General features: G+C 38.4%; 2 protein-coding genes and 3 long non-coding RNA genes across 5 annotated transcripts; all 5 read left to right on the top strand.

Moving 5' to 3' along the window:
* The first annotated feature begins 9,976 nt into the window (after positions 1-9,976).
* Positions 9,977-31,449, top strand: LOC140244500 (kidney mitochondrial carrier protein 1-like). Its single transcript, XM_072324129.1, has 8 exons — positions 9,977-10,048; positions 13,008-13,155; positions 20,994-21,174; positions 24,222-24,323; positions 27,664-27,788; positions 27,996-28,149; positions 29,533-29,613; positions 30,692-31,449. Exons 1-8 carry the CDS (start codon positions 9,988-9,990, stop codon positions 30,731-30,733), a joined length of 894 nt encoding a protein of 297 aa, XP_072180230.1. The 5' UTR covers positions 9,977-9,987; the 3' UTR covers positions 30,734-31,449.
* A 13,187-nt stretch (positions 31,450-44,636) lies between these two features.
* LOC140244601 (glypican-5-like) lies at positions 44,637-109,471 on the top strand. The gene is made up of 7 exons (XM_072324223.1): positions 44,637-44,927; positions 68,718-68,876; positions 94,119-94,816; positions 95,486-95,739; positions 101,860-101,989; positions 106,860-107,028; positions 109,140-109,471. The coding sequence occupies exons 1-7, from the start codon at positions 44,765-44,767 to the stop codon at positions 109,373-109,375; spliced, it is 1,809 nt and encodes a 602-aa protein (XP_072180324.1). The 5' UTR covers positions 44,637-44,764; the 3' UTR covers positions 109,376-109,471.
* A 14,195-nt stretch (positions 109,472-123,666) lies between these two features.
* On the top strand, positions 123,667-126,757 carry LOC140244299 (uncharacterized). Its single transcript, XR_011902276.1, has 2 exons — positions 123,667-123,953; positions 124,684-126,757. It is a non-coding gene; the product is annotated as an uncharacterized lncRNA (long non-coding RNA).
* Positions 126,758-130,227: 3,470 nt separating this feature from the next.
* LOC140244622 (uncharacterized) lies at positions 130,228-133,151 on the top strand. Its single transcript, XR_011902294.1, has 3 exons — positions 130,228-130,526; positions 131,667-131,826; positions 132,631-133,151. It is a non-coding gene; the product is annotated as an uncharacterized lncRNA (long non-coding RNA).
* A 6,895-nt stretch (positions 133,152-140,046) lies between these two features.
* On the top strand, positions 140,047-143,635 carry LOC140244307 (uncharacterized). Its single transcript, XR_011902277.1, has 3 exons — positions 140,047-140,381; positions 141,532-141,691; positions 141,971-143,635. It is a non-coding gene; the product is annotated as an uncharacterized lncRNA (long non-coding RNA).
* The last annotated feature ends 544 nt before the right edge of the window (positions 143,636-144,179 follow it).

Below are 144,179 nucleotides of genomic sequence, written 5' to 3' on the forward strand. Positions count from 1 at the left end.
TCAGCTGTTGTAAAACAAAAACAAAAGAACAATCGTATGGATGTAATTTATACGGTTTTGTCAAAAAACATAGACTTACATTTTTGTACGTTCACACACGTATACACATATACACGCACGTAAATAGCCTTCGAGATTTTTATATATACAATCATAGACGTAAATATGTATTAATTTATATTGTTTAAAAGTTTTATATAGTTATTATAAATCTGATACATATTTACACACTTGTGTATGTTAATGCACACCACACCCAACACAACGTTGATTTATACAGATTAATATTTCTTTAATGTTATATATTTCTGACAATGACATTGACATTGTATTGCTGTATATCTCTTGTGTGTTTATCATGTCTATGTATCCATGTTAAACGTGTGCTCTGTATATTGTATGTATCGATGTAACTTGTATGCATGCTAACAAAACAAATTTCCAGAAACGGACAATAAAATCGAATTGAATTGAATTGAAATTAAATTTCTTTTACCTCACGGCCTATGTATACATCACTATATCAATCAGCACTATTATCCTACCCCCCCCCCACCCCCCCCCCCCCAAAAAAAAAAAAATCATTCGTGGCTTGTCAACGGACACCACCTGACGCTCACTCCACTTTTGAGGCTGCCGCGTAAGGCAGCCCATAAATAATCTGAACACAAGTGATCGCTGTCAGTGAAAGTGACCAGTGATTTTAGTATTGTAACTTAGCTTGAAAAAGGCACCCTCCCGCGTACCAGGGAGGTGAGAGAATTTTAGTCTCGCATCCCTGCTAATATACCAGCAAGGTGAGTCACCTCCCTGCTTATGTTGTACACGATATACCGAGTGCCGAGTTTTGTAAAATGATATACTGTACTTGCTAAATGGCTTGCTCATGTGAAACGTCTTCGAATAAAGCTCCAATTTAACATGTACGACTTGTGTCCTCACTTCTCATTTTCCTCTGGAACTTCGATTAATGGGAACGTGTTACTGTTGAGTGTGTACTTGCAGTGCGAACAGAATGATACACACACACAAAAAAAAAAAACTTTAAAAAATGATATTCTTCATTAGAATTTCATCGATATCAGGCCCATGTTTACAATGAAATTAATTTGAACTAAAATAGGCAGCTGAATTCTTATCTCTTGTGCTTCTAAATCGTATTTTTCTTACACACAGTACAATATAGGCCTACAGTGTATATAACCATGCGTAGCGTATTACTTGACATAGAATTCCGCATGAATATCTCAGAAAAGGCTTTCTGATTACTTAGTAACTTCAAGCCAATCCATATCTACCTTACGCACACACTTGTGCTGCTGAATCACCTTCTTTTTTAAACACACACACACACACACACACACACACACGCACACACACACACACACCTACACACAAACCCGTATATGTTAGAAGGGCGTGCCATTCACATTCGAATCTGATTCTGTGTTAGCAGACGACCATGCCGCTGGTTATGTGTACATACTGTACAGCAGTACAGTAAGAAGTCCAAGCGCATGCGTACAAAACCAGCCAAGTACAGTGATAGTCTTTGCTCAAGTGACACAATTGGCAATTTCGACGCGTTAGGGTTACGGAAAAAAAAATCGCGTACCGGACCATTTCACCGGCCGGTGCAGCGCGAGCGGTGCTGTGCTAGTATGTGTGGCGGATGCGGTAGGCTCTTTAGGGTACGGTACGTGCTCCTGACTCAACTGGCTGGCTGCCCGTTGCACTGTGGAAGTTTCTCCTTGTTGATTGATAATCGGTGAGTAGATAGAACCTCATATCTAGAAGTTCAGATCCTAGACTTCTATGCCATTAGATGCGCAGATCCGTAAAAACTAACATTTCTGTTGAAATGACGGCCCTTTCCACAATTTCCGGCAAGTGTGGTACTGTGGGATGGGAGTTCTCTACGCTTCAACATGGTCACTGCACTGTCCGTGCTGTGCAGTGCATGCAGCAGAAGCCTGTAACATTAGAGTGTCTAGTGTTGAATGCGGTGTGGTGTGTACATGTGTGACTGTGAGATCGGTTATCCTGCTCCCTTCTGGACGACCCTGGCCCTGCCTGACTTTGACCGACAAGTATGTCTAAGGCGAAAAACTTCTCATTTATAACAATGACATTTGCTCGGTCAGTTGTTCGCTAACTGACCCAGCAAATGTCATTATTAATATTATAAATGAGAAGTTTTTCGCCTTAGTTGGCTTAGACATACTTACTTGTCGGTCAATGCCTGACTGGCCTGGTTACTTTTAGTTTTGTTGCAGTACGTAGGCCCTAATCCCATTTGCAGCTCCTGGAAGCTATACCGGGATGAAGTGTGCAGTGTGCAGTCCAGCTTGGTACTTGGTAGTTTGTAAAATTCAAGCAGAGGTCTACAAATGAAGTTGTTACTTTAGAAACTCTAGCACTTTTATAATTGTAACTTGGTGATATAAACATTGACCCTGTTAAAGTGTCTGTTTGAACGGTTTTAGGGCCTACCGTAACTCATTCCTCTTGCAGCAGTTCTCTCTCTGTGAGAGCCTCCAACAATCCCCCCAAACAACCCAAACGAGATTCTTCTTGCAAGTCGACAGAGGACGGACAGGTTGGTAATCCACCTTCGAGCGGTGCATGTATTCCCTTTCCATGGTCAAAACACTTTAAGTATTTAAATTACTTGTGCCATTGTCAGGACAGGGGTTGGACAATGAAAATATCTAGCCATATCAGGCGCGAGGTATAACTTATGAGCCAATGATTACAATTAGTATAGGTGTGCTGATAGTCTCACAAACTCATTCGTTTTAATATAAGATACATACACAGAAGAGGCACCTGAACAGGGTCAGTGAAAGTCGTAATCTGCTGAGCTCAGCCTTGATCACTATGGTACGTCTTCATATGAGTTTTTAATATAGCGAAACAAGCGCACAATAGGAAAAAGAAGGCAAATACAATGTTCATGTATGCTGTATCTCTGTAGATCTTCTCTGTGATACACACAGTTTTTATACAGAGAAAAAACAGAAACTATGGTATTGATAAAAGAAACTCAAATCCTTCTACAACTGTATCATACTCTAACATAGCCATTTTTCTTGACAGCATGTAAAAATACAAAAAAAAAAAACCCACAACAACAACATGAATATTGACCACAAATGCAGGCACTCTTGTCTACATTTTTAGACCCTGGTCTATGTGTACCAGGTTCCTGTATTCTTGTATCAGTTTTTGTCATGGAACCTGGTATACCTGGTATCTTCTATTCCAGTTTGCAGTCATGGAACAGGTTAATGTCTACTCTTACTGTTAAAAGCAGTTGCTGGATGACATTCTATGTGCAAAACTTCCTACAGCTTTAGGTTGTAGATGACAGCATTGTCCATCACCATGTGTAGAATCCAAATATAGATTTTGATGTGACTTCAGTTTATAGGGGAGCTCCACCTTTAATAGAAAGACTTGCTTGCAATGTTCAACAGTGGACTCGCATCATAACATTTAATATAAAGAAGTCCTCGGGACCAGCAGTTTTCTTTCGTTATATTGAAATTTCATTATAACTGAACAGAAAAATAATACATAGAGCAGTCTATAATGTATTGGTCTGAATTGTTACTTTGTTGTAAACAGAATTTCATAATAACCGTGTTCGTTATAACGGGAGTGCACTGTGTAATACAGCATAGCTATGATTTCTGTGAACAAAAATAACTGAAGATGCAGTCAACGAAGTAATTCTGTGTGTGACTTTTGTTTGTTTTACATTCAGTGCTAAAATCAGGTCCATAGGATCAACCACTTTATACACATCAGGATGGAAGTGCTGCAGGATGGAATGTTTAAATCAGCCATGCTTGCACAACCTACCACATCAGTTCTTAGCCCCTTCACAGCAACAGAGGAAAAACACATTACAAAATTCATTTAATGTGCCTAAGACTGTCATCTCTGCATAATATGTATTTACGGCGTACCATTTTTGCAGACCATCAAATTATAGATTTTGTTAGTAATTGAGCAATTGCACACTCACAAAATACTATAAAAGTGGTGACCTGACATCTATTTCTGATTGCCCCAGGCCTCTGCTGGTATCAAGGCCTTGATACTGGTAACAATACAACGTAGTATGTTTATATGCTGATAGTTTGTCTGTCACATTGCAAACACAAAGTCCTAATCCAGCAGTGCCCTTTAACTCTTTATGTGCCATGGTGGAAACCCCAAGTGTGCCACATTATTCAAAGACACCAGCATAGTTATGCTTTGAGAAAACATTCTGTTTTTCAAATATATGTAACTTCTATAGATTTCTGTTAAGCTGGACATATAGTGAGCAAAGTTGTAAAGAAAATACCAACCTTTGCTTTGATGTAAATTGTACGACAAATCTATGATTGTTTTTCTGTCAAATGACCAGTAGCTACGTTACTGTAATGGCATGACATTTGCGTACAAAATAGTGACAAAAAACTGAGAATTCACACACAAATCCAGTAGGGAACCCATCACCACATATGAAAAGCAGGCTATGTATGAGAGAAACGAAAACATGAGAAACGCTTTCAGTGTACTGCTGCATTTGACGATTTATTGATCGGTTTGGACGGGTTTGTGCGTTTGAGCAGAATTTGTGAAGTTGGCACACCGTTGACCGAGTCGGGGATGTGTGAATGTGGCACATAAAGAGTTAAAAAGTACTGTACACACGATGCAATGATACAAGATTTTGCACGAGGTAAAAGATAGAGGCGCTCTATTCAACGAGGCGAAGCCAGGCGAAGCTGAGTTCAGTAGTGCACCTCATCTTTCACGTGGTGCAAAATCTTGTTCCATTGTACGAGTAAAGAGCATATCATATTTGTTCTATACAGCACCTCAGACTTCAAGGGATATGGTCCACCTATTCTTGAATACAGTGTACTGTAGTACAGAATTTCATGAAAGGGAATGGTTGTATTGTTTTGTAGCTCAGTACCGAGTCGTAGGCAAAAGCAAATGGTTGAAATTGTTGACAGTGTAAATATGAGTGACTAATTATGCACAAGTTGTGACTGATTGAGTGCATGTTGCAAAGGTGTACATTCTGACATCAGGGGTGTGCAATTGTGCAAAAATTTCATGAGTTATGATTATAATCCTCATACGGAAATGGGTGACAATAGCCATGCAATATCCAAATTCCTCGTGATATCAATTGCATGGCTCAACAGTGACAGCTTACTGTGGTACTTTTAACTGCATATTGCATGATAAGCTATTGAACAATTGGATAGCTAGAATCTTTTTAGGTGCTGTATAATACCAATCAGTAAGCATACACTGTTTATGTACCAAATTGCAGCAAAAGTACTGTTCAGGATCGGCCTACATGTACTTTTTCTTGGTACTTTACCCAGGGCTGCACACTAACCCATTTTTTCTGCCGGTCCGACATGTCTCTGTCGGACCGGTAGATGCCCCATTTTACCATTTTTTACCGGTCCGAACAGAAAACATACCGGTCAACAACGGCAACCTAAAAAAAAAAACATCAAATTACTTGCAAATTTATTTTCTTGTTTTTATGGACGTACCCCCCCCCCCCCATGTACATTTTTTTTTAAAACTTGAATTATTCATTGCACAAGAAATTACTAAAAAATGAGAAAAAAAAAATAGAATGTTTGTTCGTGAATTACAGTGTAAAATGATAATGAACAAAAATCAGATTGTATCATGCGTTTGTGACTTTTTCTAAACATCGCATCGGCGCACGAACTTGCTGCATATAACCTGCTCTTGGTGCTTAGCTGGATTGCGATGATTTAATGAATTATTTTAGCTGTGATATTTTCTGATGCACGCGATACAAGGGGTTCTTTATTTTTATCTCGACACTCTCTTCGCCTTTGTGCATGCGTTCTGAAAGGTACACGACATGCAGGGCCAAATTCCCAATCCTTTTTGCGCCCATTTCTACCTCAAATATCAGCGGGATTGTGACGATTTCATGAATTACTCCGGCTGTAACATTTTATGATGCACGCGCCAAAAGGGGTTGATAATGTGTCCTTTATTTTTTCCCTATAAACTCTTCGAATTTGGTAAGTGCGTTCTTAAAAGATGTACCACAAGGCCGAATTCATGATACTTTTTGCGCCTATTTCTACCCCAAATATGAGCGGGATTGTGACGATTTCATGAATTACTTCGGCTGTAATTTTTCATGATTCGCACGCCAAAAGGGGTTGAAAATGTGTCCTTTATTTTTTCCCCGATATAAACTCTTCGAATTTCTTAAGTGCGTTCTTAAACGATGTACCACACGGCCGAATTCATGATAATTTTTGCGCCTGTTTTTACCTCTAATATCAGCGGGATTGTGACGATTTCATGAATTACTTCGGCTGTAATCTTTTATGATTCATGCGCCAAAAGGGGTTGAAAATGTGTCCTTTATTTTTTCCCGATAAACTCTTCGAATTTCGTAAGTGCGTTCTTTAAAGATGTTCCACACCGCCGAATTCATGATACTTTCTGCGCCTATTTCTACCTCAAATATCAGCGGGATTGTGACGATTTCATGAATTACTTCGGCTGTAATCTTATATGATTCACGCGCCAAAAGGGGTTGAAATTGTGTCCTTTTATTTTTTCCCGATAAACTCTTCGAATTTTGTAAGTGCGTTCTTTAAAGATGTTCAACACCGCCGAATTCATGATACTTTTTGCGCCTATTTCTACCTCAAATATCAGCGGAATTGTGGCGATTTCATGAATTACTTCGGGTGTAATCTTTTGTGATGCACGCACCAGCAAAAATGGTTGAAAATGCGTTCTTTATTTTTCTCCCCATAATCTCTTCGCATTCCGTACATAAAGGGAAAACGACACGGCCGAATTCACGATCCTTTTTGCGCCTATTTCTACCTCAAATATCAGCGGGATTGCGATGATTTCATGAAGTACTTCGGCTGTATTCTTTCATGATGAACGCGCCAAAAGGGGTTGAAAATGTGTCCTTTGTTTTTTTCCCAATAAACTCTTCGAATTTCTTAAGTGCATTCTTAAAAGATGTACCACGGCCGAATTCATGATACTTTTTGCGCCTATTTCTACCTCAAATATCAGCGGGATTGTGACGATTTCATGAATTACTTCGGCTGTAATCTTTTATGATTCACGCGCCAAAAGGGGCTGAAAATGTGTCCTTTTATTTTTTTCCCGATAAACTCTTCGAATTTCGTAAGTGCGTTCTTAAAGGATGTTCCACACCGCCGAATTCATGATACTTTTTGCGCCTATTTCTACCTCAAATATCAGCGGAATTGTGGCGATTTCATGAATTACTTCGGCTGTAATCTTTTGTGATGCACGCACCAGCTAGAATGGTTGAAAATGCGTTCTTTATTTTTCTCCCCATAATCTCTTCGAATTCCGTACATAAAGGTATACGACACGGCCGAATTCATGATCCTTTTTGCGCCTATTTCTGCCTCAAATATCAGCGGGATTGCCATGATTTCATGAATTGCTTCGGTTGTAATCTTTTATGATGAAAGCGCCAAAATGGGTTGAAAATGTGTCCTTTATTTTTTTCTCTTCGCATTTCGTAAATGCGTTCTTAAAAGATATACGACACCACCAAAAATCATGATTCTTTTTGCGCCTATTGTTTCCTCAAACTTCAACGGGATTGCGATGATTTTATGAATTATTATTCGGCTGTAATCTTTATGATGCACTCGCCAAAACGAGTTGAAAATGTGTCCTGTATTTTTCTCCCAATAACCTCTTCGCATATCGTATACATGCGTTCTTAAAAGGTAGGCCTATACGACACGGCCGAATTCACGGTCCTTTTAGCGCCTATTTCTACATCAAGTATCAGCGGGATTGCGATATTTCATTAATTATTTCGGCTGTAATCTTTTGTGATACACCACCAGAAGGGTTGAAAATGCGTTCTCTATTTTTCTCCCGATAATCTCTTCGCATTTGTGCATGCGTTTTCAAAATTATACACTGCAAGCAGGGCCGAATTCGAGATTCTTTTGCGCCTATTATTGTTTACTCAAATTTCAACGGGATAGCGATAATATCATGAATTACTCTTCGGCTGTGATCTATATGATGCAAGCGCCAAAAGGGGTTGAAAATGTGTCCATTATTTTTCTCCCACTTATCTCCTCCCATTTCGTACATATGCATTCTTAAAAGGTATACGACACAGCCGAATTCACGATCCTTTTTGCGTCTATTTCTACCTCAAATATCAGCGGAATTGTGGCGATTTCATGAATTACTTCGGATGTAATCTTTTGTAATGCACGCACCAGAAGGGTAAAAATGTTTTTTATTTTTCTCCCGATAATCTCGTTGCATTTGTGCATGCGTTTTTGATAACCAACACGGCATGCAGGACTGAATTCAAGATCTTTTTTGCGCCTATTTATTTCCTCAAATTTCAACGGCATTGCGTTGATTTCATGAATTGTTATTCGGCTTTAATCTTTTATGATGCACGCACCAAATTAATGTGTCCTTATTTTTGTTTTCTCCTCTATAATCTCTTCGAATTTCGTACATGAACTTTTGAAAGGACGGGTGCACGACGCGGCCGAATTCATGATCCTTTTTGGGACGATTTCTTCCTCAAATATGAAAGCGGGACTGCGATGATTTCATGATTTCTTTTTTCTCCCTTGTATTTAATATCTCTTCACATTTTGTAAGGGCCGATTTCGTGATCCCTTTTGCGCCTGTCTTCATTATGAGACCATTCTGAACGAATGAAAATATTCATTTACTGTATCGCTGAATATAGAATATGTTTTTACTTTTTCTAAAAATCAGCACAGGTAAATTAGTTCTAACATGTCAACTGCCACGCAGCTGCGAAGCCGGGATCGGATGGATCTTGCGTTAAAAAAAAAAAATCATGAGTAAAATGACCCAGAAATGCGTGCGCTTCTATCAATGCTTCTTGTCTGGCATGACCGCCGATCGCAAGCAAACGAACAAACAAACGGGGATCGGGGAATTACAATCCATGCATTTCAACAGTTACATTGTACCGTACATCCTTTGCATGTATTGCATGGCATGGCAGTGCGTTTAGCAGCGCCAATGCGCAAGCGAGCGCGAATAAATGGTCGACCGCTAGTGCTCAAAACTAATATAGGTTTACTTTACAAATTGTAACGGTAGACATAAACGAAAACTTGCGTAAAACTTGTTGAACAGTGCAATATCTTGCATTCTGTTTCTCCCTGATCGGGGCTGATCTTTTTCTTTCTACTGACCCCGCCAATGCTTTTTTTTTTTTTTTTTTACTGGTCATGTCGGACCGGTAACTTGTGGATTTCCTGAAAAGTTACCGGTCCGACAGTGACTTTTGCCGGTCTTTGACCGTCGGACCGGCGCCAGTGTGCAGCCCTGCTTTACCAGTGTCTTGATTTGTTGTTCATAGTTTTTCTGTTTGAAGTATAACATAGAATAGCATATAGCATTTATTATCTTCTCTCTTTCTGATTTCCTGTTATCTAGGCTAAAATTCCTCAGTGGACGACACAAATCTCAGCTTGACAGAGAATGATATTTTGAAGCATTGACAATCTTCTTGACATGTTGTCACAGGGGTGTGGTGACTGATTTCAAGCACCCATGGATGCCATGCCTCTTCTATGATGGATGTCATCATTTCTCGACTCCACCTGACCAGATGCAATTATAATTGGCAGGTGATCCTTGGAAGTGAACGGAAAAAGCACAAGGAGATGAGACTTGGAGATATTTGAGGGAGAAAACAAGCCAATGGGTCTATGTTTCATGAGCAAACATGAGACACCCGTTCAGTATCATAACAAGCCAGAAATAACGTGACTTTACGCAAAAAAATTTTCTTATTAACCTGCCAGCAAACTGGTAGAATTGATTATTTGTGTTCACTGGCCTGAACAGTGAAGTATCCTAGGACTACTGATACATGTGTGTGACATAACCATGGCAACAAACTGGAAGCCATTTGTTTATGGCGGAACTGCTTCTGTTGTGGCAGAATGTGGTAAGTGAATGCAATGTATTGTATGGTGTAAAGTTAGGGTTGTCAAACAGAATACAGTGTTGCAAGAGATTGAAAGCGACACGCCCACTAGCTGTTTTATGATGCAATCAATTTTATGGCAGAAATTCTTAAACCATCATCACCTTAAAGTGTGGTGTGATAGCTTGAGAATGACAAGTTAAGTCAATAAAAGTTTTGGATACAATGTAGCATGTACGTAATTGGCGTTAAAGATGTATGGCACAACAGGCCAAACTTTACATTAGCAGATGAATTGGGAGATAGTGGACCGAATTCTGGAAAGCAAAGTGCAACATAAAGTTTATATGAGAGCACCTATAAACTCACCTATCAGACTAAAGACAAACACAAATGTTTTGTGGTTGTTATGCATGCAAAGTGCAATTTGATTTTACAGATTTCCTTTATATACAACGTTTGTAGCTACATGTATTAAAGGCAATACATTGATTGTAATAGGAGTTCATATCTTACAGTAAAAGTTCCATGTACATCTGTAGTTTCTATTGGAGCAGTCATGGAAGTCGAGGAAGTAGCAGTACCGGTATTCAAATATACTGTAAAAGCTGTATTTTTTTTTTTTGTTACAGATATTTTCACAAATAAGGAGGTCACAGACATATTTCCAAGAGTTTTTTTATGCCTCTGCCACGAAGTGGTGCCGGAGGCATTATGTTTTCGGGTTGTCCGTCCGTCCGTCCTTCCGTCCAACCGTCCGTCCGTCCGTCCGTCCTTCCGTCCGTCCGTAATGAATTTTGTGGACAAGGTAACTATCAAAACATGTTGAGGTATCCTAATGAAACTTGGCATGTATGTGTATTAGGGGGTGAAGTTGTGCCTATCAACTTTTGGGTGCACATGCTCAAGGTCAAAGGTCAAATACATAAAATTTCACTTTTTCCACCATATCTATTGAATGCCTGAAGATATTTTCTTGAAACTTAGTGTATACATGTATTACCCAATTAAGATTCTCTGGTGAAAGTTTGGGTCATGAGGTCAAAGGTCAATGGTCAAAAGGTCAGGGTCAAATACATAAAATTTCACTATTTCCACCATATCTATTGAATGCCTGAAGATATTTTCTTGAAACTTAGTGTAAACATGTATTACCCAATTAAGATTCTCTGGTGAAAGTTTGGGTCATGAGGTCAAAGGTCAAAGGTCAAAAGGTCAAGTAAAAATATCAAAACTTCTTTTTTTTTTTTCTCCATACCTTGGAAAATTGTTCAAGGTATCTTCATGGAACATAGTATATACATATACTGACTGGAAGTGATTATCTAGAGAAGGTAGGGTTCATGGGGTCAAAGGTCAGGGGTCAAAGGTCAAGTGCAACACTTCAAAATTTTACTATTTCCCTCCTATCATGCAATGCCAGCAGGGTTATTTTTTTTTTTACACTTAGTGTATGCATACAGCAACATGTGTAACGGTAACCTAATCAAAATTCTCTGGAAAGTTTTTCTTTTCTTCTTTGTTTGCCTCAAAGGCAAAAGGTCAAAGATCAAGTGAAAGTGCTGAACTAACTTTTTCCTCCATATCTCCGAAGTGGCTCAAGTTATCTTGAGTGCTGAACTAACTTTTTCCTCCATATCTCGGAAGTGGCTCAAGTTATCTTGAAACTTAGTACATATTATGCATGTTCTACCTGAAAGTGATTATCTTATGAATTTTAGGGTCAAGGGCCAGATGAAAATGGTAACAATTTACTATTCAATTCAGAAATTGCACTTTTTCTCCACACCTGTACCTTGAAAATTACTCAATGCCTAAATGTATGAATGGGTCAAAGTCGAGTTAAAGTCCTTAAATCCCTAGATACGTGCTCTCCTATTCATCCAATTAAACCTAGGTCAAGAAAGGTGAACATTCAACACATTTGTGACAAATTTGTCATTCCAATATTTTGCCAATTTTGTGAAAATGTAATCACACAGTGTCCACATGTACTATCTAGACCTATTGGGAAAATCATGCATTATGGCGGAGGCATACCAGTCGCCAAAGCGACATTTCTAGTTTTTTTTTTTTTTTTTGATTTGACACTGGGCTGTCGCATAAAGTGCAGTGATGCTAGACTGTTCACTCTGCCACTTAGTGCGATCTACAACTAGATCACATGCCAATAATTTTGCACACAATGTATTGTACATTTTTGACCCAATGGCAATTCATGAAGTTTGGTGCAATTATAATCTTTGCAAAAATATCAGCTTTTACAGAATTAGTAGCAGCACTCGTTGGCTACAATGTTATTTATGCTACCGGTAGTAGCCATGTGCTTAGAAAGGGATAAAGATAACTGAATTCAGGTACATCTATGTAGGTCAAACTGGAAAACAGAGAATGGCCAAGTGGACATTTTGATCAAGAGTACAGGCATGTTCATTTTTTATTTTTTATTTTTTTGATAGCAAGTCCTCTCATACTAACGCAGTATGCAATGAGCAAGAGATTATTAAGAAGAGGGGTAAAGGTTGAGGTATGAGTTTTCTTCAATTTGTAAGATCGCAACTGCTGATCTATAATTTAACAAACATGTCTGAAAAAAAGGAACCAGTCGGTATTTGCTCCAAGTTCATCGTGTCACTGCCAGCAATCAAGGACAGCCTGGTGGTATTGTCACTGCCCGGAAAGTAGTAGATGACAGGTTCGAATCCCATTAGTTCCTTTTTTCTGACATGTTTATTAAATTATAGATCAGCAGTTGCAATCTTACAAATTTTTGAAGAAGGAAATAAATTGAAGAAAGCTTACACCTCAATATGAAATCTTGTCTGTAAATTCTGTGTGAGTTGTATATACACAATTCTGTTGTAGATGCCATTGAAAACAAACTGTGTTTGGTGTATTGTGGTGTATATTACCATAATGGCCTGAGTTTGTTTGGAGAATTTTTTTTTTTTTTTGTGTCGTGAATCTTTCCTGCCTGTAGGCACCTTTCCTCTTGATCTGACTAAAACAAGACTTCAAGTGCAGGGACAGAGGCTGGAGGCAAACTTCCGAGATCTGAAGTACCGTGGCATGTTCCATGCTCTGAGAAGAATCGCCAAAGAAGAGGGGGTGCATGCTCTTTACTCAGGGTAAGTAATGTTTATTTTGTTTGACTTGTTTTTACCCAAATATGCCTGCGCTTTGAAATACGCTGTAAGTCTACGAGGCCACGGCAGTCTGATGCGTGATTAATTCTGTCATGCATGTCAGCAATATAAGATCTACAGTTTGGAAGAATTGTGATACTCTTGGACCTTCACTGGAAAATGACAGTCATTATCATGACCGAAGTTTCATTCTTTGTGATTTCAGATTTGGCAGTTACATTTCACAGTGGAAGGGGCTATTATTGACCAAATTTAACTTTGTCCACTTTCAGTGCAGTGTCAAGTCCTTTCATATCTTTCTTGAATGATTGTACTTAATATTTCTTTACATGAAATAACCGACCTCCACAACATACAAGATCTAAAAAAGCTTCATGATTGCTGTAACTTTTAGACATAAAATGGAGGGAGACGGAACCTTTTCAAATGAGGTGCTACATTACATTCAGTCCTGTCTACTCTCTGATGTGTATAAATATCAGAATTGAGCTAGAGTTAGTAACCAGTAAAATCATTAAACATTTACTTGACCTTGTCAAGCGGTTCTTTTGTGCAGCATTTTATATATATATATTTTTTTTTTCCAGAAATTTTCATGATTGAGAAACATTTATCTGTGTGCACAGTTAAGTTTAAACAGTGTGCATAATTCCAAGCTCAGAATACATGCTACACATCTATAAACTTGTGAAGATTTGGACATCATCCTTTTAGAGAGGATTGTATGCCCTTTAATGATGGAAAAGGGGGAGTAGAAAAGAACTTAACATGTACTGTATTTAACTGGGAATTATTCTACTATGAATTTGTCCTTGTCATCAAGCCTGTGTTGCAGTACACATGACCACCAACCTCCTCAGTTACCTGAATGCATGAATTGAAAGGATGCTGCTGGCTGCCAGATTGATTGTAGACATTATTATTATTATTTCGTCTTTCTTTTTTCTTTTCTTTTTTTGTATGAAAGCAATCTACTCATCCATTGTACAATGTAGTTCCATGTTGTGAATGAGCAGAAAAGAGGGTAATTTGTTATGATGTGTGCACACAAGCTAGTTACACACTGGCCTATAAAATTGAAATCAAAGGAGAGAATAAAAGCCGTCAGAAATAACTCTGTCAATAAGCCAGTTCGGAGTTCCACTTTGCGCATGAGCAGAAACAAGGTCATTCGGACCAACAGGCATGTTGGTTTTTAAATTTACTGGGATAAGCATCTGTCATGTAATGATTATTCATGTAATCCTTATAAATGCCGCTTGCCAGCACATCCACCTGACAGCAAAAGTGGTATTTGGCAATATCAATAGAAAGAGATTGTCAATACATCCAATGCAAAATAATGAAATGGATGCTTTCTCAAGTGTGAATTGACAGATCATTCTGCTCATCTGGTCTACGCAAGTTTATTCTTTGTTTGAACGGGATTGATGAATCCCATAAATTGTTACGTAAAGCTTATGCATTATGTCGCTCTGAAAACGAGTGAAGTGCCCCTAACCAACTGAGAAAAAAGAAAGGTCATTCGTACCAATGTGCCCATGAGCTAACTCCGAACTGGCTTATTACATTCATATCCTGAAGAACCAGAAGCAACGATAGTAGGCCTACAGCCAAGCCGTAGAGCTTGTATACTTCCAGAAGTAAAGAATTTCAGTGTTGATTGCACACTGCTATAGTAGTGTTAGCTTGATCCCCTTAGGCTCTTGCTCAACTGTTGGATCAGCTCTATTTCACTTGCTTAAACTCAAAGAACCAAGAGAAAATATTCTTCAGAGCTGGCCGTATCTTTTCGTGGCCTTCAAAGACATTCCTTAAATTCAATCTATGAATACAAAGTACACTGAATGCTTTCCAGGACCAGGGGATAAATTTAGAGTGTGTTGAGTGCTTTGACTCGTGTCACACAAATAAAGCAGTATTGTATGAACAGTTGCTGAAATCATCCTGTAGGCTTCACTTTAAAAGCTGATAGTCATCGGTGTTATGTAAGGCACACATTTGTTCACTTGTCCTCACTCTTAAAGGACAAGTTCACCTTCATAAACAGGATTGAGAGAATGTAGCAATATTAGTAGAACACATCATTGAAAGTTTAAGGAAAATCGGACAATCCGTCCAAAAGTTATGAATTCTTGAAGTTTTTGTGCAGTAACCACTGGATGAGAAGACTACTGCAATGTATGATGTCACATGCGTACAACAATATAAGGAAAACAAAGAGAATTTTACAAAATTTCATCTTTTGAAAGAAGTACACATTCCCTTGACTCGTTACCGACATATGCTATGGTTAATATTACAATTTGTATTCCCCCTGCCTTTAGAAAGAGGCAAGTCACATGCTCTTTTATAATGTGAAAGAAGTGAAAATATGTTGAATTTTCTTTCGATTGTCCAATTTTCCTCAAACTTTCACTGATGTGTACTACTAATATTGTTGCATTCTCTTTAAATAATCCTTATGTTTATGAAGGTGAACTTGTCCTTTAAAGGGATGGTATAGTAATGGTGAAGACAAGAATTGGGCTTTTAACTTTTTGTGAGATACCAAGAAACTGCTTTTGAAATAGTATAGAACATACCATTCGTAGAGGACTTCAAAATTTATTTGATGAAAATTGGTTTTGGAATGACTGAAACATCTTAGAACAAAGTAAAACAAAGTGATCGTAATAAAAGATGGGTCCTACCTTTTATTAGGATCGCTCTTTTTGGATATCTCAGCTATTTCAAAACTGATTCTCATCATAATAAATGTTGAATTCCTCTTGAGATTACATGCTCTTTCATATTTCATTAGAGGTTTCTCATCATCACACCAAAAATGACAGAAACCTGAAGTTAGGTCTCAGCAAAAACTATACAACCCCTTTAATAAGTATATTTGTATCTATTCAAAGATAGCGAGGAACAAGGAATAATTTACTGTCAGATTCCAATTGCCCAAATGTGATACAGAAATTGCCTGTCCGGATATCGAGTATTAGCAGTGTGTAGGAATATCTTGATCATGTACAGTGCATGTACTTACTACAGTTGTATGTTTGTGTAATATTCCACTTGGCTCATAGCCCCATAATGCAACACTATATGCAGCCAAAAAAAAATCATGCTTGACTGGATTTTACAGTTACTGATGAGTGTATGTGTAAGGGGGATGTTAGTGTATGTAGAATAAAGTCACTTGTCAGGATTGCTTATTCTCACCCCGAATACATAATTTCATCCAAATGGATATATCACACAGAAACATTAAACAAACTAAATATGTGGGCGTCAAAGCAGTGACAAAAACAATGTAGTACACATTGGATTACATTAATCACCTTGTTGGTGTTGAGATTTATTCAAAGTCACGCATCACAGCAACCAGTTTGTTCTCTTTTAACCATGAAAGATAAAAAGAGTTATTATACATATAATACGAATGACAGAGATAAGAATGTACTCACATATAAGTCCATTCTGATATTCAGTGAAGGGGATTGGGTCATGCACTACCAATACCATTCAATTTTCGCGCAAAATGCTCACAAATACAGTCCTCGTGGTCGAATTAACATGCTAACTGATGGCGAATCTTGTTGGAGCGCTCAGTCTATGAAGTGAAGAGGGGCCGCGAATGATGACTTGAAGACATCTCTGCGTTGAGTTGACTCACACATACAGTTGGGGGGGGGGGGGTCCTTGTCCAAATGAAAGTAACTTCGGGATTGCTGCACATTCTAAAAGCTGCATGTCTGGTCCTCAAAACACTAAGTAGTCATTTGACTCCTCCTTAGATCGACCAACATAATTATTACAGACCATTTTGAATGTACAGCAAAGCGTCCATAAAATATCATTCGAAACATCTATGCAGTTAGGGGGGGGGGGGTCCTTGTCCAAATGAAAGTTACTTTGGGATTGCTGCACATTCCAAAAGCTGCATGTCTGGTCCTCAAAACACTAAGTAGTCATTTGACTCCTCCTTAGATCGACCAACATAATTATTACGGACCGTTTCGAATGTACAGCAAAGCGTCCATAAAATATCATTCGATTAACAACTTTGAACTGATGTACAGTAGACATGACTTAGTTATATCAGGACGGAATTTGGTGCATAGATGCAAAAGGTTGAGTTTCTCTACTAAAGCATTTAAGTATAACAGCTCGGTCTCGGAGAAACTGGAACACGTCCTTCCACTTCACAGGGCTTGGGGAGGAGAGCAGGGAGGTGGGAATCCACCTCCCTGGGGAGAGAGACTGACCCAGTACCAACTCCAATATATACTATATATACTTTCCTGTTCCTACTATCCCATAATACTTATCTCTGGTATCGTACCCAAGCTTTCCTGACTAACCCTTCTCAAAGAACCTTTATACAAAAACTTTATACAAAAACTGACCATGAATGGTAAGGGAGAGAGAGAGAGAGACAAAGAGGTAGAGAGAGAGATAGGGGGAGAGAGGGGGAGATTGAGAAAGAGACTTAATACAAAGCATTTACATGTATGCTGTACTCTGGTTCTTTGTACGGCATCACAGGGTGGCAAACTTCAAAGTAACGTAGAACAATACCAGCCACTTTAAAGATAATAAAAAGTTTTGGTACCTCAAAAGTTTCCCTGAATTTCCGTGTTTCAGGTTAACCCTAATCAGGCTGGCGGGGGGGGGGGGGGGAGGGCGGAATCCGCGCCCCCCCCCTCTACGTTTCGCGCAATATCTTCGCAACGCGATACGCTCCTGCCGCGATGTTTCGTGACTTTTTTCTTTCAAGTATTGCGCAACTTTTGAGACCCGAATTGTTGCGCCCGCGCGTACCGTTTTGACGCGATGCCCGTTCTAAAAAAATTTGTCAACCCCAAAATTGCTCCAAAACGTGATTTTGTGTACAAATCCAATGCAAATTGTGTTTTTTCAATTAATTCACATAAAAATTTATATCTTCACTTAGAATGGCCGAAATTACTTTATTTTAGCATAATAATGCTTTGAAAAATGTCTGTGACAAATTTTGGCCAAAAAACAATCAAAAACAAAAGGTCAAAAAACAAGGAAATACATAAGAAATTCAAAAAACAATAAAATACATAAGAAATTAACTTCGATACAGATTTTTTTTATCCTATGTCTCAGAAGAATGATACAAGAAACATTTTTAAAAAGAAATTAGCTTAATTGGAGCATTAATAAGTGATTTAGAGCCCAAAACTGATTTTATGCCTAAATTACAATAATTAATTGATATAAAATATAAGAAAAATTTTTCGGAGAGAAGGCAACCATACATTATGATAGAATACGTCGCGGGCGTCGCGTGTGCCGATTTTCGGCGCAATTGCGCGTTCCATAGGCGAGATCTGAAGGGGGGGGGGGCGGAAACCGCCCCCCCCCCCGATATAGCATAGCCAAAAAAGCCCAGCCTGATTAGGGTTAAAGTACCTTTCATATAACTAACACTGTGAGACTTACTCACCCCAAAGTGCTCTCATTTCTTAGTAATCATGCAATTAACTGCGACCAGCAGCCCCATACGCATAGCGTAATGGGGCTTCACATTGTAGCATTCAGGATCATGACAGATTTAGTATGGCGGGTAAATATCAACTTAAAATCCAAAAAATTCTTCAATTTGAAGACTTACCAATTAAGTTGAAGTCTTGAAAACAGGCTTCGGGCAACGTTTGGTTCTGCCAATAGTCCCTTTCTTTTCGAATTGATGACTGAATGTGACTCTGTCGAGAGGACCTTGGGAGAGCTACATACACTGATTACTACGGCCAGCGCATACGCACACATCACATGCGAACAAATTTCAAATCCATGAATGGATAAGATGTTTGTGTGCGCATGCACTGGCCGTCAATTCAGTGTAGCTCTCCCAAGGTCCTCTCGACCGAGTCACATTCAGTCATCAATTCGAAGAGAAAGGGACTATTGGCAAAACCAAACATTGCCCGAAGCCTGTTTTCAATACTTCAACTTAAATAGTAAGTCTTCAAATTGAAGAAATTTTTGGATTTTAAGTTGATATTTACCCGCGATACTAAATCTGTCATGATCCTGTAAGCTACAATGCGAAGCCCCATTTAGCTATGCGTATGGGGCTGCTGGTCGCAGTTTATAGCTACTCAGTATGCGTATGGGGCTGCACGCTGCTGGTCGCAGTTATCATGCAATAATGGTTTCGTACAATATGTGTACTACCTCGCCGCCGTACGGCGGCGGCTCTGGTACGAAACCATTATTGCATGATTACTAAGACATGAGAGCACTTTGGGGCGAGTAAGTCTCACAGTGTTAGTTATATGAAAGGTACTTTAACCTGAAACACAAACTAAGACAAGGAAATTCAGGGAAACTTTTGAGGTACCAAAACTTTATAATTGTATTATCTTTAATGTGGTTTTCCATCTCTAAGTCACAGTCCAGTCATTGCCACTAAATCCACTATTCAAGTAGGGTGGCAGTACCTCTTTTGTTTCATAAACTCATTCACCCTCCAGGTTGCATGGTGGCACTATGTAATACACTGCGTACCAAGCACCTATTGTATCTTGGTAATGAATAGATTTCAGCTTTCTGGTTCTACAAACACTATGTACAGTAAAATGGGCAAGTTGCTCCATCACTTATATTACATGTCTTGGCATGAAAACTAATATATTCCAGCTTTCTGCCATTACAATCTCTACAGTAAAGTGGGCATATTGCTCCACCACTTTACATGTATGCTTTGGTGCACTGTATACAGAATTGTATTCAGTGATGGGCATTCTATTCTAGCAGGCCTGCGCTCATTAGTGGATATCTAGAATTTATTATTGTACCATCATGGACAGCAAATGATATCTATTCAATATGTACGTATGTATTGAAGAACCATATATCTAATGACCCAGTCCCTTTTGATAACGTTTAATCGTTACTGTCTAGCATGATGGTGGAGTTAACTGTTAAATGAGACTTATCTGGATGGTTTTCAGCACAAAATTAGGTTGGCATTTTTGCCACATACTCTGTAAATGTTACATATTTTATGTACATTTTGTGTCTTTATGCAAGTATGATATATTGAAAAGATGAGGCATGCGGGGGGGGGGGGGGGGGGGGGTAATGTGAAGGGGGCTTATAAAATGTGTAAACACCTGTGTGTTAAATAACCATATGTATGGGGCTGTCAGCCAGCCCTGTGTTAGATCTTATAGGACTGTAAGTCACTGCCATGATAACTAAATAGTTGTTTTGGTGAGTTTATCCTCCAGCTGGTCTTACTACACATGGCTGGAAAACAAAGGAACAAGAAAAAAGAAAAAAGAATTCTATTGTGTTATAGCAAAGCCTCATGCCATTTGAAATGTCCCTTGATCACTTGAAAAGTGTAAGGATAACTCCTGTAGTTTCTTGCCAAGTGTCAGTCTATTCACTGTATCCAGTACCTTGCAGTATGTTGTATGTAACATTGGTATTTTCAGTCCTTTTCAATGCTGTGTGTTAGTCTTTGATGTTGTTGTTATTAGTGACGTGTGGGATTGATGAAATTTGGATTTGCAGAATATATCCATACCAGTGATTCAGATCAACAGATACAATACTGTTATACATAAAAAGAGCATAATTGATCAAAATGAAAAAAGATTTCATCAGAATGTAATTTCACTTGAAATGTAGATATGTGGAAAACGGAGCTTTCATATTCATAGCTCATATTTGCAGAGAATATTCATATTTGCCAATTTAACTAACTTATACTCATGGTGATTGTGTGTTGACAGAATGTTCAGGAAATTGCATTAAAGTTTGGCTCTTTCTATCTGCACATTTGCCAGGATTCGACCAGCTGTGCTGCGGCAAGCCGTGTATGGAACCATCAAGATTGGCTGTTACCACTCTTTCAAGAGGGTTGTTGTAGATAATCCACAAAATGAGACACTACCAGTGAATGTTCTATGTGGCATGACGGCTGGAGCGATTGCATCGGCGATAGCTAACCCAACGGATGTGCTCAAGGTAGGTCAAAGTATGGTATCGTTTGCAGTCTGTGTACAATTAGCACGATTGCTTGTTTTTGAAAGTATACAGGGACACTTTGTACAGTGTATGCCTTGAGATGTCTTTAATATTCACAATAGTAAAGTCATTGTTGGTAATCCAGGGGTTGGAAGGGGATGAGGTTCAGTGGATTCTTGTTGGCTGTAGTCCTGTTTTTAATTAAAAAGAATTATGTGGCTCTTTGCTGCAAATGGCCCGGAGGTACTGGGACAAACAAGAAGGAATGAGTATAAGATGGGGGGATGGGTAAGATTGCAGCTTTTAAGACCTGAAGAAAAAAAATCACATCATGAGTGGGCAAACTGATTGTGTATTGAATTTTAAAGTAGGATGATACTGGAATGATAGCCAGGTAGAGACAGCTGTACACATGTTCACACCCCAGCACACACACACACACTCACTCACTCAGGAGGGTGTTTGCAGAAAGTTGGTGATAAATACCAAGACAAATAGCCAAAGACAGTTCAGACCCTTGACTGTACTTTAGGACCAAACCAGTAACATGTGTTACTTCAACTGTTTGGCTGTGAGTAAATTACCAACACAGGAAGGAAACATGTGACACTGTGTCTGCAGTATCTGGATTCAGCTGAGCCCCTGTCTATTGCTGTCATCTGGATTTTACAGTGTAAATATTGCTTGTTTATTAAAGTAGTCCTGTATTAAAAGAGTCATATGTGTACGTTCAAAGTACAGCATTCACCTCGCTCTGTTTCCAATTATGGTAACTCATAAGATCAGGTATTAGTCATGAAGGCACATCTTCTGTGTGTGTGTGATGTGTCCACATTTAGCTATTCGCAGAGTATGTGACCGGTGACAACGGTTTCAGGCAAAAGTCGGGCATTTTGAAAATTCATTTTTTCACTGAATCACATTCCCCATTTCCTAAGCTTTGCATTGATATAAAACACTCGCATTCTTTGGCACCATAAGTTGGCATGGAAAGCGAAATAAAATGCACTTTTTAAGTTGTTAGCCTGACAAAATTGCGAGAAAACGGGCTTTGAAGATTCACCTCTTTCTCAAAGACAATGTCCGAGCGGCGATGCGAGGTGAGAATCTCCCATCCGTACGATGGTGCCAATCGATGCTAAGCTCCGCCTCTAGCAACCACATCGCCTTCTGATTGGCTCACTGAGAGAGTCAAATTTCCCAGGCACCCTTCCTAGCAGCTCAGCGTATGGAGCCAAAAAACAATGCGGTTCGCTCGGGTTTGTTTTACCATTACGTCTTTGAAGATGGCGGATACGATAATTGCAAGTATGGTGTACATGTGTGTGGTGCACGCATTACGCAATGGCATCCACACGCCATGACCATGTGCATGTAACAGGAGCGGGTGGCGAATCCACACATTTACAAATCGCGTTTTCATTGTTGTTGATTTGACTTTATCATTGCCGACCCTTTTGAAGGCAGATAAATGACAGTGCTGGCAAAGGTCACGCTTCCTGTTTGTTTTGCTTTTACAAGCCGTGCATATGTTGCCTTGTTTGGTGGTATTAATTATATTAAAACAAACAAACAAACTACGACTCGTTAGTTTCGTGCGATCTTGATGTGTAGTATTTGAATATAGCTGGTTTCATGTGACCTCTCCTTTCCTCTCATCTACCTTCCCTTGAGTCAGTCTGCTGTCATAATTTTTACTACATGTACAAGTAGACTATTGTTTTTTGTTTTTTTTTTCACACGATTATGTCCTGCTACGTACATGATATTTGTTTCACTTCCGTTGTCGAACATTGCGGTAGAATAGTTTGGATAGAAAGCCAAACGAAGAGCACGCACTACAGCGTATAAACCACTTTAGCAAGAACAATGGAGCATGTAATCACATGCACGCGTGGACAAAGCATTCCCCAAACGCTGCAACTGGTGTCTCTAAAAGCCGAATTATGTAAATGTGCGCGACGCACCAGCCAATCGCATGCGAGACCTTGCGCCGTAGCAACGCTGGGGATATTGGCGCGGCGTTCAAAAGAAGCTCGAAACTGACGAGTGCAATGCAACATAGGGTGCTTAAAATTCCATTTTCGATAGGAAAAACGTAGTCTTATGCTACGAAATTTAGTATAGATGTAGAAAACATATCAAAGATTTGATTTCTGCAAAAAACCCAAATCGACAAAAATAATGGTAAAGATCTTTGTACCCCGCCTAGGAGGAAATTTGCTATTGCGACATTTGCCTGAAACCATTGTCGCGGGTCACATATTGATTCAGATGCTATTTTTGTCCAAACCTTGGAAATTCTATTTTCTCTCTTGTGGTACAAGTGAACATGTACAATAAGATAGATCACATGTAATCCCCATTACATCGCTAAACGAGTGATAAATATTAAGTTGATACAAATAGCCCATTTTGATGAAGTCTCTCAAACTGCCAATTTCACAAGGACATCTACAATAGGAGAAATAGAGAGATAGGATTGAGATGAGATGGAAGGAGGAATAGAATCGGATCCATGTGAAATGTTTATTAATAGAGATCCTACAGGTTAGGTTCCAGCAAAAACATACCGTGTACATGGTTGAGTTGTGAGAATGTTACGATAATTCATCACCTATTTCAAAGTTATGGCAGATTAATTGATTACTAATTATTCAATTGTTGCTGTCAGCAATAAAAATTTACATTAAGATCAGAATTCTAGCACACTCAAGCATGCATGTGAAACCTGTGATACAAAGTCAAATAAAAAAGACTACAGAGAGATAGAGAGAGCGAGGAAAGAAAAATTACGACACCATGGCACCTTTACATTGTTTTAAATCAACAGAAATTATAGCTTCTTTATATTTACTGATTAATATTTTTAGCAATTCTCAAGTCTGAGCATAATCTTTAAATGAAGATGAGTGATGAATAAGCATCTACCTATTAACAACTCATGTACTCGTCAAAATGCTATGCAATCTCAAAACTGTATTTGTACCAAGTATGCAGTCAGCCAGACATTTATAGCATCTTGTTATCCGGCTTTGATGACTCAGGTGCGTATGCAGGCCCAGAGTGCAAGCTTTGCCAATGCTGGCGGGATGTTCAACTCATTTGTGACAATCTACCAGCAGGAAGGAACAAAGGGTCTCTGGAGGGTGAGTTGTCTGTTAGTAACGGAAAGACAGACAGATGATGCATGTATACATGATGGCTTTACAGCTTCCTGGTAACTGATTCTTAGAGAGAGAGGCAGAGTCATTCCAAAGCCCCCCCCCCCCCTTTTTTCCTCTCCAGAATATTACAGCCAAAATACCAAGAAGTAGCTGAGTGATATGAGGTCACAAGAGAATGAAATGGGAAATCAGTTATTTCTAATGTTCTTATTAAACATCTAATCCCTAAGTACACCCTTTTCAGTGATAAGAACTCCCTAAAGTCACTCTCCATTGTTGCAGTCATCATGGTAACAATGCACTTGGTCATTCTGTACTCAAGGAAAATTCTCTGTAAAAGAAAGGTACTTTTTTAAAAGCATTAGTGTTAAAACCATTTAATTGTTGGTAGGTCTATCATGGTGTCCTTTTTGGCATATCAAATGAGACTGCCAGGACAAGGGGACTCTTGCGTATTTGTTGTTGTTGTTTTTTAAATTTACAAGCATGCATCAATTAGAGATCTTCACATCTGCATGGCTGTAATTATGAGAAGAGAAAACTGATCAATAAATGATTAATGGCATTTATGGAATGTCTTAATCATCCTTTTGTGGAGTCTGTAGGAATATTTTTAGATGAAAGTACAGTAGTTGTGATATAAGTTAATGACTGATGCCACCTTTTAGACCAGTGGTTTGAGGCACAAGATAATGATATTGCAACTTTGCTCATCAACCATGTACTATACAAATAATATGCATCAGTAAGGGCATTAGTAAGAATTACCCACACAAGGTACGTTCAGAACAGACTATTAAAACACGCATGAGGCAATAGCTGATGGTGTTTAAACTGTTTCGAAGGTACCGTACCAAGTGTGGGTAATTGTATTATTAAATGCCCCCAAAACATAATGTTTAATATTTGTTTTATAAAGTGGTAAAGCAGATCCTTGTCATTCAATAGAATTTTGCCGCACCAGCCATTTTTGCAAGTTAATGAAATGATGAAATCTTGCCCATTTACCTACATGTAGGCTTACCATACATTGTAACATGAAAGCACTAATGACTGGTCATTACACTGTGCTAATGACAGTCATAAGCAAATCATGTCTGAGGCTAAATAAATTATGCCTTGTCGTGTGTACGCTCTCCACCACTCATTTGATTAGGATTAACTTCATCATTTAATACAAATATCACATCTGTTACATGCTTTAGAAAGAAACATTTCAATCATAATTCTACTTTGATACACATATGCATCGCAGATGGTCTATATTTTTTTTTAGCTAAGCAAGTCGCTTCTATCATAATAATTCCAATTAGGATATGATTGGCTGGGGTTATAAGTATAGATAAGCAGTTCAAGATTTTTATTTGTAATGATATTACAGCTGAATGACAAGACCATGGCTGATTGGTGATGGTTGCTCCAATGGAGAATTGATTTTAACCCGTTCCTCCCGCAATTCTCTGAGAGCCCCCAAAGCCCCCAAACGAGATTGTTTTTGCTCGTTGGCAGAGAACCGAGAGGGTGGTATTAAATCTACATGGGCAAAAAAGCGGTACATGTATCCCCTTCCCACAGTCAACTACATGTTCCATTGAACAATGACAATATTGATCAGGCACAAGGTATGACTAGAGCGTGCGCTGATGGGCTCACAGACTCTTTTGTTTTACACAAAACAAGGCACATAAGTGGCGTCAGCGAACACCGAAATCTACCTGAGCTCTGCCTTGATTGCTATGTGCATCTTCATATGAGTTTTATAACGGACTACTGCATTTGAAAAAAGGTAGATGATGCTGTAACATACACAGTTTTCCTTCAGAAAGAGAACAAATGCTGGTAGAAGAAACTCTAATCTGTCTGTCAAATCCATTTTTCTGGGCAATATGACACAAATAAACATGAATTTAGGCCCCAAATGCAGGCACTCTTGTCTACGATTTGGGAAACTGGTATACCAAGTTCCCATTGTATATATCAGTTGCTGCCATGGGAACCTGGTATATGGTATACCAAGTTCCTATAAGAAACGGGTTAAAACAGGTGGTTTTTATGAGATGTTGTACAGTCAAGAGTGCCACATCAACACCAGACCACTGCATCAGATGCATAAACTTATTGAAGCAAAACTCAAGGGCTATAAATCCACAATTTGAAGCCATTGACCCTTGACCTTCAATCATAGATGTGAGTGCATGCTAACCTTGTTTGCAAAGGTCATAGCATCTGTCTAAAGCACTCCAAGACTGAACTCAAAAGAATGTCAAATATTTGTGACACTGGCTGTGACTTGCAAGATGCAGAATCTATGCACCATGCATTGTTCAGTCCAGTGGCAAAAGCATTGCTTTGACTGTTTTTGATGCTAAGGATGCTCCTCCTACACACACAAATCTGTCCTATTTCCAAAAGGTGGAATATCCTTGTTGCATCAGTCAGCATCATTTGTAGTGTCAATTACACTCTATGTCAAGATTCATCATGGTGTACATTATGTTGTGATTTGTTTCACAATCATTTAGTAAGCACTCACACTTCTCTATGAAAATTAGACATGTACTTTGTACATTGTATATTAAATCACATAGAGGCAAAAATTAGAGAGTGAATGATTGTAAAAGAAAGTGCTCTCACTGAGAGCACTCAGTCTCAGCAGAGAAGTCTGTGCCACCTGATACAGAGGCAAATCCTACAGTCCTGTTTTTAGTTGCTATTCAGATAGTTACAAGCGTGATTGAAATGGGAGTAAGCAAAGATGTATGAACCACGCATGGTGTATATTTATAGTGTAATTGCACTGGTGTTGTAGGCATGCAGCAAATTTATGAAACGGTAACGGGAAAGAAATGTTCTCTCCTCATCGTGGCTATGGTGCACTGTACAAATGGTGTGCAAAGGGGGAAACCCAGGAAATTGTACAAAAGAGGAAATGGAAAGTTGTAGAATTGTGGTTTGTAACAGCATTGAAATTATGAGTGAAACAGTGAAAGTGTTTGTTACTTCTCCAGTTAAATTTTTTGGCTGTTTACCACCAGTGTTGAGGCTTATACAATACAGCAACTGAAATTATAAGGTTGATTTCATGGGATGGGGTGGGGAAGAGATCGCTGACTAAGTCACTATAGTGTTGGGTGTGTTTAGCCAAAGCGAGTAACGAGAAAATTGTATTTAAAAATTTGCATGCATACATACATGTGTACATAGTGAGATATAAATGTGGGTGCTCAGTACCAATATCAAGATGTATAGAATGGATGAACTCAGTCTGATCCTGTTCATCTGAATGCTTACCGTACTTCTTTTCTGTCAATCTTACATACAGGGTGTGGTTCCTACAGCGCAGAGAGTTGCCATCGTGGCTGGTGTGGCTCTTCCGGTGTATGACTGGTGCAAGAAGACTGTATTAGACAGGAGATTAATGGAGGATAGCATTAGCTTACATTTCTTGTGAGTAACCACTTTTGGATATTCCACTTCTGTCTATTGTCTTTACTTTTTCTCTGCTGACTCAACAGACCCGTTTTGTGCACAATAAACAATGTTTGTTCGTATCACCCCTTTGACCATTGAAAGATAACCATAAATGCCACAATCACCTAAGAATGACTATGTGGTTTGTGAAAATTAAAGTGGAGTCATTGTCTATTGTTGCAGGTCAAGTTTCACTGCAGGCCTAGCTGGTGCCATACTCTCCAACCCTGTAGATGTTGTTCGTACCAGACTAATGAACCAGCAAAATCTCAGGAAGGGGATCAACCGTGCACCAGGGCACTACATCTATGCCAACTCCTTTGACTGCCTTCTAAATGTGAGTATGGTAGAAGTGGAAACTATGCAACTAAAAGTAAAATATTCAATTATTCGGCTGAATTCTTAACTACTGGGCACTATTTCATGAAAGTTGTCAGTCTCTGACAATAGGGGCTTTTTCGATTTCATGTCATGGACGTGGACGCCAACGTAATGACCTAATGACGAAGGAACTGCGCATGTTCCAACTTCTCCCGCACGTCCAACGACAGAATCGAGAATGCATCCTCTAAGGATTTCACATCCTCCTAGATTCAGGACAGGAATGACGTCATCGCTTGGCGCACCCATAATAGCCAGCCCCCCCGGAGGGGACAAGGCCATGACGTCACAACAGTATTGCGTGAACAGCGTGCACAAAAATAGAAATGGGTGATAGCACCGCGGACGTTACAAGTGCATGGCAGCCATTTGGAACCGCTGTAGTATGAGAATGGGGCGTCCTGGTCCACACAATCGAAGAGTCCCTATTTACCATAGTAACAGTCAGTGACCAGAGCTTCTCCGTCAATCAAAACCAAGGATTTTACTGAAATTGGCAGAGAATGACAGCATGTCAGGGTTTACAGCTTTCATGGAACAGTGCCCTGATCATTGATAATTCCAGTCAAATCTGACTAAAATTAAGAATGAGAGAGAGGAATGACTGCATAGAGATTATCTCATATGTATTTCTGACAGCATAACCCAAAAGACCTCATTAGCATATTAATGCAGATCTATGCATTGTCCCAGCACACAATGTTCTGTTCTACACACTATATCGCTGCAGCCACACTCTGTATAACAGATATTGTTGGTCTATAGGGCATGGTCTAGCTTGAGGTACTTTGATCTACTTGATTGTGCACTGTGGTTTCAGTGAGAAGATGTAGGGTTTCAAGCCTTGTCATGGCACATGTGTCATTGGGCAGAATTACCACCACTCCTCTCTACCCAGGAGTGTAAATGATTACCTGGCAGGAAACTGAATGTTAAAACATGCTTGGATTGAGATTGTGTGTGCCATTAACCCGATGAGGACGAGTCCCAAGTATACTCGGGCAAGTGTCTATGGGAAATGCATGTTGAAGCAGAATCAGTCTGTCCTCAATGGGTCAAGTAGAAAACTGACTGAATTTTCCCCAGTGAAGTGAGTACAATATATAGACATGTAAAGTAGATAGATGTAGGGACCAGCAATATCATACACTGTAAGTATTTTTACTACAGCTGTACCTCATTGTGATTGTCATGTAGTGTAGTCATACAAACTGTTGTGGGGAGTAAGATCAGTATTATGAGTGGTAGTAGTAGAAATGATGTGTTTGTGTGATTGCGTCAGGAGTGACAATGAATGTATTTTCTCTTTGTCTTATCATTTTATTCTCTTTCCCTCTAGACGGCAAAGTATGAAGGCTTCATGGCACTCTACAAGGGATTTGTCCCAACGTGGGTCCGTCTTGGACCATGGAATATCATTGTATCCTTATTTTTCACATAATACATGGCTATTTTGATATTTTGATCTGTATACAGTTTGTGCACAGGGTGGAAAAATGACAGATGAATATGAGAAATTGGTCATGACATGTTATCAAACCTTGATGACCTACCTCACAGAATTATCCCTAAAGTGGCTTAGCTGGTCTTTTACTATACACACTGATATTACCTTGAGACTGTATGCATATAGCAATTTAACAATAAAGCAGAAGCATCATTAAATTTTAACATGTCTATCACTGAATTGTTTTCAGGTTTTGGTTGGATTTTTTTTTTCCAAGAGTATCTCCATGACAGTCAATTTATTCTTTTTTTCCTACATGATATGAATATTGATGATTTTTGTTGGGAAAGGGCCTAACTATTATAAACAAAGGGGATCTCAAAGGCAAAGAGTGCATTGACATGGTTTCTTTGGTTGCTGCATAAATGAGGGAGAGCAGAGGCCGAAGTGATACTTGATTTCATATAGAGTGCTGATTTTTGTGGTTTGTGCTCAGATTGACGGCATAAACTGTCTGTTTGATTTACTTAGTTTTCAAGACGACATGCCTGGAGACTTCACTGTGCAGTGGAAATCACTGTCAGCTGTCAATCAAAATGTAAATATTAAAACAGCCTGCCAGACGGCCTGATCTCTTAATCAATTCAACCTTAGCTCTTAGTAACTTGATATTCACTTACCAGCTCATCAAAACAGGATGTCTGATCTTTTAATGATGACTTCCCTAGACTTGGTAGAGCCTCTTAAAGGTAATGATTACACTGGCACATTTGCCCATTTTTTTTTTTTTATTTATTTATTTATTATTATTATTTTTTTTTTTTTGGGGGGGGGGGGGGGTGGGAATTGTCAGCACTGAAACAAGACACAATGAAACTGATCTTGCCTATTAGAGACCCTTGTATAGTACAGGACTGTATGTGAACAAATTATGGCACAATTGTTTACCTAACAAACTTACATGGAACCCTTCAATGTATTTTTTTAAAGTTTTTCATCAACAAGCATGTCAAGTTTTTCTTTCCTTGACAGAATTTATCTGTGTTTTCAGTTCTTCATCACATACGAGCAGCTGAACCGACTTCCATTATGATGCTACTGGAACCGCTGGCCGGGACTCCTGGATTTGAAGCAGTGATAACAGGGAATTATGGCCGTGCTTCATTATTGCAGACAATGCTGGCAAATGTCACACCTCACAGCTGTATTAGTGAAGGCATCTCTTACTCATATCACAGCAGTCATTTGTGTCAGCTCTGAATGTAATAGAGTGAAATTCCTTTGGGATTTCTCTTTCAAAAGAAGCTGCCAGATTGAAGCAAACCAACAAAATTGCATTTGAGCCAATGGAACAGACTTGTGATATGCCACTGGTACACTTTCACCTCCATGTTATTATGTCTGCCAGATTCTGATGACAAGGTTGCCTCTCGTCAAGAGTGCATAATCCCTGCACTACATACACTGAGCATTATTAAAGTTATATTGCTGTGAAAAAATCATGCATGATTGACTGCAAAAGATTTAATGGCTTCATTGTTGGAAGATGGATGTTGGTCTTTGTTTAAGATGTTTAATCCATCCGTTATTTGACTTTGACTGAAATTAATATCGGTATTAAAGTAAGATAATTTTTGTACCACCATTAGTTATGCAATATCAGTAATCATTGTGTGTTTTTTATGAGCAGGCAGTAGAAAAAAACATAAATGATCCCATCATGTCCCACATGAGTTAAACATTCATTGTGCAAAATGCAGGGAGCTCTGAAAAACAAGAACCAACCCTAACAAGAGCAGCATGAACTTGAAGAGGAGCCCAGTATTGTATGCTGCATTGAGAGCAGCACTGACATCATTTATTGGGGGGGGGGGGGGGGAACAACAAGCAGAGACTCCAACTCTCCCGCTTTTGACGGGAGATCTCCCGCCGAAAGCCCATTTTTGCAAAATCTCCCGTTCTCCCCCTTGAGATTTAATTTCTCCCGTGCTGGCTCTGTGTCTCCTGCTTGAAATGACTTCTTGCTTAGTGTCATCGTATGTTGAAAAAAAAAGCCTTTGATAGCACGAGAGAGCATCTAGAACCCTAGTGCTTCCAGAGCCCTTAGGCGGGATCTGTACCCTGGCTGCAAGGAACTTCACGTTTCGCGCTCATGATATGTGCTTCGCGCACATCAAGTTGGAGTCTCCAGTTTGCTAGGGGTTTCAGGCGGGAGAATCTCCAGATCAGAAGATACCTGGGGTTGGAGTCTCTGCAATAAGTCAAGTCTGAACAAGGTCATCAACTAGCTAGGATTGGTTGAATAGTTGCTTATTAACTACTGAATAAACAAGACATATTAAGATGCTTTTACCCAATTTCCCCCTTGTTGGGTATGTGTTGTAAGGTGCTGTAAAATGTGCATGGAGGGAAGGAATAACAGTTAAGAACACATTGGTGCTTATAGAGTCTTTATAAGTTTATTTTATTTCAATGTTAGTATATTGATGTATACAGCTTTTTTGCAGTATTCTATTTGCCCAGGTACTAGAATAGATAAGGATACAAGTCTTGGTCCAGACTGCTTGCATGTAATTTAAACTATGATTGATGAAAAAGACATTTCCCAAGATCATTTCAAAGAGGTGGAATATCCTGCTCTCCAGGCATCACTGGCTACAGCTGAACAAGCCTTCCACTCTTTTGCCTTTGTCACTGCTGCAAATTTGTCCAGCAAGTTGTATTTTCTGATATTGGTTTGGTCTTCAGAGTGAAGTGTTTTTAAATTTCCACCCATTTTCTTCATCCATTGAATCCTAGGAATGAGCCAAATAAAGGTTTTGTGATAAATTAAAGATATATTTATCTATCCATTACTGAAATGAGCATTTAGGCAAGTGTCTCATATATTTGCCAAGCACAGACCCAAGCATTAAAGTCTTAGTCTCTGTCGGCAGGTAAGTTTGTAGTATCCTGCATACACTTTAGTAGCCGTGCTGTGAGTATGGGATGCGTTCATGCTTATGTAGCAGCTACAAGATGTACAGCTTTAAATCCAACTGGTTTAAAGTCAGTCTAGCCATTTACATGGGACGTGTGTGGCATTATGACTTCATTCACAGTTTCCAGGCTTAGTACATTGTATGACAAGGCAATAATGGCAGTAGATTTTGACACCAAGTAGATATTCAGCATTGCAGTGAGGTTAAACATATCCCCCTAATAGAGTATTCAACAACACTTGTGAGAATGTGAATGGAAAATAATGTGATAATCCTGAAAAAGCTTCTTTTTGGGGGAGGGAATGATTGCTATCCATCTCATTGATACTTTAAAACAGTCTTAAATGGATATGAATCATATTGTTCAAGAGAGCTCCATTTGTATCATCCAGGCCTTGACTCCACCCTCTGCTGAGCAGTCATTGTCAACATGTTTATTCAGTTTAGACATTTGGCTCTCTCATGATGTAACAAATCTTGATGGCAGTAAACCCCATAACATGGACAGTTAGGCAGCATTGAAGGATAAATCAATTTTGTCCACACATGATTACTGTTTTGTGACTTTGGATTTCAGCATGTAAGATTTTACAAATTTGTTTAAACCTACTCTCATGGCATGTTACAGAGTGTTGTGTGGGAGTACAATATCTGTGTAATACAACACTCATGGAAGGGAAAAAATGATTTCTTATAATTGGTGGTGCATTGAGTAGATATGACCACATAACAATTGGGAATGGGTAAATATTTGGAAGCAAGTACATAATCTTTACCTCGAGTGAGATGTCCATAGAACTCTCCTAACCATTGACAACTTGTTTGTTGGCAATATCAGTCGTAGGGTTAGGTGGTGATTTTCAGTTGGATTAGATAATGGTCATCCTTACCTGACTTTACTTTGTGGAGAGTCTAACCAATTGCATTGTAACTGTTTGGTGAAATGGTATGTCATCAGGAGCATTGGATATGCAGAAAATATTCAGTTTGCTGGACTGTTACAGTGGCTGCACTTGTACCATACAGGCATAGAGCCATAATATCAAAGTGCAATAAATGTTCAGATCTATATCTTCATATTTCATCCTCTGCACAAGCATAGTTTTGAGAGCCATGGTAGTGTAAAAATCAAGAGGTTTTGTAAGTATAACCTACAAAATTTTGTCTAGTATCGATAGAACCAAGAAGGGGGGGGGGGGTATTATGGCACTCAATTTGGGTCTTCTTTTGCAGTGCTTCTAGCTATAAAATGACAAGATGTAAGAATAACGTGTTGTTGTGCATGAATTAGCCTCATACATAACCCTTCTGTGCGGAAAGAAAGAAGAATATATGTTTTTTTAGGGAGTCAAGTTGATGTAATAATAATTTATTGTTTCCTCTGTATGTATGCTAATGAGGCCATGTTCAGTTTGTTGATGACAAAAAAAGAAAAGGAATGTGTTTGTTTTCATGGAATCTCATGATCTTAGAAAAGTAGCCTGCTACCCCTAGTTTAGGGAATGAAGAAAGAACAAGAGTAACAGAAGTACTTCATTCCCTGTAGTACTTGTTGATATGCCAAAATACAATTGGAAATAAATTATGTACAGCTGTAGTATTAAATTTGTCTCCAAGGAATCTGCACACATCCTACTGATTTCCAACATTGTCATAGGATTTTGCAGACTGTCTTTTTACCAGTATCTTGTAAAATGTCAAAGTTTGCTCCAATCATTATTTCCATTTTATTTCTCTGCCTAGTATGTAGGTTGTGCTATTGAGACACACAAACAGTGAACAGGAAAGTTTTGTGCTAGCCCACCTCTTACCCTAACCCCTGAGTTTGTGTTTTTAAGAATAGATAACTGGAACGGAAAGTTATCAATATTTGATATTTACAGGTATACAAGTATGCAAGTATGATGATTGTGTAGGGCAATAATGCATTAGACTACCTTGAAGAGAATGCTCTTTTCAGTCAATGACTATTCTAGTTATGTTTATATAGCTTTTTGCTGTAATGTTAGGGACGTCAAATTTAATGCCAATAACACTTGTTCACGTACATTATATCTTATTATGACTCTTCAGTTTTTCCTGAAAGAAACATCATTCTATGTCATGGTTTGTTTTGAAGTAACTCCTCTTCAGGGATTATTTGAAGTTATTCCACTTGTTAAATAACCACATAACCACATGCATTTGAAGCATTGTGCACTTTTTCTTCAAAGTTTACAAAATGTGTATGTATAAAATGTGTTTTGGATATGATTTTGTTAGCATTTTGTTGTCAGAAGATGAATAAGTTAAGATTAGGTGCTTGTCTGTGTGGTCTGTAATGGAAATATTAATATGAATTGCAGGTATTAAGTTTTTACTGCACTAGCCTTTCTTGTATTTCAGTTTATGTATGCAATACTCATGTCTAATTTTCAATTGGTTGGATCATAATCTTTGTTTTTTTTCTTCCTTTTTTACGTCAAAATGCATACGATGACATATGTGTATTATTTTATAGAGCTTTGTTATGAACAATATTACCCCACTTTACAAATCTATTTCTGCAACCCAAATATATATTTTCTAACATGCTAATTAGCCAGTGTTTCAAATCTTTGTATAAGGTTTAACTTTTCTTACAGTATTCTTACCTTATGATGAAATTTAAAAGGTAATTGGGTGTGTTTGAAAATTGTTTAAGTAGGGCATGCTTGATTATGGTTAACATTTTGAAGGTCAACCAAGGAAATAGGTCACTTTTGTTCTGGACTAATTGTCCCCTAGTTAATAGTCTACTCTTACAAGATAGTATGACATACTGAGGATTTTTTTTCTTTTTTTTAAACACTAAAGGCTTTGCCGCTTTGATTGGATTTGAAGTTTGCATGCCAGCATTTATCTTTAATCAACCAGTACACATGTTTTCAATATTATGTGGGTTTTTTTTTTTCACGAATCCAGAATCTTTTTCTTTGTTACACTATGTATTGTATATAAGTATTTGATACAAAAACTTACTGGTCTACACAATGCAGATTACAGTTGGTACTGTTGCCATGGTGATATTTTCTTAAAGTACCTACAGCTGTATCATATGCTTGTCAAAGCAAGATGAAACTTGGTACTGATAGGAAAGATCAGCAAGCTGCAAAGACAGCCATGATTTCCCAGGGTTTGTTACATTCTTTTCATATTATTTATTAAATAATACTCGGTCACAAATTTTAGAAAAAAAAGTCTAACTTATTTATTCCATGTTTCATTCATACGGGACAAGGTGGAAGTTACTACAGTATGTACTTATGTGATGCACTCAAAGTATAAGATGGAGTTTGCAGAATAAAGTGCAGTTTTTAAAGCGTATTTGCTTGTGTAAAGTTGTATTCTTGGTTCTATTCTTGGCACAGCGTACTCACATACAGACATGGACATAAACCATCACATCCATAGCTATTTGTGGCAATCATGTTAGTCCTTGAGCTGTTTTGCAAGTTAAATGGTCAAGGTGAAAATATTGTTTCAAACTCCTTGTACACATTTTTATGCCTCCGCCACGAAGTGGTGCCGGAGGCATTATGTTTTCGGGTTGTCCGTCCGTCCGTCCGTCCGTCCGTCCGTAATGAATTTTGTGGACAGTGTAACTAAAAAACCTGTTGAGGTATCCTAATGAAACTTGGCATGTATATGTATTAGGGGGTGAAGTTGTGCCTATCAACTTTTGAGTGCACATGCTCAAGGTCAAAGGTCAAAAGGTCAAGGTCAAATACGTAGAATTTCACTATTTCCACCATATCTACGCAATGCCTGAAGATATTTTCTTGAAACTTAGTGTATACATGTATTGCCTAATTAAGATTCTGGTGAAAGTTTGGGGTCATGAGGTCAAAGGTCAAAAGGTCAAGTAAAAATATTAAAACTTCACTTTTTTCTCCGCACCTTGGAGATTGTGCAAAGTATCTTCATGGAACATAGTATATATACATGTACTGACTGGCAGTGATTATTTAGAGAATTCAGGGTTCATGAGGTCAAAGGTCAGGGGTCAAAGGTCAAGGTCAACACTTCAAAATTTTACTATTTCTCTCATATTTATGCAATGCCAGCAGGATTATTATTATTTTTTTTTTTACACTTGGTGTATGCATGTATAACCTAATAGAGATTCTTTGGAAACTTTCTTTTTTTTTTTTACCTCAAAGGTCAAAAGGTCAAAGATCAAGGGAAAGTGCTGAACTAACTTTTTCCTCCATATCTCAGAAGTGGCTCAAATTATCTTGAAACTTACCACATATTTATGCATGTTCTGCCTGACAGTGGTTATCCTATGAATTTTAGGGTCAATGGCCAGATGAAAATGGTAACAATGTATTTTTCAATACAGAAATTGCACTTTTTCTCCATACCTTGAAAATTACTCAATGCATAAACTTATGAATTGGTCAAAGTCAAGTTAAAGTCCTTAATTCCCCAAATACATGCTGTCCTATTCATCCAATTAAACCTAGGTCAATGAAGGTGAAAATTCAACACATTTGTGACAAACTTGTCATCTTAATATTTTGCCAATTTTGTGAAAATGTAATCGCACATTGTCCACATGTACTATAGACCTATTAGGAGAATCATGCATTATGGCGGAGGCATACCAGTCGCCTTAGCGACATTTCTAATTGATAAAATATTGTGGCTACAAGCTTCACAATACACATTTAACACATACTTGTATATTTCACGGAAGGCAGACATTTTAAAGCACATTGTGAAGTCTAACCCATTGAGGACGGCTGATTTTGCTACAACATGCAAAGCCCATAGACACCTGCCCGAGTATACTTGGGACTCGTCTTCATCAGGCTAATGAGTTATATCCTTCTGCTTCTCAACAAATGGGATGTAAATTGGAACTCCACATTTTTACTGTTGAGACTTCTGTGTCATGGATCTCTTTCTCTTCTTTCTTCAGTAATGTCAAGTGCAACATACACTTTTGTATTTCCAGTTGAAATGGGTTCTTGTTTTGTCAAATAATAACAATAGCAATACAAACAGTGATGATATACTATTATCATGATACAAAAATTGTATTTCTTTTTTGTTTTATCTGCATAGCAAGAGCGAGACATAGGTGTCACTTTTCCATCATCGGCAGCGGTAGCATCATCATCAACAATTTGGAGTAGGCCTAATCGTAATAACTTTCCTCAGCTTTTAGCTATGACCACCAAATTCATGCCATATGCACATCACCTAAAGATGTCAGTCAGCCTTGATGGAGTGTCAAAAGTTCAATGAAGTTTTCTAATAAGCACTGTATTCATAGAATTGTAGTGCACTGTCAATAACTTTCCACAACATTAAGCTATAATAACTGAATTCACACCATGTTGAGCTTTAACACCAAATTCACACCCCAGGTAAATCACCTACAGATGCCGGTCAAGTTTGAATATTGATGAAGTCCAACAAGGTCAAAGGTCAAAAGATCAATGAACACTAATACATACTGTATTCACAAATTTCAGTATGCACGAGAGACATCACTTGGCATATGCCTGGTATTATCATCAGCATTGTGTACATTCTTATGATATGGATATGCTACTGCTTAAAGCATTGTTTACATCAGACAGTCAAAACATTTCAAACAATGTTTTTAAAGCAATCTTGCTGAAACGCTGATGAAGGAACTTCTTGCCTTTTTTTTCCAATTTTTCAGAATATTAGGAAAAGTGCAATTTGACACCATGATCGTATTGACTTTAATGAAAAAAAGACTGGAGATGGGAATCCCAGAGAAATACAAGAGTAAAATTTTCATCGCATTGGAATTAAGGTGAGAAAGTTTAGCACTCTAAAAGTTTCCCCACTTAATTTTCCCATTTAAGTGACAGGATTAGTCATAATGGCAATGCAAATTAGAAGAGGTGATGTCATTACCATAAAAGTCCCAAAGTTTCCCATTTTCACGTTAAATCAGTATGATAATTATGATTGTATCCCTTGGATCAGATTGTTGCCATTTTATAATCCACTAAGGATGACTTGTGGAAGGCCAAAGGGCCTGTTGCTAAATTATCAACCAAAATCATGATTTTCATAACATTCTTGCATACAAACCAATGGCAGAGTGAGTGACATGATCACATCTTTGCCTCCTCGTAATTAAATGTTTTGCTGCTACCAATATTATGGATATCAACAGCCACCCTAACATTTTATGACTATCCGATGTCATGTCCAGTCTTGATGAAATTAATTTTCTACCGTTGTTTGTCTGATAGTACTCTTTTAATCAAAGCCACCTTGAATGTGGCGTGAAAAAAAAGTCAGAAATACCCTCATGCAATTCGTTACTTAAGTGCAGTGGCATGTAATATTTGGACATTTACAAAGAACAGAAGGAAACTCGAGAGGTGTCATTATGCTTTTTATTTCTTTTCTTTTTGAAAATATTGGTATTGAGCATTGCTAGGACAATACCAGCCCAGCCCCACCATACTGTTACATGTATCGCAATACAGCTTCAAAGATGACGAATAACAAAAATGTTACCTTGGTTTTCAATTATTTGTTAAAAGATGAGGAGAATGTAACTTGGTGGAAATTTAGCTTATAGTACAGTGCCTGTGTCTCCATGAGAATGTGAATGGTTTATGATGATTACTAATAAGTACCAGGTAGTCATATGCAAGAGATCCTGAAGTTTTAGGCTGGTGCAAAGTTTGCTGCTTTCTATTCAATAAATTCTCAATGGGTTGCGATGATTTCTTTTTTTCCTCGGAAAACCTTTTTGCTGTTATTCTCTATATCATTCCTGCATTTACATAGTCCATTCAGTAACTGTAATTATCAACTATTGATTCTTTATCTTTCCAAAAACGAGGTGGATACACGAGGAAAAGACGCTCTTGAAAATGTCAATGATCATCAAAAGATTTACAGCTGTCGATATGTAATTGGTCTTTCAGCATTGAAACATTGCACTCAATGAGGTTGTAACATATATAACAAGTACAGCGTAATGACAGCGCTGTCGATACTTTTTCGAAGCATTGGGAACAAGCACTCAGTTGTGACTTCGCTCCATTGGGCAGAGCAAGGGATCGAATTACTAGAGTAGAACTCCTTCGGCAGAAAGAGCGTGCTAAACGGTGCCGAGGACATACACAGCAGTGCGCCATCAACGCTGAAAAAAGTTTAATGGCATATGTAGATTATTTTTGATGTCTCCCCGAGTTCGGTAATCTGTTCACAAGTTCAGAAACATTACAAAACAACAAGAACGTAATTGAAACTCCGTGAGAAGTAGATGCCAACGAATCTTAGCCCCCTAGAGCGTTCCAAATTTACTCCTATCTATTTTGAAAACAAACAGAATACGCTGGGAGATTTCAACAATGCGAGTTATCGTTATGTTCAGACAGATAAGGATACAAAAATTCATTGTCAAAAAAAAAAACAAACAACAGTAGGGAAACGAGGAATGACAGATACATTGTCATACAGTTCATCACAAAGGAGAACATGACTAGCCTCTAGGCTGTATGTATGAAAGAAATCATCAAGCTCAATCACAGTTTGTTGATATTAAATGTTTCCGTGATTTTCCACCACAACTACCCCGAATGTTCCATGCATTGTGTTTGTAATAGGGGTAACACCAGCAACACCTTGTCTGAACACTTGTATGCTTCGCTCTGATGAGATTGGTGTTAATCTTATAGTTCTTCCGATGGGTTCCTTGTCGGGGTTTGCTGTGATTGACACTGATTCAATAGTGCGTAATATTCATTCATCATAACCATGGTTCTTTTTCTGTTTCTGTTTTCAAAGCACATTAAGAGAGTTCATGATTCAAACGATTCCTTTTCTTTTTCTTTCTTTTTTTTTTTCTGTGCAAATCGACCCCGGTCGCCAGTCATATTTCAATAAGGACCCTTTTCAATTCAATTTTATTAATTTCAAAATCTACAGTTTACGCGTAAAGAACGACATTTTTTTGTAAAGATTTGGTAACACATTCGATTTCGAGGAAACCGGTCATTGTTTGTTTATGTGTATGGTGTGCGTGTGCGAGTGCGTGTACGAGTGCACGTGCGTCATTTTAAACACGACAGCAACAGCAGTACTTTCACGACAAATGTCTCCTGCAAAACAAAAAAAGAATGAAAATTATATTGCTACATGGAAGAAAGAACATACGGCGTACAACAAATACAGGTACAATGGGATTTAGTGAAGATCTAGTGATCTAGTGATAGATTGACTAAAAGCTGATTCATGTTTCCGAATACTGAAACGACATCACGGGAGTGGATGTCTTTCACAACAATTTTTGTTACACTATTTTGTAAACACTTTTAATATGGTGCATTTGTTAAACAAAGCAACGCTATCGATGTGAGTGCAATGATATACCAGCATGCACGAAATGCTTATGATATGACATTACTTTGCTGTATTTAAAAGACCATTGTAGTGAGAGCAGTGATTGTTCGGAAGCTAATAGTTAATCCCCGAGTTAATCATGTTAATCTCAATGAAATTTGAAATTATTTTGGACTGTATGAAACTCAAATGAACTGCAGTAAACTGGCAAATTCGACAGGTGTCGAATCTTATGCATATGGAACCAAGAGATAAAATGTGAAACAAGGTGTACGAGAATCTCTATCTTTCATTTCAGGGAAATTTACCTCAGAAATTTTGTGGATTCAATGAATACACGAGAACACATCAGTGAAGTTTGGGGGCAGGCGGACAGTCCGTTCAAATGTTATGAATTTTAGAATATTGGTTAAATCCATGTCGATGGATAAGAAGACTGCAACAGTTCTGACGATGGTATCACAGCACATGGGGACGATACAAGGAAAACATTCAAATAATTCTACAAAATTACAAAACATTTTTGATGAAAACTAAACATTTCGTCGACTCGTTACTGTCGCAATATGTTAAGGATAGGCCCTATATATATTCCCCTGCCTTCTGAAGGAGGTAAGTCGTGGGCTCTTTCATTATGATAGAAAAAAATAACAATATATGAATTCTCTCTTTTAAAATATTTTCCTTAACTTATCGTTCTCTTACTGTGACATCACAATAGTTTTGTAGCCGCCTTATTTTGCGATGACAGCACGTGGTTTCAATCAAAACTATAGGCATAACAACAAAAATATATAGATAACTTCGGTCTGAACGGTTTGTCCGATTTTCCCATGCACTGAGTGTGTTCTATAGCACATAAAAATTATTACATGTATTTCTGTTTTCTTTGAACCCACATTACAAAATAGGTGTGAATATGATAAGATGTTTCTTGTATACAAATGGCACATCTGTGCTGTCGTGGAAAGTCACAATACTGGTTTACTTTAGAGGAAGGTGCACTATGGACGAGAGATCTGGTTACCTCTACCTCGTAATCCAATATTCAATTGCGGGCAAGTTTAGGCCCGTCCTGCCTTCCTGATTCTAAGCTCCTGAATGTCTTCCTTTTGTTTTCACTAACGTCTTTATGCATCTTTTTGTTGACGGGATTACCACTGCTGCAAACGAACTTTCTTAACTTTCTCCAAAAGATTCAAGGAAAAGTTTCTGTTTAGACCATTACTTCGCTGTATACGGCTCTTGAGTAATCTTCTTATTGTTCCCCGTTTATGAAGCGTACATGCAGTTCGAAAGCAACTCACATACCAAGGAATTGCTTTGAAAAAGAGAATGGACCACCCCTAATGAATTAAAGCTCGAGTAGAATAGAGGGCGACCTTTAATCCTTCGCTGGCCGCAGAAAAGAAACCCCAAGAGTCCATTGATTCTAGCAACATGGTTTTCCATAAAGGCGGACATTCAAGAACGCCTGTGTTATTCAGGTACCCTGACCATCTTTAATCAAAGCTGGAACGCTCTACCCCTTTTGACTAGATCCCATTATACTCGCTCAATTCATGGGGCTTGAAAGGCAGTGGTTGATACACTTCTCTCATGAGCCGGCAAAATACGTTGCAATTAGTCGCTCTACTGGCTAATTAAGCCATTAGAAAGAGCTAGAGCTGTGTGTGGTAAAAGACCACGAGAAAGCACTTTGATTTTCAGGCTGTCGTGAAATGAGTCGTGTCTCCAATAAGAAAGAAAAGTGTCGTTCAGTCCTGGGCATAGTGAATCTATCTATGCCTATAGCTTGCACTCCTTCAATCGTGCTCCAATTATAGTTGTCTGTGTTTTCTCTTTCTGCGCGCTAGCGCGGAAAACAATCGATAAATACCACGGAGACTTAATGGTAATGATGAACCGTTGAAGATGACATCATCGACAGTTCTTTTCCACTGCTTTTACCACATCTTTGCACTCACATTATGAAGTCATAATTCGAAGAGGTTCGCGCTAAAATGTGATACAGGCCAGTGGAGAACAATTCTATTTTATCTAGCCCTATATTTCAGACACAATGCACGTGGAGAATTCACGTATGCCGTGGGCCTATATATAAAAACTTACATTTGTATACATAATGAAGGACGGGTAACTGTTCATGAAATATCTCTAAGTCTGCATTATATAAAGAAGGGGATGTTTTCTGCGCTCTTTCCATTATAGCAATTTAATTATCTACAATATTGTTATATTCAGGTATGGCTAACTGTGTGTAAGAATGTGACGATTATTTTTTTGTTTGTTTGATGAAATTGGAATTTAGCTCAATACAACGAGAGTCATAAAAGTGTCACATTCACACTACACACAACTTGCAAATACACTGCCTAAATGATGACATAAAAATAGACCTTTATATGAAACAAGAAGTATGTCCGCTAAGAAAGATACTCGTGGTGCATATACATTCCATAGACACATTCAAAGTAAAACAGTAAATTATCAATATCATCTTACCAGTAACCAGATTATCACCATGTACAGAGGTGACTATATGGGAATTATAAAGTGCGCGTATACCGACGTTGTCCCGGAAATTTGGTGACAAGTCACATTTTGTTCTTATTAGCTGACATACATCGTGTTATCTGTATGTTCGTCTGTCTGTCTGTGTGCAACCCTCAAGATGGATACAATATAATGTCGACAGCTTCCCAGTATTTATTGCGTCTGATAATGTCATTATTATAATCTCGCCCCTTTGTCGTGAGGCACTTGATGACATATTCATTATCATCATTTATGTAGTTAAATCGTGTGGTTAGTTGTTCCTGCAATGCAGCCCACGGCATTCAGGGAGATTTTACCCCATAATCATCTCCAGATCTTCATAACAAAAAAAGAAAAAAAAAAAAAAAAAGAAAAAAAAAAAAAAAAAAAGAAGAAAACATAGAGATAAGAGAAGAAGAGTCCGGCTTGCGTGGGCCCAATAATCCAGTCCCAATGGGCTTGTGGAAGGATTTATCCTCTCATCTCATTAGCGCTTTTACTTATCGATGACTTTTCACGTTCCGATTATCACGTTTGTGAGAAGCAACAGGTTGATTTCCCCTTCGTCATAATGGACGAATATATTTTGGGAGAGGTAGGCTATCTGCTTGGTCTAACTTTTTTTTTTCGGAGGGAGCTGCATTAGTATTTTCTCTCAGAAACGAAACGAACTTTTCTAGAGCCATTTTATTTATCAGATTATAGCAAAATGGGCAAAGTTATCTTTTACTGAAACTAATCATTATGAAATGCGCAGTGTACACAACAGCAGTCAATGAGATAGAGGAAAGTTGCAGTAGTTTCCACCACGACACGCTGGTCCCTCTTGTAGAGTGGTATAATCCGCAATTGAGTGGTTTCGTTTCTGCTCGGATCGGCGAGTCAATGGACCATAAAACTCTAGAAACAACAAAGCGATACAGTCGGAGCGAATACCTGCCGTCGGCCACCAAAAAGCGGCGCAGCGCTCAACGAGTCCTCCTTGCGAAGTGGATTTGCTGAATCCGAATTGGACCAACAGACTAGCCTTATCACCTCTGGAGATAAGATGACATCATTTACTCCTGATGATACCTGAGTAACTATAATGATGCGTCGTCATTGGTTTGCAGAAGTCATAACTTGTGGTTAGATCATCAACTTGTTCGAGACTTTTGAAGGGTTTGTTGGATACCGGCAAAGTGCCGTATTTCTGTCATCAGTAGGACTTGCGAGAGGCTCGCATTGCGCTGAAAATGGATCGCTTGGGACTCATAATGGCCACTATTTTAACTCTTTTCTCGACGAGACCAAATGCTGCTAGAGGAAATACACTTACAACATGTACCAACGTTTATTCAGAACTCAGCCTTCTTCAATTTAGATATTACACGGAAATACCTCTCAACCCAGTAAATGGTAAGTTTGAATGCTTGTAGATTTTTTTATTATTTTTTTTTTCTCCGACAAAAGCAAGGCAAATCATGAAGTGGCTGGGGCTTTGATCGGCGATTGGCCTTTTCGCAACCCGGGGTCGCCGGCTTACCAATCACACGGCGTTTGAAAGGAAAACTCCGTGAATGAAAACTGCCACTTGAACCAGTGTAAGCGATCGGGCAGCCGCCGGGAGATTTCACTTTTCCTGGCCGCCCCGCCTTGCCGCCCTGTCACTCGGCGCATTCCTTAGTCCACCGTCTGCTGTCGCCATTATACTGAGCAAGCCTCTGTTGTTAGATTACAACTGATGATAGCTTTTTGAGAGGATATTGTTTAGGTGTGGATAGAAGAGCATTTACAGCGGTATTTTCGCATCATCCACGGCGCTTTCTTCCACGATCATATTGGCCGATCAAGTTGCCACCCACAGCAAAACAGTTTCCTAAAAATTCCACTTTATCTGAACTGAATTTGTCATTGTGTACTAGTAGAACATCCAACCAGCTCAGTCAATTAAACATTAAGTGGATGAAATGTGAGGACATCTGTTCCGTATCCAAGTGGGGAAAATGTTAGTGACCGTTTGCTTTCATTATCATGAGTTCTTCTTCTTCCAGTCTGGTACAGTCTGCCGCTGGTTTATCATTGTTCTGTGCGTACTCTTGTAGATATGCATGCAAACAGGAAAAAAAAAAAAAAAAAAAAGAAAAAAAAAGAAAGAGAAAGAGAACAACAAAGAAGGAGAAATCACACACTCTGCATGACACATGACAGTAAAATTGATTCATTGTACATTACTCCAACAAGGATAATGTCGTCTAGTTCAGTTAACTTTAATTTTTGAAGATGTATTGCTTTGAATTTTTTTTTTTTACTTGATCTTTTAAAAGATTTAGTAACCCATTGAAGAAAGACTGATTTTGCGACAACGAGCATTTCCCATAGACACTTACCCGAGTATTATATTCGGGACTCGTCCTCAACAGGTTAAAAGATTTTACATGCACTAAAAGCACTTATTGTTGTGTTTGGAAATTATCCTTTTACATGTTGCTGCATACGGATATTAATCTTGCTTCACTGCACTATCATGTAAATCCCTGAAATGATGTTTCAAGAAAATGGGGAATGAAAATCTAAAGAGAATGACTTTGGAGTGATGTTATAGATTTTAAATTTTTTTCCTGGACTCTTTCTTTTGTTCAGTTGTGTGCTGAGTATGGAATATTGATGCTGAGAATATGAAGAATTCTGAGAATAAAGTTTAGTACTAGTTCAAAATGTTAGAGATTTAACTTGTCTGCTAGATCCTGTTTTGTGTTGTTTATGCTTTTATGTTTGACTTTTATTTCTAGCATTCAAACATGAAATTCTGTTATTTGAGACTCAAATTTATGATCATGTTGCAAATGTAATGAAGAGAACAGATAATGAAATATACTACTGTGACTAAACTTTATTTTAACAGCTCTGCCTCTCCTCCTCCTCCTCCTCCTACTTCTTCCTGTTCAGTACAGTCCATCTTTGGTGTTAGCCTATAATCTAGGCAGAGGATGCAGCTATTGTCTCTGATGTAATATGCTAAGGGGCTGATTCGGTGAGACAATTGTCATTGCTATTGAAAGCGATACATCTGATACAGCAAGACTACGAACAGTGGAAGCACCCACGGCCTACATCCATCATCTTGCTTTAGTCGATAATAAGAAAACAACAGAAAAACTGCCACCAATTCATAGTTGATAATAAGAAAACAACGACTACAGCAAGATGAGTGGATATAGGCAGGAGATGCTTTGTGCGCATCTACTGTTCATAGTCTCGCCCCATCAAATGTATCACTTACCAGAGACAATAGGCCCGTTCACAAACAACGAAAATCGAAATTTCAATCGCGATCCAAATTTCGATTTTTTTTCCGACCGTTCATACACAGGGAAAAATCGCACTTCGCAGCAAGGAAAGAACGATCAGTGGCCAAACTGCGCATGCGCGAATCTTGCATGACCGAAGACTGACCCCGCAGTCCCAATAGAGTTTCGCACGCGTTACGAACGATGGGATTAAAAATACCGATTTCCGAATCTCGATCGCGCTCACACACACGACGCTTGGCAAAATGATCGCGATTATTCTGAAAAATCGCACTAATAGTGCGAGTTGGATCGCAATAAGGATCGCGGTAATTAGTGAGATTTTTCTGTCCACACTGGAAAAAATTTCGAAATTTTGATCGCGATAAGAAAATCGATTTTTAAATCGCACTTTTTCCCTTGTGTGTGAACGGGCCTAATATTAGTTTTGTCGCATCAGACATTTATAAGTAAAAGACCATAGCTGCATCCTCTTCCTAGAATAGGCTACCTTTGGTGTATGTTCTTTGCATTTTTCTCTTCCCTTTCAATGCTATATCATATGCATAACCCCCTGGGTGTATAATGTGCTCCATATTTAGCAAGGATACAGGGGAGAAAATAGAGGCAAATTTATGAAGTGAAATTGAGATTGAAGTTCCCCACCCCTAGTCTGCCAATTCAACATACCAAGAGTGTTGGAACAGGTCAGGGTGTTATATCCTTTGGCAGTTTGCTCATATTGTGACTTCAGTGCAGTGGAAGTTTGGTGGCTTGGATATGGGAAGTTGCTAAACACTTCCATATGTATGGTGTGGTTTAGTGGAGATGTGCTGAAATTTTGTGTTAGCTTCTTTAGTCTGTTCGCGCCAGATCTCTTTGTTAAAATTTTTTTGGTCCAAAAAGTGGAATTTCCTGCAACATTTGTTTGAGATTCTGCAGCTTTCCTGACTCATAATCCACCTGTAGTGCATCGACCTGCATCATGTTCTTGGGTTACTGGAAATCTGGTTGGTTCCGTTCATTTTCTTTCTTTCTGTCAGTGACCACAGAAAAGCTCTTGGGTACTTTTTAACCTCAAAACATCTATGAAAAATGGAAAGTGTAATGAGCTTTGCGAGCTCCAGAACAAAACATGTGTCCTTTGGGAGGGCAGTTAACACTGAATACTTATAATTGTAAGCACAGGTGCAATAACAAACATATAGTATAAGATTAATTATTGTCTTTTAAAATTCATCAATGAAGCATGAAGCACAAGATCATCAATACAACTATTTGAGGTTTTAATGAGTTAGCAAAATAATGATGTCATCTGTAGAGTATGCTTGTATTATCATGTTGTGATATCTGGTGTTTATGTTTTGTGCAAAAACAAATATCAATTGGCAAATACCACATAGAGATGTGGTCAGAACTTATTAAAGAGTGCATAGTTATTAGATGTCTGATATACTGTCATAACTTATAATGCTGTTTAGATATTCAGTGAACATGTAGGCCTACCCTGCCTAATTCTCAGGCAACTATTATTTGTTCATCAAAAATATAAATCATGAAAGATAATACCTAGTCTGCTTTTGATCATTTACCACTGACATTCTGAGTAGAATTAAGAAAAATATGTATATTCCAGATAATTTACTGTAATTTGTATTTTTTTCAGAGTATTGCTTCTCTGCTCATGGACCACAATAAATTCCCCAAATCTATACTTGGAGCTGTTGATTTATTAATTACATTATGTGGAATGCCCCTTTAAATACATTTGTTCTTTTTAGACACTTCAGTTAAGTGTAAGGTTTAAACTCTCACTACACAAATCTGTGTTCTCTGTATACTGTAACACTGTATACTGCTGGTTTTGATTGAAGATATGAATTCAGCAATAACTCTTTGTGTATTAGAAAGCAACAATGATAGCAACACAGCCCATGCAAACTGTATGAGTGCCATGTCCCTTGCTGGATACTAAGAATGGGGAGACTGTTCTTAGTAAAATATTTTTGAAATAAAATTTTTTAAAAGCCTTTAATATCCAGTGACATCTGTTCTATTGCAGCAGAAAATTTTGTCTATGCCAGAAGTCACATCAATACTCATTTCAATGTGACTATTGTGAATATCCTGACAGGGGTCATTGGTCACATCCATATATTTCATCAAGCACTGAATACAGCCAATAGATCATGTGACAGCCCAATGAGAGACAATCATTGATCACTCAGTTTTCATTGTCATTCCTTCTTGACATAATTTGTATGGCCATAATTCTTTCCTTTTCAAATAATGCCCTGAATTGATGTAATCAGTCATAAAGATGGCTGTTCCTTTTGCTACATTCTAGATATGTCACTTGTTCCCCATTGCAATACAGTAGAATAACACTTGTATATAAATATAATTATATAAATACTTGTATTACAGTTTGAATGCGGGTAATACGGATAGTTTGAATGCTGCTATATTGAAATAAAAAAAAAATCCATGGAATTTAAAGTTTCATACACTCAATAGTCACATAATAGTATGGTGTGATGTCATCTGATCAGAGTGGATTCATGAGGAAATTATTTGCAAAAAGTGACAAGTTTAGAGTGGATTGATATCTTAAATACTTACGGCAGCACATCAGATTAGGAAGGTAGCTCTGTAGGCCTACGTACTTAAAGCATGCCAATTCAAAATGTTTTTTTCAAAGTGTTAATGGCCATTCTTAAATAGTGTTTGTGCCTAACTTTTTGTGATAGTTATACAGACCTTTTTTATCATCATTTACATCTTTTATCACACACACACACAAAAAAAGAAGAAAATTGCTCTCTAAAGGCAATATCCATTCTCTTTTCATGTATGCTGTTAAAATGATAGTGGTGTTCCTTAGAATTTCATTGGTACTTTACTACTGTCCATTCACAACCTTGTTAGTCAGAGAAACTATCATTGCAAAACCTTCAAAACCTTGTTGCGTACAAACACAGTGCTGTCAAGGACAACTAAGTATCATCAATTTTTTCATTTCCAAATAAATATCAGAACAATATTAGTGATTTTTTGTTTCTATGATGGTGGGGAAATAGTTCTTTCTGAATTGTGTGGGGTTGCATTGCACCTTACTATGATGTGATTTTGTTGTCATAATTTAATGATAGTTCATCTAGAGTAACTGCGTCAGTAAGCGGCCGTGCAGCCGTTCGCGGCAGGTACAACATACACGGTAATATACAGCTAAACACAGCATTGCACTGTTACATGCACACTACACATATACTAACACACTAGCAATCAACAAAAACCAACCGATAAAATGGGCACGATCTCTGACGAAAGTGAAATTTTCTCACATAAATGACAACATATCGCATCCAAAATGAAAATTTCGGTACTTCTTAACATAACAGTTAAGAAACAGTGGTCCAAGAAACTGGATTTTTTGTCGTTTTCTCGATGTTCATGGATTTTGAAAACATATCCTTACGTAAAATAGAATTTTCGCGAGCCGATGTGGGCCGCCATTTTTTCGGAAAGTGGATGTTACCATCGAAAAAAATGAGAAAAACATGAGAAAGACATCAACAACACCGCCAGAATTGCGATCTTGTTTGCGGCCAATGCAAGTGCGCACGCTATTTTCACATGCTTTCGCAATGGGAATTGGCGCTTACGCAATGTTCGCGAGACATGTAAAGGCGTTCAGCTAAAGATCGCGGAGCACGCGCGTATTGCATAGGGATTGTACATCATGCCGCAAGCAGAAATACTACGTCGCATATCACCCTTATCGGCGAAAATTGTGCCGGGTTTTGCCCTCGTAAATCATGAAAACTGCGTTGGTCAGTGGTAAATTTCTTTCATTAAAACAATTGCGTTAATGAATAATCTTGTCTATGATATATGAAATGGTTGAAAATAATTTGCCTGATTTGTTTACAAGTTGGAAAAACCCTTAACAATGCTTAAACTGCCGCAAACGGGATATTTTACTCTACCTCATCATAGACCGGAAAAGACAGCCATGTCATATCTATATGTTGTGTTTGCCACTGTTCATGTAATGTGATTTTTTTTTCTTTTTACAGTCAACATTTAAGTCTTAATGTGAGCGTAATTTGTCAACATGCAATTTTACAACCCTAAAGTGTGAATCACCTTGTTGGCGCTCAGGTGTTCTGAAGCTGCTGACGATCTTTGCACTGCGAGGTGTGTGTACCGGTGCCACACATTGCACTGTGGGAAATGGTATCTGTTTGGAATGCATCAATTTGTGAACAAATTGACACAGCCATTCTTCTCTCTGTCACTTTAAGTCAGCAGGCCGTGTGAAAAGAAATCATAAATCAGCCTTTTTTTATCATCATTATTTTTCTTCCCTGCCCTACCCGATGGCCCATGACCCCCCTCCCTTTCAGTGTACCTACTCTTTCACTCTTTTTTCCATGATGGAAGAGATTGAACACAATACTTGAACACTCAAGCAGCTGCTTTGGCCTGAATTGTTTGCTGGAATTGGCATAAAGTGAGCGAAGAAGAATTCAAACATGCCCCAGGGTTTGCAATAGATCCCATTTTGCTCAGAAAAGCAGTGCAAATATGAAAAAAAAAAATACTGTATAAAAGGCCAGTTTATAGCATTCAAATTCATGAATATACTGGTCCTAATATGAGGCATTAGTGCCTAGTAAATGCCTAAATGAACTATGTATTCCAACATTTTTATACCCCCGCCAAACGAAGTTTGAAGGGGGTATATAGGAATCAGCGGACGGTCGGTCGGGCGGTCGGGCGGTCGGTCCGTTGCAAATCTTGCGTCGCGAACTACTTCCTCAGTTTTCAACCGATTCCCATAAAACTTGGCACAGATGTGTGCCTTGGGTTGTAGATGTGCAAGACGTATTTTTGACAGTACCCAAAAGTACGTTGCCATGGTAACGGCATATTATGGGCAAAAATGGGTACAAATCTTGCGTCGCGAACTACTTCCTCAGTTTTCAACCGATTCCCATAAAACTTGGCACAGATGTGTGCCTTGGCTTGTAGATGTGCAAGACGTATTTTTTAACAGTACCCAAAAGTACGTTGCCATGGTAACGGCATATTATGGGCAAAAATGGGTACAAATCTTGCGTCGCGAACTACTTCCTCAGTTTTCAACCGATTCCCATAAAACTTGGCACAGATGTGTGCCTTGGGTTGTACATGTGCAGACGTATTTTTTGACAGTACCCAAAAGTATGTTGCCATGGTAACGGCATATTATGGGCAAAAATGGGTACAAATCTTGCGTCGCAAACTCCTCCCACAGTTTTTGATCAATTTTTTTATGAGATTAGGTACAGATGTTCATCTGAATATGTTAATGTGCAAGACACATATTTCCGCAGTGGCAAAAAGTGCGTTGCCATGGTAACGGCATGTTATTGGTAAAATATAGGGCAAAATGCTTCATGGCAAAACTGCTTCATCAGTGTTCTTCCAATTCTCATGGAATTCATATTGAATGTTTGTCTTAGGATATAGGTCAGCATGACACATTTCTTGACAGTGACAAAAAGTATGTTGCCATGGTAACAGCTCACATATTATGAGCCAAAATGATGGAAAATTTTGTGTTGCAAACTACTTCCTCAGTTTTTGCCCAATTTCCATGAAACTTGGTACAGATGTGTGCCTTTGGTTGTAGATGTGCAAGACGCATTTTTCGACAGTACCCGAAAGTACGTTGCCATGGTAACGGCATATTAATGGCAGAAGATCAAGGAAAGATCGTGGGGATTTAACTACTTCCTCGGTTTTTTGACCAAAGCTTATCAAATGTTGTTTTGACCAAAGCTTATGAATTGTTGTTTTGACCAAAGCTTATGAAATGTGTTTGGCGGGAGTATAACCAGTCGCTGTAGCGACATTTCTAGTTGTCATATGTATCATACCTCATATAGAATCACCAGGCTGAAGTTGGGATATATTTTCAATTCATTCTAGCATTTAAGGGGTTGAAAGGGGGGAAAGTGTTGGGGAGGGTATGTTGCCAGTCACTCATAAAACAAAATCTAATGTGGCTTGAAATCTTTGTCTGCATTGATCATTGCTAGTCCACAAACAGTCTCTGTAGATGCCATGGCATGGTATTTGTTCATAGCATTGATGAATTGCTCGTGATTAGATGGATTGATAATGATATGAGAATAAGATTTTGCCTTTAGTAGAAGAATATTTGTTTGGATTTGACAGATTGCATAACAGTAGTCATAAATGTACCTCATCTTCAAGAGAATGAGTTACAGCAATGCAACTGAAGTGGTTCACTCAAATATTATAATGTACCTGGTAGTATTGTACTATGATATGCTGTGAGCACCTCATACACGCCATTGCTGAAGGTACAGATAGAGAAGATGTTAATTTATTAATCAAAGGTGAGCCCTTCATTCGATTTCATTTGAATCAAGAAAAACTCACTGAGTAGGACAAATCCACTTTGCCTTGAGGAAAAAGGGGGATTAAACAGCAATCGTTTCAACTTAAGCAAAACTGTTTGTTTTCATGTGTTGTTTATGTGCAAAGAGAAGCTTGACTCACTACCAGACATTTGTATAGGAGCAGTTTTAGCCAACTGTTCCAATGACTGGTGATGGATTAGGAAGACAATAAACAAAGAAAAAAATCCAGTTAACAGCTTATTGTCCCTGTTTGTTTTCTGCAGTGAAAGAAATTGGCATGCATAGCATTTAGGAGGAGATGAGAGTCATCCACCATAAGGGCTTTTGTTCATGTGAAGTAAAGCTAGTCTTAGAATGAGTTTGAAGGGATTGAAGAAAAGACAGCAGGGCCATTCTCACTACGTACAGTCACATATGAATTACTGTGGTATTAGATATTCGTTGGCACCATTCTTATTGACGAAATACTGCAGTAATAGAAACTGTGTAAATTCACATGGTACAACTGTACTGCATTCTCATTCACAAAATACCATGGTACTTTTGGCCTGAAAGTTCACTACTCTGAGGCAAGCCCTGTGGTATAACTCCTATGCAGTATACTTGAAAAATGCGAAACATGAAAAATGTAAACATTGCTATTCGGAACATCTTATCATTGCTCCAGTGAATTAGATGATGTGCTGTACCACTAAAATTTTGATTCTGGTTGATACATCTTGCATATTCTACTCCACCCTACAGTTCAGCTCTTCAAAGTCATGTGCAAGTGCTTTGTACAGGTAGACTACCATATATGATACATCACGCATTACCCCGGGGTACCGTAGTACCGCGGGTAACCACGTTGTGTAGCGCCACCTCACGTCCACTCGAGGACAGCCAGAGAAAAATGCATGCACTGTGTGTGCGTGTACATAGTCATTCCCATGCCACTGCATGTTATACTATGCGTGCATGGAAGCTGCGATACCACTAGCGTGTGCTTTAGTGCAGTGCAGTGAAGTAGCTAGCACGCGCTAGCTACTACACTAGCTTGTGCTTTAGTGCAGTGCAGTGCAGTGCAGTGCAGTAGCTAGCGCGTGCTAGCTCCAGCACCAAAATAATTTCCTCTTTTTGGCACCCAGGGTACAACCTCTTAAAAAAAATAAATACCTGGTAATTCAACAAAATGGCTGATTTTTGTTTGGTACCCCGGGATACCATTTATGTCATCATATATAAGTGTAGACCCATGTGTGATGTCACAGAAGGGAAATTGCTCTCTGTACCGGTATGACTTGTTTCACACTTGCATCCCCCCAAAATGTCGAAATGGGTCTGTTTTTAGAAATTTTATGGCTTCATCAATGTTTTCCCTAAAGGGGACGTTATCTAATTTCTTTCTATCATCATTTTGGAGGCGTCATGCTAACATTCATTACTACATCTAAGTGTTGTGAATTGAATACACTCACACTGATACCTCTAACAGAACTCCTTATTGTATTTCAGGAAAGTAATACTTTGTGCTTATTTTCCAACTGTGTAGTGTAAGAAGCATTGATTCAAAATGGCATTTAGGGTGTTGTGCTTGATTGATACCATAATAAAATGCATCATTTAAAGGGTAAGTGGCATCCCCAATGATGTCATTTAGGATATATTAAACGGGTATGATGCCATTCAAGTGTGTAAATTTGGTGTGCCATAATACACCTTTTAGGGTCCATTTCTGAGGTGGCTGGATGTAGGTGGGTATACATTTGTCTGGGAGTGACCCCCTGCATTTATGCCATACACTGTCACATCATGGAAGTGCAAACAGTGTAGAGAGAATACAAAGAGTGTCTTGGGTCACTTGAGGGATTGACCGCTGTATGATCAGATTCTGTGACATGATTCACACTCAAACCTTGCTTGCATGCATGTTTCATGCCAAGTTTGAATTACCACCCTGTATACCACAGTATGTTGTGTATTTCATGGCACGTTTGTATTCATATTATGAATGCACCTCCTTACAATGAAAGCTTGTGACATCAGAACAATTTGGGACTTTCAGGTAAATTTAAATAGTAAAAAGGCACCTAAATCTCTCCAGGCACAATTGCACACAGAATTATGTTCCTAAATGCTGTGATGATTTGTTGTGAGAATGCTCAACTGCAGAAAGCCTGTATTCTTTTTGTCAAATGATCCCACTTTTTATGTTCGGAATATCCCCAGTAGTCACACATGAGGCATGCAGCGTGCTGTCCAAGCTATTGATTCCATAGCATGACTTGCCTGCAGCAGATCACTGAGTCAGTTGAGCATGAACACTATGGTGAGAAAAACTCAAAATATTTCATTGCATCGTAAATGTAAAGATCAAACATGAATTTTTGATATTGCAGTTTTTCCCAATGAGAAAGGGCTCAACATTAGACTTCAGACACAGTATGCATTGTATCATGATGAGGATATTGCAGCAGTACTTGTGCACAGTGCTGTTACAAAGCTTACAGTGTACATTTATAAACAATTTTTTGCTTAGATGGATATTATATTTAGAAGTCATAAGTTTGTCACTCTAGACTGCTTTTGTTCTGTCTACAACTATTTTGTAAAGTTTATTGTTTTCATTTCAAATAACTTCATACATTGTCTGTACATCCTTTTACCCCTTTAGTGAAAATATGTGCAACATTTTCATTTTTGTAGTAAAACACATGAGCTTTTGTGTTTTATTGCATAATTGAGTATTTCCATGGCAACAATAAAAAATTATGATGATTCCAAGTGGCATAAGAGATACAAGGCATCAATCTATTGTTTAGTTTTGGTCTATGTGCCATTCCAAAGAAATTCTTTGCATAGTGCATAGCTTGTGAAGGCCTATTTTTGGTAGTGAAAGCCTTCAGTTTAATGCCCTGATTCCTTTAAGCTCTTTTAAAAGCACAGAAACAGAAAGGTGTGAGTTGCAAAGACTTTTTGTTGGAATGTATGCCACGACAAAGAATCATTTGTCTGACGTTATACAACGTAGACCTTAATATGCATTAACGTTTTAAAATGGAATCATTGGGCTCTATTGGGGGGGGGGGGGGGTTCTTTCCTAAGCTGTTCATGGATTTAAGAGGGTTGAATGGGTTAAATTTGGAGAGGATATGTTGCTATTCACTTACGAAATGAGATTATACTTTTCAAAGTTTTGTACGTTTTGTCTCATCAAACTCTGTAATTTAACCAAGGAGATACTAGGCTCAACCTGTAGTACCTCCTTAGTTTATCAGCCTGTATAGGATTATACTCTGCTGTCTGACAGTGGGAGGATGGAGCTCTTTCAATGCACAAAAAACGTTAAACCTGTTGCTAATATATTTTTGCTTGGCAGAACTATGCTGTTCATGTGCCTCCTATTTTTTTTTTTTTTCAGTCCCAAATTAAGCAGTCATATTGCAAAGAGGCAGACCAAACAACTGATGTTCCTGGAAGACAGCTAACATTAACACTGTGTCAGTAAGCTTTGGTGTCTGTTTGCCTAAGCTAAAAATAAGAAAACCAAACCACATCAAAACAAAACAAAACGAAACAAAACAAAACAAAACAAAACAAAACAAAACAAAACAAAACAAAACAAAACAAAACAAAACAAAAGAACAGCAATAACAACAACGACAACAACAAAATCCACATATTTTGCAGTGATGGGCATATAAACTATGACATTTGAATGTCATCAAATTTTCTAATTTGTCTCAACTTGTGTGTAGAAGAGTAGGGCCAACATTTTTGCAGGTAGGCCCTCCTCTCTATTCAGACAGCTAGACTTTTTTTTTTATGGGAAATAGTTTGATTCTAAAGAAATATTCAGTTCTTCTTCTTTTTTGTGTATGATGGTGGCAACTGAAAAGAGTGAAACAATATCAGTTCAGACATACAATGGATTGTCTGGATACATGTTTAGAGATGCATTTCATACTTCTCAAGTTATTTTTGTAAGTGTGACAGCATACTTACCATGTTATAGCTCTACAGTGGAGATGTTTTCCTAGTAGATTTTACTAAATTTTGGATACAATCCTGCCATCTGGACCTTTTCCTCATTAAAACATATTGAAGAAGATGTGATCACTTAAACTTTGTTTTCACTTCTGCCATGGCGCATGCATTATATATGTGTGCATATAGTATTGCATAAATAAACATGATCGACAGGCCCGATAATGTGACATACAGTTCTTGTATGGTATGCTGTTTGCAGGTAGTGCCCCGTAAAATGACTCCATTTCAGTGGCTGAACAGAAAAACATGATAAATGTGATTAAAATCACACATGAAATACATTACTAGAAACAGAAAAATATATGTCATCTGCAACCCTTCCATGTTACAGAGACTCCAACCCCAAGTGCCTTCTGATGTGCAGATTCTCCCGCCTGAAACCCATAGCAAACGGGAGACTCCAACTTGATGTGCGCGAAGTTCCTTACGGCCGGGGTCCAGGGCCCGCTTAAGGGCCCTGGAAGCTCTAGGGTTCTAGATGCTCTCTTGTGCTATCTAAGGCTTATTTTTTCAACATGCGATGACAATAAGTAAGAAATCATTTCAAGCGGGAGACACAGAGCCAGCACGGGAGAAATTTAAGGACAAGTTCACCTTCATAGACATGTGGGTTTTGTGAATGCAGCAACATTAGTAGAACACATCAGTGAAAGCTTGGGGAAAATCAGACAATCCGTTCAAAAGTTATGAATTTTTTAAGTATCTGCGCAGTCACTGCTGGATGAGGAGACTACCAAAGTGTATGATGTCACATGCGTACAACGATATAAGGAAAATAAAAAGAGAATTTCATAAAACTTTACTTTTTGAATAAAGTGCACATTTCTTTGACTTGCTACTGACGTATGTTAAGGGTAATATTATTCCCCTTGCCTTCTGAAAGAGAGAAGTTGAGTGTTCTTTTGTTACGCGAGAAAAGTAAAAATATGTTTAATTTTCTTTATACTTTCTTTATGTCGTTGTACTCATGTGACATCACAAGCTATAGTGTTCTTCTCATCCAGTCGTGACTGAGCAAAAACATCAAAAATTCATAACTTTTGAACGGATTGTCAGATTTTCCTCAAACTCTCACTGATGTGTTCTACTAATATTGCTGCATTCACAAAACCCACATGTCTATGAAGGTGAACTTGTCCTTTAAATCTCAAGCGGGAGAACAGGAGAATTTTGCAAAAATGGGTTTTTGGTGGGAGATCATCCGTTGAAAGCGGGAGAGTTGGAGTCTCTGTTGTTATTGTTTGTGAAGGCAACAGGGAGATACTTAGTTACACCCCCTCTCCCATGCTTAGTTACACCCCCTCTCCCATGCTTAGTTACACCCCCTCTCCCATGCTTAGTTACACCCCCTCTCCCATGCTTAGTTACACCCCCTCTCCCATGCTTAGTTACACCCCCTCTCCCATGCTTCTATTTCATACTTAGTTACACCCCTCTCCCATGCTTAGTTACACCCCCTCTCCCATGCTTCTATTTCATACTTAGTTACACCCCCTCTCCCATGCTTAGTTACACCCCCTCTCCCATGCTTCTATTTCATACTTAGTTACACCCCCTCTCCCATGCTTCTATTTCATACTTAGTTACACCCCCTCTCCCATGCTTCTATTTCATACTTAGTTACACCCCCTCTCCCATGCTTCTATTTCATACTTAGTTACACCCCCTCTCCCATGCTTCTATTTCATACTTAGTTACACCCCCTCTCCCATGCTTAGTTACACCATGGAGCTACCAAAGCTCCATGGTTACACCCCCTCTCCCATGCTTCTATTTCATACTTAGTTACACCCCCTCTCCCATGCTTCTATTTCATACTTAGTTACACCCCCTCTCCCATGCTTCTATTTCATACTTAGTTACACCCCCTCTCCCATGCTTCTATTTCATACTTAGTTACACCCCCTCTCCCATGCTTCTATTTCATACTTAGTTACACCCCCTCTCCCATGCTTCTATTTCATACTTAGTTACACCCCCTCTCCCATGCTTCTATTTCATACTTAGTTACACCCCCTCTCCCATGCTTCTATTTCATACTTAGTTACACCCCCTCTCCCATGCTTCTATTTCATACTTAGTTACACCCCCTCTCCCATGCTTCTATTTCATACTTAGTTACACCCCCTCTCCCATGCTTCTATTTCATACTTAGTTACACCCCCTCTCCCATGCTTCTATTTCATACTTAGTTACACCCCCTCTCCCATGCTTAGTTACACCCCCTCTCCCATGCTTAGTTACACCCCCTCTCCCATGCTTCTATTTCATACTTAGTTACACCCCCTCTCCCATGCTTTATTTCATACTTTTCATTGGATAAAGACATTTTCAAGCAATCTTCGTTTCGGCTGAAGGCAGGCTGGTCTCCTGCATCTTGGTAGCAAAGCATTGTGCTGTTATTTGCTCCTACTTCATCCTACCTGTTCCCAAACCGTTTCAGACTATTCATCATTGTTGGATCTCTTCCCGTAACCTCGTCCAGTATTTTCTACAGTGTCCCTTTCAAAATCCACAACAAAACCTTTCTTGTTGGGGAAATAGGAAAGGGGAGTGCTAAAAGTCCTAGGGGAAAACTCAGTTCAATTTAGCTTACAGCATGTTTGATGGAATGCTCCCTTTGCCTCCAATGTACCCATTCTTACTCCCCAACGGAATGTCGACTATTTAGCCGTAGAGCAGGAACATGAAAAGCGCCAAGGCGTCTCGATACTCCTGGTCATTGTGTGGGGCTATCACTGGTGTCATTATAGAGAGGAGATGGGGCTTAATGATGGGAGAGGGAGAAAACAGTGTTACTCCTTACATCTAATGCTGGTTGATGCATTCTATCCACCCACCCCCATGAAGTCCTGTGAGAATATTAACTATCTTGTTATTTTCTATTCTCCAACATGTTTGCTCCTGTAGGATTTCACATACTGTAAGTCCGGCTTTCACTGTTCAGCTAATTTCCAGAGAATGGAAAAGGCTGATAAGCATGCAGTTTGCAATTTGTTATCCATGATAGGTGGAATTTCAACTTGTTTCACAGACTATGGCTTGCTTTCTTCTCAAGCAAGCTATATATGCAAGTATAACTATTGAATTATTTTAAACCTTTGCATGACACTGGTTCCATATTCTTTGCATCTGTCATCAACATAAATTTTATATATGAACTGGGACTTAGGCTTGTAAAACATGAAGTGCAATTCCAAATTATAAAATGGCAGTGATCAATATGTTTAATTCAGATGGAGAGAACGATATACTCAGAGCTGAGGTTTCATTGAAAGCTGATCTAGTTTAGAATAATATCAAGTCATGAAATTGTCAAATTTCCCATGATTTTAAAACCAATGATATTAGATGTAACCACCCGCATACATCTCAATCAGACTGGCAGAGTTGATGATGTAACCATCACACTATAGTCTCCTATTGAACTGTGCACAAATCTTCCCTGAGTTGCCTTTTGACTTAAAATCATGAAGAGTTGTAGATGCATCCTCTGCATCAATTATTGCAGTCTTGGAATAACTCAACACTATTGACTTTTTGTGGAAAAGAGACTAAAGTTTGTAAGTCATTTACCAAAAACAGGACTTTAATAAATGTGGGACGTATATAAACCATTAGAATAGCTTTGAGGTGGTAGTAGGCCCGTTCACACACAAGGGAAAAAGTGAGATTTTTAAAAATCCATTTTCTTATCGCGATCAAAATTTCGAAATTTTTTCCTGTGTGGACAGAAAAATCTGCATCCATCGCGATTGCGATCCAACTCGCACTATTAGTGCGATTTTCAGAAAAACCGCGATTATTTTGCCAAGCGTCGTGTGTGTGAGCGCGATCGAGATTCGGAAATCGGTATTTTTAATCCAATCGTTCGTAGCACGTGTGAAACTCTTTTGGGACCGCGTTGTTTAGCCTCAACTCAATTAGGCATGCAAATGAGACAAAGTGATGATTTTATTACCACATAATTCATAATCATGTGAAGTGTCATGAAATCATTATTTTTGTCAACAATTCATCTGATCAGCACCCCTTCATTTTTTAAACTCATAATTCTTTCATTTTTCAGACTCTACAAAAATCTAATGCAATAGATGTACTGTAAACACAGAAATGTTCGTGTATTTCGTGCTACTTTTGGCTAGTGCAAATTCTAAAACCAGCGAAAATATCTTCACAATTGTATCTGCACGTTTAAGATAGGTTGACTATTGCACAGCGCAAATTCAAGAACCTGCAAATATGTTTTTGAGCCACCCATTTAAAAAAAAAATTGTCCAAAAATATCAATGTTTACAGTATTGTCTGTGGTTGAATTCATGTCTAAAAAGACATTTTAGTGATGATTTGTGCGCAGTGTACCGAGACTCTTGTTGGGCAGTAACACTATTACTTTATTTAGGCCCTAAGTTGCCTTTATATGACTGAACAATCATTCTTTCATCAAATAAGCAAAAACTTTGATGTATTCCATACCTATCTTCTTTTCCTTTCATGGCTCTGTTAGATGGATTCACTAACTGTGTGTGTACAGGTTGTATTTAAGTATGAAGGTTGATACCCACAAAGGTTTCCAGGTTGCATTGATTGGTGTGTACAAGTCATCACCCAGTCATTGAAGAATCCTTGTCTATTCCTGTATCGCATGAGGTTAATTAGACAGTGCGCAGTTGGCAAACATTATTTTATGACACGATGATAATTAACCTCCTGGATATTGCACTGTGCATTGGACTGTGGTAACCAATCATTATCCATTAGTTCTCTTTCTCTCTCTTCCCTCTCAGTAAACCTAAATTACTGGACAGAAGTTTAAATGTTACCACAGTTTCAATCAGTGAAGTAGTTTATAGAGCCTGTTAGATTTTTCTATCCCTTCAAAGCAATACCCCTCCTACAAAGTAAAAACTGTACTGAAAGACAGGGAATGTTTGCATGCATTTCAATCTTTTCACAAGAGGCAAGATTCATGAAATTAAAATTCACATGAAAGTTCTTGTCCACACTATATGCTTTGAATGCTAGTGACAGTTCTTGAAAATTTCTTGCCACAAAAAAGGTTGACAGCTCCAATTCAAGAACATTTTATCCTGCAAAAATACCTTGCTTTACAGTAGCTAGAATTCTTGAGCTAAAATCGAAGGGATAGAGGTAGGCAACCACACAGTTTTCGAATGACAGGATAGTCCAGCATGTGTAACATGAACCAGTTGAAATATACTGTAGTTCTTGTAAAAAAAAAAAAAGAGTGACCTAGAGCTGCAACTTGTGGCAATGAATACCTATACGTGAACAATTCTTAAGTATGGCGTAAATATGCCTGACAGTGCATGTCCTGAAGATGACACATTTCGTGAACTATTTGCAAAGTTGACATGACCAAAAGTGGTCTGTGTGCCACTAAGACTGCATTTATCTAACTTGAGAGAGAGAATCATGTTTCAAAATATGTTTGGAATGATGTTTGCGACGCGTTTAAAACTCGATTCTCAGGGTGCAGCGTTTATTTAACTATCATACAATCAGCAATTCAAGTGTTGTCACTCTGCAGCTGCTTTGCGCGGTTCGACCCAGGAAGTAAAGGTCAACTGTGTACCACCAAACATGCCTCATTATTCACACACAAGGAATGGGTGGAAAACACAACTGGAAACAGCTGGGAGTTGATAGCGCGTTTCAAAATGGCATTGCGTATCTACTGTCAGAAAGGCAATTGTGGTCTCAAACGCATGTCAAAACGCCCTCTGAATTTGAATTCAAATCGGGGCTTCTATACGTGTTTGAACATGTATACATGCAGCTGCATTTATCCCATCCCGAAAATGCCTAAAATTTTTAGCTAAGCGCAGCCTAAGTAGCACACACTGGCATGATGCAAGGCAGGGCAGGTGTCAGGATGGCTTTACGTGAGCTTTTTTTTTTTATATCATTCCATTCTACAAAGCTCTAGATCTCCAGAAGATTAGATTTGGGGAGGTGAAAGAATCAACAAGAACAGTACCAACGGGTGTGCTAACATGCTATTATAATGACGGGGGGAAGTCATGGTAAGCATTCAGAAAAAGCAGAGTAAGGGGAAAGGAATGAACTCCATGTATTCATGAAAATTTGGAAGTGCAGACCAACTCTTCTTTAATTGGTTTTAACTTTTCATTTTTCTCCCCTCAAGGCAGTATCCCTCGTCACTGCCATTTGGACTCATCATGCGCGTGTGTGTGTATTCCACTTCCTTTTCCAGGCAATGTGATTGGAATGTTTGTGAATCATTGGTACTTAATTACAGTATTGTTGAAAATAATACTTCAAGTGAATTGATGGCAATTTTTTTCCCTCTCCTTTTGGCAGCTGCTTCCTTTCGAATTCTATGTGTGTCCAGATATTTTTTTTTCTTTGGTCTCAGACAAGCACAGGGAGGAAAAAAAAGGAAAACTTCATTACAAGCAATTCATGACCCCCACACAAAATTCAATACTCTGAAGCCATGACTCAGAGCTTTTAAGGTTCTACTTTAATGCCGCTTGCTGGCTCTACAGGTTTTTGAATAGCCACATTGATTTGTGTGGGAGACATTCCAGTGGGAATAAGGTGCCTATTACAGGAGAGTGTCAGGACAAAAGACAAAGGAGAGTTTGGCTGACGTCTGTCCTCTGACCGGCCCTGCATCAAGAAAGTTTTTCAAGGGTGCCCAAATCAATAAATACCTTTCCTTATGACCACAGGTTTGGTGAAGTTTGAAAGTATGGTGGAATAAACAACGCCATTTGAAATAACTTTTGGTGAGATCACATGATGTCGCCACATAAAAAAAAAAAAAAAAGATCCAACTATACACACCCAGTGACACATGCTCACGATACACTGGAAATCTCACCATACTTCAGAAAGTGGAAAATGGAAAATGGAAGTTTTCTATCTGCAGGTCTTTCTCATTCAGTTCTTTAAAGGTAGGGAATCCCATTTGCATGCCTTAAATGAAGAGTTGTATAAATACAGTGGTATGTTGAAGAGAGTATCATTTTAGAAACTCCCATAAAGTATTGAAAGTGGAAGGTAACATTTAGTACACTTTTTTGACCGTTAGATTTTGAATTGAATTTTTTTCGGGGCTCACCGTAAATTCCAGTACATTACTCGGCTACGTCTGCAGACCCATGCACTGCATGTGTGTCCATCATGTATATTTTGTGAAGAAAGTTCATCAAAACTTACAAACATTTCTATATACATTCTTGCCACACACTCTATATGTTATTACATCAGCTCTTATACTTTTAGATTTGTGTTTATAGATAAAAAATACGGAAGACTGCAATAAAAAGGCTTAAGTGTGGCTGACACACAGAACTACTGAGTAGTTGGGTTTTGTGCATCATTCAAATTGTAGATAACTGTTGACTTCCAAAATTCTCAGCAGTGGCCTAAACAAGTCCCCTGAGGTTCATATTTAATGTTTTGCTGCATTTTGGGAGGTCTGTAAAAGGTATCCCCTACCTTTAAGCTTCAACACTTTTTTTTTTCATTATCTCCTTTCATTTCCTTTTATGCATCTCTCATTCTCCCCCTCCCCTCTGTGCACTCCTAAGCCCATGGCCTTCCTACAGGCTCTGTCTGTCTTTTACTCTGCCCTTGTTTTCCCTCTGAGGGAGTTGTATTTCCTGTAAGCCCCACAGACCAGGTTAGGTGTGTTCTTGCCTTTGTTGTGCAAGTCATTTTTTCACTTCCCCTGCCTTTGTTACCAACCAGCCCTCCTACCGTCTATTCAACGTCATTATGGTAAGGCGTCAGTCCATACTGAGACCAGAACTGAGTCCTTGTACTGACTAGGCTAGCCTGAACTCAATGGAGAAAAAGCAGTTAGGGAAATGTGCCCCTAAGATAAAATACAGCGAACATTATCATTTGTTTAAGAACTTGGTAATGAGAATATATCAGCCATATATCTTGCATACTCTGAAGAAATGCTGTATACAGTGAACACATAGAGCCTACAGGTTCCATGGCTCCAGAGACCGGTTTACCAACATATTCAAATTTATGGATTATTGTTCTATCCTGAGGTATAGAGCTATTCTGTGAACCGGTACCTCAAAAGATACTTCTAGATACTTGGAAATCAGTTTGTATACACTAGTTGTTGCTATGTCAGGCAAATCTTGGGCATGCTTTCAGGTTGTCAAGAAGAACCAGTGTCAGAAAGGCATCTATACATAAAACATAAAATTTGAATAGTAATATTGTTTGTAAAGTGTTTTTTCTGGGGGGGATAACTCGGAAGCAAGAAAGTCATGCTCTGTTCTAATAGACTATAAAGTTACTAATTCAGTCAAATTCATAAATGTGTCTCTCCTTGACGTCCTAGTAACTAACTTTTCCAACAACCTGTTTCTGATGAATAAAACATCATTACTTGGAATCCACCCTGCATGTACATTCATTGTTGCATTGTCAGGCAAGCCTCTGTAAGCTTTCTGGTTTTCAAAATAACATTTGTGTGTAAAATATGCATAACATTTGAATGTCTTAGTAAACTGGTCTATTCAAGAGAGAAACAATACTAAAGTTGTGGTCAGTGTGCCAAAGTAGCCTATTTAATACATTACACTGCAAAAAGTCCGGTATTAAATATGAAACACCGAGCTGGTGTTAAATTTTCGGTGCTCATTTTTGGTGTTTAATTAACACCTCCTGGTGTCACTTCAATGTATGAAAATGCTTTTTTGACTAGTTACTTGGTTACTGTTTTTCTTGTTGATTTTGAACTTTAACAAAACGCTCAAGAACTTTCCGATAATGTACTTGATTTTGGAAAAAAAGGTGTGAAAACATTTACACCACAGTAACACCAGTTGGTGTGGTCCCTTCCTTATTGAAGCTGGGCGGGTGTTATACCATTGAAATTAACACCAGCAATATCAACTCAACACCATGTGGTGTCAATGTTGAATTAACACCAACGCAGTGTCAGAATATCACCAGCTACAGTGTCAAATTAACACCACCCTAAGTGCCAGGTGAACACCTTTCAACACCATCACAAAATACTTTCAACACCTGTCGGTGTGGTCCTCTATTGACACTTAATCGGTGTTAGATTTAACACCCATGGTGTTAAATCTAACACCGATGTTTTTACAGTGTACTCTTCATTTAATTTAAAGTTGCTGTTGAAGCAACTTCAAATGCAATGTATTTATCATGTAGTTTCCATGACTGACAACGCTTTATTTCTATATACCCACTGCTACACTCATTACTGCACACTTTTCTTTGGTAGGATTAATTGTATGCATAATTTCCATTGTGAATAAATATCTTGTGGAAATGTGTCTAATTTATATGATGACTTCTTGTCAAGGTTAAACAGTTGAAAAAAAATGATGCCTTTGAACAAGTTTTATTGATTTGCCCATTTAAAACTGTGTCTTAATTATCTGATGATTCCTCATAAAATGATGGCAAGTGTATGATGTGATAGTGTGTAATCACTCAGTGAAGGAATGTCGTTGATAAGAGTCATAAAAAACAGGAGTGTGCTTAGTAAGGATCACACAAGGCCCACTCAGACCAGTGATGTGATCGAGAAGTTTCACAGGTCTAACCAGAGCTGTCTAAATTATATTACTTTGTATCTAGATTGAAAAGATTGTACTTGCCACAATTTGTGTGAGAGTATGTGTGTGTCTTCACTCATGGCTCCATAGAGAGAATTAAAGGAGAAAAAAAAGAAGGAAAGTCTATTTTTAGTAAATCTTGAAAGGTCTATGGGCTGACTTCATTCTCACAAACAGTTAGAATTGGAGGATTGTGTTGATCCACATATGCAAGGCGACTTGGTCACCTGCCTTATTCTCTGTTACAGTAAGCTTTGTCTTGGTAAAAAGGACACACAGATCTGGAATAGTGTCTGTGAATGGAGTGCCACATTGTCTGGCAAGAATCAGCTTACTCTTTTTTTTTTTTAGATGATGTATAGGCGAGGTGTCACTTCTGGATGTACTTACTGTCCTACTCTCTTGTTTGTTTGTTTGTTTGTAAACTATGTGTGCATTTTAAATGTGCATTTTTTTAAACCACCTATTTATTTTATTCATGTAAATTATCAATCAAAATCTTGTAGATGGTTACCCAATTTTGGGAAGCATAGTAGGCAAAACAAGTCTGAAATACATTTTAAAGCAAATTGGACTAAGAGAAGTGATCTAGTTTAGACATAATATGTGTCAGTGACATAGTGTAAGTGATGCAATGAAAATCCTCTCACTGAAAACTTGGTTGTTTGGATACGTTCTAATAGCTTCTTTAATAAGTCTATAGGTTTGTAAGGTTGCCTGACAGGTATCATTATGTCCAGATAAACTACATTGCAGTTTTGGTATAGGGAAGATGAATTTGTATTTTGATTTGTATTGGCATGGAGATAGAAAGATACCATGACAAGATGTCCTTGTGTGTGTTTGACATGCTGAGATGAGAGGGAGTAAGTGCTAGTGAAGAGGGAGAATAAGAATGTAGGGGAAATAGATCTGGAGAAACCATAAAAGATTGTTTTTGCAAATAAATATAGAAAAGGATCCAGGGAAAGAATGCATTCTATGTATACCTCCACTGTCTTCATGCCCTGTAGTGCATAACCTTGCTGTGCTTTGGTTCTATTCCACTTTTATTCATCTATTGTGAGAGGGAGAAAGAAGGGGTGATATACAGTAGAACTGTGTGCACACTCAGCTATTGTAACAAAACCTATTAAGGGCCTACATTTATGTACTGTTGTCAGGAGCCTCGGCGCTACATTCCTATTTGAGGGTGGGGTGGGGTGGGGTGGGGATGAGGGGTATTCATGGTAATTTGTGGCCACCATGTCTAAACTGACTCCTATTTCACTGTATTTCTTCGATGTTAGAATGTATGGAAGAAAAACTGGTTTGATAAAAGATTGATGGAAGAGCATGCTCTGTGCTGCATACTTTTTTTTTTTTTTTTTTTTTTTTTTTAGCCCTCTAGTACTTTAAGTTCATTGTAGAGCTCATTTTGATATAAGTCAGTATCAAGTTGTTTTTAAAGAGCAGAAGAATGTTAAGACTAAGATGTGGTTAGAACTATAGAAATCTTAGTCACAGAGGTTTTGATGTTGGTATGATTCAGTTTTACTGTAGGGTAAACCAAAGTTCTATTAGTTAGTAGACTTTCTTCAGTCTGTTTGGTACATGTGTATCTTACTGGCTGGCCATGATTGATTCTGAGCGAAAGTCAAAGTGACAATGTTGATGTAAACTTCTTGTTTCTGTAACATATGAACAACTAATGACAGGTAAACAGACACATGATGTATTTTATTGTGAATGGAAAATATATTGTAATCTAAGTACCTTGTAAATTTCATGAATCTATCCCGAGAAGAAATTCCTGTATGTGTTTCTAAGCTTTGATCTTTATGTTTTTCTCGCCCTCTGCAGCACAAGATCTGAGAGTGTGTAGGACAGGAATGTCATGCTGTACCAGAGCGTTAGAGAGAGAACTCGTTCATCAGGCCAAGCACGACTTTCAAATCAGCTTACAGACGTCAACGACATATCTCAAATACACGCTAGCATCAAGTGCAGTAGATTTTAGAAGTGAGTATCTATGTTGCAGATATGCAGCAAGAGCAATCAGTATTTTTCTTATCATTGCTCATGAAATTTTGTTCAATAAAGAAAAACAACTCCATTTCTGTGGTATTCTTTTTGACTTTTTTTTTAGTGTATAGAGAAATAATGCATCCAATCTTAAAAGACCTGTGCATAGTTATGTCCAGAATAATATTCATTGAATAGAAATTTGTTTCAGATTCAGTTTGGATGTAGCTCAAATGCAATAATCCTTTTTATCATTGTGAAGTAAACTATTACTGATGAGAATCAGATAGTCAAAATTGGGATCCTGGACTATATTGCTATTGTGTGCAACACTCTTAACACATCCGAGTCAGAACTGATCCGGAACTGGGTCCGTTGGGGTCACACACCATTGCGGGTTAGAAATGACAAGGAATGGGGTCAGATATGACCCATTCAGAGTCATGAATTGGGTCAGGGTGACCCAATTCGGCGTCTTCATGACCAAATTCCAAGTCATTTTTGACCCGGAATGGTGTGTGACCCCAATGGACCCAGTTCCTGGTCAGTTCTGACTCGGATGTTTTAAGAGTGAAAGACACTTCACATATCTGCTATGTGACATGAACTTTCTTGTGTATTTTATGTGGAAATCAATAAATGTTTTTGACATATTCTTAGGTCTTTAATTCAAAGTTTCTCATGCATCATATGAGATTGTTCTGAATTGAATCCATTAACTCATCAATCTTATACTGACATCAAGCAAGTGGAAACAAAATATATGCGAGTTCAGATTGTGCCCAAAATGAATGATATGCTGTTCTTTTTTTTTTATAGAGTTCATTGAGACAAAGTCGATCATATTCTGGAGATTAATGAATGTAAAGAATACATTGCACAGAAGTAATATACATGAATGCTTCATATGCAGGCATTGTATGCCTGTGTTATTGAGTTGTAACCGGATGAGAGGGATCATCGTGTATGAAATAAAGACAGTAAAATTCACTCATAATGGTGGAAGTGTAGAATATAAGCCTTACACACAGATGGCAGGGAAATGGTGCTCCTTTAACTCTGTCATTGCTGTCGGTAACAAGTGTTTCACAATGTCTGAGATGTTTGGAGCTGCTGGTGCTTTGAGGGTTAATTCTGAGCTTCAGGCAATGCAAAAAGTGTAGACATACAGGGGGCAGGAGGGACATATGTTTGCATTAGGGGTTCATACCAGGTATCGTTTACTGCCCGTAAAAGGTGATGGCAAGAGAAAAAAAAAGTGTTTGTTGATTGGATTATTAAGATTACATTCTGGTTGATTAGATTAAGTCTGTTTGTCCGTCTGGAGATGTAGACTATAGTGATTAAAAGAATGAAAGGGAGAGAGAGAGAACTCTCCTTAATAGTGTTCTGCTTTACTTCCCGCCATCTTCATTCTACTGCTTTGTAACCTGTCTGCTTCCAAACAAGCCATCAATCATTTAAAGGAGATTTTGTCTTGTGGAAAAAGTTTTTGGATGTTTTCATTTCTCTTTTCTCTTATATATTTATTATTTCCCTTTGTTGTCATAGTTTTCAGTGTCTACATGCACAAAGTGTCTTGTTTTGAAGTATGGTTCCACTAGTCAGTCAAATTCTGGTTGTCATGGGTAGGAAAGGATGTTTGATTTCAATCTATTCCCTTTTTTTTAAGTTCATGTCATTCCACATTTCAGATAACTTTGAAGATTAGAGTAAAATCTGGCTAAAATGATTGTAGAAAATAAACATCCAAAATGTCAATTATAGAATATTCAAGTTTGCTTGTTTCACTTGCTTAGAATCTATTGTACTTTAACAGTTGCTGTATGAATGTAATTTCAAGTTCAAGTTACCTATTTCATCTCCAATAAAATATAGACAATGAAATGTTTGAATACACATAATGACACAAAATGTTGTTGTGTTTTAAAGAAAAGAAGAGAGAGAAAATTGGGCCCTATAAAACAATTTATCCCATAACACAAACTCAGTACAAGGATGTATAAAAAAAATGAAGAAACTGTGAACTGAGAAATAAATATAAATTATGTGGTATATCTTCTGACAAATTCCGAAACAAAGTTGTTGAAAATGGAGAGGACTGCTGAAAAGCAGGGCTTGTAGTTTGTAGTCCCCTCTTCTAATTTATCATTATCTGTTATAAGAAACAGTGAAATCAGTCAAAACCATCGGATGGAATAATGATGTCATCTCTTCACAATGCTCTTTCATATTGATTTGTTCATTAACTTTTATGAGAATCACATTTATGGCCAATAATTTAGCTATTGCAGCCCCTACTAAGCCATTGTAACCTTTTACTCATATGACAAGATACACATCTGTATGACTTTTATTTCTTCAGTTCATTTCAAAAGAGCACATTTAGCAAAGATTTTGTTTCATAGTGTAATTGTGTAGAGGACCTTATTTGCCATATACTACAAAATTTTTGATGAAAACCTGGCTACGTTTGACCCCAAATACAACTTTCTCTGTTGAGTGCAATATACACTGTATAAAAGGTTTAACATTCTCAAGAGAGACTCTGCAAGCTCTGGCCCTCAAAGTCAGACAACATAAGAGACAATTTGAAGAAGGTGTAGGCCTACATCTTATTTGAGAAAACATTGATGATAATCAGGAACACATACTGCATCTTCATGACTGCTAATATTTTCTCTATGAAGGTTTCAACACTGGATATGGGTATAACTCCTATGTATTGAGTATGAGGAGAAAATGCCATGGGAGGAGTCGAGTTGCTAATGTCAACAAGACAGCACACAGTAGGTCCTGCCTCGGACAAGCTGGCTGGTTGCTGTGGGCAACCTTTGTCTGTCTGTCTGTCTGTTATTGACAATATGACAGTGGTCTCTTATTGCAACTGTAACACTGGTTACAGCATAAATCTGAATTTGTGTTTTGTTTGTGTTTGCTAATTATGGCTTTGTTTTGATAAGTATCAGATGATTTGCATCACAGGACAGCTGTTGGTGTAATTGTAAGTGGGCAAAATACATCTTGAGACATGCTGCAATGGAAGATATCAAAATTCAAGCAATTTTGAGAAAATAAGCCTGAAGGTGGCCAGGGGAGTCTTTGTCATCATTGGTGCCTTCTTTCCTGCATTTTTATAATCACAACGTGTAGATACACCTGTTTATCTCACATGATGATCTTCTACATTATTTCATAACAGTTTGAATGACACACGACTGGAACATGAATTACAATACAATTGTATTATATGCGAGAAGTCTTCTAATAAAAAAAAAAATGAAAGCACAAAATAAGTAAAGCTTGGGAATAGAAGGTGCTCTCCTCTCTTTCTGATGATTTTGTACACAAATTTCTTTCATGCATTCTCATTATTTATACTTTGCCTACAAAAAGCACAAAATTTCAAACTTTTCATTCCCTGTTGATCCATGGTGAACTCTCTTCTTTCCTCTTTCTTTCTGTCTTTCTGTCTTTCTTTCTTTCTGTCTTTTTTTCTTTTTCTAGCTGTTGGAATGGCCAACATTCAATGGTACAATTTACGGTTACCAAGAAGCACAATAGAAAAAGAAAGCTGCCAAACAATTGGCACTTCCCAAGGCACGCCACGATAATCAACATTTTAGCCTGCAGTGTGGATTACAATTACCTACCTTTTGAAGGCTAGAACTCTTCCAACAAATATTTCCCCTTTCTTGTGTCTGCCATGATGTAGTGCAATAGCCCACCCCTTCCCTTTTAATCCTCATACTTTCTGATCTCTGACCCCTAGCTTGGTGTGAGAAGGAGCAGCCATTTTCATTCTGGGTGTTTGCTGTATTCATTTCCTTTCTCCCTCTCCATCTCCTGGTTTTTTCTCTCTTTCTCTTTCTTACTTTCTCAAGCTCATACCACTTTCCCCACCATTTACATCCCATAAATTATTTTGACCTTTAGCCAATTTCTTTTCTTTACTTCCATGGATGGGGATGTCGGGCTGCAAGAAAGCAAGCCAGTAAAATACCATATGATATGCATTGGTAAATTTCTTCAGCTATTTCAATTTTGGAATGTGATGTTTGCATAAAGGTATTAAATCAAGACGAAAGGAAGCTTGTTACATTCTAGGGACTTTTGCAGGTCAGTGGGCAATGGCATAAATCAGGTCAGGGAACTCAGGAATGACATCATGGTATAGTGTGTTGTTTTTATCCTCATTGCTGATGTTGTGTGTATCACAAGTTTACTATTACTGGTTAGTAGATCAAGTGCTGCAGCTGGAATTGTCAGTTGTACATTGATGTTTTGTAAGGTTTTTTTTTTTTTCTTTCCATCATGAGTGACAAAACCTTTTCTGTACACTCAGATAAAGGAAGTCTTAGGGTACATCCTCATCCCACGTAGAGACGCATCAGGAACACGGTGGTTTAGTAGATAAAGACAGGTCCTAAAACAGGAGGCCCTGGGTTCATATGCTATATGGTCCTGGAGGGATCCCTGGGCAGTATGTTTCACCCATCATATCCCCAGCTATATAGACCTGAATGATAGAAACAAAATGGGAAGATGCCAGGTGGGGTCATAATCGTACTGGCAGTCCCTGGTAGTGGTATGGAAGAACAATGAAAATTAAACCTGGTCCTATTGCATAAAAAGTTGCAATCAAACATGTCAGACAGTCAAACATAAGTCATATATCAGCCAATCAGATTCCAGTATTTGGAGACTTATGATTGATTTCCTTACTTATGTTTGATTATCATCGCATTATCATTTATAGTCTATACTGTCATCCATGGGTCAGTATGGCATAAGAGGGTCAGCTGGAGCTAGAGACTGGTCAGGATGAATGTGTCTGGTCTCTTGACCAACAGAACGTGAGTGACCAACAGAACGCGAGTTCACAGGTCACATTTCTCAGCTGAGCCAGAATGCACATAATGTTGACATGCATTATGAGTGTACACACTTAGGCCCTACATTTCACACAAGAGCAGTTGAGATGAATGGATGTACAGCAAGTGAATGACAGTGACTTATGCTTGCAATTTATATTTATTTCTATTTCTATTTGTATGTATTTTTGTTCTTATTGCAAATTCTGGAGTATTGCTCAAAGAGTGCCAGTAAGTGAATATGTGGGTTTACTAATGTGCTGCATTGAAAAAAGTGAATGTGTTTCCTTGTTGACATCATAACAAGCTATTTATTTACGTTGATGTAGGGCAATTTGTCAATCACTTGCTATTTAGATTCTAGTTGCTAGTAGTAGTAGTAGTAGTAGTAGTAGTAGTAGTAGTAGTAGTAGTAGTAGTAGTAGTAGTAGTAGTTGTACCCAGTACAAATAATAACAGTAATACTCATGATATTATAGGGGCCTATATAGCGTTCATGATACTTCTGACTGCTGGGAAAGTGAATATAGAAAACAGAATGAACAAGTAGGTCTGACATCTACATGTCATAACCACATTAGACAACTGGAAGATACGACAAAACTTACAACTAATACTTCCTACTTCATGTATTAACTGCATGTCGATATGTGGAATCCAGTCTCTATGCATCAGTGGTTGCTTTGTTGGATTAGTTTTGGGTATGATTTCTGGTTGTCTCGATCATCCTTTGTTGAAAGCATATTAAGATTCAAGTGTTATTTATAAATGGTCTTTTGAACTCCTTGTTTCACTTTCAGCTTGTTTTGTCTTGTTTTGTTTTGTTTTGTTTTGTTTTTCCTAAGAGGGAATCTCTGTCTAATTATCAAATAGACTGCATTTTCAAAACATTTTTTTTTTCTTTTTTTAAATCAAGACTGGTACAGATAGTATGGATGTAAATGTATATTAGAGCAGAAGATGGCAGATGTATTCATCTTTTTTTTGTGTGTGTGGTCCCATTGAAAATGATACCACATGTATTCTTACCATTCAGGAAGCACTGCCATTCTACCTCTCAATGGAATCTGTTCTGAATTTAGCAGGGGATATATGGCATTTATCTGTCATCATGTTCCAGTCACCCATGGGGATGTTGTGTTGACAGTGAGTTTTCCCCCTCAGATGAAAATAAACCATAAACTAAGGGGAGTTTGAAATCAAAAGATAAATGGACAAAACCCGCTTCTTTCCTAACTTCCAAAGTAGGGAATATGAAGAGGAGAAGGTATCCCATCAGATGAGGCCATGTGAATATACAGTTTAGTTTCCTGGAGCATCATCATTGCTAAGAGAAAACTGTTAGGATTGATTTGTGTTCTATAACACAAATTTAATTAATTTCTATTTGTGGTCTATGAAACATATATTTTCTTTTGTTTGAAAGATACAGTTATATACAGATAATTTCTAGTTTTAATTTTACATTTGCATACTGATGAAGATTGAGGGATGTTCGTATGGATTTCCTTCTTGTACTCTTTCATCTACATTATTACAAGATTGATGAGAAAGAGGAAATATAAACAGCAGGTAGGAAAAAATACTAATAGCAATGTTACAATTGTTTCCTCTTTACACACAAAAAAGAGACCCTATTTGAATGCAAAGGCAAAAATGTGTTCAATGTCATTGTGAAAACATGCTAGTTATCATGGAAACTGGATATTGACACTAAAATCTGATCAACATAAATGTGAAAGGTGAAAGAAAAGATTGGATCGTGATACAAATATTTAGTTCAAAATCTAGCTTAATTGATGTACATTGTATGTGAATTACCCTAATGTGTATTACCAGTTGCTGCTTGTGTAAGAAAATGGCAAAGCATCACAAGTAGTTCAGCTGATGCGTAGAATTCCTTAGCGTCATTAACCCTGACTGATTAGTCTTTGTATGCAGACATGATCTTAAAAGCTGAATTCATTTCTTCTATTTTGATTCATTTTATGCTTCACAAAATGTGACATTGTCAATGTACATCTCTGCAGACTGCTTGAGGATACAGTGCATTATATTTCAGAGTATTGCTTATATCTGGATGCATGGTTTATAATCTTAGTTGGGACACAAGCTGAATACAGCACAAGAGTGCAGTTTATCTGTAGTTAAAGTTCAAAACAGACATTTTTTTCTACTTGCCAATTAAAGAACTATGGTCACAGGGTTTTAGTCAGTCTATTGTCAGTGCACTCACCAAGGATTGGTTAGAGCAAAATGTCATTTTTCCAAGTTCACCAATAAATTTGGTAAAATCAAGCAAAACCTTCACACTTTCTCTAAGATTGGACAAAAAGAAAGAGATATAACTGTTGAATTATAAACTTGAGCTAATGATGCATTTTCATGAAACAAAGACAGTGGTCACCACAGTACTAGCAAATAAAATTGAGCAATAATATTGGTCTCTCACTAGTCTAGGAACCTTATTTACATTAGTCATGACAGTCAGGCATTGTATGACAATCAGTTATGAAGTGGAAGCTTTCCTACTTGTTTGTACACGGCAGACAAATGCAGTACTTTTGCTTCGGATTGAATGAATTTGAATAAAATGACATTGAACAGAACACAGGGATGAGATTCAATGCTCAGATTTGGCAAGAGCAGGCATCCCATCTTTTTCAGTGTGATAATTGAAAGAAAAAAAAATGCTGGAATGGTAGTTGATTTTCAACCATCTCAGGCTGGTTTTGAGTGAATGTGGGGATTGACGAGTCATTTCTAAGCCTGTGAGTATTATCCAGCCCCACTGTAAGTCATTTACTGAGATCAAATAGCACTGAGGCAGCATGAATTTGATGCTGAGGGAACAGCATTTTGCTGTTTGATTTCATATCAGAAAAGGAAATGAAGGGAAGATTTGTATGCAGGTCAATGGCAAACCTGTGACGCCATTAAATCATGACTTCATCTAATTTGATTGTGTGGTAGTTACTGTAGAGCGGCTGGAAGCTATGGTCTCAAATCCTCTAGAGCAGCATCCCAAAGATTTTTTTTAGAGAAGTCGAGTGGGTTCTGAAGCCTTAGTAATGCCTGAGAAATGCCCTGTCGATTTCCCATTGGTTGCGTGCAGATTTTCGTCAAAACTTGGTAAAATTGGAGGAGCGATACTTCTAGATGCGACATCCGGGCAGTTACCGAGTGATCATTCTCCGATAATCAAACGATCTCCTACTGGCCACTGGCCTGCTAGTGATCGATAGGGCACCTTGCGGTGTCTCGGTGTCTCGTAGCAAGGAGCTTTAGAAGCTCCTTGCTTGTAGGTGTACCAGTAGCTGGCTGTCAGTCCGTCTCACTATTATAGTGACCTGGGTGTGACTGCTTCTTGGCCATCAACAACACTTTTGCTCTGTATCTGAGTGACTTTCAAAATCTCATGAAATGAATACTGTATACTGTTGAAATTCTCACAGAAGGTAGTTTAGATATCAAATTTTGTTGTTATTGAGCAAACATTAAGCAGTTATCCTGGCTTGGTTGCCTATGACTTTATCATGATGACATGGTGGGAGGTCAGTCACAGAGAAGAGAGTCACAGAGAAAGAAGAAACATAGTGACAATTGAAAGCATTTATTGCTTGTCAACAAACAAGACTTGATAAGAGTTGCTGTGGACTGGTAGAATGACATTGGGCCGGGTTACATTATCTGAAAATCTTCACTTGTTGGATGCTCAGCTCATTTTATTACTGACACATATCCAATAATCTGAGCATGGGAAAGTGAGTAATGTCATAGGACAAGCAGATTGATATCATGGAGCTAGTAGCTCCATACATATTTGAAGTCATTTTCCATGACCTTTATTACCCAGATATGCGTATTATGCTGTCACTCATGGTGTACCACCAGTATTGTTATGGATTCAATTTTGATTCTGTACCATACCAGCTGTCTTACTTGCCACAGAAAGAAAGGCAGTCATTAATCATGTCAGAGTTTTTCCCCCCTTTCTCTTCAGTGAAAAAAAATCTCTTGAACAGAAGTCTGCAAATCCTAGCTTAATCTTTGCTGCAATTATTCCATAACAGTAAAAACCGGTGCCAGCTCATAAACATATTTGAATAAACAAAGTATCACAATTGGAAAGAAAAGAATTCCTGACTGCATAACAGAGGTTAGGTATTAATGTATCCTGTGCTGTCAAAATTGTATGCCCACACAACTTAGGTGACATCACTCTACGAATGGCATGGAAAGGAAATCTATAAGCCTTTGAACAAGACTAATCCCCAGTAAATGTTTTCAGCAGTGTGTCTGTGTGAGTGACAGAGTAGTTTGTAGATTGTTGAGGACATCACCAGAGGAGAAAGGCTCATCTTCCCCCACCCCCTCCACAGATGTCTGGAGTTGAACTTCAACCATGACAAATTGGTAGATTGGTGATCACAAGAGACAAACAAGATCAACCAAGTCCTCAGCATTAGTGGCTTCAATCAGCAAAGTGAAAATTAAAATTGATTGCTCTCATTGGTTTCAAGGAAAATCAATGTTTTGTTCAGCTCTCTGCCTGTCACATGTGTGATATCAGCCTCTTACGATGAGGTTTCCTCTATTGGTATGCTAATCACACATTGGGTAGTGAAGCTGCCATAGGTAAGCGGTGCCCTATGACTAAAACAAAGTTGTGCCAAGCTGATATATATAGGCAGCATGAAAGCATGTTTTCCCCCCTCATATTCCAAACTCTTGTCAGAGGTTGCTATGAAAGTAACTGCAAACATATTCTGTAAAATTCTGTTGTTGGTGGTGTTGTTATCCAATACAAGTGCTAACTTTACTTGTCAGTGGTTGAAATTTCAATTTCTGGTCATGTGACTCTACTTGGGTGCATACAAACATGAGGATTTGATATGTAGTTACCTGTTATTTTCCCTTTCTACCTGTTTGGTTTTCCATTTCCTTTCTCCATCTAGGTGGTACTGTAAAACTAGAAACATTTGTGGCATGAAACTTTTGCAAATTGGTGGAGCCAAGACAGCCAGGTGCCTTTTTTGAGACAGAAGAAACTTTCATGAACTGCCAGCCATGAAAAAAAAAGAAGAAAAATATGAGTATACTGTTGTGTACTGCATTCAATGCATTGTTTAGACAAAAACTTTCAAATGCTTTTTACTATTGGGTGCTTGTGAAAATTTCAAAAGTCTCATGCACAATTTTCTGGGTTTGCAATATACCAGCTGCAAAGACAGAAAGTTCAGTGGATTGGCTGAATGACAAATTGACAATGGATAAATACACAATCCAGGGTGTTTTGTTTGAAGTTCATCCTGATGTGTAAATGAAATCTTGTTCTGTTATGATCAATTTCACTTCATCTTGGTTTCTTTGAGAGTGGCTGGATGAATGACAGAGTCATCTTAGTCAGACCTACACACAGTTCTGTGGTGGACACATTGGGAAAAGTGTCATGTGATTTGTTTAGAGACAGGTACATTAAGCCCCCGGTCCTGGAATGCAATGGATTTCAGTGCTGGGCTATATTTGATGACTGGGAGGAGCAGTAGCTCCATGGGAGGAGGCTCCTCAGCTGGAACCTTTGTCAGTGGAAAGGTGGGGGGGGGGGGGGGAACTAAATAAATCTCATTTGATGGAAACAATGTGGTGAGGATAAATGTGGAAAGTGCATGGGTCATAGCAAGGAGCTTCAAACACAGCTCCTTGGTCATAGCATGACAAGTTCAACCTGGTAGGCTCTGGCTTCCTTCTGGATGATGATAATAATGATCATAGGACGGTTTGGTAGGGTTGGACAGTATCTCAGGGTATACACCTGGGTTAGTGGAGGATTGCTTCAAAAGAGTTAGTGGAGAAATATTTGCACATTCTCTTCTCTGTTTGTTGTTCTACACTATGGATGGTGACATATGTTTGAAAAGTCATTTCTCCCCTGAGAGGAACCATGGAGACTGAAAAAGCAGGAAATATTGCAAAAATGTAGCAAAAGTATGTCATGACAGGCAAGTACCATTTCTTCCACAAATCCTTTCAATCTTAACATCTCTGGTAAAGAATGCAGATTTAGACCTTGTTCCAAATAAAATGAAATAGTAATCCCCAAATATATTGCATCTTTCTTTTTCTTTTTTAGATAAGAGACTTGGTACCATGAAGAGTTCCAGCCATTTTGACATAACACTACAAGAACCCCAAGGAAAGAAAGTGGAGTCCATGATCTTTTTTTAGCATGTTTGATGCCTTAGACTTTCAAATCAAACACGTGTGTGTACACAGAATAATTCCTAGTGTGTAGGCCTGTAGATATCTATGCATTAAATTTATGTATTTTCATTATATTCTGTTCAGTGATTTGTCTACATAGTATCAAGTGACCAAACATAGCATTGCTATGTTGAAAGCAAATGCCAACTGAGAAAAATGTGCCATATTGTGACATCACATTCATGGTATATTCATTGATATATGAGTAAAGTACTATGAATATCGGTCTCATGGACAAGGGAGGTGAGACTCACCTCCCTGCATGGACCATATCGTGTATAATCACGTCCACTGCACGTAGTACACTGCTGATCATCTATGCTGCAATGATCAGTAGGCGTGTCTTCATCAGCCCGAAGTTTCAAAATAGCGCGCTATATTGCGGTTACCAAACTAGTCCGATGTCAAAATAGCCACTATCTGTGTAGTCAAGACGCAAATAGCGCGCTATTTGATCGGGAAAATTTTCCCCAAAATCTTGGTCTAGTTCGTGAACTAGAGCGCTAATTCGTGAAATAGCGTGCTATTTTGGGTGTGTCTCCATCAGCCCGAAATTTTCTTGATCCCTCCACGCTTCTGGTTAGCCAGCTGGCTATGGAAAGCGCATGTACAAGCTAGTGATTGTGTATAGTACTTACACGCACGGTGTATTCAAGGATCACATGTGTGTACTAGGCCTACTGTTGTTGACATCTTTAAAACCAGGGAGGTGATTCCTCTCACCTCCCTATTAAAACTCAGTGCCGTGCATGCTAGCTGTTTTTTGTTAACTTCTTCTGGTCCACTCTGCCTTAGGTAATTGCAGATTGTCTGTATTTTGGATTTGCTTAAACATTGCAATTCGTTAATTTCATATAAAATTCCTCACTGGACAGAAGAAAGAGTAGCGTTATTAATATCCCTTTGGAGAGAATTTGCTGTACTGCTCACCTCCCTGGTTATCGTACATACGGTGATATAGGAGATTTTGAGCGGGGAAATCCACTTTCGAACCGCGAGCTAGGCAGAGTAATGATGCAAAGTGCGCATGCGTCAATTTTCGGGCTAATTTCCTGAAGCAGGCTGTTCGAGCTGATGAAGACGCACATTCGCTGTATCGGGCTATTTTCTAAGACTGCAAAATATTCCGCTAGTTTGAACTTCGGGCTGATGAAGACACGCCTATCATGTACTGTATACGCCGTTATTTTTCGCGAATTTCGCGAATTGCAGTTGGATCGCAAATTTAACAACATGCGAAATTGTCTCAATGCGCTTTGTTGATAGAGCATTAACGTAAGCGTCGGCGTCAATTCGCGAAAACAACACCTCGCGAAAATGTCTATGACCTTGTCATTCGCGAAAATATCTGTACGTGAAAATAACGGCGAATACAGTATGCCAACAAACAACCACACAAAAGGGACATTCATTGTAAGTGAAACATGTTTCAAAAACTACAATCATTAAGTAATTTGATGCTTCCATTTCACTTTCAGATAAAGTTGTGATAGTCACATATTTTTTTTTGTTAAATTCTAGAAATAAATAAAGAGAAAAATATTAGATGTCACAGATATATGTCATTTGACAAACTAAAGAACATGCCATATGATATGCATGCCTGAAAGCTCCAAAGCTGTTTTGCTTTCCCCTCCACTACTATCCTAGTTATTGCAGTCTGTTCATAGCAACCAAGCTTGTTCTACTGACCTGGGGTTTGTCAGACAGTGCAGTTGTTTATATGGACTACATTAAAGTTGCCCACACTTGAGCTGTTTTTGTAAGAGTGATGCCTCTCAAAACATAGGGCAGGTTTAGAGAAATGCGTGATGGGTAGTGGAGAGTCTTTTCTAGGACCGATGTAGATCATTGGCTGTTTTCACACGTACTAAGAGTGTGTCATTTGACTTATAATTCTAATGATGCGTCACTAGAATCATTCAAATGATACATTTTGATGCTGTGTGAGCGAACTGGAATCTTAGAGGGTAATTTGACTTTCCAGTGATGATACTTCACAATGACGGAATGAAATGGTCATATTATGTATGGATTGATCTCTAAATCACATTTTTCGGGTGGAGCTTACAGTGACCTTTCCACCATTTCTGCAAAAAACAGGCACCTCAAATGCGCGTACTGCATATGAAAGTGCATGTGCAGCTGTGCCATATTATGAGTGTGGAAGGCCAAGCCAGATGTTTGGCATGATCAGATTTTAATATGATGTGTTTGATTAGTATGAACATTAAATTTGTGTATGGAAGTCATCTTTTATTTACCTACCACTCTGTACTAAAGAAGGGATGAACACAGAAGAAATACCATTGTCTGTGAAGTTAGAGGCCACTCGTGTATACTGCTATTACGACTAGTACTAGTAAGTCCGGCTGAACAGCAAAAAGAGAAATTCAAATGTAATACAGCTTATATGGCTTCATGAGCTCCGTTCAAGATTAATTGATAAGTAAGCCACACCTCCTCTCTTTGCTCTGAAATGTGAAACCACAGAATCTACAAAGCCTTCCTTGATCATGCGTATGAAAGATAATTCAGCATTATGTTTCTTGGCCCATGTGAAAACAGCATAAGATACTTTGTCTTCTGATTTTAGAACATATAGCTTTAGTCAAACAATAATCTGTTTTTTATTCTTTGGTTCTTTGTTAATGAAATATGCCCCAACGAGTAGTTTGATTGACTATCTAGAAGACATTGGCCCTAAATGCATTAAAGCTTTCCAACAGTCTTGATCTATGCATGTTGTGGAAGTTCCTGATAATATTCAATGGCGGCCTTATGTCATTGTCTTCTTTTCTCTGAATTCTTCCTCAGTTCATAGATACATGTAGGCCTACATTTTTTTTTTCTCTTCTTATTGCCTGTGTATGGTAAGGACCTTATGATTATGCCATGCTGTGTCTAAAAAGGGATGGAATGTAAATGCTTATATTTGAGATATTAGTGAAATTTGTCTTGTCTCCAAAATGATACGCAGGGGTATGTTCACTTTCGAACAGAGCTTTTTTTTTTTTACTACAAAGTACTGTCACTAAAATTTTTGTGAAGATATGTTTGAGTGTGAATGGACCCTCTATTTGTTCTGTATAACTGGAATGTACAAAACACATGCAGATGTATGATACAGACAGGGTGTTCAGATGCAAAAAAAAAAAAAAAAATGTACTTGAATGATATAGCTAGGCCTACATGATGAGTTTATGTGTCTGAACGCTGAACGCAATGATGTGTAAAGAAACGATATATAGCGAAACGATGGTCAGAGCATCGTTTCGAATTAAACTGGATAACGAGTCAGCATTCCATCATGTCCATTATGTGTCTGAACATATGGCGACCATAGAATGGTATAACTGGGCAGGGCTTAAAGATAATATGAAGTTTTGGTACCCTGAATTTCCTTGTCTTAGTTTGTGTTTCAGGTTAAAGTACCTTTCATATAACTAACACTGTGAGACTTACTCGCCCCAAAGTGCTCTCATGTCTTAGTAATCATGCAATAATGGTTTCGTACCACAGCCGTTTACTAGTATGCGCCGCCGTACGGCGGCGAGGTAGTACACGTATTGTACGAAACCATTATTGCATGATAACTGTGACCAGCAGCCCCATACGCATAGCTAACTGCGACCAGCAGCCCCATACGCAAAGCTAAATGGGGCTTCGCATTGTAGCATACAGGATCATGACAGATGTAATATCGCAGGTTATTATCAACTTAAAATCCAAAAATTTCTTCATTTTGAAGACTTACCAGTTAAGTTGAAGTATTGAAAACAAGCTTCGGGCAAAGTTTGGTTTTGCCAATAGTCCCTTTCTGTTCGAATTGATGACTGAATGTGACTCGGTCGAGAGGACCTTGGGAGAGCTGCACTGAATTGACGGCCAGCGCATGCGCACACAGACATCTTATCCGTTCATGGACTTGAAATTTGTGCGCATGTGATGTGTGCGCATACGCTGGCCGTAGTATTCAGTGTATGTAGCTCTCCCAAGGTCCTCTCGACCGAGTCACATTCAGTCATCAATTCGAACAGAAAGGGACTACTGGCAGAACCAAACGTTGTCTGAAGACTGTTTTCAATACTTCAGCTTAATCGGTAAGTCCTCAAATTGAAGAAATTTTTGGATTTTAAGTTGATATTTACCCGCGATACTAAATCTGTCATGATCCTGAATGCTACAATGCGAAGCCCCATTACGCTATGCGTATGAGGCTGCTGGTCGCAGTTATTGCATGATTACTAAGACATGAGAGCACTTTGGGGCGAGTAAGTCTCACAGTGTTAGTTATATGAAAGGTACTTTAACCTGAAACACAAACTAAGACAAGGAAATTCAGGGAAACTTTTGAGGTACCAAAACTTTATATTATCTTTAATGGGATCACACATGAAAGGTGACCCTATAGCTGTCACTCATGACCATAACAGTGAGAAACTGCACATCTAAACGATGTTTTCCAGAACGGTTGAGATTAGCATCTGAACGATCTATCGGCTATACAATGATTCTTTATATAATTATTGTTTCTTTATTGAGTTTGGTATGAACTGGCTTGCGTCTGAACAGGGGGAGAGTGGACTGGTATAATGCCGTGTTATTTATGGCCAGTCAGTGACCCACAGCTTGCTCTGTTCTGATTTGTGAATTCTGCCCCCCAAAAGGATACAGTAATAACCCATACTGACCTCTACTGTGTAGAAAACATGGATCTGCTTGACTGCAAACTATTAGTTTTCACCATGTAGGCCTATCAGCAGACAAAATGGGGTTCAACATTTCTTTGTCACTGTAACCATAACTATAGGCTCTGTGACAAATTTAATATTCAAGAAAGCATGTTCATACCATTACTAGTGGAGGAGCCATGATAACTGATACCCAGTTGAAAATCAGACTGATGGTACATTGGTAAAAGCATATTTTGCCCTTCTAGTTTCATTATTAGCCTAGCCTAACAAAGTTATAAAAAGTTCCCTGTCAGACAAGAATAAGCAGTCTGGGCCTAAGCTGTATCCCTAACCCTTTCTCTGGTTTTAAGTGACTCACAGAATTACGCCATAGTATTTTTTTTTCCAAGTGAGCTCACTAATTTTGAAGAACCATCAGAATTTAAGCATTTTACTTCAAATGGTTTTAATGCTATCTGTTTTATTTTTGTTTTTTTTTTTATTTTTTATTGTGGAATCAGACAAGATTTGTATACATAAAATTCAAATGAATAATGGTGCTATATTTCGCCATAGGGTAGACTGTGATGCCTGTGCACAGGCGGGAAAAAGCAATATCATTTTAAAAAGCGCTACCTCGCCATGTGTGCACATCACACACATTAATTTATCTTGTTGCCATTTACCTTACAATACGTGGGCTCCTGACCATCTCATTAGCATCAGTGACTGTCAACATTACCTTGGGTGCTGCAATATTGCAATATTGATTGCAATGAGAATGGTGATCAGTGTAGATGGTCAGCCAATGTGTGGTGGGTTCTATCTTTGTAGTGCATACCAATGTGTTTGGGTAACATGTCCAGTTGATCTCAGTAGGCTTGTCTGGTGGATCCAAATGTTGCAATCCGAAATGTAAGATTTTTTATTAAGAAGTAGGAAGACATGTCTCTTGACATGTTTGTTTGTTTGTTTTTCTTTTCATCTTACCTTTCTGAGGAAGAATTATGGGTAATAGATTAACTTTCAAAAGTTTGGGTAGCTCAAGAGTAAAAATTATTTGGTTGGTCATTGATACTTGACAACAACGGAAAGTATGAACAAGTAGTGCTCTTTGCAATGATTTACATGACAATTTTTTTTGAAAGAACTTTGTATATAACATCAACATTATTCATTTTGTAAAGTCCTAGACTTCTTGGTTTAAAGGAAAGTACAATTATCGAGGAAATGCTAGCATAAAAAACATACCTTTTACAGATGTAGGACCTAATACCTAGCTAAAGAGCTAAAATTCATTGTTTGGCTGCTCATACTAATGTGATTCCCAAACCATTACAATCTGAGTTGTTACTTATAGTCACTGGGATATAACACCTCAAGTTTGTTAATGTAAATAAATGGCTAGTTGGCTAGCATTATTTCTCATGTAGGCAAAAGAGAGCCATCTCATTTAGTGTTACTCTTCTTCTCTGTTCCCTCCTTTCCCCTTGAATCACACCTTACAGATACCCCCTATTCAGACGCAAGCCAGTTTATACCAAAACTCGATAAAAAAACGACATATAAAGAATCATTGTATTGCCGATAGACCGTTCAGACGCTAATTTTGACCATTCCGGAAAAACGTCGTATAGATGTGCAGTTTCTCACTGCGCATGTTGTTATGGTCATGAGTGACAGGTACAAGGTCACCTTTCGCGCTCGCTCCCATTAAGCCCCGCCCAGTTATACCGTTCTATGGTCGCCATACGTTCAGACGCACAATGCACACGATGGAATGCTGATTCGTTATCGAGTTCTAGTTCGAAACGATGCTCTGACTGTCGTTTCGCTATACGTCGTTTCGTTAGTCAGCGTTCAGACGTATAAATTCATTGTATATACCGTTCTAGTATAAATTTTTTTTTTTTGCGTCTGAATGCCCTGTTAGTCTCCTGGTTGAGGAGTAGGCCTACACTGAAAATTGAGCACATTACCAGTGTGAACACCCATTTCATTGGCTTTGCTGTTGGTCGTTTTATGGCCCAGTAAATGGATTTTGATGTTGTGGTGGGTCATTGGTGCATGATGAGTCATTTATGGCCAGTTTGTCAACCAGGATTCTGGGTCATCTTAAGAAAATGCCCTCCTTGTTGTATCAATATTCTAAAGTCTGACTGTGTCACATGGTTGATGTGTGATCAGTTGTGATCTGTAGCAAGTGAAAAAACCCCAGACGAACTGCATTACAACCGCACCAATAACTATGTAAGGTAATCATGTCATAATATTACATTCCATCGCGCGAAGCTGTTTTCAGCAAATGTTCTGTTTGCTATCTACTCTTCCCCTTCTGTATATGTAAGAGAGGTATAAAGGAGATAGTTATGTCTCAGTGGGACAGCTTTACCTTTGACATAGGCCATTTTTCAGTCTTTGACTCTGAATACCTTTGTTGTGCATATGTGTTTTTGTTGTGTGTGTGTGTGAGTGTGTCTGCTGTGATGATCTATTTTACGATGTTTGCAGGCCACATCATGACAGGTAGTAAAAAGTATCTCACTCATCACCTACTCAACATCCATGGAAGTCTTCACCTCACTCCAGGATCCATGGAGGTGTTTCACACAGGATCCATGAAGGTGTTTCACACTTACACAGAGGTGTTTCACACTTACTGTACATGGAACTGGCTTGTCATCACATTTCTGAGAGCACATTTCTAATTGTGTTTAAATTTGTTTGTTTTATAAATACTCTAAAACCAGAAATTTTGCAAACTGGAGCCAACAGCCTTTTTCACTTCATGATTCTTTTTTTTTTTTTTTTTTTGGTGAATTGCCATTGGCATTCAATGCTGATTGTGTAGGCAAAACATTTTGTATTTTACTTCTGCAAATCCTTATGAGAATTTCTGGCTTCACAGTATTCTGACATGATTCTTTAAAGTAACTGCAACATGTGAATGAATGTCAAATAAACATGCAATTCTTGGCATGCTTACTGGTACTTTACCTCAATCCAGAGTATGCACTTTAATGCATACAACAAACACAAAGTATGCATAACAGGGTTGGAGTCTCTTCCTGAATCAAATATTAAGAAGTCAAACCATTTAGACCTAGCCCAGAATTAAACCAAATTTGATTGTAGAAAACCTCTAAACAACACCTGGCCAAACATGATTTGAGAAACATCATTGTACAAACATGGTTGGCAGAGACATGTTTCCAGTTTTCTATTGGACTTGTAAATAAAAAGTACTGGATTAACATGAAACATTGTACATTGAGAAATATTGTTATGAGATTATTTCTTTTCAAATATGAAAGACCCTGTATGACTGTCAATCTCTGGGAGGAGTCTATCAAATCTATGATCCTGTCTTCATGTCTAATCCTCTACTGAGACATGGATATAAGATCATGTCTCAATGCTCTTTGTCTCAACCTGCTGCTTGATGTCTTCTATGTTGTTGATAATGGATCCTGACATTCTAGTATGTCACTCAGGACATATCCATGTGCCTGCTAGTTTAAAGGGGACAAGTCCCAAAGACAAAGGCCTACATGTGGATTCAACACAAGCACAGCCAGATTATTGTGACACTCTCTGAAAGTTTGAAGAAAATCAGACAGTCAGTAATAAATTTGTGAAATTTTTGATGAATTCACAGCCATCCCTAGATTGGAGCTGTACAGTCTGTGATGTCATAATAGGTGAACTATATGAAGGAGGTATTTTTCTTTTTTTAATGAAGATTTGTGAAATTCCTGTTGTCAAATTTACCTCTAATTTTCACTGAGTTATTCGTAAGTCTTTATGTATTTGATAAATGCATGCATGGAAGTAGGGGAAATTTCCCAATTACAAAAAAGGCCTTGAGGTAATTATAACTGACACCATTTCAGGTCACTACACTGGAGTTTTTAGGAGTTGTCTATCTTCTGTTTAACATTGCAAATGCTCCCTCCACATTGACCAGACAGGATCTTGTGTAATGAGCTGTGTCAATGAACAGTGTGTGGTTTTCATGGTTGATTGTATGTGTGTGATCACTTGATTTGATGCTTTGTTTGTGAGTAGTTCTGTTTCGATTCCCTTCAAGCTTCAGCTCCCATGGTCTTGCTTCGTAGAGTTCATCTGTGGAGCAAATGTATGATAATCATTCTGGGGAGAATTGATCTCCCTTATTCAGTGGTTTGTCCCACCTCCATGGCTTGGTAATACAGAAATTATTGAAATGTCATGTCCCCAGACTTCGAAAGAAGGCATGAATTATGAGGTGGGTTCCAGAAAAGCGATAGAGATCTGCATCCCTTTTGTATGTTTTGCTTGGCAACTTTGCACCTGGACTTGGATGAGATTGATCTGGGGATAAACTGCTGAAAAATGTTTGATTACAACAACCAATTACAAAAACCACAGTCAATCCTTACACTGTCCTCATTCTCTTATCGTCAGTACTTTTTATTTGAAGAAAGGCATAATCCCAGCCTTGAATGTATCAGAACTGCAGGGGTAAAACACTGGAATCAATTTAAATTCCATCCAAAGAAAGACAAATGAGTGTGCTCCCGCCCCAGTGACTCAATGGTTAAGATATTTCTTAACCGACAACCCGAAGAGGTCATAACCTCTAGGCGCTAGTTGATTGTTTTTAGCATGGATAGCCTTAGGGCTGAGCCGACGCACAGCCCTGTGACTCTAGCAAACCACTGCTGTTCATACTGCCCACCTCAAATCAAGTCTGCCCAAAAATTGTGAATTAGTTTCAGAGTAGTAAAGGGTATATTGGTGTCCTATACCCTCATCACAGGTCTTTGGGATTTTGTGAATGAATTGAGGTTGCTCAACATGGATTAGGAGGGCACATGCAACAATCTACTTTGACTGCTGTAGTTGTAGATTTTTATCTTTTACTCTCTTTTTTTTTGGAAAGGAAATTGTAGGCCTATATTGTAGAAAGATATATTTTTGTTTATATGATTCAAATTATAACAAACACAGATAAACAACAAAAATATGGCCAGGATCAGAATCAAGCATCATTTTCAGTCAGAATCTATTTTACTCAGTCTGTTATTGTAGTCAAAACAATTGATGAACGTAGGAAGGGCACCGTAAAGATTTAATGTGTATCTCTTTAGTAAGCCTGAAAAACAACAACAAAGACAAAATCAAAATATATCTCAAGTAAGTGAAATAAAGAGGTGATCGAATAAGTAAGATCAGAGTACAAGCAGGCACACCATTCTGCTGAGGAGGAGTGTGCACGCATCCCATCCCACAGCCTCTAGACGACATACTTCAGTCGTGATTCAGATTTCAGAGACATTTTGGTGTCGTTTACTCCCCTCACTGCACCCCTGCCTACGCACCCTGCTGTGCTGGCTGCCTGAGACCTCTGGCTGCCTTCTGGCTGCCTCAGACTGCTGCCTGGCTGGCTGGGATGGGAATGGCACTTCTTCTCCAGTGCTTCTCAGCAGTTATAGTGCTGTAGTTGGTTTAGGTTTGCATTAATATCAAAGCTATCTGTTCTGTCAAGTTCTTTCCTGTCAAACCATTATCATATATCACTCTGGAAGGATTATCTCTTTCATTACTATCACCAGGTAGTGTGTTGGTGATATTTGAATATAGTGGTCCCCAGAAGGTTAAGATTTCATACTCAAAGTACAAACATAAATTGCTTTCTGTTCTGAAAATTCTCATTGTAATTACAGTTTCTGTCTCAATATTTCAGTGAAAATTGTGTGGCATGTGTTGGTGTGGTTTTAAGGAGTCAAAAGACCATGTAAAATGTATGTAGGGTGTTTACATGGACTTCAAGATGTTTACAGGCAAGTCATGTCTATAACATACACATGCTCTAGCCATTCTTTAATTTGTGGTAATGAGTAGAAAGTAACCTATACACACAGGGGATACTTCTGTTATTTTTCATGTGTTGCACCAGTTTGGTCATAAACATTGCATTTACTTTCTGTAGGCTCCAAAAAATTGCAGTCTGTCTGCCATTTTGATAAATAGCTGTTTTTGTTTAGATATATTCCATCATGCTGAATCTGATTATGATTTAGTTTTCCAGGACTTTTGTTCAAAAAATACTAAAAAATGACTTCTGGTTTGAGCATACAATGTATTTCTCTCTTATTTCAAAGCCCTGCTAATCAAACTCTACACTTCTGTTCTGGCATCCCAGCATAACACATCCTAAAATGATGAATGATTTCACTTGCTGCTTGTGAGTATTTATCCCTACTCTCCATACAGGCTTGATAGAGACTTTGTTCATGACATTTCTGATTTGTATTCGTGTATGCCAGAGTATTAAAGCAAGATGGTCTGGTGGGTTGGTGGATGTGCATATACACGCATATGACTGCTATTGGATGACAGCACATTGAAGACCTAATAGTTTGAAGTGGGAAGGCTAGCCTGGTTCAGTTATTATTATTATATTCAAGAATCCCTGTGATTGTGTACAGCTTTCTTACTACTGATCTCTGCAGAAGAATCTGGACAGCACTGGAGTCTACTGTTACATGGGTAATTCCATGAAGTTGGGGCAGTGTCCATGTAGCATCGTGATATTTAAAAAATACATTTCAGCATAACTCAATATTAATTATGCTATACATTTATTGTTTGTAGGCTTTACATTTGCATTGAGGCCGCACATTTTCCTGGACATTTTGTGCCATTCAGACTCAATTTTGATGAAGTTATTAAACAATATGTAACAGTGTCCTGTAGCATCGTGACGTGTCCATGTAGCATCGCGATATTTTAAAATTTGGTCCTGAGAGACAAATTATGGCAATTAGCTTGACCAAAATTTGATGCAATATGCATTTACAAGATATGAATGAGATAGCTAAATATCTCAAATCTCCTGTACACAGTTTTAATTTCATAAGAAAATTACAAAATGTATCACGATGCCATGCGGTGTCCTTTTTTGTTACATTTGGTGGACACCGTGTAGCATAGTGACACATTGTGTAATTTTCTTGTAAAAGTAAAACTGTGGCAAGGAGAGTTAAGATATTTAGCTATCTGACTAATCTAGTAATTATGCATATTATATCAAATTTTGGTCAAGCTAATTGCATTAATTTGTCTTTTAGGACCAGATTTTAACTATCACGATGCTACATGGACACGTCACGATGCTACAGGACACCATTATATATTGTTTTAATAACTTCATCAAAATTGAGTCTGAATGGCACAAAATTTCCAGGAAAATGTATGGTCTCAATACAAATGTAAAGCCTATAAACAATATATGTATAGCATAATTAGTATTGAGTTATGCTAAAATGTAACACTTTGTGCCCCAACTTCACGGAATTACCCACTTATGAGTGTGCACCTCAATGCAAATATTTGCAGACTGGTGTTATTCATGGTTTTTTAATATTTCCCATTGGGCAGCAAATGAATTGAGCCATCCATGAAGCCACACTCTGTGGGCCTTTAAAGCAAAGTGATAATGATGGAAAGAACATTTTTCTCTTGGCACCTAGCTAAGTGTGCATGGATGACATCAACACTGTCCATGTGACTTGACCCTGTGTCTTAATGAGGTTAACACTGTCTTAAAGCATCTGCTTTGGAATGTCATACAAACATTGTAACATTAGTCAAAACATGCTGAAGGAATGCTGTGACTAGATATAAGTGTCATGTTTCTCACTCAAGGTTGTACAATCCCTACTCTTCATTGTAGTCATCACCCTTGGTTGTTTGTCTCATCTTCTTTGGCTGAAGCCAGTGCTGTCATCTGTCACTTCTTGTCATTACTTTGTTGATGGTGTTCATGATAACTTGACTCTCTGGTCTTTTTCTCCTCTTTCTCTGACTTCAAACTTTCTTCTTCCTCATCATACTTTTATTCTTCATCACCATCTCTTCTCCTTTTGCATTCAGTCCTTTTTTGTTATTCTACTTTTTCCTTTTCTTTCAGGTTGTAGCATTCCTTGTTTCCTGTTGTTGTTATTGTATTCCTTTGTCTCATGCAAGTATATTTATGTTAGACATTGTAATGTATCGTACTCATTTAGCTTCAAAGCTTTTTTCAATGAGCATTCAGCATCAAGGATATGAAACAACATAAATTCGATTTTATTCCAGTATTATTTCATGTCAACATTGTCATGAAGAAAATGTCTTAATATGAAGGTTTTGTGCATTTGGGATTGGTACTAATATTGTATTAAACCCTTTTTTTTTTGCAAGAGTAAGACACTTTGATCAAAGACATTGCTTTTGAGTTTGACTTCTGTTATGCTTGTTCAGGCTACAGCCATTTGCCACCAGAAAAATAAGTCTTACATGTTTATAGGATCGTTCTCAGGTTCCTGGTAAGGAAAGATCTTGCTATGCAAGAATTTGATAAAATGTTCTGTACTTTTTTGGGGCACCTCTTAAGGGCTTTTTACACTTGTAAATTTTTGCTTAGCCCCGGACTATCGGTGGGGCTAAGGGGGGGCCTTAGCCCCACCGATAGTACGGGACTATCCTTAGCCCACTTTCTGTTTACACTCGTTTTTGCCAAAGTGGGCTAGCCCCACCGATAGTACGGTACTATCTGGCCCTGCAAAATAGCAGGGGTTAGCACCGCAATTGCGGTGCTAGCACCGCAATTGCGGTGCCAAGCAAGTGAGTGTAAACAGAACGAAAAAATAATCCTGGGCTAAGCGACGGAGACGAAGTGCGACCCTCACTGACCAATCAGAAACGAGGTAATCAAGTGCTGCCGGTGCGTGCGTGTACGTGTACAGTACACAGCGTAATTATGAATATTCATGTGGTTTGGAAAGTCCGGGGCTAAGAAAGACGAGTGTAAAAAGGTCAGTTTTCTCCTTAGCCCCGGACAAGAGATAGTACGGGACTAATTGGCGAGTGTAAAAAGCTGAAAAAATTGGTACGGGACTAACGATAGTCCTGGGTCAGAGAAAGTCCGGGGTTAAGAAACACAAGTGTAAAAAGCCCTTTATACACAACCTGTTTGTAGAGAGAAGAAAGCTTTTATGGCCTTGGTGATTACAGCTTGAAAGATTTACGATGAGCTGATGGAAATATACATCCGCAGGGTGCATGGTTTATTACTGCTCAGTTACCATGGCACTGGCATCACTCTCTGGGGGTTTTCATGGACACCTTACCAGGAAGAAAACTAGGAATGGTATCCAGTATTACTTCTCATCTCGAAAAATAACGGGAAGAGCAAAAGGATGAAAACATGCTCTGAAGCAGATGGCTGACTGTGTAGTCTAAACACATGTGCTTAATTATATTTCTTTTATATTTATGATATATCATATATATATATATATATATATATATATATATAATGTTAATAATCTCACATCAATGTCTTGAGAATGTCTTAGAGGAGCAATAAGAAGTTTATGTTCTCTGTTCCATTTCAGCTGAATTTGAAGAGCTTTTGCAGTATGGCAAAGAGAGGATACAGCAGCACTTCAGGCAGTCATACACAAGAATTGCAGTCCAGATGAACAGTCCAATTGAGGATCTTTTTGGCACAGTGTTGGATTACCTGCATGGGATGGAAGTGGACATTGAGGCCACAGTCGCACGCTTCTTCAACACACTCTTTCCCCACATCTACACCAGCCACATCAATCCAACAGTGACACGGCTCAACCCTGCCTATCGTGACTGTCTGTCCAACCGAGCATCTGTCATCATGCCGTTTGGCTATGCGCATCGCGAGCTGTCTCAGGTTCTTGAAAAATCATTGACAGTGGCCCGCATGTTTCTAAGTGCAGTCAATTTGGGCCTGGAGGTCATGAACTCCACTGTAAACATGGCAGTGACGGGCAAGTGTGAGCGAGCCCTGATGAAGATGCGCTACTGTGGACAGTGCCAGAGCCTGGTTGGGGTGCCTGCCTGCCAGGGCTACTGCTTCAATGTCATCAAGGGGTGCCTGGCCAACTTTATGGACTTGGACCTCTACTGGAGGGAGTATGTAGCCAGGGTAGTAGACCTGGTCCGTGTTGGTATGACAGCTGAATATGACCTGCAGCAAACCATGTTCTCTCTCAATGAGAGAGTAAAGGCAGCTATTGACCGTGCTGTTGAGGACAAAGATTACATCATTCAAGCAGTAAGCTACATATGAAATTAATCTCATTCCAGCTGTTGTTTTCTTTCCTACCAATGAAGCTGACATAATAAAATCAAACCATGAAATCTATAAAAAGAAAAGTCAGATCAGAGATCAGTGAAAAAACTAGAAAAGTAGTTATTTCGCACATATTACTTATTCAGCTTTTGAAATGACTTTACATGGATCTTACTTTTTTAAATGTCTGAATTAGATATGTTCAAGCTCGAATTGTGTAATTTATGAACATGGAAATTATGATATAGGCAATTTATCATGTTGCCTTGTTAAAGTGAGTAGGAATGTTTTGTTTTGTTTTGTTTTTATTGGAAAGTAGCATGGATATATCAAGAGAAATGTGTTTGGAGTACTACTTTGATGGTAAAGGAACTTCAAAACCAAACATTCAACCATTGTTGGGCTCCCATGTTCTACCAAGCAACCATCACATATTGCCACTCTATGATAACCTCACGAGGAAAAAATGTGAAGAAATCTTCAAAACCATGCAAAGTGCAGGAAAATAGAAAAGTATCATTTTAATTTCTTTATTCTTTTTAGTAGACATTATATATTAACAAACTATTGCAGAGAAGCTACTAGAGATATTAGCCATGGTAGCCTCCTGTAAACAGGAAAATACTAAGAATGGACCTCTTTTTTTTTCAGACTCTGAGGACATGTGGACCACCCCCCATCTCACGACCCTCACCGTACAATGACTTCGCCATCAACAACCCTGCCATGGATGTCCCCATAGCACCCAACCCATCCATCCCTCTAGATGAACGGTTGCTGCAGTTTCTGGAGAATCTGGACACCTCTAAGAGCGTGTTCCGGGACCTCCCTGTCCTCATGTGCTCCCAGGGGAACATGGCCAAGGATTCTAACAATGACTGCTGGACTGGAGAGACTAGTGGAAGGTGAGTTGCCATGACAACTGTCTGCTGATCTCAGAAATCAGCCTTCCTATACCGACTACACAGCATAGCTTCAACTGACATGAGCTGCAGTGCAGTCTGGCACCAATTACTGTTATGTCATATATATGGGGTTCTATTTTCACCAGTTTTGCAAGTTGGGTGCTGTTTGTGAATTAAACAACATGCGAAAATATTAACTCTGATCCTGACACGAATTTGTCATGCACACATACATGTACTGGTAGGCAATGCACTGTACAAAAACAAAGTGTGTGATAAATACTGATGATATGAGCGTGAATTTAACCACTCACAAAATTGTCTCAAAGTCCTGAAAAATTATACTCACTTAATGATATGTGGCATATACAGTATTGTAATAGCAATTTATATCACATTACAAATTCTGTCATGGTTTCTTTGGAGAGTCAAAATTCAGTTGTGACTGCTTATAGTTTCCTTTCATTTGTTATTTTTCAGATGTCTACAATGTATTTTCTATCCAAGTTAATCATCAAAATGAATTATATATCAGCCTTAACTTATGGGAAACAGATTGTTATATGATTTGTTGCTTGTATTAATTGAAAATTTTCTCCCTTTTTTAGGTTATTAAGCAGACTGTCACTGTGTAGACATTTTATATCCATTATTTCCTGGACCCATTTTCATAGAGAGCCATGTTTTACACGGTACAACTATTGCAGTTACAATTCATAGTGCTGCCATAATAAATGCAATTAATACAACAATTATTGCAAACTCCTCTTAAAACAGCACTTTTGCATTGAAAACCTATTTATGAAGCTAATGACATCTCAATTTAAATAAAATGTTTGAACTGATTCTTTCACATTAAGACCAGAAACCATCTGTCTTTAATACCAAATTGCCTGCTGATGGCTTTGATATGTTCTGTAGAAATCAGTTTAAGATGAGAGTATTCATTCTTAGAAGCATGTTTGTGACTACTGACATCTTAGGTAATATTACTGTTCTTGATCTTGGTTTAGACATACCATGGGTCAGCTGGGAAGATCATAGGGGTGACATGTTGGTCAAACTGGTCAAACTGCCAGTATATTGTTCCAAGTGGGAGATTACAATCATGCTTATTTTGATGAACAACTTATTGTATGCCTCCATTTCAAAATCTCATGCTTGCTGGCACTGATAATGCATTCCAGCCAGAAACCATGAAATTATTTCGGGGACAAATATTGCTCTAAACCCCACGCTTTTCTTTCTTTGAGTTTTGTGTCGCCATCTTAAAGCACCCCAGCCTAAAGCACCCCAGCCGGTCCTTTGTTTGGGAGTGGTATAGGGTCTCACGATCCCCTGAAAGGAATTGGAAGAAATTGAACATATTCAGGTGTGAAACCTGGCATGTGCTATTCATACAGCTCAGCGGGCTATGGAAATTGATTTCCAATGTTATCTCCAAAAGGCAGGCAACATGCCAAAAGACTTTGTTATAATCCCCTCAAAAATGTCCCATTGAGGACAGATAAGGGGAGGAGATTTCATCAGTAGTGTGGGATGTAGTGTTGAATTCTATTCATTACTTTTATTATTTCATTCAACTTGCCTCTTTTGAACTCACGCTGACAGTGTTTTGGAGAGTTAACACATAACAACTCTGAACTATGTTCCCTGTGTGTTTAAACATGTTGTACACGCACTATAGATATGCTTGAAGAGTGTACTTGGTGAGGCAGTGAGGGGAATGACTTCATGCCAAATCTAATGCTGCACTGCAATCTACTGACAATATTTAATACACAAAATGACATTGTTATCATACACACTCTCTTGCACTCATACTCTCTCTCTCTCTCTCTCCCACACACAGACCTACACACCTGTAAAAATGGGCTTTTAAGAAAATGTAGTAGACAGAACTCTTGTACGCCCATGAATTTTTTATCATGGCTACTACTAAAACACTGATCAATTCAGTGCTTATTTACGTCGATGTAGGGCAATTTATCAATCAGTTGCAAAGAACTCTAGGTGTTTCAGACTCCACCAAATGATCTGACTTGTATCCGTTGACATTTCATCCTTTCTCTGATGTATAGTCTCCTGTTGAAATGTGATTATATTTAATGGGGACATTTTAAGAAGTAAATTACCTTCCATGAAATGGTGAATAACAAAATAGTTTTAAAAAAATGAAATCAAAGAATGGTAGTTATGAATATGTGTTAATGGTCATTACACTGTATCTTAGTCATAAACCCTCCTCTCCCACTCTTAAATTCAAACTCTTTTGCACTGGAAATAGTGGCAGATTTAGGATACAATAAATGCACATAAATTTATACAACAAATCAATTTCACACTAAATTGTAAAAATGTTTGTGCTTATGTGAAGAGTAGAGTTCTTTCTTCTTTATTTGTGTTCATCCATTCCACACTCTAATGGATCCAAAGCCAGTGAAGGAAGCAGTGCAGACTGTGCAGTTATTATTACTTTTTACCAATCATGTTTGGGATTGCGGTCTGTTACATCACAAATGTTCATACTTCATTGAAGGATCAACAATTGTGAAATGTTCTTTTCTCTACTGCAGTATAACACTATATAGTACCGTTTCATACTCAGCACATACCATGTTAATTGCATTCAGATAAATGCAATGGATCATTATAGATACTACATTCTTGGGTAATTTGCAGCAAAATACACTTTGATATGTATCAACCAAATTGGTTAGGCATTCTGTGCCAGTACAAAGGTTCTCCGAAGTAATCTACCATAATTTCCCCCAATTAGTTTGAGCAAGGCAGACCAGTGGGTCTATATCTTTTGTCTACTACATTATGAATGTGTATGCTTTTCAAAGAAGCTTGTTCTTCATGGAAAACATTTCCTTTTTTTTTTTTGCCATCATATTCTCTCTTGGTATCTTGTTAACTGAGAGTGAAGACTTGGTTCTGCATTTATTCCTTAGCTCACAATAGACACAGGCAGAGAACCCCACCATGGCAGAACACTACAAAGGGAATTACCGCCCCCTAGAAGGGTCTCCCTTTTCTTAGGATAGACCAATCTGTTGTGCCCCTTTTTGAATCCTAAGCCTGATTAATGAATCAAATTGGCATTTTATTGCTTGAAATGGAGCCGTTTGGCCAGCCACTTTCCCCTTTTGCCCCGGTAATCAATTGAATCGACTGAGAAGTACGTTGGGCACTGTCTGATCACACAAGGAACAAACAATGAGATCAATGATTCCTTTTCCTTTTTTTGGGGGTGGGGGGGGGGGGGGCAGGAGGATGAAGGCATATAAGAAGGCAGCTTTAGAATTTTGTCTAATGAAATAGGAAGTAGATTTCAATTGGCACAAAAGGCTCACCTTTTTTTCTCAGGAGGCAGTTAAGACATCTCGGAATAATGTTCATATTAACCCAAATCCTCTGGCACAGCAATCTAAGTGTTCATACCACTGAATTACATGTGTCTACAGAGCAATAGAGTGTCCAGTTGGGGTAAGAGGGATGGTTTTTATTTCCGTGTGTGTTTATGTTTAACATTGGTACTGTTTTTTGTTAAATATAGCAATGGAGGTGTTTACTTTTAAACATAGCAACAGTGTCATTCAGTGTTGTTTTTGAGTATGCATGATGAAATTAAAAAATCAAGTAATACTCTATGGGAAGCAAAATTATTGGAGTCTTGGTGCAGCAGGATTGACATGATCAACTAGTTTCTCACTTTGGTACACTGGCAAACCAACATGTGAGAGAGAGAGAGAGAACAAAAAAGGCTAAAGCCCAACACCAGTGTTTATTTTTTTTTTTAATCATTTTATGTCCTGAGGAAATAATAATGAAGGCACATCTATGTAAACAGTCATCTGAGGAACTTTATTGAACTTTTCTCCTCCTCTCCATCAGACAGGGCAGAATAAAACACAAAGAGGCACACAAGAGTGGCATGTTGGTCATCTAAAAAATGTGAATTCTTATTGCTCCTATCATTATTTCATTCTGGTTTATTGCTGTGTGAGAAGAAAGTCATAACATTAAGAAACTGCATGAATTATCAAAACACGCCCCAAAGGCTATACTTTATAGGAAGGAAAATGGCAAAAGGGGAGAGAGTTGGTGATGGAAGCTGTTCAAACAAAGACAGCACCTCGTGTGTCAAAGCAGTGGCTCAAATTTGTATTTGCACACTTCTGTGCAGTTATGATATACAGTATATAATAATCATCAATTATGATGGTCAACTATCCTTTGGTAAGTTGTTTTCTAAGTCTCACACTTTAAACTGATTTCCCACTAAAATGTTTTCTTAAAAAATCAGCAAACATTACAGTTTGATAAAAAGTTCATGAAATATTTATATGTGATGCTTCATAGGTCAGAATTTGAGGGGGCTTTTTGTTTTGTTTTTACAGATGTTTATTAATTCATCAGGGGAAAACAAATTATTCTTGCAGTACCATCATTTTAGCTGTTACCATTCACCTGGTTAAAGAAATTGTAAACATATTCTAATTTCATTTGTGAAAGTGCAAAGATTTCTTCTTTTTTTTTCTGAGTGTGATAGACTTGCCCATTCTGTAAAGACTTCATTGCAGGAATTCATTTCCGCTTTGGTATTGCCATAACGGTATATGATGTGGTATGGGTTGAGGGCATGGAGTTTGCAATATATGAACACCATTTTTGTGAATGATGCTGGTGTTTATGTTCCATTTGGAAGCACACTTTCTGGCACAGAGATTAAAATTCTTTGGGGCTAAGTGGGACTGGTACATTTGTAGTCTATGGAGTCGAGGAGGGGTACATTTTCACTGAGCAAGGAGGCTTTTGCCTTTGTCCCAAAAATATCCCTGGCAGGCATGACAAATCCATATTGTGCATTTGGCTGGGTTTGAGAGTGCAGTTTTTGGGGATGATGTGTTATGAATACCAGTGAACTGTAACTCCCAGAACTCTCCCTTCCCTCACCTTTGTCTCTACCAGCCCATGAGGACTTAGACTTTGGGCACACAGATTAAACCACCACCCCTCAATAAAGGGGGAGAATGGAGGTAAACATACAGCTTTCCATCCTCTGAATGAAGGCCTGTCTTTTAATTAGAGTGGAGGACCGCTACAATGTTTGCCCGTCACTTTTCATCCCTCTTTCTGACATATCTGTGACGAAATGTCTTTGACGCTTGTTGAAAAGTCGGGGTCTTGGCACACACAAAGTGCTCTTAGCACCCGCTTGGTCCAATGTGGTGAATTCGCCTTCAATAGCACTTACAAATTGTGTCTGGGATAATTGTCATTGTAGGTATAACCAGTACAAAAGGTGCTTGCTTGTATTCAGCTTGGAGAGGAGGTGTTACAACAATCAGAGATGTTTCATGATGCATTATTGGGCTGACATGATGTTGTATAATGAGAACAGTAGTAATGACAGATGAGATATTACTGAGGTCTGCAAGTTTTTTTTTTTTTCATTCATGCATATATTATGTTGGAGAACATAATATCTTTAACATGTTTTGCAAGCAAAATCACAAACAAACTTTCATAAATGTGATAGAAAGCTCTTAAATGACTTAAACTTTGCCAGCTCATTTAGTCTGTCTCCCTAATGTGGGTTAACCCATTAGTCACTGAAACACGTACCTGAAACCTACCGTCTTATTACTCCCTAAAATGCAGGAATGGCCTGTATATTTTGTTTTGTTTTGTTTGTTTGTTTGTTTGTTTATTTGTTTATAGTTTTATTCTTTACCAATTTTTGTTTTCACGTAAAATATGTAATTTGAAAGAGGTCAAAGGTCAACAAAAGCATGTCAGAATTACTTCTGTGACACACCATTCTCTTGGTAAAGTCTTTAATAGGCTTTCAAATAAGCATAACAGACAAGAATAAACATGCAGTGAGCTATTTTTCATAATTTAGAAAGTTGTTGAAATGAGAGCAATATTGCTGTATTTTTCAGGGAACTGTATAGGACATTATGTACAGAATCTGTAGTTGCTGAAGAGAGAAAGATATGTGTTAAATATCATATACACTACGACATGTCAAATTTCAGAAAGCTGCTTTGAGTCAATTAACAGTTAGTTTCTTGTCTTTTTTCTCACCGTACCCAATAATTTTTCCAGCTACCTACGGCAAGTGGTTGATGATGGACTAGCAGCACAACTCTTCAACCCAGAGGTCAAACTTACATCCAGGGAAAGAGAGCTCCTTGATGCTCTCCGACTGATGGATAAATTGGAGCATATGACCCAAGTGAGTCAACATTATTTGGATTGACTTGAATGGTTTCAATTTAGATAGTTGAGACTGGACTTGTTTCTTTTTTTTTTTCATTTGAGCTGAGCAAATGCAATCAGAAGTATATTGATAACATGCAGATTTTGTTTTTTGCATCTTGAATTGGAATCTGAATATTGTCATGAGTCTGTCATTTATGTTTGCCCCACTTTAAAATGGTGGTATATTATTGGTTAAGGTGCGGATCCAGCTTTTAACTTCTCCGAGATAGGCCTACTTAGAAATCACTTCATGAAATCGCTTCATGTAATTCTAAGAGGAATTAAAAGTTTGCTAGATGAAAATCAGTTTTGAATTGACTAAGACACCCAAACACAAAATAAAACAAAGCGATCCTAATAAAAGGTGGGTCCCACCTTATGTAAGGATCACTTTGTTTAGGATACCTCAGCTATTTGAAAACCAAATTTTATCATATAAAACTTTAAATTCCTCTTAGAATTATATGCTCAAAGATCATATTGCATAAGAGGTTTCTCCATATCTCAAAATTGAAAAATTATCAAAAGAAGAAACCTGAAGTCCCATCTTGACCGAAATGTACCATCCCTTTGATTGATCTTTCCTAGTTACCTCCACCAGTGGGTGAAACCTTTGGCTGATGGAAATTATGTTTTCGGTTCTGCCTGCAATTTGGCTGTTTGTCTGTCTTCTTGTTAGTTTTTCTGATTTTGTACAAGATAACGCAAGAACAAAATAATGAACAAATTTTCACAAAATTTGCAGGGTGTGTCCATAATGAGCTAAGAAAGAAATTCTTAAATGTTGGTTCATGAGGTCAAAGGTCATAGGTAATAAAGAACATAAAAGCTTAATCTCCCAATAACTCAACAATGGATGATCAGATTTTCACCAAATGTACTGTGTAGATGTCCCTATACCACTATGTTTGTGATGAAGATACTGCCTACAAAACAGCAATATTTTAAGCATGTTATGGCTGCTTGTTTGAGGTCTGTTCTCTCAGAGTATTCCTCATAGTTAATTTGTTTGTTTGTCTTCTTTGCCAACTTACTTGAATGCAAGAAGCTCATAAGTGCTAAATTAATCATAGTGGCAACTTTTCCAATCATCATCCAGCATATCATTAGCAATCTGTTTTTATTTTTTTGAACAGCAAAATTATTAATAGTGATGCAGTCTGTGGCTGTGCTTAAAGAAATAGTTTTCAAAAGTTTATTTATCACCATGGTAACCTGACAGACAGTTTTGGATGTAGGGAAAATTTTTGTTTTTCTGTCCTCAATAGTTAGGCCTATGTATTATTCTGTTTCATGGTCTATGGTGTTTTTTTTTTTTTTTGTATATTGAGTCTTATTCTTTCTCTTTAAACAACGATTTACCCACCACAATACTAATTTTTTCCTCCCTCCACCTCCGATGAAGATCTTCTCAAACAACAAAAAGTTACTTTCACTATCAGAGCCATATATTTGAATGTGTAATGTGAAAATCTTCCACACCCAGACTATCTCCTGCCTACCACTCACTGGTGATTCCTTCTGCCAAGTTTTTTGAGGGAGTCTCTGTTTGCTAGTCAAACACAGAAAGAGATTCTGTGATAAGAATGCATCACTCCTGTTAGCATAGCTCCTTAAGCTGCTATTGTACACCCATTAAAACCACTGATGATGTTTGGCTTCAGGCTTCATATACAGCTGCTTCTCCACTGCCCCAAGCTTCCCCCATCCCTGTACTTTTCATTACCATGTAGCCATGAAGCACATAATATACCTCTACAATTCACACCTTTCCCTACATAACTATCTCCTTAAAGCAACTCTGCTGCATTACAGCTGTGAGATAGCAAAACAACATATCTACATGCAACCTCTTTTCTAGTAAATCAAATTGAAAGTTTGACAAGAGGCCCACTTACACTTACTTGGAAAAATCATGATTTTTCTAAAATGCAAGTTGCTAAGCAACTACACCCAAACACCCTCGAAACATCGCCAGAAAAATCGCCAGCAGGAGTGCGATTTTTTGAAACATCGCGATGTTTGAGGCGAAGTTAGCGAGTGTAAACCCCAGCTGCAGAAATATCGTGATTTTTCATCACGTGACTTTCGGTCTCGGATTACACGCGCTCCCGATCCCTCTTGACATGTAGAGGGTACGTCGGTCATTGGCCAGAGCACTGGTACACGGTACATGCTGTACAGGTCTAAACGGCCGATCCTCGATTGGCTCGTGATCTCTCACCTCCCTCTCCCTGATGAAACTACAGGGTGTAGTACATGAAAACTAGTAGCAGACCTGAAGTTCTACAACCACGTATCATCACCCCATGATGACTTAACAAAATAATGTTCTCCCAGAAATGCGTTGATTTTGGGAGTGCCCATACTGCTTTAGGTATTATATACATTGTTTGTGGAACACAGGAGTTCGTAACAAGTGTCGGTAAAACAACGGTGAGTTCTTGCTGTCGCCTGATAAAATACCAGTCCTAAAAAAAAGAGCCTGCTTCTCACTTTCGTCGTAATATCGGTGAAATTTCATGATCCTCCTGAATGCCGCTTTCATCAGCTTTCTCATACTTAGATGAAGTTTTACACACCTACTACTAAGTGATCTAATATAGCAAGCTATGTAGTTTTACCGTAAGTTTACACTCTTGAGAAACACAAATGTATGTGTGCATTGTACTGATGATAAAAAGCCCTGGCTCAACGTTCCAACCAGCTAGCTGTAAACAAAATATACTGCACACGAAAACGAACAGAATAGCGTGCGCTTCCACTCAGCTACCATGTTGAAAAGAGGTAAATTACACATGCGTACTACCAACCCAAAAATCGCGATGTTTCGTGAAGCTCAAACTTCGCAAATTTTTGTGCAAGTGTAAACGGTGGAACCAAAATATCGCGATTTTAAAGATCGCGATGTTGGTAGGTGTAAATGCGGCTAAGTGTACAGCTCTTTTTTTAGTTGTTGTTTAATGTTTCATATCTAAGCTTAGAAGGACCAGTATTATCATGGATTTCACTAGGCCCCTCATTTTTTGAATAATTTGCATAAATCAAAACATTTGTGGTTTTATTGCACTAACCTAGCCAAATTAATTCTACAGCAAAACAATGTAAGTCTTGATTAGTGGGGCACATAGGCCCTACATGTCCCGCAACATCATTCTGTGCATGGTTCTGCAGGCCACGCACAGTCATGCAGCCTATTACTGTGTAAACATGTATATGGCAAAACAATGTATTACAGTTGAACCTCTCGTATCCGGACAAGTCGGGACCGGGGCTCATCCGGATAAGGGATTTGGCCGGATACGGGAGATTCAATGCTTTATACATGTACATATACATACACATGTACTGATGTAGCCCATTAGTACCACATGTAGTAATGTGTATACTGCAACCTTTTCATTGTTACATTTGGGGATGTTTGGGGATGTTGGAATGTCTGGAGGTAAGCAATTTGGAAGGAAATTTGATGTAATGTATGTTAATCATGTTGGAAGTAATATGTAATTCATGTGTGTTTGGGTAGGAGTTGTCACGGAGTTGGGAATCCCCCTTTCCTCCCGTAATTATTTAAAAAAAATCACGGCGAGATTGCGTCCGTATAATAGAGAGATCCGGATAAAGGGAGGCCGGATAAGAGAGGTTCAACTGGCATGTAGATATGTTGATTTGCCAAGTTTGTGATGGCCGAGCATTGAGAAGAGGCCAGCCCAATGTATCACTGCTTACATTGTTTTGCCAACAAAATTCCAACATTTTCCACAGGGAGGGGGCATTATATCTCAGTAATAGGATGCTTTCTGAACTCACAATTTTTTTCAAGAGTCAGATTACACTAAAACACATTGGAGTATGCAACTAAGTCAAGTTTCCAAAATGGTCGACATATGTTGTTTTTATAAGGTGTCATTTTTGCTTGTAATATTTCTCCTCATGATAAAGTTTGTATCCCTTTCCAATCTTTCTTCCTCTCATTAACAATGTGTTTTAATTTTTTTATTTTATTTATTTTTTTTTTTTGCGGTTGTCCAATGACAAATACAAAGAGATAAACAAGAGTTGTTGGGTTAAGGAAGTTTGGAAATGGTTTATTGCAGAGAGCCAAGTTTGTTCAAGTTCTTCATCACCACAAGGAATTCACTCAGTTGTGCATACAGAATTAGCAGTCAGTGAACAGGAGATGGCGCTGTTTTTAAATCACTTTGTGCATTGATGGGAAAATATGAAGCAAAAATGTTGGTATGCTTACCCAGACAGTACATATGGAGGAGAGCTATGGGTGATAAGCTACGTTCCTGTCCTCATAAGTGTTTATCAATTGATTATTTCTGGAGGATTTAAGGCTTAATCTTTTCTCTTTTTTTTTTTGCCAAATGGCACAAGGACTGGTGCCATAACTGGAGCAAGGGCAAACTTCTTGCTTTGTATCAGAAGACTGATGCTCTAAATGGTAGAGGTGTTTTATATAAGCACTTTTCATGCTCAGAAGTGAGAACTAATTGAGTTTTCAACCAATCAGATCAATCTATGAGGTATATTTTATGTGTCTCCCAGTGAAAAAATTACCTGTCATATTATGCTCGCCTTAAATGCATGTAAAGAAAATATGTTCCATAGTGCCTTTAGGGTATAACAGAGAGATTCCTGTATCATATGACAAGAAATATTTGTAGATACTTGAGTTGGGTGTTTGTCACAATTGTCAGAGCTTTACTTTGAAACCTTTAATATGTAAATGGGCAGTAATAGGATCATAAATGGAGTGCTGTAGCAATATTGTAATCTCATTGTTTGTTGGTGTTTCCTCTCATTTCTTTTCTTCTTCCTTTCTTGTCCTGTGACAGAAAATGGAAAAATTCTTGACACACTACTTGGTGAGCAAGAATCCTAATTTTGGAGATGACGAATGGAGTGGGGATGGCTTCAGCGGCAGTGGGTCTGGTAGTGGAGACTACAGTGGTAGTGGAGATGACACAGAGACTTCACCACTACCTCATTTTACACTCACCACAGGTATGAAAGGGAGGGAGAGGGCAAAGTGTGTACTAATTTTACACTCACTACAGGTGTAAAAGAGAGGGAGAGGGCAAAGTTTGTACTAATTTTACACTCGCTGCAGGTGTAAAAGGGAGGGAGAGGGCAAAGTGTGAACTCATATTACACTCACTACAGGTGTAAAAGGGAGGGAGAGAGCAAAGTGTGTACTTATATTACACTCACAACAGGTATGAAAGGGAGGGAGAGGACAAAGTGCGTTCTCATTTTACACTCACTACAGGTGTAAAAGGGAGGGAGAGGGCAAAGTTTGTACTCATTTTACACTCACTGCAGGTGTAAAAGGGAGGGAGAGGGCAAAGTGTACTCATTTTACACTCACTACAAGTGTAAAAGGGAGGGAGAGGGCAAAGCGTGTACACATTTTACACTCACTAGAGGTATGAAAGGGAGAGGGCAAAGTGTGTACTCATTTTACACTCACTAGAGGTATGAAAGGGAGGGAGAGGCAAATTGTGTACTCATTTTACACTCACTGCAGGTGTAAAAGGGAGGGAGAGGGCAAAGTGTACTCATTTTACACTCATCACAGGTATGAAAGGGAGGGAGAGGCAAAATGTGTACTCATTTTACACTCATCACAGGTATGAAAGGGAGGGAGAGGCAAAATGTGTACTCATTTTACACTCATCACAGGTATGAAAGGGAGGGAGAGGCGAAATGTGTACTCATTTCACACTCACTACAAGTGCAAAAGGGAGGGAGAGAGCAAAGTGTACTCATTTTACACTCACTACAGGTGTAAAAGGGAGGGAGAGGGCAAAGTGTGTACTCATTTGCACTCACTACAGGTGTAAAATAGAGGGAGAGGGCATGTTCTCATTTTACACTCACTGCAGGTGTGAAAGGGAGGGAGAGGGCAAAGTGTGTGCTCATTTTACACTCACTGCAGGTGTAAAAGGGAGGGAGAGGGCAAAGTGTACTCATTTTACACTCACTGCAGGTGTAAAAGGGAGGGAGAGGGCAAAGTGTACTCATTTTACACTCACTACAGGTGTAAAAGGGAGGGAGAGGGCAAAGTGTATTCATTTTACACTCACTGCAGGTGTAAAAGGGAGGGAGAGGGCAAAGTGTGTGCTCATTTTACACTCATTGCAGGTGTAAAAGGGAGGGAGAGGGCAAAGTGTACTCATTTTACACTCACTGCAGGTGTAAAAGGGAGGGAGAGGGCAAAGTGTACTCATTTTACACTCACTACAGGTGTAAAAGGGAGGGAGAGGGCAAAGTGTATTCATTTTACACTCACTGCAGGTGTAAAAGGGAGGGAGAGGGCAAAGTGTACTCATTTTACACTCACTTCAGGTGTAAAAGGGAGGGAGAGGGCAAAGTGTGTGCTCATTTTACACTCGTTGCAGGTGTAAAAGGGAGGGAGAGGGCAAAGTGTACTCATTTTACACTCACTGCAGGTGTAAAAGGGAGGGAGAGGGCAAAGTGTACTCATTTTACACTCACTACAGGTGTAAAAGGGAGGGAGAGGGCAAAGTGTATTCATTTTACACTCACTGCAGGTGTAAAAGGGAGGGAGAGGGCAAAGTGTACTCATTTTACACTCACTTCAGGTGTAAAAGGGAGGGAGAGGGCAAAGTGTGTACTCATTTTACACTCACTACTGGGATGAAAGGGAGGGAGAGGGCAAAGTGTGTACTGTTTTTCATTGACGTCAATTTTATTTTTCTCATAACTGGAACGGTCTGTGACAGTGACAAAATTCTTGCAAATGGCATAGTGAATTTGCATCATTTCAAATGTGTGCCAGAGAAAGGAGCTAAGACACGAAAGAATTCAGTGTAACAACAGGATTAATGAAATATAGATTATGTTCATAATCAGGTATAAGATTGTCAAAAAGTATGACGTTGTGTTTCTGTGTTTTTCAAATGACAATGGAAAATACTTCAAGACCATTGACAGAATTTTAATCAACTCTGTCATTGCAGCAAGCAAGTTTTTTTGGTGTGTGTGTATATGACATTTTGATATATCGGCTTACGAGGATACTTTACTGAACAGATATTGATGACTGGATGGTAACCATTCTGTTTTCTATACCCTGATCTCTCCTACAACAGCTGCAGGCCAGGATCCTGATTTCAGCTTTGAGCCAACGCCAAAGACGTCAAGAACTAAGAGCCCACATGAACCCACAGAGAAAATTCCTTACAGACCTATCACAGAGGACCCATCAGGTCAGAAGGAAACGCCCAAACCAGCTGTGAGAGCAGGGGCTGCACCCACACACACTGTCACCTCTTTAGCAATTATTACTCTCCTCTCCCTCTGTGCATCATTACTCGTTCATTGGTGATACAGTGTCATCTTTCAGAGCTTAATGCTCTCTTGGACCTTACATCCAATCTCATTTGGATTTGGCTGAGCATGGCTGACCAACAAGGAGATAAAAAGAACTTGATCAACAACTTCACATCTCTTGTGCATCAATAGACTTTTCAGAGCTTTTAACTCCCCAGAGTAGATGGGAAAGTCATGACTGGGCTAATACCTTAAGGAAGCACATGGAATTGGAAAGAGATGGTTGTGTTAAAATGGAACGACTAAATACCCAGCCAAATGTGTGTACCAAATGTTTGTTTTCCTGCAAGTTTCATGTCCAGTAGGAATGTTGATTGGATAACTGGAAGGGTCTAGTTGCCTTTATTCTGTAACCGAGTACCCCAATGTGTGTAGAGTAATATGCCACCAAGGGAATGTGAGCTTTATTTTTCAGTATTGTTGGTTAGGTTTTTGTTCCCTTATTTTGGAGGAGAATAACAGAAATTAATGAAATCGTTTAGAAGCACAAAGCTAAATATTGCAAAATCATGCATAAAAGATAAACATGCAGATGAAGAGTTATGTTGTAAAATGTTCCCCAAATGACAATATTCCATTAGAGGAGGTCTATTTTCAAAGGAATATTCTATTAGAGGAGGTCTATTTTCAAAGGAAAGGTGTGTCACAAGTCACAAGATCACCTGGATATCCTGGTGAAAGAAAATGCATGTTTTCACATCAAGAAAAAACTTTGAATAGGTATTTGAGTGAGATGAGGTATATGTGACATACTTAACTCTTTCTGTTTACCTCCATTACTATAATACCAGAATCATTTGTGGCATTAAACTTTTGTGAATTGAAGCCAACAGCCTTTTTTTTTTATGCATAAAACTTTTGCGAGGTGCCACTGGCATTCAATGCACAGTATTGTGTAGACAAACACTTTTGTAAGCATTTCACTTTTGCAAATCTTGGCTCCTTGCTAAATTCTGTAAAGTTTCATGTATGTGAGAATTTCAGGTTTTACATCTGCAGTATTCTGGCGGGAATGGTCCTCCTATGAGACCTCCCTAGAGATGAGAAAAAAGTGATAAGGAATCTTATATAAACTGCTACTAAGCCAGGAGTGTGCTGCATATATCTTAATGATGCTTTCAATAGGATTTCAGGTGTTGAATTCATTAGATATCTGTACAATATTAGCTGTCACCATGTCATGGCATTGCAGGATGTTTTCTTTTATACTACATGTTTATATCTTCAAAGATGGGTAAAAAAGTCTTGCATATTTCTTATTGACACTACATCATTAAGTACTCATGGTGTTTTTGATCTTATGTCCTTTATTCATGTGTAAAAACAAAAGCAAGCTGTGATCTTCCATTCAATCCATTTGTTGCCAAAACATATGTGATTCTCCTTTTTTTGGCGTGGAAGAGGGAAGTATTGGTTCAGTCATATTTCAAAGTTGGATGCTGGAAATTTAAGCTCTTAACAGCATTGATATTTCCTCTTAACAGCGTTGATATGTCAAAAACACTTGACACTAACAGGACATTATTGCCAAAATATATTGTAGAGCAACATTTGTTTTTTGGTGCCATACTTTCTCTTTCATGTATGTTGTTAGAGTATATTTTTTTAGACTTCCACTAGATAAAGTCTTGGTAAGAACATTTACTTGTAAATTAGAAAAAAAAAAGGTGATGCAGGCTGAAGTATTTGACAGGCTGTTGATTGGGAGTTGCGTTTTTATATAATTACATGTCCATGATTGAATTCTTCCAGAGATTTCCTGTTCCTGTTAGCAATAATATATCTACATGTACAAAAATCTCACATTTTCCAAAAACTTCTAAAAGATCATGGAGAGTATAGAATTACTTTTCATTTCTGACTTCTAGAGTTGGCAGTGACACTTGATGAACTCTTTAATTACAGAATTATGTTTAGGAAAGATTCACAAAGCAGATTTATTTTGTCTATGTGTGATGTGACTGATTTGCTATGTGCAAATGCAATGAAAGTCAGGACATTGCATGAGGACACTTGAGAAAGGAAGGTCAAAGAAGGTGGTTCTCCTCTAACACCTATTTTTATATGACATCGATAATGCTGTTCCTTATGAAAATATTGCACATGTGGAAAGAATCTCTTCTTTCTCTTGTTGAATCTGCTCAGATGATTTTGACAGTGACTGTGCCCAATCTTCCCACTATTTTTGTCAGAGATCGAGGTAGGACATGTCCCTGTAACTACACACCTGTCCACATGTAGTTGTTGAGTCAGAAATTACCTTTATAACCAAGCAATTATAGCACCCTAAGTGACGACATTCAGAGAATATTTGGCTTTCCCTCAATTTGACAGATACACTGTCTTGGTACCTTACAGAGCATAAAATGTATCATGCCAAAAATTGAGGCATAGCTGTCATGTGACAAAGAAAAAAAAATGTAGTTTCAGCTTTTGTTTTGACACGTTACTCTCATCTGGAAGCCTTTGAATGTCTTTCCTACTCAGACTCTCATATGTCCAGGTCCCTCAAAAAGTTATTACATCAATAAATGAGAAAATGAATAGATAAATAAATGAAGAATGAAATAGATGGAATAAAATAAATGAATAATCAAGCAACTAACTGACTGATAGAAAGCTAAAGTGAAGGGAAGAATGGTATAACCAATTTATGTTACTTTTGTTTTTTCACTTCTTTCTCTCTTAATGATAATGCACTGCAAAAGTTATTGTTTGTTTTTTTCCAAGATGCTTCCATGTTTTTCATCATGAGGAGTTCTGAAATCATCCACTGAATTATTTCAAAGCTCTATATGTATCTCCAACTTGTGCATAAAATTTTTTGTGTGAGTAATAACACATTGTAATCTGTCAGGGATACTCTTCTGTTGTACAGTTAAACCTGTGTATAGTGACCGCTCATGAACTATGTTTTACTGTTTGTGTTCTCTTTGTCTCAACTGACATTCTCAGTAGCCCCCATCTCCCTCTAAAAGAAGGAGATAGATAAAGGAAAAGAGTGCATTTTGGTGGAATGAGGAGTGGAAAGACATACAAAACTTTTAGAGCCATGTGTCAACAGATCTGACAAAGTATACAGTATAAACTACAGTCCATGGTTGCTGAACCTTAACCGAACACAGTGAAATCTTGACCAGAGGGGCTAATCAGGTATCCAACTGACAGCATTAAGACAGGCACTGTACACATCTTTTCTCTCCCATGCAGTTTATAGTGGTATACAAAACAGACAGCTGCTTATGAAAAATTAACCATTGTGATTTGCTTTTGTGTACATTATGCTAAATATGCTGGGTGGAAAGGGCTCAATGAAATTTGGTCCTATTCTTTGACATATCTGTGCTGTATCTCTACAAATTATTATTATCATTATTTTTATGCCTCCGTCAATGAAGTGGCCGGAGGCATTAGGTTTTCGGGTCGTCCGTATGTCCTTCCGTCCGTCCGTCCGTCCCGGACGTTTTGTTTTTGTCGATATCTCGAGAACCATGTGGTTTTACATCAAACTTGGTATGAGGGTATATCCTGGGGGGATAATACTTTGTTTGGATTTTAGGGTCACGGGGTCAAAGGTCAAAGGTCACAGGTTATTTTGTGAAAAAAAAGTTGAAAATTCATGTTTTTCTCCATATCTCGCAAATGGTTCAAGGTATCTTCATGGAACTTAGTATATATGCTTGTTCCAATGGGCAGTGATTATCTAGGGAAGTTGGGGGTCATGGTTCAAAGGTCAGGGGTCAAAGGTCATGGTCAACTCCTCAAAATATCACTACTTTCCTTATATTTCTGCAATGCCTGAAGGTTTTTGGTTTTTTTTTTTTAACTTGATGTATGCATGTATTACCCAATATATATTCTGTGGGAAGTTTCTTGCCAAAACGTCAAAGGTCAAGTGAAAGTGCTGAATTGCACTTTTTCCTCCATATCTCAAAAGTAACTCAAGGTATCATCATGAAACTTACATATTTATGCATGTTCAACCTAACAGTGATTCTCTTTGGAACTGTGAGGTCAAAGGTCAAAGGCCAGGTTAAGATAATGCTATTTTCCCATTTGATACTGAAATTATACTTTTTCTCAATACCTTAAAAATTACTCAATGCAAAAACTTATAAAAGGGTCAAAAGTCAAGTAAAAATCATCAGTTCCCCAAATACCTGCACTCTGACATTTTAATCATTCATCCAATTGAACCTAGTTCTAGGAAAGTGAACATTCAGCACATTTGTGGCAAACCTGTCATTTTAATATTTTGCCAATTGTGTGAAACTGTCATCACACATTGTCAAGACATTGTACTATAGGAGAACCATGCATTATGGCGGAGGCATATCAGTCGCCGTAGCGATATATCTAGTTTTTGAATGAATTTTGGGCAAATTCAGCTTGTTCAGAATGTAGGGCATATGCCTTTGATGGAAATGCATAGTGAACTTTATGCCATGGACATATTTATTATCTATGTTATAGATACTACACTACACTTGCGAATGATTGTAATTTTCTTCCTAAGTGTACAGTGGACTCTTCTTATAACAAAGTGCTCGGGACTGACAGTTTTCTTTCATCATATCGAAATTTTGTTAAAACCAAACAAATGCACAATAAAGAACATAGAGCTGATAAGTTGGAACCTGAATTTTGTATTTCGTTGTAACCACAATTTGTTGTAACCATGTTCATTATAACGGGAGTGCACTGCCTTCCCTTTTTTTTTTCTTTTGGCATATATGTTGATGTAGCTCTGTGAAGTGAATTCATTATTTACAATTTTGCATTAGATTGTAAAATATTGACAGTGTGTACATTTTATTATGATCATTATATATATATATATAAAACAGAATATGTATTTAACTGTATAAAGAAGTAATTTCTTTATTCTATGAGGAATGCTTTTTTTTTTACAATGATATACCAGTACTTGAAAAGTACTAATGAAATGGAACCAAGCGCTTGTCAGAAGGGGAAAATGCATTGCAAATGGATTATGATGCTATGTATTGTACTATGGTATTATCTGGAAATTTAATTTTTGTACTATGTATCTACTTGTATATTGCCGTTTTATACAAATGAAATAAAGGGAATTTAATTACTGTATGACTTTCAGGTTTGTGCAGTAAATCATATCTATTTCAACTTATCACAATTTTCATGTTGGTTATTATCATCATTGCTAAGTATTTCATGATTAATTTCTGTCTATACTATTTGATCATGATTTTATCACCGACATTAGAGTATTAGACAAAACATGCACTGCTGACAGATGTTTCACAGACATATACATTTGAAGAGTTTGTTTGCAAAAACCGATAAGTCCATATTTGTCAAATGGAGATATTTGCGATTAAAAGTCAAGAAAAATAAAGAGAATAATAAGAATTTTTTTGCTTCTATTGACCACAACTTCAAAAATGCACCTTTATATGTAGTGACCAATATATCATTTAAAAGGTATCATTTTGTACTTTATGACACAGACCGTACTTCCAAATCTTCAAAAATGGACTTATCGGTTTTTGCAAACTCTTCATTTGTTGTTCTTTTTTTAAAGAGATTTGATGAGACAGCTTACAATAAAGAAAAAATAGAAGAGGTAGAAAGAAATCACCATGCAGTGACAACATACACACTTGGCACTGACCAATAGGTGAATATAACATCAGCAGAGACTAGCTCATTCATTGGTACAGAAACTCTCAAATAATTAGATGATCAGCAAACCATCACAGTTAATGGGAACCTACACATAAACTTAACTTTTTAAACTTTTTTTTTTTTAAATTTCTGTTGACCACTTTTGGAGTATAAGAAGTAAAATAATACAAGAGCATAAGAATAGCAAGATACAACAAAATGTACAAGAATATATCAGCTATGCCATATGACAAAAATCATCACATAATTGGTACTATAACCTTTTTAGAGTCTGAAAACAGATAAGAGTAACGAGAACCATAAAATATTACCATTATACAGAATACATGATATATGCCTAAGTGAATGTCGTCAGCAAAGCATAGTATTTACAGATATACTGGCTTGGGTAAAGAGAATATACAAAGCCTCTGCATATTGTACTGTAAGTACCCACAAGGTTTAGCCACAGCAGAACTGTAATACACTGTTTAAAACTTTGATAAAAGTCTTGGTAAACTTTAGCAAGCTCACACAGACTATGAGCTTGAGTACGAGTACCCCACTGTTGAACAAACAAAACATCTTTGAGAGTACTGTGGTGTAGCAGTACTCTAAACTTTTGATAAACAAATTTGAGCCTATCTGAAAGAAAACAAATGAAAGCAAAACAGTGTTCATACTCTTCTCTTCCATCACTGAAGTGCTTTCTTTTGAAAGTATCTGTCAAAAAATGTCTGTGCAGAATTTACATTTCCTTGTTTTTGAAACTGACCAAATGCCTTTAACCTTAAATTACATGAGATTACATGATAGGTAAGTTTTTGTTCTAGCATATCCTTGATTATTATTTGAAGAGTTTGTTTGCAAAAACCGATAAGTCCATTTTTGAAGATTTTTCAGTACGGTTTTTGTCATAAAGTACAAAATAATACCTTTAAATGATATATTGGTCACTACGTAATAAAATGCACGTATTTGAAGTTATGGTCAAAAGAAGCAAAAATTTTCTTAATATTCTCTATTTTTCTTGACCTTTAATCGCAAATATTCCCATTTGGCAAATATGGACTTATCGGTTTTTGCAAACAAACTTCATTTCTTTTAAATTTGTGCTAAATTGGGCATACTATTACTTGTGTACCTATATGTGAGCAAATCTTTTAGATGTAAAAAGTTCACAAAGATTTTATTTGGGCAATGGGCAGAAAGGGTTTTGCAGGATTTCAAAATTACCTCTCAACATGATTTTCACCATGAAATTGCTTTGAGGGATGTAGGGTTCAGGGTTTAGGGTTAGGGTTAGGGTTAGAGTTAGGGCATTTGCCAAGTATGAAAAGTGCTAGTTAAGATCCCAAATTTTGTGTAAAGGTAGTACACCTACTAGTCAGTAAAGTCCCAAAATTTTGGACCTTAACTCCTATAACTTTTTTTTGGCGCCAGGGTTAGGGTTAGGTTGTTAGGGGGTTAGGGTTATTGTTAGGGTTAGGGTTTAGGGGTTAGGGTTAGGGTTTAGAGTTAGGGTTAGGGTTGGTAAGGGTTAGGGTTAGGGTTAGGGTTAGAGTTAGGGCATTTGCCAAGTATGAAAAGTGCTAGTTAAGATCCCAAATTTTGTGTAAAGGTAGTACACCTACTAGGGTTAGGGTTAGGGTTAGGGTTAGGGTTAGGGTTTGGGGTTTGGGTTAGGGTTAGGGTTAGGGTTAGGGTTAGGGTTGGGTTGGGGTTGGGGTTGGGGTTGGGGTTGGGTTAGGGTTAGGGTTGGGTTAGGGTTAGGGTTAGGGTTAGGGTTAGGGTTAGGGTTAGGGTTAGGGTTAGGGGTTAGGGTTAGGGTTAGGGTTAGGGTTAGGGTTAGGGTTAGGGTTAGGGTTAGGGCTAGATTTCAAATAAAAAAGGACCTAGGGTTAGGGTTAGGGTTAGGGCTAGATTTCAAATAAAAAAGGACCTCCGTAACCCCCGAAAAAGACCTTTATGTACCCCAAAAAAGACGGCCCCCATAAAAGACCATTATGTACCTGTCCTTTTTGGGGGATGGTCCTTTTTGGGGGACATAACGGTCCTTTTTGGGTTACATAAAGGTCCTTTTTGGGTTACATGTCCTTTTTGGGGGACCTAAAGGTCCTTTGTGGGGTACATAAAGGTCTTTTTTCGGGTCGACGGGAGTCCTTTTTCGGGGTACTTGGTCTTTTTTCAGGTACTCAAAGGTCTATTTTGGGGGACTTAAAAGTCCTTTTAGGGGGATGGTCTTTTTTGGGGTACCGAAAGGTCTTTTTTCAGGTACATGAGTCCTTTTTGGGGGACAGTCTTTTTTCGGGTACATAGGACCTTTGAGTCCCCGTAAAAGGACTTTTAAGTACCCTTAAAAAGACCATGTACCCGAAAAGGGACTTTATTGTACCTTTGTATTTTTTCTTAAATTCTTAAAAATCGGTGTGAGAATCCAAAATTGTTTTTTGGCAAATATGTACAGTTCTATCCAAAGAATAATCACACAAAAGGATTAAAATAAATTCTATCAAACAGAAAAAAGAGAGCAAAAAAACTAAAAAATCATTTTTTTAAATAATTTTCGCTTTTTAAGGGCATTTTCAATCATAAATATCTCGATAAGGAATCAATTTAGAAAAAAGAAAATTCTTGGATTCAATGCGGAAATTTCCCTTCTCTATCATATGTGCTGGGCATTTCGAGAAAATGAATAGTGAAAAAATGACAGCAGATTTTCTTCGTAAACCTCGTTTTTAGAAATTTTCAGAACTGGCCCCGAAATAGTGTATATGACGACCCGGCCTCTGCCAAAACCCGACACTTCTCGGCAAAGTGATTATGCAGCTGTCATTTGTATGACGCACCTCTTGACCCCCGGGAAATGTGCGTCATGGTCGCGTCAAGTACCACCAATTTGATGACGCGTGGTGCCGTCACGGGAGCAAAATGTCCGTCACAATACTGACCCATTATGTGCGTCATAGTCGGTCATTTAACCAGAGTGTGTCAAAAGGTTCGTTAATGGGACCGTCATGTAATTTTGCGAGGCTTCTTGCATGGGGCATGGTATCCCTCCGTAACAGAATAAAACAAACTCGCGATCGCGAGTCGGCCGAATTCACCGGCTCCTGGAAACGCGAAAATGACACAATTTTCAATCAGTTTTATTATAACATACTGATACTCACTTCATTCTCGTATGTCTTCTTTTTCTATCTGATGTCAGACTAAAGGTCTTTTCAGAAAGTTTGAGTACAAATTTGCTCCAAAACCACACTACCAAACACGATTTGTGATTAAAATCATCACATACAGCCCGCGGCATCGCGAAGCTCGCTATCCTTCAATCGCATTCACTGTAGTGTAGCATCGACCGTCGACCGTGGAACCTGCAGCAAAACCACGTGCGTGATGTCGACCATGTGGTACATGTATACATACAGTACACGCGTACATACGTATACAGAAGGCGAGGCATGGCAGAGGCCAGGCCCCAAAACACATACAAACGATTGTTGAACTAACATTACTGAGAGTCTATTAAAACCTGCATTAACTTAAAATAGTAAATTCTATTTATAAACACTAGCCATATAAACCATGTACCTAACTTGGGTTTAATAAGGTTCGTGTTTAAATAGGCAGGGGCTTCAATCAAGCTGTTTTCGAATCGGGGAAGGGGAGGCGGGAGGTTACGGAAAAAATTACTGTGGCCAGGCCGTAGTTTCGCGAAACTAGATAGTTTGCCATAGCAACGTGTATATCAAAACACGCGTTTCTATGGGATGTCCATGAACTAGGGAACGGTTTAGAGAAATTCGAAGTCATTCGAGGTTGAAGTGGTTTTTTCCTACGCATTTTTTTTGTTGTTGTTGTTGTTCATATCTAAGAAATTCGATTTCTTAATTTTTTCAACTGGTATTTGGGAGTCTTGTAATATATTTAAAATGTTGATAGAAATTTCTGAATATATTCAGAAAGTACGCCTAGGCGCCTACTGTTTGGATAAACGGTAAACATGCAGTCTACGTTCGATACGAAGAAATCATTACGTCTTTCACGAGGAAAAACATACAAAACAAACAAAAAACACCTACGAACGAATGTTGATAGCCAAAACTTTGATAAGTAATACGCAGTTATCATGAGCGTGAACTGAAATTAATTGTCATGATTTTGTTGTCTAACCAGGTGATGACTGCATCTCATTGAACCTACTCGTAGTGAATTTCTCTGGGCATACGAGACCTTTTTAAGTATTTCTGGCTCAGTTGTATTTTTAATTGACTGATTAATCGGTCTTTTTTTTATTGTTCAGGGAACATAAGATATTCGATCAAGTACATTATATTCGACTGTTTGATGTTTCCTACTATGCGCCAAAAGAAAGGCTATAGAATCACGATATCTTTGCAATGATTCCTTTAATTCAACTAATGAGCTGGTTCTTCGATCGATATTTCCATGATATTTACACGCTGTTTATTCCAGTGCGCGCATTCTTCCGTCTGGCACGCACCTGGGTGTGGCACATGCTTTTGTGGAAATTTCCACAAGGGGAGAGGGGTGGGGTGTCAAGTTTCTTCGAGCCGAAGAGACTGCATGTAAAACAATCTCTTCGCTCTAATTTATTGTCATTCGTGCTTTCCCCTTATTCTTTGCTGATATTGAACATTTAGATTTAACTTTACGAAGGTTGGTAGCACGTGGTTCTATTTTGTTGTGAGGTGTATGTCATTTCTTTTTTTTATCATTCTTGGAAAGGAAAAGAAGAGTAAGGGGGAAAGAATAAGAGGGAAAGTAAAATGGAACGAACGGCACGTACGCTCAGCATTCACAGTAAGCCGTCTTTTTACACCAGCATAGTTATCATCATCACCATCAGACATCACTCAGACCATTTTAGCCTTTTCCTATCAACATTAAGGAAAATAAATAACAAATACAAAGTATCAACACCTCCCAACAACACAAATATTTAGAAAAGACAACACACGGCACACTACAGCGGCTGGTATCAAACTTCGTCGCTTCGATTCGAAAAAGTATTGCAGCAAAGCGGAGAAATCGCCGTTACGAAAATAGCAGTGCGAGACACTTGAAAGAATTACGTCAAATACTTCAAAGTATAAAGGGAACGGATAAAGTGATATAAAATGGAAGAAATCGTACCAAACGATGTGTGAGAAACGACAGTGGAGAACGGTAAGTTTAGTAGTAGGCTTAGGCCCTAGCAACAGTTTACAGCACCGAAAGCTACGCGAAAATAAGGTGAAAATAAATACACATTGGAAACTCGGTATTGCGACAAGATCCTTAGGATCAAGTCAATAAACGATACAAAACAAAGGAAATCAATTCATTTTGACCGGAAAATAGTTTGTTATAAGTATTCTGTTGTATGAGATCTCCTTTGATAGGCCGAGAAATACATCGAGCTTCCACGATACTCGGGAAAGACAGTTCGAACGCTTTTCACCTGCACATACTGCAGTGCACATCAATACACGAACAGAAACTCACCTCTTCCTTGCAGAAAAATGATGCAATAACGTTACAAAAAACACACACAACACTCTAAAAATCATTTCATACTTGGGAGGCAAGGGACAAGCGGATGAAGAAGAAGAGAAAAAGAAGCAGACATTGCACAACGGAACGCTTCTACCCCGATTCGAATCGAAACAGGGTACTGGAGTGTAGTGGCAGCTGGCTACAGTGTGCAGCTAAGCTACTATACAGTGAAACCCCGTTATAACGAGGTCCGTGGGACCGGCGATATTACCTCGTTATAACCGGTACCTCGTTATAACCGTACGCATCAAAAACAAAGAAAAACATAAGCACGACGTCATACCCGTCAATCAAACTTTTTAGGAACGTCCTTTGCATTGTTATTACACAATTATGGATCGTTATTATTGAGACAATAAAGGGAAATTATTTGTGAATTGATACATAAAAAAGACGGGAAAAAGTAGGGGTTGAAATACGTTAATTCTTTATTTTTCTTCCAAAAATCTCTTCGCGTAATAATTGCACATTATGCTCTTGAGAAGTAGGCCTACTCGGCAGGATCATATTCGTGATTCTTTCTACACCTATCTCTTCCTCTTGCATCGAACCATTGTGAAAGATTTTTTTTTTTTCGTTTGTGAAATACAGTGTACAGCGTAAAATGACAATGAACAAAATCAGATTGTATAAAATGCGTTTGTTAAGTTTTTCTAAACACCAGCGCAAATAGAGTAACATACATGCGTTGTTTATCGTAACTTGCGAGGTATGTTACGCTGTTGGTGCCCAGCGGGAATGCGATGATTTCATGAATCATATTCGGCTGTAATCCTATAAAATGTATGATCGTTGCGCCCGAAGGGATTAAAAAATGCGTTCTTTATTTTCTTCCGAAAATCTCTTCGCGCTTTGTACACCCGTTCTTAAAGAATATGCGACAGTGTTGAATTTGGAAGGTTGTGATCCTTTTTACGCAAATCTATACCTCAAAGACCATTCTGAAAGAAATAAAAATCTTCGTTGTGAAATGCAGTGTTAAATGATAATGAACATACAAAGATCTATTCAAATTGTTAAATCCGTTTGCTTCTTTTTCTGAACACCAACTCAATTAAGTAGATTAACATGCGCTATTCAACTATTTTTACGCTACTGTCACCCGGCGGGATCGCGATGATTTCACTTTATTTCGGCTTTAATCATACACACTCATATTTATATCATCACTTTGTTACATGATAATGAAGAATCCCAGATTTCATTATATTCAAACTGTTAAATGCGTTTGTTTCTTTTTCTAAACACCGACTCAAGTAAATTAACATGCGTTATTACGCTACTGTCACCCGGAGGGATCGCTATTCATTAATCATTTCGGATTTAATCATAAACACTCATAGTTACTAGCCAGCGAAACAACTAGAAGTCGGAACTAAAAATGGAAAGGATAAAATGATGAATTGCACACGCATTCCAAAATTATTGTCCATTTTGGGCACGAGTGTCGCTACATGAAAAGTTTTTGAATGCGTTATATTTTTTTTTTTTCTCTCTCTCGTTGCGCTGTTGTCTGACCTAACATCACGCACGCGTATCTCGCGAAAAACAAAATCGAATGATTTTATTCAATAACTTAGTAGGAACATCGGAAGGTATTTCTGAGTCTTATCGCGTGGTTTAGAAGAAAACATGAACCACTCTGCAAAACGGAAGAGAGACATGTTTTATGGATAGCGTGAATTTGGGTTTTGATGTTCCGTTTGTCGCGTGTTTGAAAGCGTCAAGTCAAGAAATGGAACCTCGCGAAATAGAAAAATGGAATGATTATGATTATGTTATGAGGTTTAGAAGAAAGTAACATGGAAGGAACGGTACTCGGTTATTCGTCACTGATAATGGGCGGTGAAGAAGGATAACGGCGGGACTGAAACATGTTTGTTTCCGAGTCTTCCCACTTTCTATTTGTAGAGATCGAGACTGGACGGGCACTTGTGTAGTGTGTTTACTGCGTTTTACACAGACTATGTAAAACGGGGATAGCGTGAATTCGCTTTTCAATGTTTCGTTCGTCGCGTGTTTGAAAGCGGCAGGTCAGGAAATGGAACCTCGTTGTATCCGATCAAATTGCTAATGTTTTTCTTTATCATGATGCACCGAAAATGTCCTCGTTATAACCGGAATCTCGTTATAACCGAACTCGTTATAACCGATTCGTTCTGCCATAGGTTTACACGCAAAGGAAAACGGGACCGACGCGATCACCTCGTTATAAGCGGTTCCTCGTTTTAACCGAACTCGTTATAACGGGGTTTCACTGTACTAACACTCCCCAGCCGCCCACAACATGGGTATACAGTACCACGGCGATCGAAGTAAACATCCAGGGTCCGTAGGCGACAGGGATTCACGCGGGCGAAGTTCCGTTCGGTGTACACAGTTCGCAGGCAGCGAATTGCGTGAGCGCACACAGAGCTCTGCAGCATTCCAGTCTGGCCGCCCGTACTGCGAATAACATGTGCGTCAAGGGTCAGTCATTTTCACGAAGAGGTGCGTCACCATTTTGACTGGTTAATGCGTCAATGTCTCATAGAGGTGGGTCACTTTTTGTGACGGAGGGTACGTCATGGTACCTAAAAGGTATGACGCACATTGGTACTTTGACGCACCTATCCCGGGGGTCAAGAGGTGCGTCATACAAATGACAGCTGCATTACGCACGACAGCCCGAAAAAGGTCAAAAAGTGACCTCAGGGACCAACTTGACATTTTGGTATCATGTTGTACGGGAAATGTTCTAGTTTCTGATGATATCAACAACATTTCGAAATACAATCTACAAAATGTGAAATTTTGAAGAGAAAGGTGGGATATCAGTCTCAAAAGTTGACAAAATCTTACGTCTAAGGACCAAATCGCCTTCGTTTACGGCGAAAATGACTGTTCTTTTAGCGATCGTGTGTAAGAAATTCTGCGTTGAACCCTAGTACACATTGTCATGGCGTACACGTGATCGAAATACGCGTTCACGATTGGTCAACTGCCCCGGAGACCCTTGTTTACAAGCCATCTACGTGTTATACTATGGGGATTGCTGCATAACAGCATGCAGCGGCCGCGGTGTGTGTAGTGGTAGTGTAGGCTTACCGCATGCAACACACGTATCGTGACTGCTGTTCAGTACGGAAATGTGACATTTTTCCGCTTTGTTAGACTGTTTTTTAGCAAGTTGAGGTAGAAATTGGAAGCCTTAAAATCAACACATAAAAGGAAAAGAAGGTCACATTTATCATCATGCAATTTCGAAGAAGGATCAAGCTGAAATCACGGCATCAAGGAGTACCTGTTCACTGTCGATTCTGCTGGTACTGTTGTGCGTGTTGTGCGTACACCTGATCACGGCAATCGCGAATCTTGAGCTGATTACGGTAGGTTTTGTGCTTTTCAAACGTCGTATTTCCGTAAATTTGTTGATGTACAAATGATGTCAAATCAATTACAGCTCCTTGGCTTACTTATCATCCTTCATGAGTATCTAAGTTACCTCAACTATACGCAATTTCCCCACAATGATCGATTTGTTGTGTCAGTACTGAAAATGTTAGTCTGTACGAAGGAACAGCTGATCACGGCGATCGTGAATCTTGAGCTGATTACGATAGGTTATGTGCTTTTAAAACTTTGTTTTTCTGTAAATTTGTGGGTGTAAAAAAATTATTCCAAACCCATAATGGCTCCTTGACTTATTTTTTTTTTCTTTTCTGGGTACTTAAAATTGCCTCAGCTTCAAACGGAGATTCATAACGATATGGTCACGACATTCAAAACTGCAGTATTTATGGCGTATTTGAGGTAAGAATTAGGCAAATTTGTGTTATATCTTTAGGATAAACAAGCTACAGATCCTTAGGGTGACAATAGGTGGTTCCCCCAACCCTACATTTTTTCTTCTTACTTTCAAAGTCTCAGAAAGAGCTCACTCAGATATTGGTCAAAGTAGACAAAATGTTGACTGGTTCATTTTGCTGTTTAAGTGAGATGCGAAATATCTCATAAATTTGATTTTTTTTTTCCAGTGGATACATGATTACAGCTGTATGTGGCATTTTAATGTAAATAACGACACTGACATGGTGATAAATACTCTTATCTTTGCAGGTACACCTAAGTTTCCTCGACAAGAGAATCCCGTGGCTCTTCGCTGGAAAAGTACGGCATCTCTCGAGGTTCCACGGCAACAATGAGCACACTACCAGGCAGCTTGCATGGCATCTTGAGACGTTTTGGGGAAGCTTAGAACCGCAGTCCTAATCTCAGGAACAGGATTCCAAGCATTATGAGCTGATTTCAGGGATTGTGGGTTGTAGTTGTTGCATAGTGGACTCCCATTGTCTATAACAAAGTCCTCGGGACCAGCAGTATTTCTAAACAATGAAATAACATAGGGAAGATAATGTTGCGGCCTGAATTTTTATTTTGCTTTACTGGAATTTCGTTATAATACAAATAGGAGTGCACTGTAATTTTTTCTTCTTCTATCTTTTCTTTTTTTGTCTCCTTCAGGTGTACTCCTTACTGGTCAATGTTCCTAATGCCAGTGATTGCCATTTGAATAGCATCATATACCTTGACCTTCACTCTCAATATTCAATCAGCGATTGTCCTTTGATATAAAAAGGCACGCAACATTTTGGTTTGGTAGATTTCCTGTATTCTTGTGTGAGGCTGTCATTTCTTGTTTCATCACTGCTCCCATGTAACAGACATGACTGTAGTTGCTTTGTCGGTTATTCATTTCCCATCATCATTCAACAAGAACTTTGTGCACTGGCAGATCCCGAGGGGTGTGCACCAGGCACGCACCCCCATTTCATTTTTTGTTAAAACAAAAGAAATAGAAAAAATGGGGGATGGACATGTGCGCCCCCTTTCAATTTGTAAAGGTGCATCACCTTCATGAAAGTACTGGATGTGCATCATGCAGTGAGCCTGTTTCAAAATCGAACAGCGATGTAATCATTCTCTGTGTTGAATTTATTAGCTGAAAACTATTGATACTTTCCAGTATACACAACAGTACAGCACAGATTTTTTTAATTTCTGTGTAAATCCTTGGTTTTCTATGATTTATATCATTAAAAGTACAATTGTACATTTATAATGTGACATAACATTGGTCGTCCCCATGACAATTCTTTAAAAAAAGTTAATTGTGATATGCTGTTTTTAGCATATTTTCCTTTCGTGTTTTATTCACGCCGAGTCACAGTGGTAAACATGTTATCGCGCACTTATCAAGAGTACGCGTACTTGTAACAAAGGTTCGCGCACTCAGCTTGGCCATGCATCCAGTAAAAACTGATGCATGGCTGGCCATGCATCCAGTAAAAACGGTAAGCACAGGTATGCATGCCCGTTTACGGCAAGCCAAAAGGAAATACATCCAGTAATTTTGTCATCGGGTAACACGATAGAAAAATGGGTTTTTGACAAGAAAATTACCCATTCTATAAATCAGATGACGCACATGTCTTTTCGTGCGTCAGTCTGAATATAGTGTGCATGCGGTAACTATGGAATTTAGCCTAAACCCACTCGGCTTCGCCTCGTGGGTTAAGCATTCCATAGTTACCTTATGCACACAATTCCGACTGACGCACTCAGACCTGTGCGTCATTTATATATTGTTTTTTTTTATTGTTTTTAATTGTCTCTATTGTACCGGTATTTTAATACACTCTGGAAACTGAGAAGTATGCAGGTTACTGGCTGGTTTTGCCACTTGGAATGCAATTTAGCAACATGTACACTTTGTAGGACTATTTACATGAACAACACTAAGTGTATGGTGTCCAGCTAATCATTGCGGGGGGTCCCGTTGTAATTTTTTTTGGGGGGACATACTATATTTCAAGATTCGTTTGCATGAAAATTTACAAAAATTTGGTAATTTGAGCTAAAACATTTATAGGAAAAAGGATTACTTTCCCCCTGTATAAAATGAACTAGCCCAACACAATTTCGTTCTAAATCTAATGGCTATGGTTTAGACCGATAAGATGCCTGATCTTATCAAGGACTGTTTAGCGGATCTTGTTTGGAGTTTCCCTCTGTGTAGATTCAGCATTTCTACTACCTCCTGGTTACAGTAAAGTCATGTACACTGTGCTGGAAAAAATTGAAGAGTGTGACTGGATTCTAATAAATAGTACTATGTTCCAATATGCTGGTATTTGATGTGTTTCAAGGTGTATTTTTTAATATGGGCATTCACATGCATGTACAGTATGTGTATGTAAGTTATGTACAGGTGGATGATAAAATTTGTGCATGTAAACATCCTAGAGTGCCAGTTGATTATGCTTTGCATAATAGTGCTGTTATTTGATACGTTTGACAGTGAATGTGTTTGTGCCCGTGCATGTGCGCGCATGTGTGTGTTGGTACATGTGTGTGTTTGTGTATTCATCTCTTACTGATTATTGTTAGGGGCGAGTGGTGAAAATATGTGACCCTGCACCACAAAACGAACAAAAAGTCGGCAGACATGAATTTTCAGGGGCAGATTCTGAAAGAGCAGACTCTAAGCTTTAAAATAATGTATAACTCAATACAAATGGACCTTCCTAACCCATCTAAATAATGAAAAGAAAGTACAGTGCTGTACACACTCTGGAAAAGTATTTACTGAGAAAAAGGGGCTTCAAAGGTTAGGGTCTATTCAAGCTCCGTGCAATGAATGGAACAAAAAACAGGAAGCAAAACTCCCTAGCAACCACTATGAAGGGATTATCGGATTAGGCTGAAATTTTGCACAGTAATTAAGGACATGCTGTTAATGGCTGGTACCAACTTTCAGTACAAGGGCATTTTCCTTTCAAAAGTTATCAGTGTAGAGAGATTCCTCTGGTCAGCGGGATCGAGGCTGTGCAGCCCCTCGTTCAATGCCCGAGCCACCCGGGCGTCACTGAAGGCAGAGTTCGCTGCTGCAGTTCTCCAGCCCGCACCCGGCGGCGGCGGTCCACGGCACTGCGGCCGATAGTTCGGGAAAACGAGCGGCATCGCTACTCAGATTGTGTCTAATTACACGTAGATTAAGAGATGAGTTACGTGCAATATAATCTAAATTAGTAATATCAACGGAAATGCTAGGGTTAGGGCACGATCTATCAAAACAAGACGTCAAAATCCAGGTACACTAGCTAAAAGTATGTAACATGTATTATGTGTATATGCGTTAGTTAATGAAGATGGCGGACAAAAGACAAAAGTACAATTTTTCTTCACGGTCAAAACTCCTCAAATTCCAAGTTGTGAATGTAAATTTGTCGTTATAATAACTTTTTAATGGTAAATTATTTACTTAAAGTCATTTAAAACTGCTAAATGCATTGATATTGTAATTATTATAACATCAATCTACTACATGTTAAACTGGCAACATTACATTTCGCACGCCAGCTGATCCTTGCAAGGCGAGCTCGGAAGGCAGCCAATCAGCACTCAAAATAGCGAAAGCCCTAGCAACGGCATTTCATTTTCGCCAGCATTAACTAGCTAAGAAAGCAGCTTTTGCTTAAGTTATGGTCTTCTAATATGTTGAATGTCGTAAAAACCAAAAATGGAGAAAACGAAGGTCAAAGTTCAGCACTCACTTCAAACATAAGACACATTCTGCAATCACCCATTAACTCCTTGACAACGCTATCAGCCAAACATCCAATGAAGCTAAAATTTGGTACAAACAGTCTTTACACATGAAACAAGGTCATCACAAAAGAAGAATCAGATTCAATGATATTCAATGGTGTTATTATGCAATTAAAAACAATGAAATACAAAGAAAATAACACGTGTTATCGAAGGCATAACACTAAGACTCCTGTCATTAATGACGAGACTACACTGTGTACCTTCTACAATGGTTTTTGTTTTGTTTTGTTTTTGTTTTTTTGCAAATCAGTGATTTCTTCACACTCTGAATACATTTTTGCAGTTGTTTCATACATCATACAATATGTTTTATAATGTTTGTAATAATAAATTTGGGCTGTTGTGCTCCTCTTTGATGTAACCAAGTAACCAAGTCTTTGGGAGCAGAGCGCCATCTGCGGCGAAAGTTGTGCCATGGTGATTTTTCTTGAATTTTTCTAACCCTTACCTAATTAGGGTTAAAAATTTTCAACTTTTTCTTGGGAGATAGAAATTTTCTGTTTTAATATAGTGTAGAACAAGTCTTAAGGCTTATTTTAGATGAAAAAAAAATCATTACGTCTACGAAAAAGGATTTTATCAGTGATGCAAGAAGAGCCTAATTTGGAAAAATTAAAAGACGCAACACCACTTTTGTCCAAAAAATTGCCATATTTTCGTTAAAAATAGTCCGTTTGAGCTAATTTTTGGATATGTTATAGAAAATGGTATGGGCTTTCTGCCCAGCATTGTTTTAAATTTTTTTCTCTGAAAATAAAATGTGCTATTTTCAGCCCTAGAACAGGCACCTTATACTTTTATCCTGCGTACAACCCAACTGCATTTTTTGGTTAGGATTGAACATTGAACTTTGACCTGCAGGGGCTGCAGGTCAAAGGTCATGGGGTTAAGTACTAGCTAAATAAGGTACAATTCAAAAACCCTAACTAAGTTGAGTTGGAACCGTAACCATGGTAACCAAATAAAGGACCCCCGGGTACCTATAATATTTTGGAAACGCCCTATATTTCTCGTCTGCAGAAAAATTTCACAAAAAATGGTATAGGATCGATCGATTATAATTAAATCATATATTATATCAATTTCAGCTCAAAAAAGTAAGAAATAAGAAAGTAATAACGATTTTTCTAAGAAAATAGTAGGGTTAGCAAAAAAGACCTCTGCGTACCCCAAAAGGGACCGTTTGGTCCCTCATCTGAGTTTGCGCTTCAGGTACTCAAAGGTCTATTTTGGGGGACTTAAAAGTCCTTTTTGGGGGATGGTCTTTTTTGGGGTACCTAAAGGTCTTTTTGTAAAAAGACCTTTAGGTACCCCAAAAAAGACCATCCCCCACAAAGGACTTTTAAGTCCCCCAAAATAGACCTCTGAGAACCTGAAAAAAAAAGACCTTTAGGTACCCCAAAAAAGACCTCTCCGTACCCCAAAAGGGACCGTTTGGTCCCTCATCTGAGTTTGCGCTTCAGGTACTCAAAGGTCTATTTTTGGGGACTTAAAAGTCCTTTTTGGGGGATGGTCTTTTTTGGGGTACCTAAAGGTCTTTTTGTTAAAAAAAAAAAAAAAAGAAGACCTTTAGGTACTCAGGGACCAACTTGACATTTTGGTATCATGTTGTACGGGAAATGTTCTAGTTTCGAAATACAATCTACAAAATGTGAAATTTTGAAGAGAAAGGTGGGATGTCATAGTCTCTAAAGTTGACAAAAACTTACGTCTGATCGAAGACCAAATCCCCTTCGTTTACGGCGAAAATGACTGTTCTTTTGGCGATCGTGTCTAAGAAATTCTGCGTTGAACCCTAATAGTACACACATTTGTCTCCCAGACGCGTAAACAGCCTCGTTACCAAGACACCAGATCGAAATACGCGTTGTTCGCGCGCGATTGGTCAACTGCGCGCGCGCGCCGGAGACCCTTGTTTACAAGCCATCTACGTGTTATACTATGGGGATTGCTGCATAACAGCAGCGCGCGGTCGCCGCGGTGTGTGTAGTGCTAGTGTAGGCTTACCGCATGCAACACACGTATCGTGACTGCTGTTCAGTACGGAAATGTGACATTTTTCCGCTTTGTTAGACTGTTTTTTAGCAAGTTGAGGTAGAAATTAGAAGCCTTAAAATCAACACACAAGAGGAAAAGAAGGTCACATTTATCATCATGCAATTTCGAAGAAGGATCAAGCTGAAATCACGGCATCAAGGAGTACCTGTTCACTGTCGATTCTGCTGGTACTGTTGTGCGTGTTGTGCGTACACCTGATCACGGCAATCGCGAATCTTGAGCTGATTACGGTAGGTTTTGTGCTTTTCAAACGTCGTATTTCCGTAAATTTGTTGATGTAAAAATGATGTCAAATCAATTACAGCTCCTTTGCTTACTTATCATCCTTCATGAGTATGTAAGTTACCTCAACTATACGCAATTCCCCCACAATGATCGATTTGTTGTGTCAGTAATCTAATAACAGCAAATTGTGCCTGTAGCATGTTAGTCTGTACGAAGGAACAGCTGATCACGGCGATCGTGAATCTTGAGCTGATTACGATAGGTTATGTGCTTTTAAAACTTTGTTTTTCAGTAAATGTGTGGGTGTAAAAATTTATTCCAAACCCATAATGGCTCCTTGACTTATTTTTTTTCTTTTCTGGGTACTTAGAATTGCCTCAGCTAAACGCAATTCCCCCACAACGATCGATTTGTTGTAACACTCACACTGTCACAGCACAAATTGTGGCTGTTTTCTACATGTACTTCACTCAACATTCCCCGCTTGTACAGTTGCAGAAAATAATGAACGAACTTTCCTTGCATGTTTGTCCATATTTTCTTTCAAGGTAGGGCCTACCTGTAAACGCAAGCTTATTTTGAACCTATGATTAGAACAAGAAGCGAATTTTTCCTCACATTTATCGTAATATTGGTATTTAGTGCGGTTTTAACAGGTGGTACTGTACGTCGTGTGAGTATTCCAATCTGGAAAAGTTGTCAATCCTAGCGTGAATTATCAATCATATCAAGCAAACTATATGTACGTAGCTGTAACATCAGCTTTCGTTCTCGAAGTGTTCAAATTAACATTAACTTGTCTATGGTGTCTACACATTGCAATGTATACTTTGTAGACACCGTAGACAAGTTAATGTACAAGGTAGGCAACCTACTAGAAATTATCTGTATACACTGTGTCGAATGTAGTCACGACAATTACACAAGAAAGAACAATAAATAGACTCGTATATTTGAAGTTTTGATATTCTATAAATTTAGCACTTTCAATAGCAGGGATGACTGACACCTACAAAATATTTATTGCATAGAATTTCTACTTCATAATTTTACACACCTCAGTTTTATTGCTGTGGATTATCACTATTGTGATGCATTGTAATTACATGTATTGTCTTTCTCGTCAAAATCTATGGTTAATGCAGGTGGCCGATGCGAGAAGAGGTCCAGGGGTCCATCATGCTGTCCGCTTCCTGTTTCGTTGTAGGGGCCCACTCTAAGTGTACATGCACATCTTCCTGGGTGAAGTCTGGTGTGAAGTCCTGTGATGTCGAGCTTCTTCCAACTTCTGTCTCCAACATGAAGGTACGACTACATGTACTGTTTAAGGTGATTTTATGATTGTGTAGAGATATTTTTTAAGCTGTATGGTAGGGGTACCACCTATCGGCAGGGTACCTTCCCATCGGCACCCTGCATATCATGGCTGTTTACGTATAGAACGAAAAGGTTCACGCGGGATTAAGTGTCATTAGCTATAAAGACAATAAAAACGAAGAAACGATAATCAAAGTCAAAAACAAACTAACAAACCAAGCGAAAAATTACACATCCGCTCAGCAACGACGCATGGCTGTGAAATTTACGTGTATTACCTATGCCGTGAAATTCACGTGTATTACCTATGCTGTGAAATTCACGTGTATTACCTATGGAGGGGAGGGGTGCCGATCGCAAGGTACCCTTTTTAACTGCGCGAAGAAAACAGAACGCACGCACTAAAATTGCGCTATCTTAAAACGGAGATTCATAACGAGATGGTCACGACATTCAAAATTGCAGTATTTATGGCGTATTTGAGGTAAGAATTAGGCAAATTTGTGTTATATTTTTAGGATAAACAAGCTACAGATCCTTAGGGTGACAATAAGTGGTACCCCCAACCCTACATTTTTTTTTCTTACATTCAAAGTCTCAGAAAGAGCTCACGCAGATATTGGTCAAAGTAGACAAAATGTTGACTGGTTCATTTTGCTGTTTAAGTGAGATGCGAAATATCTCATAAATTTGATTTTTTTTTTTCCAGTGGATACATGATTACAGCTGTATGTGGCATTTTTAATGTAAATAATGACACTGACATGGTGATAAATACTCTAATCTTTGCAGGTACACCTAAGGCCAAGTAAAAAAAGAAAGTAGTTTCTCGTCCGGGTTTTTTGAGCAAGGCGATGAGGGAGGTCCTTACTATTTGATATCTTACTATTTTTTCGAGGATTGTCAAAATGAAAGTAATATGTGTTTCTCGTCCGGTAATTCTGAGAAAGGTAAAGAGAGAGGGCTTTACTATTTTCTATATCCAATTTATGAAATGAAATATCACTCTCCGACTGGTAGCTGTGTTATGAGAGACCAGGTTCCAAGTGTATGTCTTGCCTGCACTCTGTGCATTTTCAAACAAATATATATGTACCATACTTGAAATGAAACTTCATGCATGCAGAAATATATTTGCTTTTTCTTTCCACTACAGATGTCAAGGGAAAATGACCATCTTAAAACTGGTGTTTAGTGTTGTAATGCCCGGGCTAATGGCATTTCTGATACCAGTGTACTTGCAATTCTGATGTATTGTGCTATTAATTGAAACAGGTATAAAACATGTCTTTCAACAAATGTACGACTGAAATAAATTCCATGATATTCAAAACACTGCTTTATTCATCATTGGTGTTTGTGACTTTTTGTGTCCACTCAGCTGGTACATCATATGTATGTATCTGCATTTCTTCACAGTACAATTGTAACACATTCAACTGGAAACTGGCTTGTACAATTGCAGATGGATGTCAAAATGATACTGATATGGCATTATAGCATTAAACATTTAAAGATGTTTCTTCATGTTCTAAAAAGACATTTGATAATCACTCATCATTTGGATGATGAATGATTGTATACCACACTACAGATGATACGACTCACGGCCGTGTCCGTGAATTTACATCGTAAAGAAAAGTATCCCACAGAAATACGAGACAAACCAGAATCTGTGGAAAAGTTATTTATTTTTATACACCCATTTAATAATTCTACATTTGCTGGAAAAGCACTTTCATTTTATCTTCAAAATAATTATAACAATACATCGCCGTCAGATGCAACGTTACAGAGCAGAGTGTACGGGCCTCTACACAGCTACAGACACGCACACTTTGCCAATAAACGGTGCGACACGGCCACTGCATTACCGTACCTTCCGACACTGCACGCACATGCACATAGTCACAATGACAGGAAAATGTATACAATCCTCACAAGCATTTGTACAGTACAATTCATCCGCTTAAAATATGAGAAATGGGGAAAATACTAACAATGCGCGAAATACGCGTGGAATATCAGCGATTGTTCGCAAATAATGTTGCCGCTATCGCGTTCACGACGTACCGAGTGCGCTTAACATCACAGCCCAGGCCCGCCCGCGGCCCGCCCATCCAACTACAGTTCGACTGCTTTGTGGAGCAGTGTGAAATGCATGCGTTATTACATACGCACTACAGAAGCTACAGCTGTACTACAGCTAAGTAGAGGACGCAAGGCGTAATTAGAAATGAGACATCACCATTGGTAGGTGAATATTATTGTCAATTTCTTTTTTCGGCGGCCGAAAAAATAGTAAATATCAAAAAAGTCGATTCGGCAACTGAAAATCGATGCGGGTGGGGAGCGGGCTGGGACGAGAATCATGAATTTCTTGGTATTTTCAGCGCCATTTTGAAAATAGTAAATAGTAAAAAAATCGATGCGGCGGCCAAAATCGATGCGCGCGAGGACGAGAAACTGGTTTCTTTTTTTACTTGGCCTAAGTCTCCTCGACTGAGAGAATCCTGTGGCTCTTCGCTGGAAAAGTACGGCATCTCTCGAGGTTCCACGGCAACAATGAGCACACTACCAGGCAGCTTGCATGGCATCTTGAGACGTTTTGGGGAAGCTTAGAACCGCAGTCCTAATCTCAGGAACAGGATTCCAAGCATTATGAGCTGATTTCAGGGATTATGGGTTGTAGTTGTTGCATAGTGGACTCCCATTGTCTATAACAAAGTCCTCGGGACCAGCAGTATTTCTAAACAATGAAATAACATAGGGAAGATAATGTTGCGGCCTGAATTTTAATTTTGCTTTACTGGAATTTCGTTATAATACAAATAGGAGTGCACTGTAATTTTTTCTTCTTCTATCTTTTCTTTTTTTGTCTCCTTCAAGTGTACTCCTTACTGGTCAATGTTCCTAATGCCAGTGATTGCCATTTGAATAGCATCATATACCTTGACCTTCACTCTCAATATTCAATCAGCGATTGTCCTTTGATATAAAAAGGCACGCAACATTTTGGTTTGGTAGATTTCCTGTATTCTTGTGTGAGGCTGTCATTTCTTGTTTCATCACTGCTCCCATGTAACAGACATGACTGTAGTTGCTTTGTCGGTTATTCATTTCCCATCATCATTCAACAAGAACTTTGTGCACTGGCAGATCCCGAGGGGTGTGCACCAGGCACGCACCCCCATTTCATTTTTTGTTAAAACAAAAGAAATAAGAAAAAATGGGGGATGGACATGTGCGCCCCCTTTCAATTTGTAAAGGTGCATCACCTTCATGAAAGTACTGAATGTGCATCATGCAGTGAGCCTGTTTCAAAATCGAACAGCGATGTAATCATTCTCTGTGTTGAATTTATTAGCTGAAAACTATTGATACTTTCCAGTATACACAACAGTACAGCACAGATTTTTTTAATTTCTGTGTAAATCCTTGGTTTTCTATGATTTATTTCATTAAAAGTACAATTGTACATTTATAATGTGACATAACATTGGTCGTCCACATGACAATTCTTTAAAAAAAGTTATTTGTGATATGCTGTTTTTAGCATATTTTCCTTTCGTGTTTTATGCACGCCGAGTCACAGTGGTAAACATGTTATCGCGCACTTAGCAAGAGTACGCGTACTTGTAACAAAGGTTCGCGCACTCAGCTTGGCCATGTATCCAGTAAAAACTGATGCATGGCTGGCCATGCATCCAGTAAAAACGGTAAGCACAGGTATGCATGCCCGTTTACGGCAAGCCAAAAGGAAATACATCCAGTAATTTTGTCATCGGGTAACACGATAGAAAAATGGGTTTTTGACAAGAAAATTACCCATTCTATAAATCAGATGACGCATATGTCTTTTCGTGCGTCAGTCTGAATATAGTGTGCATGCGGTAACTATGGAATTTAGCCTAAACCCACTCGGCTTCGCCTCGTGGGTTAAGCATTCCATAGTTACCTTATGCACACAATTCCAACTGACGCACTCAGACCTTTGCGTCATTTATATATTGTTTTTTATTGTTTTAAATTGTCTCTATTGTACCGGTATTTTAATACACTCTGGAAACTGAGAAGTATGCAGGTTACTGGCTGGTTTTGCCACTTGGAATGCAATTTAGCAACATGTACACTTTGTAGGACTATTTACATGAACAACACTAAGTGTATGGTGTCCAGCTAATCATTGGGGGGGGGGGGGGGGTCCCGTTGTAATTTTTTTGGGGGACATACTGTATTTCAAGATTCGTTTGCATGAAAATTTACAAAAATTTGGTAATTTGGGCTAAAATATTTATAGGAAAAAGGATTACTTTCCCCCTGTATAAAATGAACTAGCCCAACAGAATTTTGTTCTAAATTCAATGGCTATGGTTTAGACCGATAAGATGCCTGATCTTATCAAGGACCTGTTAAGCGGATCTTGTTTGGAGTTTCCCTCTGTGTAGATTCAGCGTTTCTACTACCTCCTGGTTACAGTAAAGTCATGTACACTGTGCTGGAAAAAATTGAAGAGTGTGACTGGATTCTAATAAATAGTACTATGTTCCAATATGCTGGTATTTGATGTGTTTCAAGGTGTATTTTTTAATATGGGCATTCACATGCATGTACAGTATGTGTATGTAAGTTATGTACAGGTGGATGATAAAATTTGTGCATGTAAACATCCTAGAGTGCCAGTTGATTATGCTTTGCATAATAGTGCTGTTATTTGATACGTTTGACAGTGAATGTGTTTGTGCCCGTGCATGTGCGCGCATGTGTGTGTTGGTACATGTGTGTGTTTGTGTATTCATCTCTTACTGATTATTGTAAGGGGCGAGTGGTGAAAATATGTGACCCTGCACCACAAAACGAACAAAAAGTCGGCAGACATGAATTTTCAGGGGCAGATTCTGAAAGAGCAGACTCTTAAGCTTTAAAATGATGTTTAACTCAATACAAATGGACCTTCCTAACCCATCTAAATAATGAAAAGAACGTACAGTGCTGTACACACTCTGGAAAAGTATTTACTGAGAAAAAGGGGCTTCAAAGTTTAGGGTCTATTCAAGCTCCGTGCAATGAATGGAACAAAAAACAGGAAGCAAAACTCCCTAGCAACCACTATGAAGGGATTATCGGATTAGGCTGAAATTTTGCACAGTAGTTAAGGACATGCTGTTAATGGCTGGTACCAACTTTCAGTACAAGGGCATTTTCCTTTCAAAAGTTATCAGTGCAGAGAGATTCCTCTGGTCAGCGGGATCGAGACTGCGCAACCCCTCGTTCAATGCCCGAGCCACCCGGGCGTCACTCAAGGCAGAGTTCGCTGCCGCAGTTCTCCAGCCCGCACCCGGCGGCGGCGGTCCACGGCACTGCGGCCGATAGTTCGGGAAAACGACCGGCATCGCTACTCAGATTGTGTCTAATTACACGTAGATTAAGAGATGACTTACGTGCAATATAATCTAAATTAGTAATATCAACGGAAATGCTAGGGTTATGGCACGATCTATCAAAACAAGATGTCAAAAATCCAGGTACACTAGCTAAAAGTATGTAACATGTATTATGTGTATATAATGCGTTAGTTCGGTGTGCGTGGTGCGGAAATGAAGATGGCGGACAAAAGACAAAAGTACAATTTTTCTTCACGGTCAAAACTCCTCAAATTCCAAGTTGTGAATGTAAATTTGTCGTTATAATAACTTTTTAATGGTAAATTATTTATTTAAAGTCATTTAAAACTGCTAAATGCATTGATATTGTAATTATTATAACATCAATCTACTATATGTTAAACTGGCAACATTACATTTCGCACGCCAGCTGATCCTTGCAAGGCGAGCTCGGAAGGCAGCCAATCAGCACTCAAAATAGCGAAAGCCCTAGCAACGGCATTTCATTTTCGCCAGCATTAACTAGCTAAGAAAGCAGCTTTTGCTTAAGTTATGGTCTTCTAATATGTTGAATGTCGTAAAAACCAAAAATGGAGAAAACGAAGGTCAAAGTTCAGCACTCACTTCAAACATAAGACACATATTCTGCATTGCAATCACCCATTAACTCCTTGACAACGCTATCAGCCAAACATCCAATGAAGCTAAAATTTGGTAGAAACAGTCTTTACACATGAAACAAGGTCATCACAAAAGAAGAATCAGATTCAATGATATTCAATGGTGTTATTACGCAATTAAAAACAATGAAATACAAAGAAAATAACACGTGTTATCGAAGGCATAACACTAAGACTCCTGTCATTAATGACGAGACTACACTGTGCACCTTCTACAATGGTTTTTGTTTTGTTGTTTTTTTTTGCAAATCAGTGATTTCTTCACACTCTGAATACATTTTTGCAGTTGTTTCATACATCATACAATATGTTTTATAATGTTTGTAATAATAAATTTGGGCTGTTGTGCCCCTCTTTGATGTAATCAAGTAACCAAGTAACCAAGTCTTTGGGAGCAGAGCGCCATCTGCGGCGAAAGTTGTGCCATGGTGATTTTTCTTGAATTTTTCTAACCCTTACCTAATTAGGGTTAAAAATTTTCAACTTTTTCTTGGGAGATAGAAATTTTCTGTTTTAATATAGTGTAGAACAAGTCTTAAGGCTTATTTTAGATGAAAAAAAAATCATTACGTCTACGAAAAAGGATTTTATCAGTGATGCAAGAAGAGCCTAATTTGGAAAAATTAAAAGACGCAACACCACTTTTGTCCAAAAAATTGCCATATTTTCGTTAAAAATAGTCCGTTTGAGCTAATTTTTGGATATGTTATAGAAAATGGTATGGGCTTTCTGCCCAGCATTGTTTTAAATTTTTTTCTCTGAAAATAAAATGTGCTATTTTCAGCCCTAGAACAGGCACCTTATACTTTTATCCTGCGTACAACCCAACTGCATTTTTTGGTTAGGATTGAACATTGAACTTTGACCTGCAGGGGCTGCAGGTCAAAGGTCATGGGGTTAAGTACTAGCTAAATAAGGTACAATTCAAAAACCCTAACTAAGTTGAGTTGGAACCGTAACCATGGTAACCAAATAAAGGACCCCCGGGTACCTATAATATTTTGGAAACGCCCTATATTTCTCGTCTGCAGAAAAATTTCACAAAAAATGGTATAGGATCGATCGGTTATAATTAAATCATATATTATATCAATTTCAGCTCAAAAAAGTAAGAAATAAGAAAGTAATAACGATTTTTCTAAGAAAATAGTAGGGTTAGCAAAAAAGACCTCTGCGTACCCCAAAAGGGACCGTTTGGTCCCTCATTTGAGTTTGCGCTTCAGGTACTCAAAGGTCTATTTTGGGGGACTTAAAAGTCCTTTTTGGGGGATGGTCTTTTTTGGGGTACCTAAAGGTCTTTTTGTAAAAAGACCTTTAGGTACCCCAAAAAAGACCATCCCCCCAAAAGGACTTTTAAGTCCCCCAAAATAGACCTTTGAGTACCTGAAAAAAAGAGACCTTTAGGTACCCCAAAAAAGACCTCTGCGTACCCCAAAAAGGACCATTTGATCCCTCATCTGAGTTTGCGCTTCAGGTACTCAAAGGTCTATTTTGGGGGACTTAAAAGTCCTTTTTGGGGGATGGTCTTTTTTGGGGTACCTAAAGGTCTTTTTTTGTAAAAAGACCTTTAGGTACCCCAAAAAAGACCTCTGCGTACCCCAAAAGGGACCGTTAGGTCCCTCATCTGAGTTTGCGCTTCAGGTACTCAAAGGTCTATTTTGGGGGACTTAAAAGTCCTTTTTGGGGGATGGTCTTTTTTGGGGTACCTAAAGGTCTTTTTGTAAAAAAAAAAAAAAAAAGACCTTTAGGTTCTCAGGGACCAACTTGACATTTTGGTATCATGTTGTACGGGAAATGTTCTAGTTTCTGGTGATATCAACAATATTTCGAAATACAATCTACAAAATGTGAAATTTTGAAGAGAAAGGTGGGATGTCAGTCTCAAAAGTTGACAAAAATCTTACGTCTGAAGACCAAATCCCCTTCGTTTACGTCGAAAATGACTGTTCTTTTGGCTATCGTGTCTAAGAAATTCTGCGTTGAACCCTAGTACCCACATTTGTCTCCCAGACGCGTAAACAGCCTCGTTACCAAGACACCAGATCGAAATACGCGTTGTTCGCGCGCGATTGGTCAACTGCGCGCGCGCGCCGGAGACCCTTGTTTACAAGCCATCTACGTGTTATACTATGGGGATTGCTGCATAACAGCAGCGGCCGCGGTTTACGTGTGTATTTGTAGTGCTAGTGTAGGCTTACCGCATGCAACACACGTATCGTGACTGCTGTTCAGTACGGAAATGTGACATTTTTCCGCTTTGTTAGACTGTTTTTTAGCAAGTTGAGGTAGAAATTAGAAGCCTTAAAATCAACACACAAGAGGAAAAGAAGGTCACATTTATCATCATGCAATTTCGAAGAAGGATCAAGCTGAAATCACGGCATCAAGGAGTACCTGTTCACTGTCGATTCTGCTGGTACTGTTGTGCGTGTTGTGCGTACACCTGATCACGGCAATCGCGAATCTTGAGCTGATTACGGTAGGTTTTGTGCTTTTCAAACGTCGTATTTCCGTAAATTTGTTGATGTAAAACTGATGTCAAATCAATTACAGCTCCTTGGCTTACTTATCATCCTTCATGAGTATGTAAGTTACCTCAACTATACGCAATTCCCCCACAATGATCGATTTGTTGTGTCAGTAATCTAATAACAGCAAATTGTGCCTGTAGCATGTTAGTCTGTACGAAGGAACAGCTGATCACGGCGATCGTGAATCTTGAGCTGATTACATACGATAGGTTATGTGCTTTTAAAACTTTGTTTTTCAGTAAATTTGTGGGTGTAAAAATTTATTCCAAACCCATAATGGCTCCTTGACTTATTTTTTTCTTTTCTGGGTACTTAGAATTGCCTCATCTAAACGCAATTCCCCCACAACGATCGAGTTGTTGTAACACTCGGTTCACACTGTCACAGCAGAAATTGTGGCTGTTTTCTACATGTACTTCACTCAACATTCCCCGCTTGTACAGTTGCAGAAAATAATGAACGAACTTTCCTTGCATGTTTGTCCATATTTTTTTTTTTTTCAAGGTAGGCCTAGGGCCTACCTAGCTGTAAACGCAAGCTTATTTTAAACCTGTGATTAGAACAAGAAGCGAATTTTTCCTCACATTTATCGGTATTTAGTGTGGTTTCAACAGGTGGTACTGTACGTCGTGTGAGTATTCCAATCTGGAAAAGTTGTCAATCCTAGCGTGAATTATCAATCATATCAAGCAAACTATATGTACGTAGCTGTAACATCAGCTTTCGTTCTCGAAGTGTTCAAATTAACATTAACTTGTCTATGGTGTCTACCAAGTACACATTGCAATGTGTACTTTGTAGACACCGTAGACAAGTTAATGTACAAGGTACTAGAAATTATCTGTATGTACACTGTGTCTGTATGTAGTCACGACAATTACACAAGAAAGAACAATAAATAGACTTGTATATTTGAAGTTTTGATATTCTATAAATTTAGCAGGGATGACTGACACCTACAAAATATTTATTGCATAGAATTTCTACTTCATAATTTTACACACCTCAGTTTTATTGCTGTGGATTATAACTATTGTGATACATTGTAATTACATGTAGGTCTATTGTCTTTCTCGTCAAAATCTATGGTTAATGCAGGTGGCTGATGCGAGAAGAGGTCCACGGGTCCATCATGCTGTCCGCTTCCTTTTTGGTTGTAGGGGCCCACTCTAAGTGTACATGCACATCTTCCTGGGTGAATTCTGGTGTGAAGTCCTGTGATGTCAAGCTTCTTCCAACTTCTGTCTCCAACATGAAGGTACGACTACATGTACTGTTTAAGGTGATTTTATGATTGTGTAGAGATATTTTTTAAGCTGTATGGTAGGGGTACCATTCAAAGTCTCAGAAAGAGCTCACTCAGATATTGGTCAAAGTAGACAAAATGTTGACTGGTTCATTTTGCTGTTTAAGTGAGATGCGAAATATCTTATAAATTTGATTTTTTTTTCCAGTGATTACATGATTACAGCTGTATGTGGCATTTTTAATGTAAATAATGACACTGACATGGTGATAAATACTCTAATCTTTGCAGGTACACCTAAGTCTCCTCGACGAGAGAATCCCGTGGCGCTCTTCGCTGGAAAAGTACGGCATCTCTCGAGGTTCCACGGCAACAATGAGCACACTACCAGGCAGCTTGCATGGCATCTTGAGACGTTTTGGGGAAGCTTAGAACCGCAGTCCTAATCTCAGGAACAGGATTCCAAGCATTATGAGCTGATTTCAGGGATTATGGGTTGTAGTTGTTGCATAGTGGACTCCCATTGTCTATAACACAGTCCTCGGGACCAGCAGTATTTCTAAACAATGAAATAACATAGGGAAGATAATGTTGCGGCCTGAATTTTAATTTTGCTTTACTGGAATTTCGTTATAATACAAATAGGAGTGCACTGTAATTTTTTCTTCTTCTATCTTTTCTTTTTTTGTCTCCTTCAGGTGTACTCCTTACTGGTCAATGTTCCTAATGCCAGTGATTGCCATTTGAATAGCATCATATACCTTGACCTTCACTCTCAATATTCAATCAGCGATTGTCCTTTGATATAAAAAGGCACGCAACATTTTGGTTTGGTAGATTTCCTGTATTCTTGTGTGAGGCTGTCATTTCTCGTTTCATCACTGCTCCCATGTAACAGATATGACTGTAGTTGCTTTGTCGGTTATTCATTTCCCATCATCATTCAACAAGAACTTTGTGCACTGGCAGATCACGAGGGGTGTGCACCAGGCACGCACCCCCATTTCATTTTTTGTTAAAACAAAAGAAATAAGAAAAAATGGGGGATGGACATGTGCGCCCCCTTTCAATTTGTAAAGGTGCATCACCTTCATGAAAGTACTGGATGTGCATTATGCAGTGAGCCTGTTTCAAAATCGAACAGCGATGTAATCATTCTCTGTGTTGAATTTATTAGCTGAAAACTATTGATACTTTCCAGTATACACAACAGTACAGCACAGATTTTTTTAATTTCTGTGTAAATCCTTGGTTTTCTATGATTTATTTCATTAGAAGTACAATTGTACATTTATAATGTGACATAACATTGGTCGTCCCCATCACAATTCTTTAAAAAAGTTAATTGTGATATGCTGTTTTTAGCATATTTTCCTTTTGTGTAACACGATACAAAAATGGGTTTTTGACAAGAAAATTGACAGAACTTAGGACAAAAGAGATTCCCAACATCCTCTACAAAATTCCTCATTTCTCTTTGACCACTGAAGCAAATCGAATGGGGTTTCCTGTAAGATGTGGGCAATGAGTTATAGTTTCATACCCTGAATTTGTATTTAGTTGGATTCACTATTTTTAAAGATATCATTGCGGAGGGTCCCGTTGTAATTTTTTTTGGGGGACATACTGTATTTCAAGATGCGTTTGCATGAAAATTTAAAAAAAATTGGTAATTTGAGCTAAAACATTTATAGGAAAAAGGATTACTTTCCCCCTGTATAAAATGAACTAGCCCAACACAATTTCGTTCTAAATCTAATGGCTATGGTTTAGACCGATAAGATGCCTGATCTTATCAAGGACCTGTTGAGCGGATCTTGTTTGGAGTTTCCCTCTGTGTAGATTCAGCGTTTCTACTACCTCCTGGTTACAGTAAAGTCATGTACACTGTGCTGGAAAAAATTGAAGAGTGTGACTGGATTCTAATAAATAGTACTATGTTCCAATATGCTGGTATTTGATGTGTTTCAAGGTGTATTTTTTAATATGGGCATTCACATGCATGTACAGTATGTGTATGTAAGTTATGTACAGGTGGATGATAAAATTTGTGCATGTAAACATCCTAGAGTGCCAGTTGATTATGTTTTGCATAATAGTGCTGTTATTTGATACGTTTGACAGTGAATGTGTTTGTGCCCGTGCATGTGCGCGCATGTGTGCGTTTGTGTATTCATCTCTTACTGATTATTGTTAGGGGTAAGTGGTGAAAATATGTGACCCTGCACCACAAAACGAACAAACAGTTGGCAGACATGAATTTTCAGGGGCAGATTCTGAAAGAGCAGACTCTAAGCTTTAAAATGATGTATAACTCAATACAAATGGACCTTCCTAACCCATCTAAATTATGAAAAGAAAGTACAGTGCTGTACACACTCTGGAAAAGTATTTACTGAGAAAAAGGGGCTTCAAGGTTTAGGGTCTATTCAAGCTCCGTGCAATGAATGGAACAAAAAACAGGAAGCAAAACTCCCTAGCAACCACTATGAAGGGACTA

Source organism: Diadema setosum, chromosome 21 (genome assembly GCF_964275005.1).
Source record: "Diadema setosum chromosome 21, eeDiaSeto1, whole genome shotgun sequence".
Lineage (NCBI taxonomy): Eukaryota > Metazoa > Echinodermata > Echinoidea > Diadematoida > Diadematidae > Diadema > Diadema setosum.

What these genes read in the sequence shown, in the direction of transcription:
- LOC140244500 (XM_072324129.1), top strand. Translation starts at nt 9,988, where the DNA reads ATGGCAACAAACTGGAAGCCATTTGTTTATGGCGGAACTGCTTCTGTT. An exon ending in GTGCATGCTCTTTACTCAGG is followed by an intron (nt 13,156 to 20,993) that starts GTAAGTAATGTT and finishes CACATTTGCCAG; the next exon opens with GATTCGACCAGCTGTGCTGC. An exon ending in GAACAAAGGGTCTCTGGAGG is followed by an intron (nt 24,324 to 27,663) that starts GTGAGTTGTCTG and finishes TCTTACATACAG; the next exon opens with GGTGTGGTTCCTACAGCGCA.
- LOC140244601 (XM_072324223.1), top strand. Translation starts at nt 44,765, where the DNA reads ATGGATCGCTTGGGACTCATAATGGCCACTATTTTAACTCTTTTCTCG. An exon ending in AAGATTACATCATTCAAGCA is followed by an intron (nt 94,817 to 95,485) that starts GTAAGCTACATA and finishes TTTTTTTTTCAG; the next exon opens with ACTCTGAGGACATGTGGACC. An exon ending in ACTGGAGAGACTAGTGGAAG is followed by an intron (nt 95,740 to 101,859) that starts GTGAGTTGCCAT and finishes TAATTTTTCCAG; the next exon opens with CTACCTACGGCAAGTGGTTG.